The sequence below is a fragment of the Salvelinus alpinus genome, chromosome 35 (genome assembly GCF_045679555.1).
Source record: "Salvelinus alpinus chromosome 35, SLU_Salpinus.1, whole genome shotgun sequence".
In the NCBI taxonomy this organism is placed as follows: domain Eukaryota; kingdom Metazoa; phylum Chordata; class Actinopteri; order Salmoniformes; family Salmonidae; genus Salvelinus; species Salvelinus alpinus.
This window is the reverse complement of record NC_092120.1, coordinates 15,007,388-15,149,981: the sequence shown is the minus strand read 5'-3', so window position 1 is coordinate 15,149,981 and position 142,594 is coordinate 15,007,388. Positions and strand designations below refer to the sequence as shown.

Below are 142,594 nucleotides of genomic sequence, written 5' to 3'. Positions count from 1 at the left end.
CTGGGGGTTAGAAGAAGAAAAAACAAAGCCCTTATGTGAGAAATTACTAGTAACACCTTTGACTGAGTGACTATAGTGCATCCAGCACAATGTTACCTTTGTTAATGAAAGTGAGTGAATACAACTAAGTGAAAGAAAGTGTGTGTGTGTGTACTTGTTCTACAGCAACTGCCATACACTGGTAGCACAGCAATCACAGGTGTGTGTGTGTGTGTGTGTGTGTGTGTGTGTGTGTGTGTGTGTGTGTTCAACTTCAGACTCACATTGATGATGTCCTGGTTACATTGGAGTACAGTGTTGAGTGTGGAGAGGTCTTTCTCCCGGTCTCTCCCAGCTTTCTTCAGTGCCTCCAGCTCGCTCTCCATCCTCTTCTCCTTCTCACTCATCTCAGAGCGCAGAGCCCCCAGGGCTAGCTAAAGATGAGGTAGAACATAAGACATCAGCAAAATAACCTTGTACAGAAATGCTCTATATCCCATATTATACAACGGGTGGGTCTAATCTCGAATGCTGATTGGTTAAAAACGCATACCAGCCAGTGTCTATTCCACAAATTGCCACCGGCTAAATATATGATGTTAAAATGCCTATTTACTCTGTTCCATCTGACTGTCTCATCAGCCCAGTCAGGCAACTTATAAACTTGATTTCCACTATAAAAAGCATCTAGATATTATCTCAGATTTATTTTAGACTATCAATTTGTTTTCAACAGTGGATATTTGTATAAACCTTGCAGTCTGTCTCGCGACATTTGCAACATCGTATTTCAATATTGAAACAATCTTTTGCTGTCCCATAGTAATGAACGTGTCGGGATTTCGGACGAGATAGACAGGCAGGCACCATTTCTCTGCCAGTCGAAATCATGAAATCAGCTGGAGTTATTTTTATGGATATACACAAAAAATGTCAATTGAAAAAGGTTAAAACGAAACGCAGCTAATTTGCAGTCTTTCCAGCTTCAGTTTGAAGTGATTTTGTTACGGTAGCTGTGTAGTTGGCTAGCTCCCCTGAACAACAGTGTTCTGACAAGTGTGCACATTTTCTATGCCAAGGGAAATCGCACCTAATTAACTCATTGTTATGGATGTATCCAAATAAATGTCACTAGAAAACAGCTTAAACAAATGCAGCTATTTTGCTGTTATTCTGGCTGCACTTGACTGTAAGTTAACTGTAGTTGGCTAGCTAGCAAGCAAGGGATAAGAACATTTAGAACAAATGACTGGGTCGCGTCCATAGATACAGAACAAGTAGAGTGAACGACTGGGCCGCGTCTCTAGCAACCCTAGATGTGTGTTGGGACTATATCTTGTGGAAGGATGAAATTAATCAAAATAACATTTCATGAAAATATGTCAATCATTATTTGAATATGTTGTTAACCCGTTGTATTAAAAGTGATAATGCCAGAAAAGCTAGTGTTTGGAGGATATATTGGCACGGTTTGCCAGAGACGTCGTCTCGGGCCCAACAACACCCATACCAATATATCCTCCAAACACCGGCTTCTCTGGCATTATCACTTAAGTAATGTCATATTAAAAAAGGAAATATTCACGCATATTATTGTCCATACTTTGACAGTCTACACAAGTTTATTTTGAGTAAAAAAAAAAATGTTTATTCTAAACCAATAGCTTATTCAAATCATAATCAAATGGGATCAATCTGAGCCCTCACCTTATTGTCGGAGAGAGTTTGTTTCAGATTGTCAGTGAGTGCTTGTGTCAGTCTGTCAGCCATGTCTGTCCCTGTCCCCACCTCAACACACATCTTCCTGATCAGACACATGCACTCCTGAGACAGACAGGGAGACAGGAAATGACTGTCTAATCATGGAATAACACACGGCTTGTCCCAGAGATGGCTTCAGAAAAGGACATGTGATATATGAAAAAAATAACATTAAATTATATCAATTACACCAGAATACAAAAACTGCATTTAAACAAATGTCTCAATGATAAATTGAGACAATGATAAATATTGAGACAGTGATCGTTAAGAAAACAGGGGTTTCCCCAACCACTCACGGTTGGATTGCTGTTACAGTGCTATTTGGGTTGATAATTGGATTTGTTTCCGACATTTCTTGTTTTTTTTGTTTGTTTTTTTATTGATTATTTGTGTACCCGTTTGACATTTTACTGCATTGTTAGGAGCTAGCAATATAAGCATTTCACTGCACCTGCTATAACATTAGCTAAACTGTGTACACACCCAAATAAATGTGACAATAAAAACATTCAAATATATGTCAGTACCAGTCAAAAGTTTGGACACACCTACTTATTTTTACCATTTTCTACATTGTAGAATAATAGTGAAGACATCAAAACTATGAAATAACCAAGTGTTAAACAAATTAAAATATATTTTATATTTGAGGTTCTTCAAAGTAGCCACCTTTTGCCTTGATGACAGCGTTGCACACTCTTGGCATTCTCTCAACCAGCTTCATGAGGTAGTCAACTACAATTATTTTCCAAAAGTCTTGAAGGCGTTCCGTACATATGCTGAGCACTTGTTGGCTGCTTTTCCTTCACTCTGCGGTCCAACTCACCCCTAACCATCTGAATTGGGTTGAGGTTAGGTGATTGTGGAGGCCAAGTCATCTGATGCAGCACTCCATCCCTCTCCTTCTTTGTCAAATAGCCCTTACACAGCCTGGAGGTGTGTTGGGTCATTGTCCTGTTGAAAAACAAATGATAGTCCCACCAAGCGCAAACAAGAGAGGATGGCGTATTGCTGCAGAATGCTGTGGTAGCCATGCTGGGTAAGTGTGCCTTGAATTCAAAATATATCACAGACAGTGTCACCAGCAAAGCACCCCCACACAATCACACCACCTCCATGCTTCACAGTGGGAACAACACATGCGGAGATCACCCGTTCACCTACTCCGCGTCTCACAAAGACATGGCGGTTAGTACTAAAAATCTCAAATTTGGACTCCAGACCAAAGGACAGATTTCCACAGGTCAAATATCCATTGCTCTTGTTTCTTGGCCCAAGCAAGTTTTTTCTTATTATTGGTGTCCTTTAGTGGTAGTTTCTTTGCAGCAATTCGACCATGAAGGCCTGATTCACGCAGTTTCCTCTGAACAGTTGATGTTGATAGGTGTCTGTTACTTGAACTCTGTGAAGCATTTATTTGGGCTGCAATCTGAGGTGCAGTTAATTGCCGATTTCTGAGGCTGATAACTATAATGAACTTATCCTCTGCAGCAGAGGTAACTCTGGGTATTCTTTTCCTGTGGCGGCCCTCATAAGAGCCAGTTTCATCATAGCGCTTGATGGATTTTGACATTTTCCGTATTGACTGATCTTCATATCTTAAAGTAATGATGGACTGTCATTTTTCTTTGCTTTTTGAGCAGTTCTTGCCATAATATGGACTTGGTCTTTTACCAAATAGGGCTATCTTCGAGATACCACCCATACCTTGTCACAACACAACTTTTATTTATTTATTTTACCGTTATTTTACCAGGTAAGTTGACTGAGAACACGTTCTCATTTGCAGCAACGACCTGGGGAATAGTTACAGGGGAGAGGAGGGGGATGAATGAGCCAATTGTAAACTGGGGATTATTAGGTGACCGTGATGGTTGAGGGCCAGATTGGGAATTTAGCCAGGACACCGGGGTTAACACCCCTACTCTTACGATAAGTGCCATGGGATCTTTAATGATTGGCTCAAGCGCAATAAGAAGGAAAGAAATCCCACAAATTAACTTTTAACAAGGCTCGCCTGTTAATTGAAATGCATTCCAGGTGACTACCTCATGAAGCTGGTTGAGAGAATGCCAAGAGTGTTCAAACCTGTCAAGGAAAAGGGTGGCTACTTTGAAGAATCTAAAATACACAATATATTTTAATTTGTTGACACTTTTGTGGTTACTACATGATTCCATATGTGTTATTTCATAGTTGTGATGTCTTCACTATTATTCTACAATGTAGAAAATAGTACAAATAAAGAAAAACCCTGGAATGAGTAGGTGTGTCCAAACTTTTGACTGGTACTCTATTAAACCGATTTGATTTATCTATTTGGCTATGTTATGTTAAGCTAAGGAAGTTTGCTCACCCATACAAACTTCAGTGATGAAAATTGATTTCTATCTGCTAATACCACTATATCTTAAGTTAGATCTGGGAGTTTAAGAGCTTGGGGTATCCATGTTGTGATGGCAACATTCCACTAGCTCAGCCAGTGTCTCATTTCTGAGTGAAGTGGATCCCTGTGTTTTCAGCATGACTGCATTGTCTCCCCTCATAGAATCACTATGAATCACTCACCTGGATAACTCGGTCTCTGCTGTGCAGGGAATGCCCCAAACTCTGCAGAAGCAAGTTTCCCCCGTCCTTCTGCGGCAACTGAAAAAGCCATAATCACGCCATACACAGCACTTAGATGAAGGATGTCAAGTCAACAGGGGGCTGGCATTGTTGCAGCGATATTAGAGCAGACTAGCCTGGTCCTAGATCAGTTTGTGTTGTCTTTCAAACTGATGACAATGACCTCAGGCGTTGCCAAGACAGCACAAACAGATCTGGGACCAGGCTGGAGCAGCAGACCTCTTCATTTTGAAGCCAGTGTCTTGTGGGTGATATATGCCACTATGTTACAGCTGATTCTTTCAAAGAATGCAGGCAATCAGTTTGTATTCTTGTAATAAATTTAGAACACACAGTATAAGCCTATAATCTGCCCTGCAAGTGCCAAATGTGCAAGTTCCCCACCACAAAAGCTTGATATACTGTAAGACCTCACACAGAACACACAAATACGTAATCCCAATGATTGATTTATTTGAACTTTTCTCGGATTGGGTGGAGCTAATGCCAGATTCCAGGCAAATTAAAATAATTCCTTGTGTAGAGCTGACTGTGGTGCTCTTAATCGTCAAAGCTCTTCGTGGATTTACAGCTCCCATTCCCAGACTGAACTTGCTAATAGGGTTTCTTAAAATATCCCAAAAACTGGAACTCAAGCCAGACCTAAATCTCAGACGTGAATCTCATGAAATGAGAATCAGCTTAGGTAAGATACCTTAACAGCTGGGGGTGAGGCCCAGACATGCTAGAACCATAGGTAGGTGCCGGGTTGAATAACTTGAGTCTACTGTAAGGCAATAAGGCTAACAGACGCCACTCAGCATCTGAGTAGCATGTTAATGATCTCTTTATGAAAAGCCAACCTGAGCTGCAGGGCAAACTCCTCTAGTTGGGGAAGATTCCAGGGAGATGTGTGGTTGTGTGTGTGTGGTTATATGAACGCACCTGCATTAAGGAAAGGGGACACTCCCTCGTCCAGAGACCAAACAAACTGTAACACACCCATCATTCCTTGCATAATGCTTTATTTGTGCTTAGTCAATACAAGCAGGGCTTAAAGACATTGCTATCCAAGTGATTCTGAAGACGTACTTGAGTGAGCACACACACATGCAGAGGAAGCATGTTAGGGACACTATGTTCAGGCCATTATATTGCTGTGCACCGGCTGACTAGGCCTATACCTGTTTATCGTGTATAAAATGTCAGCAGTCAGTTATCATGACAGGGAGTGTCAACCTTAGTTGTGTGTGCGCAACCAAATTATCATGACACTTCCATTCCACTCACCAATTTAAACTGTTTTCTTTCTCAATTGAGTTACTATAAATACTATGGACCGGTTCCCCAGAGACTGCCTAGTCCTGGAGAATCTCCATTGAGAATGCATTTTCCATGACTGGCCTTCATTTGTGTCTGGGAATCCAGCTGAAAATGTCTAAACAAGAGGGAAACAAGTAGAGTGAAAAATCTAACTACTCAGTGCTTACCTTAATCCAATCCTCTGGTCCACTGACATTGGTATCTGGTTTGGTTTTGGTCCCGTGTTTAAGCTCAGTTTCGAGGGTCTTGATGCGTGCCATAGCTTGATCAAGCTGTCCTCTCAACTGTCTGACTGCAAGGTGCACTCGACCTGTATTGCTCTGAAATGAAATAAGAAAACGGCATTTTGTGAAAGACATATAAGTTGTCACTTTTAATTCTGTTGAAGTCCTATTCCTGTATTTATAAGTAAGAAAATATTCCGTGTTGGACCTTTATACTGGCTACAGACATTATAGACCCTAGATGACATATTACTGACAACTAAGTAAATATTTACACTCCGTGATAGACGGAGTGATCCACAGACCACAGGCAAGGCAACCTGTCGGAAAATCCTCATTTAGGGCAGATATTTTCCTGACCAGGGAAGGGCTCATTTATAGGCTATGGGAACCCAAAGTGTTGTCGTCAGGAAATAATCCTTGCCCAACTCATAATAACTTCCTGTCGTTATTTGGCATGCTGGATTTTGATAGAATATAAGAGATATCTCACCTCTCTGTGTAGTGGAATAAACTCGTCCCTCAATTCAGTCAAAACATCATTGGTTTCTCCATCCACTTCCTCTCCTCCATTCTCCCGCTCTCCAAAATTCAGCACCCTTGTTACCTTAGGGGGGGATGTCTCACCTACCTCTCCTGAATATCGCCCTTCCCTCTTTCCCAAAATGGGAATCTTACTCCCCGAAGGTGAATTGACAGGCTTTCCTTCAATACCTTTCAACTCTCTGAGGACCAGGAGTGACAAATCACCTGGAAAATCAAATGGATCACGGCAATCCAGCGAATCCAGTGATTGGATGGACTCAGTGCGAGAGGAGGCTCGTAAGGAGAGAGTGGATCCAGCTAATGACGCTGGGCTAGAGCTTAGCGACGGCACTCTTGACCAATGAAGAGGCATGCTCTGCGACTTGTTCCTCGATAGGGCCAAGGGGGGAAAGGGTTGGAAGGGTAGGCGGCGGGGAACCCCACAAACTGACTCATAGGCGGAATCGGACACCCTCAGAGAATCACATCCCTCACAATTTTTCCCCTTTGTGCATCTTTTCCCCGTTCTCCTGAAGTATGGACATGCATCCCATTTCTCAGACCAGCACTCATACTCTGACAGGGCCATGTTCTCCTTCAACATTTCATTGTAACCCTCTCTGTCTCCCATTCCCTCACCATCCTCCTCACTAGTGCTGCTCCTCATCCTGAAATCCTGAGGGTGTCGCTGGCGGTAAGCGCTGCGTACCCACTGCCTGACCTTGTCCCTCTCCTGGGTCAACTTCTGAAGCCTCTCAGAGGATAAGACCCTCACTCTGGAAATGACAGAGTCAAACTTGAAAACCCGCTCTAGAACTGAAACGCATTTGCCACACAAGAACTCCCCCCGCCCACTGCCCCGTGGTACGGACTGGCCTAGTATGTGTGTCAGCACAGAGAGAAGGTCCATTGCTTTAGCGGGTGAGGACAGGGACGAGAGAGACGTTGTGGAGCCAAGGGACATGGTGCTACCTGCAAAGTGGGAAAAGAAAAGATTAGAACTCACACACACGCGCATACACGCACAGAAGTGCACACACACACACCTCACCCCAGGGGCTGCCTTGAGAAGACCTGGAGAGACTTCCTCTACCAGGGGAGTCTGATGGGGTCTGAGGCTGACCATCTTTCTTGTTCTGACCCCCAAAGAGCCATCGCCGTTGGTTACCGTGCAGGTCACCCCCACACACCAGACACCCCTCACCTTTGCCTCTGGAGGACATAGCAGACAGAAGGGCTAGAAAATCCCCTGATGTCCACAGAATGATCTTCAATATTCTGTTGGAATAAAGTAGAAAAGATTCTTGGCTGCAGCCTCAACTGAACCTATTCTAAACTTTTTGATCATGGTGTAGAGAATGGTTGGATATCTAATCTTAGAATTACATTCTGTATAATTGCACTTGCTGGCAGTGACATTCAAAGTAGTTTTACCAAGTCAGAACTGGGTTTTCAAAAGTTGGCTTCACTTTTGGCCCACTTATAAAAGTTATCTGCTCTCACTAGTTTTCCTCTGAAAAGCTTCGAGTTTTGCTTTGCCTGTCAGTGCGCTTTAATATTGTAGTGTGGATGTTTTGATCGAATCGTTGGCTCTTTTCGCACACAGCTGTGTGTTTACAGTAACAACCCACAGCCGCTTACACGTCGACCTTGAGCCACGCTGACAGTACATTTCGCAAACTGTCTTGGCAAATTAACAAGTAACACAAACGTCCACGATCTCTCCGCCATTCGTCTCACTGCTCGCTTGTGCCCATCATTATGAACTGTAGGCTGCTGTTGTTTATCCCTATACAATATCGAAAGATGACAGTTGCTGGTGTAAGCTACGTTTATTTCTGTTGCCCGTGGTACACAACGTATAACCAAGACCAATGACCTGTCTATGCAGTCCTATTTTAAGCAACATAGGTGTGCAAATAAGTTTCATTCCGACAACGCGGAGTCCGTAACCACGAAAGTTCTAGGCTACGTGTTCACAGTTTGAATCAAGCAGTATGACTTTACCAAAATAATTTCGTCCTTTAGAGTTTACCAAAATCGCAGATTTGTTTTCTGTATCTCCACTTTTAGACTATCTGCATGCATAAAGCGTTTGAATGAGTATGGCTTATCTGTCTCTAGAAGTAAAATCTGGTTTCGCGCTCTGAACCCGATAAAGTTGGGAAGTCTTGAACGCAAACTTGAATCCCGGTGGCAACCTCGGTGAAGTTAACCGGGTCCCATCTAAACGTTGTAAACCCATTCATGACTTTACCAATGACCACATAGTAAAAAAATAAATACAATAATTTAAAAAAAGTGTCTTACAATGTCAACCAGGAACTCGAGCGCACTGCTGTAGCCTACACCGGAAAGTAGCTATGAGTGTGCGCTACCTTGCTGACGTCATTGGTCATACCTGGGGTGTATTCATTACGATGATTCTGTTGCGAAACGTTTCGTAAACGGAACGAAACGGGGAGGGACCTACCTGCATTTGTCCAATAGAAAATCTCTGTTTGACCTAATGATTACACCAGTTTTGAGAAGTGAATGGCCGTATGTCAAAAGTCCATTTGATTATTTTCATAGGCACACTTTTCATTGGTAATGTACAGTGTCAGAGCTCCTCCCTCAACTAATAGCGACAATGGAATGAAATTCAAGTTTATGCAACATTATAGATTACATTTGATTCTGATGGCAATCATTCCCAGAATATAGCCCCCCCCCCATCCTTATGTAACTTGGAAATGTGCATGCTTGGGCGATTGTGTGCCAACATGGTAGTTCAATGTTCTGTAATCATTTTGAAGATTCAGTCAAATATAAAGATTATACACTATCACACAGATTTATTCAAAGAGAGAAACAAGTCTGATTCACCAGGAGAAGAGTGAAAGCATTGGGCAAGAACACACCATGTGAAATTTAGTTACATTCGGTGTATTTCCTATTACTGCACAAAAAACACTTGATTTCGCTGTTTCATAATCACAGATAAACAATAATGTATAAAAATATAGAGTAGGCACTACATACAACTATGGCATGTCAATCAAAGACAATTTGCAGAACCATTTCTGTGAACATTATATTTAGTGTGTATGTGTGAACGTGAGCATGTTCATGTCAGCCACTCCTCTATGCAGTCTCTGAACACCGTCTCATTCGAATGCCAAAAGCCGTGCTTCACTCCTGAGAGCACATACACAGCCAGGTCTCCACGAGCATGCAGTGTCTTCAGCCCAAACGAATCCCTACCGTACCACTATTCAAATGAGAGAGACAGAGAAGCACATAGTTATCCATCACATTAGGACATGAACATTATCAATGATGGTAGATGGTACCATTAAAGTAACTTACTTCCTGGTTCTTCATCTCAACAATGGTTTCGTTAATGTCATAAAATCCAAAGTGACTGATTGGAGAGAACAGACATGGTTAGTCCAATAGGTATATAGTGTCACTAGTGTCGAACCCACGTCTCAGAGATGCAACCAATGTGTGTGTAAGAATGCAGGATATACAACAGGGCAATTCATTTAGTATAAAATAATGGTGGTGATGGTGACCATGGATACCTGGACTCCCATGGTGTAATCACTCCGTCATCTGGTCCTCCAATCAACACCAGCTTGTTGATACGCAGGAAATTCTTCCTCCACTCTGATGATTAGAGAGAGATACATTTATTTGTTCTGAGAGTGAGGGTAACTATGTCGCTCCACATTTTATAGAATTTACAACTACTTAGGACAACAGTGTCAGTAGGGCCAGACTGAATCTGCAGTTTTATCAAATATATATTGAGAAAGAAATTTAAGCCAAACATAATATGCTGCTACAAAATGTTTGTCCATTATGCAGACAAGACAGTGTGAAAGGAGAAGTAAGGAACTTTGCTGGAGATTTTGTCTGGCCCTTATCAGTTAATGGTACTAATCTAATCTAGATTTTCAGTTTTGGATACTGAGATATCTGCAGTAGGAATGAATTTCAGTACCTGTCATTTCCCTGTGTGGTCTTTCTCCATTCAGCAGGGCCAGATAATTGCTGCTCTTCAGGAAGCGTTCTCTTTGGTGTGGGTCTGGTAGGACAAAACATTTTGGTGCAAGCACAAAGGAACAGTTGTGAGCCTCTTTACTGTACTCAGATACACATCTACAAACGAATGTTCTGGTTCTCTATTTGTTCGACACCGAACTTCCCCTTTAACTACTCAATTCTCTCTTACCATTCCAGAAGTTGCAGATGGACCATTTCTGTCCTACTGAAGAGTAACACACGTGAAAAACACGGGCCTTTAGATAGTGAGGAAAAACCATTTTCAGAATGTCTGTGTCTGTGGGAGAAGCACAACGAAAAGGCTAGTAAAAATGTGTGTGGTGTGTGGAATATATGTGTTTCAAATTTACACACGGCGTGCAAAGTTTCACTTTTTATTTGAAATGTGAGACATTAATATAATTTGTTTGGCTTTGTTGTATGACAAAAAGCAACATTTCATTGTGTTAAAGAGCTATACCTAGGCCTTGCCTGATAAAAGAAAAAATGACTTAGGAGAAGAAAGTGACCATCACTGACCTCCATACTGGCCAGCCTGTGGTGATGAGAGGGAGATGAAGGACTGGACATTATGGTCAGGAAGTGTAGAAAGAAGTCCTCGACATATCAGACCACCTAAGAGAAGCAGGGGAAGACAGCATTAAGCGGAAAGCGTTATATCTCTACATCTTGTTCCAAAAATGCTAAATAACTGAGATAGAGACCTTGTGAGAAGCAGATAAGATGGATGCCATTCTCTGCCTCCTGCATGATTGGATAGAGCAACTTTTTGAAGCCCTGCACCTGCACCCACAGTGGCTTCAGGCTGGCCATGTTATCATACAGATCAATCACTGACACGTTGGTACCTGGATGGGCCTGTCAAAAGAATACATCAGCTTATATTGCAAGTTACAAGACAAAAACGATGTACCTGAAACATGTTATCCTATCATATTATATTAAAAATAAAGAGAGTCGCACACTCCATATATAAACTCCCAGTAATTTATTGGGTATATACCAACATTTCTGCATCACTGTGCCTTCTTCAGGGTAATGTCATGATTACTTGAACCAGGTTATGTAGGCAACCAATGACAATAGTGAGGGGTGTGTCATAATGATTAAGTTAATTAGAATGAATTAGTGAAACTGTTAAAAAAACAATCCTATCATATTATAACATACATTATAAACTGGGTGGTTCGAGCCCTGAATGCTGATTGGCTGAACGCTGTGGTATATCAGACCGTATACCACAGGTATGAAAAAACATGTATTTTTACTGCTCTAATTATGTTGGTAACCAGTTTATAATAACAATAAGGCACTACGGGTGTTTGTGGTATATTTCCAATACACCACAGCTAAGGGCTGTATCCAGGCACTCCACGTCGTGCATAAGAACACCCCTTAGCCGTGGTATATTGGCCATATACCACACCCCGCCTCACGGGCATTATTGCTTAAATATAACACAGGTATGATGCAAAATTACTTGTTTACTGTTCCAATTACATTGGTAACCAGTTTATAATAGCAATAAGACACCTCAGGGGTTTGTGGTATGTTGGCAATAAACCACGGGTAAGGGCTGTATCCAGGCACTCCACATTGCGTTGTTATGTATGACATACATTTGTATCACAGGTGCACTAAAACAGGATCTTCTAAAATTCTCACTTCACGTGAAACTGAGGTGGATGCTTTTTTGGCTTCTTAGTGCTTTTATTTAAGGATGCAAGTTTGAATATTTCTACTTATTATTTATGAGTTACTAGGTGTAAAACATTTTGGTGGCCCCAAAAACATATTTTATCACTCACACACTGTATAAAGTGCTCTCACTTTCTTTTTTCCCCCACATAAGTATCCATGGAAACAGTTTCACATGAAGTGAGAATTTGATCAGATCCTGTTTTAGTGCACCTGTGATACAAATGTATATCATACATAACATTCTATTCCTCTAAAAACCTGTGGCCATTTTCCTGTTAAACATTCTCCAGAGAGAAAAAAGCAGATGTTCAAGTCATCCAGTCATAATTTCCCCAATACCAAGAGCAAACACAATGTTTTCAGCCTGTAATATTGGCCCATCATATCATTATACTGAGGCCCGAGAGGGTGTGGTATATGGCCAATATACCATGGCTAAGGGCTGTTCTCATGAACAACGCAATGTGTTCCTGGGTACAGCAACATGGAGTGGCTGGATACAGCCCTTACCCATGGTTATTGGCAATATACCACAAACCCCTGAGGTTCCTTATTGATATTATAAACTGGTTATCAACGTAATTAGAACAGCAAACAAGTCATTTTGCATCATACCCGTGGTATATTTAAGCAATAAGGCTGGGTGGCGGGGTGTTGTGCAGTATATGGCCAATATACCACGGCTAAGGGCTGTTCTTATGCACGACATAATGCGGAGTGCCTGGATACAGCCCTTAGAGCAGCCCTTAGCCATGGTGTATTGGCAATATACCACAAACACCCGAGGTGCCTTATTGTTATTATAAACTGGTTACCAACATAATTAGGGAAGTAAAAATACATGTTTTTCATACTCGTGGTATACGGTCTGATATACCACGGCTTTCAGCCAATCAGCATTCACTGCTCAAACCACCCAGTTTTGAAGAATCTCAAATCTCAAATATATTTTGATTTATTTAACACTTTTTTTGGTTATTACATGATTCCAAATGTGTTATTTCATAGTTGTCTCCCTTATTATTCTACAATGTAGAAAATAGTAAAAAATAAAGAAAGACTCTTGAATGAGTAGGTGTGTCCAAACTTTTGACTGGTACTGTACACCTCAATGATCTAATCAGTCTCAATTTACATAATACTTGTTTTCTTTTCTGTTTAATAAGTATATAATTATGGTTAAATGTGTGTTGTAGAGGCTTGGCCTACAAACGTACCTCTTGTATCAAACGACTCATCATAAGGAATTGTTTAGGACCGTCAAAGAGGCCGTGAACAATGATGACAGGTTTGTACCCAAGTGTTCCGGCCAGGTTAACTCCACATAAGAGCAGCAGAAGTCCATTGACATTGATGTCCAACGACGTTCTCATTTTCAATTAAACCACCGATAAATAAAGTTTGATTCCTTCAGCGTGCAGGATAGAACAATTGGTTGCATCACCTTAGCATAAATGAAAATGGACATTTAAGTTCCAGTTTACTATGTTTACCTACTTTCATTATTACACATCTGTTGTGGTGTTCGCGGAAGAAGACACTCCTCTTCCTCCTTTATCATCTTAATTCAATGGCTAGCCTCGCTCGACTTTGAGTGTTTGGTGCCATCAATTTAATTCACTATGATTCAATGGTCACTACACGCACTTTAAGGGAGTTTTACGCTTTCCAGTCTGTGGATGAATTCCACTCACAAAAAGTCTTTAACCATTGAGTGTAATGCAAAATGCCTCATAAACTTATGGTATTAACAACGACCGATGTAAGTAGCAGATGTGCCATCATTTGGACAAACAAAATGCGCAGTGCACACTTGTTCTGATTGAGTTGTTCTGTACACCTCCACCAGGGGGCAGAATCCGATCAGAGACTTATTGAAATACGTGTTTCCACTTCCGGTTGTCGCACCATGGATGGAGTGGGTAGCTTTAGCAAGAAGTTGTGGATAAGTTTTGCTTAACAAGTGTAATTGAAACCAACATGACTGTTGTTAGTATTGACTTCGCTTGTTAGTTAAACGTCCACTTATTAGCCAGGCGTGAAGCAAATTAACCTAAACTGAGCTCGTTGTTTTGCTAAGCTTGCTAGCTACTGTATGTTGTGCTGTTTTCATAGATCACCACCATGTTCATTGCGTGAAGGTTTCAAAACAAGGTAAGGTGGCTAGCTAGCTACCTATCAATGTAATGAATAGTTTTCAGATCGTCAAAGAGCAAATAAAGGAGGGAAAGAAAAGCTAGAGGGCTTGCATTTCGATAGTTCCTACTTAAGATCATGCAGCGGATCTATTCCGTTTTATAATTAAGCAGTAAGGCAACTCCACATGAGGCTGTTCTCCTGCACGACGCAGCGCGCCCCGGTGGTGCCTTATTGGTATAAACTGGTTACCAACGTAATTAGAGTAGTTAAAATACATGTTTTGTCATACCCGTGGTATATTGTCAAAAATATTTTTACTGATCTAATTACATTGTTAAACCAGTTTATAATACCTTTTAAGGCCCCTTGTGATATATGGCCAATATACCATGGGTAAGGGCTGTATCCAGCCACTTCACGTTGCTTCGTGCCTAAGAACAGCCCATAGTCATATACCACACCCTCTCCTGCCTTATTGTTTCAATATACCCTTGTGTAGCATATGAATCTTGCTGTGCCAGCCATTCCCTGCTACATCATCACCATTGCTACAGAATGACATTTTATATACCAAGCACAGGAGGTTGGTGGCACCTTAATTGAGGAGAACTGGCTCGTGGTAATGACTGGAGCGGGATAAGCAATTATTATGAGCCGTTTTCCCCTCATCAGCCTCCTGTGATACCTAGTACTGTACAACTCTCTGTCTACATCTACTGTAGCTAACTGATTTTGTCTCCCAATTAGGCAAAATGGCAAACCTAGAACAATGGGTGAGCGACAGTCTGCACGACATCCTTGGCCTTAGTGACAGATATGTCGCCCAGTTCATGATTGGCTCCGCGCGTAAATCCTCAAGCTCTCAAGACTTTGTGGCCCACCTCAAGTCGACGAGCACCATCGACATTAATCAGAGAGTGATCGCCTTTGCACAGGAACTGTATGAAAAGGTAAAATGATTTGCTTTCTTTGTGTTTTAACTGCGTGCTTGTTTCTTATTTTTACTGTGGTTATTATGAGCATCTAGAAATGACTTTCATCTATGTGTTTCAGATTCCTCGTAAGCAAGTGGTTGAAAAGCCAGCCAGAGCGATAGAGCGACACGTCATGGAGATTGAGAGGAAGAATCGAACTTACACCCTACTGTCGGACAGCGAGAGTGACGGAGAGGCAGTGAGAGAGAGGGAGAAGGAGAAGAAGAAAAGTAAAGACAGAGGCGATAAGAGGAAGCACCTCAGGAAAAGGGAGGAGAGTCAATCATCTAGTGAAGAGGAGACCCCTAAAAGGTAATCAACCTGGAATAGAGTTTCATGTTGCTTGCTTGTGACAGGTTCTACCTGCTTTCCTCTCTTTTGTTGCTTTTTAGCAAAATGTTGACAGCTGTATTTGACTTGTATGGACTTCAGGGAGACAGGATGCAGCTTCAGGAGTCTATGGTCTCATTAACTGACTTGCAACCATAAATACATTACAACAATGAAGCCAGTTACCCGAGAATATTTTGATTGTTTTCATGCTGTGTAGTCTTCATTTTTTCAGCTGCTACTCCTCTGTGGCTTCAATGCTTGCTTGAACAAGCCTCCACTTAGATTGTGTGATTTGAGTTTCTAAAAGGCCCTTTCTCAGTAGTAAGCTGGGCCATGGCGACCAGAAGTCCAGTAAGAAGGATGATGAGGAGGAGGAGTGGGAGAAGGAAGAGAGAGAACGCGTACTGGATCTGGAAGAGAGGGATGCTTTTGCCGAACGAATGAAACTGAAGGACAAAGGCAAGACGAGGAACATCATGGAGAGAACGGACAAGAAGGTGGGATTGACTATCAAAATGATGGGACCCAACCCAGTACATTTGACTTACTAGTGTACTTGTAGGTGTGTTTTGATTTTTGGCTAAATGTTTTTCCATGACCTTTTCACCAGGGCTACGAGGAGGCTCAGAAAAGACTAAAGATGGCAGAGGAGGATCACAAGAAAATCGTGAGCACATTATCAAATTCCCAGTAACTTATCGTATAATAGACTATCGTCTAGGTATAAAAAAAACAGTAGAAATAGAATTACTAGAACAGGGAGAGCCCCTCAGACTCATTATATGACTATGGTCACCACCTATCTTCTCGTCTTTTCTATAGCTTCCAGAGTTGCGGAAGGAGTCTCGCAGGAACTACCTGTCCAAGAGAGAGGCTGAGAAGCTGGAGGACCTGGAGGCAGAGATAGCCGACGAGGAGTACCTGTTCTCCACGGACGCGCTGACGGAGAGGGAGCGGAAGGAGCTGGAGTACAAGCGCAACCTCCGAGACCTGGCCAAGGACTACAAGAAAGCCGGCGACAAGGAGAAAGAGGAGAGGAAGAACAGATACTATATGCCAGAGGAGAAGAGGAGTAAAGTAAGGAGGAGATAGTTGGCTGGTAATGGTCCTGCCATGGATAGCCAGTACTCTTGTTGAAATGGAGATATGTGAAACACTAAGATCCGGGGCTTGATTATATATATCTCGCTCACTCTATTTCCCTCTTTCTCTGTCCTTCCCTCTATCTCTGACCCTCTCTCTCTTTCTCCATCGCTCTAGGATATTCCCCAGAGGGACATGGAGCTGGAGTTGGAGATGCCCATGGAGGGTGGAGGAGAGCAGGGTCGCTGGGAGGAGGAGAGGTTGAAGACCGCCTCGCTCAGCTTCGGGGCCAAGAAGGAGAGGGAGAAAGGGTTGAAGGCAGAAAGAGAGAAGTACCAGCTGATCCTGGAGGAGGACGAGATGATCAACTTTGTCAGCAGTGCCGTCATCATGAAGGGAACCCAGGATGAAAAGGTTGGTTGACACTAACTTTTATCATTGAAGCGTTTATCTCTGATAGATTGCAAGGAATAGAGCTATAATTATGGATGTTAGTCGAACAAAATATTGTAATAATTCAAATTCAGAAAATATTTAACATTCCATACATATTCAATAGCAATCAACAAATACACACCTGAGCTTCTGGAGCATTTCTAACTGTGCCAAGGACAAATTTCCATGTCACAATGAACAATACAGTGCAATTGCAATATTGTCTTCATTACATTTACATTTACATTTAAGTCATTTAGCAGACGCTCTTATCCAGAGCGACTTACATGCTGTGTGTCTCCAGGAGCAGGAGCAGGCAGCCTTGTCCCAGGCGGAGGTCCAGAAGCAGTCCATCCAGGAAGTGAGACGCAGCTTGCCCGTGTTCCCCTACAGAGAGGACCTGCTCCTGGCCATCCAGCAGCACCAGATCCTGATCATCGAGGGAGAGACGGGCTCCGGCAAGACCACCCAGATCCCCCAGTTCCTCATGGAGTCGGTGGGTACACGTTATTCAAGGGCCACGTCCATAAACATTATTATGGACACACATCAAAGAGGTTAGAGAGAAGCAGAGGACACATTTCCATTGGACATTTTGTGTACATTTGACAAAGTCGTCTTGAATCTTCAGTGTTTTGTCCCCCCAATTTTTTTGTAGTCTTCCAACCTGATCCATTTGTGGCATTATGCTTTTCTGTGTATGTTATCTTTGTTGACCTGTTGTCTGGGTTTACATCTCCTAGGGATACAATGATGGAGGCATGAAGATTGGGTGTACCCAGCCCCGTAGAGTGGCAGCCATGTCCGTAGCAGCCAGGGTGGCACAAGAAGTGGGCGTCAAGCTGGGCAACGAGGTGAAAATGGCACAACCGCTCTCTTTCACTCCAATGAAGCATAAATTATTCTTACTGTATATGGTAGAAAACATAAACTAACCTTATTTGTCCAACCACCCCTTTCTTCCTCAGGTAGGCTACAGTATCCGTTTTGAGGACTGTACGTCGGAGAGGACAGTACTCAAATACATGACTGATGGAATGTTGCTCAGAGAGTTCCTGACAGAGCCTGATCTGGCCAGCTACAGGTACCACTATATGCCCCATCTGTCCTTATCTTTAGATATGTTTTCCATATGTGGAGGTTTATGTTTAAAAGTGGTATATTGTGTTTTACAAAAATAAGAAATGAAATAATTCCCTGCAATATTGTTTATAGTCAGTATGACAGGATAACAATACATGATCAATGATCCCTTCCTCTCTCTCAGTGTGGTCCTCATTGATGAGGCCCACGAGCGGACGCTGCACACAGACATCCTGTTTGGTCTGATCAAGGACATTGCCCGGTTCCGTCCGGACCTGAAGGTGCTGGTGGCCAGCGCCACCTTGGACACAGAGCGCTTCTCCTGCTTCTTTGACGACGCTCCGGTATTCAGAATCCCCGGCAGGAGGTTCCCTGTGGACATCTTCTACACTAAGGTACCTCTGCTGACCATCTGTATAGTGAAATGGCCTCAGGACAAAAGATTGCATCCCCATTCTCCACCGTTCTCCCGAAGTGTGCACTTGCGCATTTCCCACGATGGATTTAACATGAAAACTCCCTCCGGGCAATGTTTAAACCAATATAGAGCCTTTTAAATCTGCGACAGGAAGTGAGCAAGTGCACTCTTTGAGAGAAGGCGGAAGAAACGGAATGCAGCCATATGCATAACTTTGAATGACTGTAAATACCTTTTAGAATGTGAATCATTTCACTCGTGAGAAGTGATGGATGATACTAATGTAAGTCAAAGATGGAGGCCAATTATCTGTTCTATTGTTGTACGTTTTGCTATCTGGTATTGTTTACTATTTCTCTCTCTCTCTCAGGCTCCTGAGGCAGACTACCTGGAGGCCTGTGTTGTGTCGGTGCTACAGATCCACGTCACACAGCCCCCTGGAGACTGTCTGGTCTTCCTCACTGGACAGGTCTGGCACACTCGCACCTTGACCCCTCACCTCAACGCTGACATTCACATTACATCAGCTACTACATCATCTACCTCGGCTACTACGTCACATTACATCTGCTCTCACTCAACATCAGATCCTACATCAGTCACTACACATTAGCTAGGCCTACTACAAATCACACTGCATCTCGTAAATCACACTACATCTCATAAATCACACTACATCTGGTAAATCACACTACATCTGGTAAATCACACTACATCAGCAACCATCTTAAGTCTATTCATTCTGTATGTGGCTCTTTAATGTGTAGGGTGCCGTCTTTCGGATGGGACGTTAAACGGTTGTCCTGACTCTGTGGTCTCTAAAAGATCCCCTGGCACTTATCGTAAGAGTAGGGGGTGTTAACCCCGGTGTCCTGGCTAAATCTAGCCCTCATACCACCTAATCATCCCCAGCTTCCAATTGGCTCATTCATCTCTCCTCCCCTGTAACTATTCTCCGGGTCGTTCCTGTAGATGAGAATGTGTTCTCAGTCAACTTACTTTCTGCCAAGGTGTCTGTCCTTACCGCTCTCCCGTCTCTCTCTATTTCCACAGGAGGAGATTGAGACTTGCTGTGAGCTGCTGCAGGAGAGATGCAGGCGTCTGGGTTCTAAGATATCGGAGCTCCTGGTGCTTCCCATCTACGCCAACCTACCTTCCGACATGCAGGCCAAGATCTTCAGCCCCACACCCCCTGGCTCACGCAAGGTGAGGGGACCTCTTCTGTCCATTTACACTTGGGCCACTAGGGGGTGCTCAAGGACCACTTTGGAAATATGTTTTATCTTCTGTGATCAAATAATGTAAAAAAATATATGTATGCATTATTTTCTTTACCCAAATGGAAATCCAACTCAACCTAGGTTATTGTAGATTTCATGCTGCACTTATGTCAATGTAGTAGATTCTATTCTACTATGTCATTTGGCGCATTTTACGCTAATGGCGCCGAAGGAGTTGGCCGCCGCTTTACGATCCTGTAACCGATTGTGTATGTTTTTTCACATTATTTTTAACTTATTTTGTACATAATGTTTCTGCCACCGTGTCTTTTGACCGAAAAGAGCTTCTCGATATCAGGGCAGCGATTACTCACCCCGTACTGGAGGAATTCTTCTTCTTCAACGAGTCGGACAGGAAGGATTTACTCCAGACACACGACGAGGCCCTCATCCCCGTCATTCGCAGGAGCGAAAAGACGGAGATATCTCGGACGACGGTCCGTCGCCTTTACCATCGGTCCTTTTAGACAACGTACAATCAATCGATAAATAAAATAGACGAACTACGAGCACTTATATCCAACCAACGAGACATTAAAAACTGTAATATCTTATGTTTCACCGAGCCATGGCTGAACGACGAACATGATTAACATACAGCTGGCGGGTATTAAGATTTTTCGGCAGAATAGAACAGCGGCCTCTGGTAAGACAAGAGGCGGCGGCCTATGTATATTTGTAAACAACAGCTGGTGCATGAAATCTAAGGAAGTCTCGAGGTTTTGCTCGCCTGAGGTAGAGTATCTCATGATAAGCTGTAGACCACACTATTTACCAAGAGTTTTCATAGCTGTCTATATACCACCGCAGACCAATGCTGGCACTAAGACCGGACTCAATGAGCTGTATACAGCCATAAGCAAACAGGAAAACGCACATCCAGAGGTGGCGCTCCTAGTGGCCGGGGACTTGAATGCAGGGAAACTCAAATCAGTTTTACCTAATTTCTATCAGCATGTTAAATGTGCAACCAGACGGGAAAAATACTCTAGACCACCTTTACTCCACACACAGAGACTCGTACAAAGCTCTCCCTCACCCTCCATTTGGCAAATCTGACCATAATTCTATCCTCCTGATTCCTGCTTACAAGCAAAAACTAAAGCAGGAAGCACCAGTGACTCGGTCAATAAGAAAGTGGTCAGATGAAGAAGATGCTAAGCTACAGGACTGTTTTGCTAGCACAGACTGGAATATGTTCCGGGATTCTTCCGATGGCATTGAGGGGTATACCACATCAGTCATTGGCTTCATCAATAAGTGCATCGACGATGTCGTCCCCACAGTGTCCGTGCATACATACCCCAACCAGAATCCCTGGATTACAGGCCCCATCCGCACTGAGCAAACGGGTACAGCTGCCGCTTTCAAGGAGCGGGACTCTAACCCGGAAGCTTATAAGAAATCCAGCTATGCCCTCCGACGAACCATCAAACAGGCAAAGTGTCAATACAGGACTAAGATTGTAATACACCGGCTCCGACGCACGTCGGATGTGGCAGGGCTTGCAAACTATTACAGACTACAAAGGGAAGCACAGCCAAGAGCTGCCCAGTGACACGAACCTACCAGACGAGCTAAATTACTTCTATGCTCGCTTCAGGGCGAGTAACACTGAAACATGCATGAGAGCAAGAGCTGTTCCGGACGACTGTGTGATCACGCTCTCCGCAGCCGATGTGAGTAATACCTTTAAACAGGTCAACATTCACAAGGCCGTAGGGCCAGACGGATTACCAGGATGTGTACTCCGAGCATGCGCTGACCAACTGGCAAGTGTCTTCACTGACATTTTCAACCTGTCCCTGATTGAGTCTGTAATACCAACATGTTTTAAGCAGACCACCATAGTCCCTGTGCCCAAGAACACTAAGGTAACCTGCCTAAATGACTACTGACCCGTAGCACTCACGTCTGTAGCCATGAAGTGCTTTGAAAGGCTGGTCATGGCTCACATCAACACCATTATCCCAGAAACCCTAGACCCACTCCAATTTGCATACCGCCCCAACAGATCCACAGATGATGCAGTCTCTATTGCACTCCACACTGCCCTTTCCCACCTGGACAAAAGGAACACCTATGTAAAAATGCTATTCATTGACTACAGCTCAGCGATCAACACCATAGTGCCTTCAAAGCTCATCAATAAGCTAAGGACCCTGGGACTAAACACCTCCCTCTACAACTGGATCCTGGACTTCCTGACGTGCCACCGCCAGGTGGTAATGGTAGGGAACAACACATCCGGCACGCTGATCCTCAACACGGGGGCCCCTCGGGTGCGTGCTCAGTCCCCCCTGTACTCCCTGTTCACTCATGACTGCACGGCCAGGTAAGACTCCAACACCACCATCAAGTTTACCGATGACACAACAGTGGTAGGCCTGATCAGCGACAACGATGAGACAGCCTATAGGGAGGAGGTCAGAGACCTGGCCGTGTGGTGCAAGGACAACAACCTCTCCCTCAACGTGATCAAGACAAAGGAGATGATTGTGGACTACAGGAAAAGGAGGACCAAGCACCCTCCCATTCTCATCGACAGGGCTGTAGTGGAGCAGGTTGAGAGCTTCAAGTTCCTTGGTGTCCACATCACCAACAAACTATCATGGTCCAAGCACACTAAGACAGTTGTGAAGAGGGCAATACAAAGCATATTCCCCCTCAGAAGACTGAAAAGATTTGGCATGGGTCCTCAGATCCTCAAAAGGTTCTACAGCTGCACCATCAAGAGCATCCTGACTGGTTGGATCACTGCCTGGTATGGCAACTGCTCGGCCTCCGACCGCAAAGCACCACAGAGGGTAGTGCTTACATCACTGGGACCAAGCTTCCTGCCATCCAGGACCTCTATACCAGGTAGTGTCAGAGGAAGGCCCTGAAAATTGTCAAAGACTCCAGCCACCCTAGTCATAGACTGTTCTCTCAGCTACCTCACGGCAAGCGGTACCGGAGTGACAAGTCGAGGTCCAAATAGCTTCTTAACAGCTTCTACCCCCAAGCCATAAGACTCCTGAACAGCTAATCAAAGGGCTACCCAGACCCCTCTTTTATACTGCTGCTATTCTGTTTCTAATCTATGCATAGTGACTTTAACTCTACCTACATGTACATATTACCTCGACTAACCGGTGCCCCTGCACATGGACTCTGTACCGGCACCCCCTGTATATAGCCTTGCTTGTTATTTTACTGCTGCGGTTTAATTATTTGTTTGTTTTATTTTCTACTGATCCATTTTTTACTTAATACTTAAAAATAAAGGTTAAGGGCTTGTAAGTAAGCATTTCACAGTAAGGTGTACACCTGTTGGCCATGTTCTTAACCACGTACTCCACCCGGCACAGCCAGATGAGGACTGGCCACCCCTCATAGCCTGGTTCCTCTCTAGGTTTCTTCCTAGGTTTTGGCCTTTCTAGGGAGTTTTTCCTAGCCACCGTGCTTCTACACCTGCATTGTTTGGGGTTTTAGGCTGGGTTTCTGTACAACACTGAGATATCAGCTGATGTAAGAAGGGCTATATAAATAAATTTGATGAATTCGGCGCATGTGACAAATAACATTTGATTTGACTACTTAAGACATCATTCTTCAGATTCCTGCCTCCATGTTTCTCATTCTCTTGTGGTGTTGTGTACCAACACATTATCTGATGTACAAAGTGTCCTCTCTCTGCGTGACCTTAGGTGGTGGTGGCCACTAACATTGCGGAGACCTCTCTAACCATCGATGGGATCATATACGTCATAGATCCAGGCTTCTGCAAGCAGAAGAGCTATAACGCCCGCACTGGGATGGAGTCTCTGATTGTCACGCCTTGCTCACGGGTAACACGCTAGCTTTGGTTTTCAAACGAGCCATTTTGTTGTCATTGTCAGAGAAAGGGTCATTCATGTGGCTCTTATTGGGGTTGTTGTACCGTGGTTGTGGGAGAGGCCTCTTTCCAGTATTTCAAACACCTGTTTCTTTGACTGTCATTTTTGTAGATTTAGTTCTCTGGACAACATTCTGACCGTTTGCTGATTCCATCTGTGTTTTGATCCACCACAGGCCTCAGCCAATCAGCGAGCAGGTCGTGCAGGCAGAGTGGCCGCTGGGAAGTGTTTCCGTCTTTACACTGCGTGGGCGTTTAAACACGAGATGGAGGAGTCCACCGTGCCCGAGATCCAGCGAACTAACCTGGGCAACGTGGTGCTACTGCTCAAGAGCTTGGGTACGGAACAAACTCTTTATAAGTCATGTCGCAGTGCTAAATAAGAGAACACGTTTTAAAAAGCACAGAAGTCCTCTTGAAGTAATCCACTGAAGTATAGTCTGTAGTTGACTATTATGAGTTTGACTTACTTGACTTAGTGGAGCAAAGGGCCTCATTATGAGCGTCTCAAACCCACGTGTCGATTTGTTTTACATTGGAGTGGCGTATATATTTTTTCCCGACAGGAATTAATGACCTCATCCACTTTGACTTCATGGACCCGCCCCCTCACGAGACCCTGGTGCTAGCTCTGGAGCAGCTGTATGCACTGGGTGCTCTCAACCACCTCGGAGAGCTCACCAAGGTAACTAACGCCTGACTGTCTATCAAAACCACGGCACCATTCAATCGCATTGGCACCATTCCCTCCTCCCTTGTTAAATCAGTTGAATAAGAAAAAGGCTTCTACGGCTATCCCATCTCAATTTATTGTTGGAGATAAGACCTGTAGTGATCCTGATGTTATCTCGTGAATCAAATAACTTTTTTGCGAATGTTGGTTCCTCTCTGTCAACGAAAATCAAAAACATTTATGGAAATCCCTTGGGTTACATTAAGGGACATTTTCCTTCACTGCTTTAGTTTGATCCACCTGATGTAATGGAGGTGATTGGTAACTTAAAGATATCAGCAGCAAGTCATGATGAGGTGAAATCATTTTTGGTGAAATCATTGTCTTCCTCCATTATTGAGCCTCTAACGTACATCTTTACCAAATCAATGCAAACTGGTGTTGTTCCTAAAGATTTGAAAATTGCCAAAGTTATCCCCCTCTATATATCTGGGGATGCAAGATCTTTTACAAATTATTGCACAGTATCTGTACTACTGTGTTTTTCTCTAATCCTAGAGAAACTGTTGTATAAAAGAATGTTGAAACATTTAAACCAACACTATTCTATATGACCACCAATATGTTTTTTGGTAAAACTAATCTACAGATTTGGCTCTTACAACTTGTGGATAAACTCTTTACAGCCCCGAACAACAATGAATACGCTCTTGGCATCTTTCTAGATTTATCCAAAGTGTTTGACAGGGTTGATCATGAAATATTACTTGCTAAATTGCATTATTACGGTTAAAATTATTATACGTGGCTATATAATTATGTTTTTGATAGAGAACTGTTCCGTACCCAAGCTCTTGAGCAGTAGCACTACATTGCCCAGGTTAGTTCTCTGGATCTCGGGCACGGTGGACTCCTCCATCTCATGTTTAAATGCCCACAAACCAAATCTGCCAGGGTCAAGATATCCTGTGGCATTCCACAGGGTTTGATCCTTGGACCTTGGTTATTACTAATCTATATCAATGACCTTGCTGCTGTGTCTTCTACCGTACTTCCCATTCTTTTTGCTGAGGATACCAATTTGATTTTATCACACGAGAATTTCGATTCACTAATCAACGAAGCCAACTCAGTTTTCTGAATTTCCATATAAACAAATTATCTTTTAAATGTAATAAAAAATCAGACTTCGTTGTATTTACTGGTAAGAATCAGATATATTTTTATAAGAGCCAGAATCTCAATTGGTGGGAATGAAATGAACCAGGTTTAATCTACAACATTCCTAGGTGTTCTAGTTGATGAAAAGTTGTCCTGGAAAGATCATATTCACTTTGTGTGCAGCAAAGTGTTGAAGTCCTTTGGTATCATCAGAAAGATTAGTGGTTTGGGCTTGCTTCCTGACACTATACCTCAGCTTCATTTACCCATATATTATTTACTGCAATATTGTCTGGGCCAGTACATATGCTTTCTACCTACACAAATGACTCATCACACAAAATAAACGTACAAGACTAGCCACCTCCTCTAACTACTTGGCTCCAGCTCTCCCTCCATTTAAGAAACTCAATATATTGTCTATCTACAACATTAATATACTCAAATGATGCACCTTCATCTACAAATACACATGCCTCCCAGACAATCCACCTAAACCCTTCAATGGTTAATTCAGGTTAATTCCCAAATCCATCCCAAATCCATGCATACACAAGACACCTTTACCCTTCCCACTGCCTCACATAGTCAGTTCTCTAGCAGATACAGAGGGTTCGTACTCTGGAATCTTCATATTGCCAAAACATCATCATCCCTCAATAACTTCAAGCGTAGATTAGGTGTCAGCCCGATGACCCAAACTACCTCCATGTAGCCTAACTCTCTCTCTCACACACACACACACACACACACACACACACACACACACACACACACACACACACACACACACACAATCAAACATGTTTTTTCTTCTATACTGAGTATGTCATGTACAGTTATAATTAGTATGCTTTGTTTAACTGATTGAAAAACTTTTTTTGTTCTTATATTTTTTGGGGTGTGGTTGCTTGTTTTATTTTTATCTGTACTGTTTTGTCTTTCCCTTTTATTCTTTGGTGAGAATAAATCAAACCTAAAAAGTGCAAATGACCTCTGGGAATGAAGGGAGGATATATAATAGGGCAAATCGATTCCATCACCATTAGGCAGGTGAATGAACATATTGGCTTCTAATACCTTTGAAAGGTGACTATTTGATGTGAAAGGTCATGTCATGTGTGTTGTGTTCCAGTTGGGCCGCAGGATGGCTGAGCTGCCGGTGGACCCTATGCTGAGCAAGATGATCCTGGCCTCAGAACAGTGAGTCTCTATGGCAATCCTGGCACTGGCATGGAATGAATGTAGTTTTATTATTATTATTCTGTTACCTTGCTCATCATTCCCCTTTCTCTCTTTTTTTCTCTCACCCCCCCCACTCAATAATTTATTTTATTCTTATTACAAAAGTGCTTTATTGCCAATTATTCAACAGGACATGAAACACCTTAATGTATTTCACTAAACTTTCCCATCTTCCTCTGTCTCTCCAGGTATAAGTGTTCTGAGGAGGTGTTGACCATCGCGGCCATGCTGTCTGTGAACAACTCCATATTCTACCGGCCCAAAGACAAGGTGGTTCACGCCGACAATGCCAGGCAGAACTTTGTGGTGCCCGGAGGAGACCATATGGTGCTGCTCAACGTCTACACACAGGTCAGGAGGATTGGGTTTGATAGTTAAGATAAAGATGTGATACTACCCCCCTTTGTTTCCACTTGTCTCATATAAGGTATCAGGGTAGCAGTTCTGGGTCATATTCATTTGGCACCAACTGTAAAAAATAAAATAAAAAGAGACAAACATGGAGGATCTTCATCTTCGTTTTTCTGTTGCAAACCATTTAGCCATGGTAATGCCCTAATGCAGGGGAAGGCAACTATGTTCAGCAGCGGGCTGATTTTTGTCGGAGCGGATGGTGTGGGTGCCGGAACATAATTATAATTATTTGTACAAAAAGTTTGGGAAATGCTGTTCTATGTTTTGTTTTCAGTCTGTGATATTGACTGCTTCATTTGTCCCTCAGTGGCTAGAGAGTGGCTACTCCACCCAGTGGTGCTATGAGAACTTCATCCAGTTCCGCTCCATGAAGCGGGCGCGGGATGTCAGGGAGCAGCTGGAGGGCCTGATGGACAGGATCGAGGTGGAGGTGTGCAGCTCAGGCGGCGACATTGTGCCCATCCGCAAGGTCAGTGTGACTGTGAACGCACCCTAACCTCATGACCATGAACACACCTTAAAACCGCTTAACCATGAACATACCTTAAAACCGCTTAACCATGAACACACCTTAAAACAGCTTAACCATGAACACACCTTAAAACAGCTTAACCATGAACATACCTTAAAACCGCTTGACCATGAACACACCTTAAAACAGCTTGACCATGAACACACCTTAAAACAGTTGGACCATGAACAAACCTTAAAACAGCTTGACCATGAACATACCTTAAAACAGCTTGACCATGAACACACCTTAAAACAGCTTAACCATGAACATACCTTAAAACAGTTGGACCATGAACATACCTTAAAACAGCTTGACCATGAACATACCTTAAAACAGCTTAACCATGAACATACCTTAAAACAGTTGGACCATGAACATACCTTAAAACCGCTTAACCATGAACACACAATAAAACCGTTTCCTCTAGTTAACCATGTATTTTTTTTAAACACCCTCCTGGAGTGTAGACCAGTGTTTCCCAACCCCAGTCCTCGGGTACCTCCAAACAGCACACCTGATTCAACTTGTCATCTAAACGTCAAGCCCTCCATGTTGAATCAGGTGTTTTTATCTGGGGCTACAACTAAAAGTGTGCTGTTGGGTGTACAGGAGCACAGTTCTTAAAACAGTTCTTAAATCATGCCGGGTGTTAAGCCGGCCACTCCGTTGGAGAGGCAGGTTGAGTTCACTTAATATGCATCTGAATGGACGCTCCGTGCTTTCCCAACTTCATCATCATCATCATCACAGTCCATTCTCCAGTGAAACTGATACACAAGAACTCCCCAAAAGGCAGTCCGTGGGTGTTTTTATTTGGCCCCCCAAGTTTAAAAAAATCCACAATCAGCTCAAAGTGATTTTAATTTAGGACACCTCTTCCCAAGTATTCCCACGCATAAATAGAGAAGCATATGTGATCGTATGAAATCAAGGTTTGAAAGGACTCTGTTTTTGTCAAATACTATATCTGTTTGGGATTTTTGCGGTCAATTTTCACCATCTCAGTAACATGATCACTCATACTCTCTCACAGCGTGCACACATAGAATCACTCATACATCCTCTCTTTGTCTCTCTCTCTCTCTCACTGATACTTCATTTAAAAATATGTATTTTGACCTCAAATGGACAACCATGTAAAATAAAGGTTAAATAAATATGTTTTCTCCTTCTCTCAGGCAGTGACGGCGGGGTATTTCTACCACACGGCGCGGCTTAGCAAGGGGGGCTACAAGACAGTGAAGCACCAGCAGACAGTCTACGTCCACCCCAACAGCTCCCTGTTCGAGGAGCAGCCCCGTTGGCTCATCTACCACGAGCTGGTCTTCACCACCAAGGAGTTCATGAGACAGGTCTGGCATCAGTACTAGTAGACTTGTGGTCATGTTTGTGTGTATGTTTCTCCGTGTGAGGCAGATCTGGAAGCAATCCACCACCGTGAAGGGCAAAGTAAAACTTTAGGGGAGAGTTGTTGCTGTCTTGTTGTAATATCAAGTGACTCCAGGTAGCATTGTCTTTGTATACAGTATTATATACAGTACCTTCGGAAAGTATTCAGACCCCTTGACTTTTTCCACATTTTGTTACGTTACAGCCTTATTCTAAAATGGATTAAATAAATACAAATTCTCAGAAATCTACACACAATAACCCATAATGACAAAACGAAAACAGGTTTTTAGGAATTTTTGCAAATATATTAAAAATAAACAACAGAAATGTCTTATTTACTTAAGTATTCAGACCCTTTGCTATGAGACTCGAAATTGAGATCGGATGCATCCTGTTTCAGTTGATAATCCTTGATGTTTCTACAACTTGATTGGAGTCCACCTGTGGTAAATTCAATTGATTGGACATGATTTGAAAAGGCACACACCTGTCTATATAAGGTCCTACAGTTCACAGTGCATGTCAGAGCAAAACCCAAACCAAGAGTTTGAAGGAACAAGGCACACCTGTTAATTGAAATGCATTCCAGGTGACTACCTCGTGAAGCTGGTTGAAAGAATGCCAAGAGTGCAAAGCTGTCATCAAGGCAAAGAAAGGGTGGCTATTTGAAGAATCTCAAATCTTAAATATATTTAATTTGTTTTAAACTTTTTTTGGTTACTACTTAATTCCATGTCTGTTATTTCATAGTTTTGATGTCTTCACTATTATTCTACAATGTAGAAAATAGTCAAAGTAAAGAAAAACCCTGGAATGAGTAGGTGTGTCAATCTTTGACTGGTACTGTATATTAGCAAACATTTCTAAACTTTTGCTTTATCATTATGGGGTATTGGGTGTAGATTTAGGGGGGAAATGTGTATTTATTTGATCAATTTTAGAATAAGGCTGCAACGTAACCTAATGTGGAAAAAGTCAAGGGTTCTGAATACTTTCCGAATGCACTGTACATAATGTATGTTGAGATTTAAGCTGCATGGGACAGAATGAATACGATTTTAAGGGGAAGGAAGGTGCTGTTATTCATACATTACTTTGAATTCATGTAAATATATTTTCCCCCTTTTTATTTGAACCTCTTTCTCTGCCTCAAGGTGATTGAGATAGACAGCAGCTGGCTGCTGGAGGTGGCTCCCCACTACTACAAGAACAAGGAGCTGGAGGACAGCAGCAGTAAGAAGATGCCTCGCAAACAGGGCAAGGCTAAGGAAGAGCTGGGCTAAGGACAGGAGCTAGAAAAGACAGAGACTTTCTCCCCTCAGAGATAGACAGCCAAGCAGGGCTGCCATAAGGAACTGTGATATAAAAAAAACTTTGGGGCCCTTGAGCCCAAAAAAAAAGAAACTGGATAAAAACTTGTATGGTTATGGGCTTATTTATCATAAACCACCTATCAGAGCTTGATGATAAGGAAATGTTATGCACTTGGACTGTCACAGAGTTTCCTGTGTCTGGTATGATGCAGGGTCCGGGGTGAAGATTCCCCTAAGTACAGATCTAGGATCCGCTTCCCCTCCCCATGCCCTAACCATTAGGGCTGAAATGCAAAACTGACCCAATATCAGTGTATAGGGGGGTAACTTCACCCTACTCCATGATGCAGAAACAGCAGCAAGACAGATCAAAACAAATGACTACTCCAAATGACAGGGCTACTGCTTTGTACGTAATGGCCAATAACTACCAGAGAGTTTGCCTATTTACTTTCCTTAAATAGTTAACTTTTGTTTCCCAATGTCTGGGTGTTGTTGGGGTTGTAAATGTATTTTCTTGTCCCAATTACACCTACCAGACTGAAATAAAACAGTGCTGTGTGTGTTTGACTTCAGTGTGTTTCTGCTGTCGTCTCTTTCTTTTTCTATGGGAATAAACTTTTAACAGGCACTTGCTTTGTCCTGTGACTAGCTTAGGAGCTAAGTGTTTGTTTTTGTTAACATGGGTGTGTCTGACAGTTTACATAGTTGCTAACATGAACATTTGTCAATGCCTGTCCCCATTATTCATTAACCTTATGATAGCCCATACATAGAATTAGCTACTTCTTCCTGTCTTTGATTTACCTGTATGAGGAAGTTCAGAGTATCAGGGCTATATTTAGGTTGCTGCTTTGCCTGTTTGAATGGCACAGGATAATGTTTTTCTACCAGTAACATGTAAATCCTGGGATCACGGTTTGTTAGTTGAAGTATGTTTTTTTTGGGGTTATGATTTTCTGGGATCAGCCTATTTCAAACAACTGAAGCGGGATGGGATTTTAGGATTATGTGCACATTAGTTTGACTGTAGTGGCTTTGAGAATGTTTTCAACTGAATGAAATTATTTAGAAGAGTAACATTCTGGCTGATGTGCATTGGACTTTTAAGCGTAATGTCATAGAAACCGCAGGTTCTTCTGCTGTAGTTGGTGGGTTGTTTGTATTTTTCTGTGAGGTTTGCTAAATGAAATGACAAATCAGGATTACATGCGCTTCTATGGCCTATATATTTTTTTCAACCCTTTAAACATTAGTTTACCTAAAAAGGCTTAGTGAATGAAATTATTTACACATTTTTCGTTCTGGGTGAAGTTCATTGGACCTCAATGTTTTCATATAAAGTGCATAATGGTGTTGCTGAACCATTGCAGATAGCATTGATTGCTTTTGGGTGGATCCTGTTTATCTTGTCATTATGGTAAACCTGCATGTGATGCGTTAGTCTAATGCCAGAAAAACACTGTAGGTATGACACGTATTCATCATGACATGAGTGCATTTGACAGGTCGGTGCTCTGCTTCAAGAGCCTTGTGGAGTTTTCCATGCAGCCGATCACTTCCCTGTCCAACAGCAGACAAGGAAACAAACACATTCCACATTCTAGTCTGTAGAATGTCAAACATTAATTTGGAATGTGGGACTGACTTTAAGTTAGATGATAAACAACTGTAGTGGCCATTAGAAATAAATTAGCTTTAAGGACGTTTTAATACAATTTATGTGAAGATTGACATGTCATGAAAGCTTCAAATGTTTACACACGCAGACATGGAAAACACTATCTGGCAGCGGTACCCAGACTACCCACATTACAGTTCTACAGGTTCCATAAACTATGTACAAATACACACACTGAGATAAAAAAAACATCCCGCGATAACAGTTTACCCTCACATTTCACAGACGCACACAAACTTGAGGCAGTGGTTTAATGCCAAATAAACTGATACAACTGGTCAGACGAGAGAGAGCGAGACACTGCAGATGTAAAAGGGAGGGATGAAGGAGGAATATAAAGAGGAAATACCATACACAGATTGACAGAGAGAGAAGGGAAAGGAGAGAAATTAACAGAGGGGGAAAACTGGAGGAGTAAGGTCCACTTGGCATGTTAGTGTCTCGGTGTGTCTCAATGGAGATGCAAGGGACTCACTGAATGGGATATTCTCCACTGGGAAAGTACTCTTTGAAAGACCATCTCTGACAGACTGGTACATGTCAGCTACCGCCACAGGTAAGTGTTCACCATCATGATGAACTTGTCATTGTGAGAACTCAATGTACCATACTCTCAAATATAGGCGCTATATTGAATCATTGAAAATCGTATTACTATTTGCACATAGTTTGCAATGTTGATGACCGTTACAACTAATGCAACTTTTGTTGAGTAACTGATACAAAATACCATAGTGACTTACTCTACTAGATAATGTGTTAAAGTATGTGAATTTAACATTTCAGTAGCTCAGCATTTTCAGCTCTACAGTTCAGAACACCAAGACTGTTTTGAACGTGTTCCTGGTCAATATGCTCAAATGTAATTTACATTTTACACAGTCGTACAGACCACTGGCTATGTCTTGTTTGTCAATGGCTCATCCATATTCACAAGCGAACTGAGGGTATGAAACCTAGCATGACAACTCAAAAATAGCATTGGCTTGTGTAAATGGAATTCTAGTCAATAGATTATATGGCAAGTAATGAGTTATGGTATATTCATAGACTAAACTACAGTTGAAGTCGGAAGTTTACATACACCTTTGCCAAGTACATTTAAACTCAGTTTCTCACAATTCCTGACATTTAATCCTAGTAAAAAGTCCCTGTCTTAGGTCAGTTAGGATCACCACTTTATTTTAAGAATGTGAAATGTCAGAATAATAGAAGAGCGAATTATTTATTTCCGATTTTATTTCTTTCATCGCATTCCCAGTGGGTCAGAAGTTTACATACACTCAATTTGTATTTGGTAGCATTGCCTTTAAATTGTTTAACTTGGGTCAATCGTTTCAGGTAGCCTTCCACAAGCTTCCCACAATTAAGTTGGGTGAATTTTGGCCCATTCCTCCTGACAAAGCTGGTGTAACTGAGTCAGGTTTGTAGGCCTCCTTGCTTGCACACGCTTTTTCAGTTCTGCCCACAAATTTTCTATGGAATTGAGGTCAGGGCTTTGTGATGGCCACTCCAATACCTTGACTTTGTTGTCCTTAAGCCATTTTGCCACAACTTTGGAAGTATGCTTGGGGTCATTGTCTATTTGGAAGACCCATTTGCGACCAAGCTTTAACTTCCTGACGGATGTCTTGAGATGCTGATTCAATATATCCACATAATTGTCCATGATGCCATTTATTTTGTGAAGTGCACCAGTCCCTCCTGCAGCAGAGCACCCCCACAACATGATGCTGCCACCCCCGTGCTTCACGGTTGGGATGGTGTTCTTCGGCTTGCAAGCATCCCCCTTTTTCCTCCAAACATAACGATGGTCATTATGACTAAACAGTTCTATTTTTGTTTCATCAGACCAGAGGACATTTCTCCAAAAAAGTACGATCTTTGTCCCCATGTGCAGTTGCAAACCGTAGTCTGGCTTTTTTATGGCGGTTTTGGAGCAGTGGCTTCTTCCTTGCTGAGCGGCCTTTCAGGTTATGTCGATATAAGACTTGTTTTACTGTGGATATAGATACTTTTGTACTCGTTTCCTCCAGCATCTTCACAGGGTCCTTTGCTGTTGTTCTGGGATTGATTTGCACTTTTCGCACCAAAGTACGTTCATCTCTAGGAGACAGAACGTGTCTCCTTCCTGAGCGGTATGACGGCTGCGCTGTCCCATGGTGTTTATACTTGCGTACTATTGTTTGTACAGATGAACATGGTACCTTCAGGCGTTTGGAAATTGCTCCCAAGGATGAACCAGACTTGTGGAGGTCTACCATTTTTTTCTGAGGTCTTGGCTGATTTCTTTTGATTTTCCCATGATGTCAAGCAAAGAGGCACTGAGTTTGAAGGTAGGCCTTGAAATACATTCACAGGTACACCTCCATATGCGCAAATGATGTCAATTAGCCTATCAGAAGCTTCTAAAGCCTATGTGTATTTTAACTTCCGCTTTCAACTGTATATTTCCCTGTCTTTACCTATTTGAGATAGACAAGGTACTTTTTGTTGCCATTGCTAGAAATGCATTCCCTATGCTCTTTATGTTGCCTAAACTAAATTAGCTCTCTGTGACAAACCAATCCCCTTGTCTCACCGACAATCACATTCCTCCACAGCTCCTCTGGAGAGACGTGAAAAACCAGATCCTCACGTCACTCTCCATTTGACTCCAGCCATCACAGCTACGTCTACCACAGCACCTCCACCTGCCTCTGTCCACCATGAGTGACAACAGGGAAAGACAGGGTGCCGATGGAGGCTATGGGGCTGAACAGCCGCCCAACGTCAAACCCAAACCTGACAGCATCAAGAAGGAGAAAAAGGAGAAATCCACCAAGGTGCGTAGGTCCATGAGCACTGACTCCGAGAGAGGAGGGGGATCTGGGAGAAGGAGGGAGAGGAAGAGAGACAAAGGGTTGAGAAGGGAGCGTGGTAGAAGTGAGGAGAACAGGAGGCAAGACAGGGCTGGAGATGACAGCAACCAGAAGAAGTCTGACCCCCAGGAAAACGACATGGAGGACACTGAGTGCGTGGTTTGCTTCTGCGAATACGACAACGTCTTTAAAACCCCCAAGCTGCTCTCCTGCGGGCACACCTTCTGTCTGGAGTGCCTGGCCCGGATCAACGTCACCTCCTTAGAGCTCAAGTCTCTTTCCTGCCCTGTGTGTCGAGAGCTCACCAACCTGCCCCATGGCCGCAACCTGCCCCAGCTGGGCAACAACAAGGACATCTTCCGCAAACTCCCTCCAGAGATGCAGAGGGCACTGTCCGTGCGCTTCAAGCGCAGCAAGGGCAAGCTGGTCCTCAAGAAGCCCCCTCCTGGTACTACTAGCCTGGCCAAGTCCAGCCTCACCCTGCCCACTCTCAAGAAGCAGGACCGGCAGGCCTCCAGCAACCTCCAGCTGGGCACCATGGATCAGGGCCTCGCCACTGTCGTGGACGTGGGTCGCCCCCCTAGCAGGGTCAGAGGTCGCCTGCGCAGGATGTTCCGCACGGACCAGTGCTACTACACCGTGATGGCATCCATCATCACCATCATCGTGGTGCTGATGCTGATGGGCATCCTGGCCTTCATGGTCTTGCCCAATGTGGTCCTCCCCAACGGCAGCAAACCCAACCAGGGGAATTCCAGCCAACCATAACCAGGGGGTCAATTACCCTGAGGAAAAGAGGGGATGGTGGTGGGATGAAGGGAAGTAAGACCAGAGGAGAGAATCACTCAGATATTTTGAGAGGACAAATATTGTCAGTGATCCTAATATCTGCCATTTCATTTTCTTTACTAATACTCAGTTATGAAGAAAATGTGAATGAACTGAAAAGAATGGTGACCCTGAAAGCACTAGTGCACACTCAACTGGGGTCAATACATAACAAGGGCCTTGTTGTTTATGAAGGACTGATGCACAAGAAGTACTAATGGGAAAAGTGTCGCAAGAGTTATTTTTTATCCACCATTTTGTCTTCCTTCCTGCAGTATATAGATCATGAACATGGAACATTTACCCAAATGTGAACGGGACAGCTATTGCGGTGAAGTCAGAGAGGACAATTAATGTTGTCTGGGGAAATGTAATTTATTATAAAGTTGTGTACTATGTAATTGCACTGATGTCTGCCATGGAGAATTATTACAAGTTAGAGATTATTTGATTACACTGAGCATTATCTTATTCTTTACATTGTGATGTAAAAATGTTCAGCTCAAGATTGTTTTACATTCATTGATGTTTAACTAATGTATATTTACGTACAAAATATGAATATACATATAGAGTTCAAATAAGAATGATACATTTGTAAAAAACAAGAAAAACAACAACAATGGAATAGGTCTCTCTTGCCATAGCAGATATATTCCTACCACCCTGAAATGAATGACATTTCCTATAGACCCAGTGCCATGTTACATGCCGTTGCCTTACAGTAAAACCAAATGTGCTGATTTGATTTCTGATAAGATCTTTGCCTGGCGGCACGTTGGTCACTCCTTCCTCTTTTAGTCCTATTAGAGAATCATTTTCTTTTCATTTTTCTTTTCGTTTTTGTACTATTTCCTGACAGGTTCAGTGTGTGTGTGTGTATGTGTGTGTGTACTGTTTTAACATTTTACTGAAAGCTACACTATACAGAACATTAACAACACCTGCTCTTTCAATTACATATACTTACCAGGTGAATTCAAGTGAAATCTATGATCCCTTATTGATGTCACTTGTTAAATCCACTTCAATCAGTTTCGATAAGGGGAGGAGACGGGTTAAAGAAGGATTTTGAAGCCTTGAGACAATTGAGACCTGGATTGTGTATGTGAGCCATTCAGAGGGTGAATGGGCAAGACAAAAGATTTAAGTGCCTTTGAACTGGGTATGGTAGTAGGTGCCAGGCGCACCGGGGTGCAACTCAATATTAGGAAGGTGTTCCTAATGTTTGGTATACTCAGTGTATGTATCAGTGAAACAGTGTCACTCATGACTAGTTCTAGTTGTAGTAGCTATGTTTTCCATTCTATGGTTGTCAGTGTGACAGACAAACCTCTTACAAGGCACCTTGCATGCAAGTAATTCATAATGGAAAGGAGGCAGTGACATTTGACAGCATGACTAAGCGTATGTGTTGTATAACATGCAAGCGTTTTATTAATTGTTTAAGAAATATGCTCTTAATCATTAAAATATCAAATTTGAATGGTTACCTAAAAGTTAATATTGTGGTGAGAGCAGAAACAAGACTCATTTTGTAAACAACAAAAAATGCTCGGGCCACCACTGATGCTCGGGCCACCACTTGACCTAATCTGGCTATGCGAGTATGTCTTTGTCTTTTTTACAAGCAGGTGTTGACACAGACATAAGTCTATTTCAACCACTGTTAACCAGAACACCCTGTATTTCATTTGATGTTCTTATGGTAAATTCATTATAGTAAGTAATTCTTATGGTAAACCCATTCATTTTTTGTTCCCACTTTATAGGCCTATTTAGTGATGCTAAAGCAAGTAATTCTACGCACATACAATAGGCAGGTACATTGTAATTACATAGCATTGTTGTCTCTTTTTCTCTCTCTCTCTGTGTGTGTGTGTGTGTGTGTGTGTGTGTGTGTGTGTGTGTGTGTGTGTGTGTGTGTGTGTGTGTGTGTGTGTGTGTGTGTGTGTGTGTGTGTGTGTGTGTGTGTGTTTATAGAGGGACATACAATAGGGCAAACAATTTCAGATAAGCTGTTATCTCCCCAGAAATATATCACAACAATCATTATTAATGTATTTTCAAATATTTGAAATTGTGTAAGCCAGAGAGAAATGCCAGGTGTTGTAAATTGTGACTTTATATCAATTGTCCATAGGCTATTCTATTTTAATCCATTTAAACCAGTTTTATGCAATCTATTTCAACATTGTGCGGGGACCAAACCTTGTTCGCCACTCCTCTGAGCTTCTGCTTGGGTGAACCAGACCCCGGTCCAGAAAGACCCCTGACGCAAACTGGATATTGGCCTAACCGTGCGAGTGTTCGGATTGAATAGCTAACGTTATGTCGTCAAACATGGATATGTTTTCCTCTTGAATTACAGTGCTTGCATAAGTTTATGGTAGATGTGTGACAATAGAATTAACGTTGTGGACAGTCACCACTAGAATATCGAGAACGATGGCTTCTACCCCTTCTGCTTCTGCTTTGTTTGCTGTTCTACGGTGTCGTGGGAATATCCTAGCCAGGAATCAAGCAAAGAAGAAGCTGCCTGCTACCTCGGGATACAGCCTCGTATTGGTTTGCGGAGCGGTATGTGACTCCGTGCTGCCAAAACGAACTCCCTCAGTATGGAAGTCATTTTTTCAAGGACAACATCTTCAGTTTGGAAATGGAGTGTCTGTGGAATATAAACCTGAGTCGAACAGCAAAACGAGAGATTATGAGTCAGGAAATTATACCTGTCAAGCAAAGATTACGGAGCCAATAATTTGCTCGCCAGGGGCCCCGCGCTCCTTGAATGTGCCAAATGCCCAAAATGAAAAATGGCATTACTCATAGGAACTATGAGAACACTTTTTGGGGGACAAAATCATAGAAACCTCCCCTGCCATTTTGAATGTGTCCATAACTTGGCATAATAAGGAAATAGAGGAAAATATGATCTCTGCTTTTATCCTAAATGGTTGGTCTACTCTGAAGAACAGGTGCTTATTTTTCACCCTGTTTGTGTCTGAAATCATGCATGTGAAACTGGGAGTGTTCTGCAGGTCCAGGCCAAATGGTGTTGGGGAAGCTGCCATGGAGGGACAGACCACACACCACGATCAGAGGAAAAAGCACCTCTGTCAAAAGTATTGCTCAACAGGTGAGTGAAGAACATTGAGATTTCATAATTAAGCCTCTGCCATAGTCTACTGTGCCTGAACCACTGAACATTTGTGTGCTATACCCAATGAAAACCATACCCCAATGTAATGACAAATATGTTCAAAACAATATGCTTCACAATGTAGCCTATTTTTGTTCAGTTTTGCAGGGTGAGTCATTGAATTAACAAAGTGGAAGGCACAACTAAGGGCCTGAACAGCTGTGCACACCCATACACACACACTACCAAATATGCATAGGTGACACTCCCAGGTCCCCGGTTGGAATGTCCAATGTGAAAGCACACTGTTTTAATATTTTCAAAGCACTTTGTATGGGGAACTGACTTCCAGAAAGGCGTTGAACAGTAAGCACCTGACTTTGAGACACGCTACATGATGACATGTTTTCTTATCAGTTGATAAGTCACTCAGTTGTTTTGACAATCGCTTTGCTGTATGAAAGCCAAATATCACTGTCAGCTCTGAGGATTATTAGAAATAAACAACAAATCTGACAGATTTTAAAAATATTGTTCAGGGAATAATCATGCTATAAACTCCATCAAATCAATCTAACACCCTTTTGATTTCACCGGATACTCTACATTGTTTGTAGTCTTTTATTGATCTGCAGGTTGCATTGCATGTACACTGAGTGTACAAAATACTAAGAACGCCTTCTTAATATTGAGTTGCAAGGACTACAAGGTGTCGAAAGCGTTCCACAGGGATGCTAGCCCATGTTGACTCCAATGCTTCCCACAGTTGTATCAAGTTGGCTGGTTGTCCTTTGGGTGGTGGACCATTCTTGATACACAGAAAACTGTTGTGCATGAAAAACCCAGCAGCATTGGAGTGTAAATGAGTTCTTGACACACTCAAACTGGTGTGCCTGGCACCACCATACCCTGTTCAAAGGCCCTTAAATATTTTGTCTTGCCCATTCACCCTCTGAATGACACACATACACAATCCATGTCTTAATTGTCTCAAGGCTTAAAATCCTTCTTTAACCTGTCTCCTCCCCTTCATCCAAACTGATCGAAGTGGATTTAACAGGTGACATCAATAAGGGATCAAAGCTTTCACCTGGATTCACCTGGTCAGTCTATGTCAGGGATGGACAACTTTGATGGTGGTAGGGACCACAAAACATTTCACCATTCTTATTACAAGTTTAAGATAGCTGGCCGCTAGACTAACTTACTAATCTAAATAAAATGGCTGACATGGGCTAATTGAGTGACCGCTGATCACAACCAAATTTCGAAATTGCACCGTGTGTATTCTAACTCAACAGTAAGTTGAGACCCCGACAGAGTTCAGCGGGCCTACAAAAGGGGCGCCACGGCCGCATGCGCCAGTTGCCCATCCCTGGTCCATGTCATGGAAAGAGCAGGTGCTCCTAATGTTTTGTACACTCAGTGTATAATTTCACCCCTTGTGATACACAAAATGTTCCATGTATTGTCACGAACACAAAGGAGTTAGGAATGTAGTATCACATGACTAAAGGTGCACACAAATGGGTGTGTGATTGGCTATATAAGCCTATCCTGTTGCATAATGATGCCAGATTACCTTACTAGAATGAGATATAGGCCCAGGGTCAACTTTCTTCTGTTGATTCTCGACAGGTGTCAACTGTGATTGTATGGTAACATGATATTTATCTTTATTGGGCTGAAGCCAAATTTGGCCTTTTTGATGAATAACCAAGAACAATTACATCTTTTGTGGTCTGGAAGATAATAGCCTACACAAAATGTGATTATCCTGAAATGTATGCCCATTGATTGCTTCTTGTTTCCTTTAGTTACTGGAAATGCAATGGTAAGTAGGCCTATGATCAATAAAGGCCTACAGCCCTTGTGCTGAATGCAGTATTTTTGCATTTGTAAACATGAAAAACTCTTATTTATTATTATTTTTACCATGTAATACATTCATGAAATATGAACATATCTGGAATATTAATATTTATTGGGAAAATAAAAGAACATTAAGAACATGACAAAAAAACGTTCTCCGAAAGACATGCATCTAAGATAGGTATGTTTAAGACTAGTACACAGGGTGATACAGTTTAATGACTATGAATCGTACTGGATTTGCTCAGCCCTATTTGGTCCAGTTGGGTAAATTCTCAAGGTGACGGTTATTAAGGCAGGACTTCCGGTAAAAAAAATTGCTATCCGGAAGACTGCACTCTAGTGTCTTGAGAAAACAAATGGCAGGAATGAAACTGTCGAAATGAAGTTGATTTGATAATAAAAACAATCCAAATTAAAGTGTGACGACGATACATTTATTAATCTTCACTTGCTTATTGATCCTGCATATTGTCATCGAAGAGGTTAGTGAAACGAAGGAAGAAATGGCTACAGAGACCGAATTCTACGTTATGAAACTGGAGGTAAGTGCTAATTTATGGGAATTAAATTTTCTGTCTAAAATTAGCTGCCTAGCAATTCGGTCGAAAGATTACCAAGGTCCAATATAGTTATCAAACAATGGATGAATTACTCCGATAATAAAGTAAATCTGTCGCATTTCGGAGGTGCGTGGCGAGAGCTAGCTACAGGTGATATAAAAATCGATTAGCCTATGAATGTCACCTTTCCAGTATGTCTTTCCCTCCAACTATCTACAGTGGGCTTATAGTTCATACTTTTGTACTCGATTAATGTAAGTGACAGTGACTTTGTTAATTGACTAGCTTTTGAACCCTGTGTTTTATCTATATCAATTTTATCATTTCAGATTGACAGGGAAGGTATGAACTGAAGACCAGCGCTTTCACCCCCTAACCAGCTCACCTACCTCCTGTCCAAGATGAATCCAGCTCTCCCTCATACCTTATACATATTCCTTGTCTTTTTTTGACTCAGGCTTTACCTAATTATGTTAACCTGTTTATGTTTTCATTACTTTAATACAAGATTTAAACTAACCAATTAACCTCTCCACATGTCCTTCTTGTGTTCTGCATTCCTTTGTCACTTCCTTTCCCTCGTAAGTTGTTTGGGCCATGCTCCGTAAGAGAGGTTCTGCTATTCTCTGTGGTGCTTTTCTCTTTGTCGCCTGGAATGCCGTCGTGGTCTTCTATCTGTGGGGCCGACCCCTGTCTGGTCGAGAGGAGAGGGAGATGGATGGAGGACGAGGAGGGGCTGATTTGGCTGGGGATGTGATCCACATGGCAGAAGCCTTTGAGGCAGAGCTTGAAATGCAGAGAAAAATCCTGCTTCAGATACAGGGTCATCGGTCACTATGGGAACAACCCAATGAGAATGGCGCCAGCAGAGGTGGCCCCCCTCAAGTGGTCATTCCCATCTTGGTTATAGCCTGCAACAGAGTTACTGTCAAACGCTGCCTGGACAAACTCATAGAGTACCGCCCCTCAGTTGAACTCTACCCAATTATAGTCAGCCAGGACTGTGGGCATGCGGAGACTGCACAGGTGATTGGTTCTTATGGCAGTCAGGTAACTCACCTGAAACAACCAGACCTGTCAGATATTGCCGTGAGACCAGAACACAAGAAGTTCCAGGGCTACTACAAAATCTCCAGGCACTATCGCTGGGCTCTCAACCAGGTTTTCAACTCTCTTTCACATTCCTCTGTTGTTATTGTGGAAGATGATTTGGAGGTAATCATTTTCTCTACTCTGACTTGAAATATGCATTGAAGTGAAATGTTAAATCCATTTGTTTTGTGCTCATCATTGTTTACATCCTCTCTAGTTGCCAGTTGAACAACTAAAAAAACATTATTTTTCCATTCTCTCACTAGGTGGCACCAGACTTCTTTGAGTATTTCAGATCCCTTCACCCAATCCTGAAATCTGACCCGTCTCTGTGGTGTGTGTCTGCCTGGAATGACAATGGTCGGGACGGCTACGTCGACCCTGGTAAAGCAGACCTCCTGTACAGGACAGACTTCTTCCCTGGGCTGGGCTGGATGATGCTCAAGGAACTCTGGATGGAGCTGGAGACCAAGTGGCCTGGTGCATTCTGGGATGACTGGATGCGTCAGCCAGATCAGCGCAGAGATCGAGCCTGTATTCGACCCGAAATATCCAGAACTTTAACCTTTGGACGGAAAGGTGTGAGCCTAGGCCAATTTTATGACAAATACCTACGCTACATTAAACTGAATAGTGAATTTGTGCCTTTCACCAAGCTGGATCTGGCTTACTTGAAGGAGGAAAAATACAAGGAGATCTTTGAGAAGCAGGTTTACAGTGCGCCTTTGGTCAAATATGAAGAGGTCCAACGGGGACAGTTAAAAGGAGCGGGTCCATTTTGTCTACACTACTCAAGCAGAGATGGTTTCAAAGTGTTGGCCAAAAACCTGGGCGTGATGGAGGACTTGAAGTCAGGGGTCCCACGGACAGGGTATCGGGGAGTGGTCAGTTTCCTGTCAAGGGGAAGGAGAATCTTCCTGGCACCCCCTCCGGGATGGAGCAAATATGACCCAACCTGGAGTTGATGACAAACACAAAGGACTGAAGAGGAAAGGGCTCTGCACATTACAGATAGTACTATGGCAACAGAAGTGAGACCAATGAATGCCAGATGTGGACCTGGCTTTAAGCTATAGTGAGATTATGAGATGCCTATCCTCTCTCTTCCATTTCTGATGTTTGATTTTTCTCCCCATACTTCTCAGGATTTTTCATACGCTCAAATAAATATATTTTTGCAATGTGAGGTTGGGATAGTAGGGTAGGTACCGATGTCATTATTTTCAGAGATTTATTTTTTTATATACTCTAATCATGCACATGAAATTCAATGCAACATCCACTTTGATTATTCTCAGTCTTGTAAGCAATTTCTGGGAGACTATCTGTTACTAATCTATGTCAGATGAAAAATATATTATCTGTGGCGTGTTCAATAATGGTGGTGGTCAACTAGTGATTGGTCCTAAAGTATAATTGCTTCACAATATTTAGTTAATCTTTTGGAGAACTGTTTTGACTATTTTAACCTGGTTATAATAATGCTTAATGTTTTTCCCAAAGAGACGGCTACTGAAGTGTGTATTTATTTAAATGCAAGATACACATCACAAATGCTGTATGTTATGTACTTAAGGAATTAAATCCTACCAATCAACTCTGCTGTTTATGGCATTTGTTTCAGCCTAGGTTCCTTTGCCATATTAATAGGTGGCAGGTACACCAGTTGGTGTCAAGAACTGCAAAGCTGCTGGGTTTTTAATGCTCAACAGTTTCCTGTGTGTATCATGAATGGTCTTCCACCCAAAGGACATCCAGCCAACTTGACACAAATGTGGGAAGGGGGGGTGCAACTCAATATTAGGAGTGTTAGGTATACTCAATGTATATATTTTTCTAATTAATGATCTCCACCTCACATAAGGCTACTAAATATTGAACAATTTAAACAATTGCCCCCCCTCCCCAAAACACGTGTAAATATTGGACTATAAATTGTGCCTTCCTGTATTATACTTATGCTAAAATGTTTATTCTATTCTACTTAGCCATTTCCTTTATGGTCGTATTCTTATCTTGTATTATTGTTCTTGCATTGTCGAAAAGGAACCTGCAAGTAAGACGAGGCATGGCTACGGAACCAGTAAGAGTTCAAACCAAAGGACGAGGTAAGCGTTCTCTATTTACCTTTTGTTTTGCTAGCTAAGAACATAGCTAGCAAGCAAGCGGTGGAGGGAACGCTAGGTGGGAGAGATGGAGGAGAGACTACTGGTGATGAAAAAATATAATTATTTATTGGCTATATTTAATTTCAATGTCCGTTATTTGCAGTCAATTTCTTTTTAAATAATGTTTTGTTTTTATGCAACGTGCTAACGTTAGCTAGCTGTAGAGCTAGCTACTGTACTGGTAGTGTCGTCACGTTAGCCTCCTGTGGCTAAACTAGCGGGATTGAATGATAGTCTGGCTTTGCTGTCTGTTAAAATATTTTTTCCCCTATGGTCCTAATCAAATTCTCACACATACAAAACGCAGTTAGTAACTGGCTAGAACACAGCTAGTTGGCTAAAAAGAAAAGCAACGGTACCGTTATTTGGTTAGCTAACGTTAGCTTGCTAACTGGGCCTGGAATGGAGCCAGGTGATTTGCGTGTGAGCCCAGCCGGCTCAGGAGACCCCGAAGTGGGCGAATGGAGGGAAGAGACCCCTGGTGGGGATGCTGAGGTGAAGGGTGGGGAACCAAATGACAAGGAAATGAATGGAGATACAGCTGAATCGGTGCTCAAAGAGAAAGACACCTTCGAGGGAGAAGAGTGTAAAGAGAAGAACGAAGGTGAACTGCACAGCCCATACGAAGAGGAATTGGATCCCAGAATTCAGGTGGGGAAAAGTTGACTGAACCCTTATAATATATTTTGATCTGAATGGGATTTCCTGGTCTATGCTACATAGCTAAAGGTTTACCGAATGAGTTGCATGCATGAGTAGATTCACTGCAGTTTGTGGTATTGGATGGTCTCTTAGCCTACTGTTGATAATTCAACAGGGGAGGGATGTTTTGCTCAGTCCCTGAGGGCTAATTCAGGAGGATGAAATCAATGTTTGTGCACATGCCACTCTTTCTGATATCATGATGGGATTAATCTATGTTAATCCAGGTTGAAATCTACAGGGTTTATCCACCAAATGTAACAGTGGTTCCAAGAGAGCTAATATTAACTGATTGTGTTGTTACAAACCAACTAATCAAAGTATCTGCTTCCTCCTGTGCTCCCTCATATATTTTCTGTTTCCAGGAGGAGTTGGAACACCTCAACGAGGCCAGTGTAGAAATCAACCAACTAGAACTGCACTTGGATGTAAGTGGATATCATCACCTCTCCCATGATAAATCTGGCCCCATACATCACCCCTTTCGGTACTAATCAGGTTTTTCCAAAGAATCAATCATCAGTTCATTTTCAATTCCCATAACATGCTGTAAACCCATTGTTAATCTGGAAATATGCTTTAAATGAGCAGAAATGCCCATTACAATGAAATCTGATAAGGAATTCCTTTTGTGTATGTGTAGGATGCCAGATCGGGTTACAGGAAGATCCTCACAGACTCAGCCAGAAAACTGAACGCCCACAGCTCCCAGCTTGGTACCTGCATCGAGAAGGCCAGGCCCTACTATGAGGCTCGTCGACTTGCCAAGGAGGTACTGTTGTACATGCACTGTGTGGGATTTTGTTGCATTTGCAACAATACATTTCAAGAGTTCTTTATCACTGAATCAAAATATGGGACACAAAATATGCAGTATTTGCCATTCACCTGCTTGTCCCACTTTTCTCAAAACTCAACAACAGTTTAATCGTTTGTCCCACGTGATTGGTTGCTGTGCAACTGCATGCCCTGTTTTCTCAGTATCTGATTGGCTGTCCCTCTCACAGGCTCAGCAGGAGACCCAGAAGGCAGCGCTGAGCTATGAGCGGGCCGTTTCCATGCACACGGCTGCCAGGGAGATGGTGTACGTGGCAGAGCAGGGCCTCATGGCCGACGGCAGGAACACCCTGGACCCCACCTGGCAGGAGATGCTCAACCATGCTACCTCCAAGGTAACAGGGGAAACCCCAGATACTGCTATAACTGCATCAGCACAAAATAAAATGCTAAATGTGTTCATCAGTTAGTATGTGAGCGAGCTGATGTGGTATTCATTTAATCAGTATTTCCCTTACAATCCCCACCCCACCGCCAAGTAGCTACAGTTGAAGTCGGAAGTTTATATACACTTAGGTTGGAGTCATTAAAACTCGTTTTTCAACCACTCCACAAATTTCTTGTTAACCAACTATAGTTTTGGCAAGTCGGTTAGAACATCTACTTTGTGCATGACACAAGTCATTTTTCCAACAATTGTTTACAGACAGATTATTTCACTTATAATTCACTGTATCACAATTCCAGTGGGTCAGAAGTTTACATACACTGAGTTGACTGTGCCTTTAAACAGCTTGGAAAATTCCAGAAAATTATGTCATGGCTTTAGAAGTTTCTGATAGGCTAATTGACATAATTTGAGTCAATTGGAGGGTGTACCTGTGGATGTATTTCAAGGCCTACCTTCAAACTCAGTGCCTCTTTGCTTGACAACATGGAAAAATCTAAAGAAATCAGCCAGACCTCAGAAAAAAAATGGTAGACGTCCACAAGTCTGGTTCATCCTTGGGAGCAATTTCCAAACGCCTGAAGGTACCACGTTCATCTGTACAAACAATAGTACGCAAGTATAAACATGGGACCACGCAGCCGTCATAGTGCTCAGGAAAGAGACGCATTCTGTCTCCTAGAGATGAACGTACTTTGGTGCGAAAAGTGCAAATCAATCCCAAAACATCAGCAAAGGACCTTGTGAAGATGCTGGAGGAAACGGGTACAAAAGTATCTATATCCACAGTAAAACGAGTCCTATATCGACATAACCTGAAAGGCTGCTCAGCAAGGAAGAAGCCATTGCTCCAAAACCACCATTAAAAAGCCAGACTACGGTTTGCAACTGCACATGGAGACAAAGATTGTGCTTTTTGGAGAAATGTCCTCTGGTCTGATGAAACAAAAATAGAACTGTTTGGCCATAATGACCATCGTTATGTTTGGAGGAAAAAGGGGTAAGCTTGCAAGCACGGAGGTGGCAGCATCATATTGTGGGGGTGCTTTGCAGCAGCAGGGACTGGTGCACTTCACAAAATAGATGGCATCATGAGGAATAAAATGTTGTGGATATATTGAAGCAACATCTTAAGACATCAGTCAGGAAGTTAAAGCTTGGTCGAAAATGGGTCTTCCAAATGGACAATGACCCCAAGCATACTTCCAAAGTTGTAGCAAAATGGCTTAAGGACAACAAAGTCAAGGTATTGGAGTGGCCATCACAAAACCCTGACCTCAATCCTACAGAAAGTTTGTGGGGAGAACTGAAAAAGCGTGTGCGAGAAAGGAGGTCTACAAACCTGACTCAGTTACACCAGCTCTGTCAGGAGGAATGGGACAAAATTCACCCAACTTATTGTGCGAAGCTTGTGGAAGGCTACCCAAAACGTTTGACCCAAGTTAAACAATTTAAAGGCAATGCTACCAAATACAAATTGAGTGTATGTAAACTTCTGACCCACTGGGAATGTGATGAAAGAAATAAAAGCTGAAATAAATCACTATTATTCTGACATTTCACATTCTTAAAATAAAGTGGTAATAACTGATCTAAGACAGGGACTTTTTACTAGAATTAAATGTCAGGAATTGTGAAAAACTGAGTTTAAATGTATTTGGCTAAGGTATATGTAAACTTCCGACTTCAAGTGTATGTTCCCCCATGACTAAAACTGGTTTAAAATGAGTTTCGCAGGATATTGGTAAACTATGCTACTTCCAAGGCAACATGGGGAAACCCCAGCTACCAGTGTAAGCAGTATTCCAGTTTATGTGTTGCATTCTGTCATCGTATTGTTGTATCATTGCATCAAACGTGATCCATGTGTAGGCTATTTGAGGTGGCTGATATGGTATACATTGAATCAGTATTTTCCTTACCATTCCCCACCCCCCGGGTAGCTATTTTCTCCTATGCCTAAACTCTGTTTTAATTGGATTGGTTTATATTAGTTAAGCAGTTTGTTTTGTTAGGTTGGTTGGGGGTTAGGATACTGATTGGGGTGTTTTCCCGTCTTAACATTTTGTGTGGTTGTGTGCTCAAGGTGAACGAGGCAGAGGAGGAGCGCCTACGCAGCGAACGGGAGCACATGCGTGTCACCCACTCTTGTCAGACGGCAGAGGCTCGAGTCCAGACACTGCAAAAATCTCTCAAGAGGGCCATCGTTAAGTCCAAGCCTTACTTTGAGCTCAAGGCCCAGTTCAACTACATACTTGAGGTACATAGATATATAATATACAGTGCAGTCGGGAAAGTATTCAGACCCCTTGACTTTTTCCACATTTTGTTACGTTACAGCCTTATTATAACATTTATTAAATTCATTAATTATACGCACAATACCCCATAATGACAAAGTGAAAACAGGTTTTTAGACAGTTTTGTGCATTTTATAAAAAAACAGAGCTAGGCACACACTTGTCTATATAATGTCCAACAGTTGACAGTGCATGTCTGAGCAAAAACCAAGCCATGAGGTCAAAGGAATTGTCCGTAGAGCTCCGAGACAGGATTGTGTCGAGGTACAGGTCTGGGGAAGAGTACCAAAAAAGGTCTGCAGCATTGAAGGTCCCCAATAACACAGTGGCCTCCATCATTCTTAAATGGAAGTAGTTTGGAACCACCAAGACTCTTCCTAGAGCTGGCCGCCCGGCCAAACTGAGCAATCGGGGGAGAAGGGCCTTGGTCAGGGAAGTGACCAAGAACCTGATGGTCACTGACATTGCTCCAGAGTTCCTCTGTAGAGATGGGAGAACCTTCCATAAGTACAACCATCTCTGCAGCACTCCACCAATTAGGCCTTTATGGTAGAGTGGCCAGACGAAAGCCACTCCTCAGTAAAAGGCACATGACAGCCCTCTTGGAGTTTGCCAAAAGGCACCTAAAGGACTCTCATTCCATGAGAAACAAGATTTTCTGGTCTGATGAAACCAAGATTGAACTCTTTGGCCTGAATGCCAAGCGTTACGTCTGGAGGAAACCTGGCACTATCTCTACGGTGAAGCATGGGGGTGGCAGCAGCATGCTGTGAGGATGTTTTTCAGGTGCAGGGACTGGTAGACTAGTTAGGGTCGAGAGAAAGATGAATGGAGCAAAGTACAGAGAGATCCTTGATGAAAACCTGCTCCAGAGCGCTCAGGACCTCAGACTGTGGCGAAGGTTCACCTTCCAACAGGACAATGACCCTAAGCGCAGGAGTGGCTTCGGTACAAGTCTCTGAATGTCCTTGAGTGGCTCAGCCAGAGCCCGGACTTGAACCCGATCGAACATCTCTGTAGTGACCTGAAAATAGCTGTGCAGTGACGCTTTATTGGTAATACATTTGCAGAAATTTCTAAACCTGTTTTTGCTTTGTCATTATGGGGTATAGTGTGTAGATTGATGAGGGGGAAAAACTATTTTATCCATTTTAGAATAAGGCTGTAACAAAATAAAAAGTCAAGGGGTCCGAATACTTTCCGAATGCACTGTTTTTCATATATAACACTGGAGGCTGCTGAGGGGAGGAAGGCTCATAATAATGTCTGCAACGGGGAAATGGAATGGCATCAAACACATGGAAACCATGAGTTTGGTGTATTTGATACCGTTCTACTTATTCCACTCCAGCCACTACCACTAGCCCATCCTCCCCAATCAAGGTGCCACCAACCACCTGTGATATATAATATATGTTGCAATTAATATATATGTAATTTCAAGCTGTTATTGTAAGAAAAGCATGGAAATGGTTGATACAGAGCTGTCATGTCCGTCCATGATCGCTCCTGTTGGTTATTGTTCCCTCTTTGGCCTCAAACCAAGGAGGAAGTAATGTTGTATGTTGCTCTCTTTTCTCTCCATCATATTGGGTTTTCTGTTACTTCAGGAGCACAAAACCAAAGTGATGCAGCTGGAGGAGCATGTGACCAAAGTGAAAAACCGCTACTCTGTCGCCCTGCACAAACTGGAGCAAATCAGCGAGGCCATTCACGCTCAGCGGGGACAGGACCAAACGGAAGGTGGACAAACCATGGTCTGTGGTGGGCGGAGTCCCCCTATTGGGGCGGAGTCAGACAGTGTGGTGTGTGGTGCCGAGGGCGGGGCATGTGGAGGAGGGGCAATAGAGACTGACAGGGTGGACAGAAGCGGAGTGGCGGATAAGAAAATTGGGCTGGTGGAGAAATACAGGGAGAACGAGAACGGGCGAGAGAGGCCCGAGACACATGGAGAGAGAGCAGGGTCAGATTCCCTCTCCGTCTTCAGTCTGCAGACCATCGCTTCCGACCTGGAGAAATGCGATTCCATCGAACACCTCGGGGAATTTAGCGATGTGGGCAGTCTGCCTGGGGAGGATGGAGAGAATGAGAGGGAGGAGAGAGGGGGAGGGAGGGAAAGAGAAAGAAAGGAAGGACAAATGCAGCGCCAACAGCAGTTCCTGAAGCAACATCACAGGAGCTTCAGCTTGTGAGAGCTGTCCTTATAGTTTATCAATTGAAAAGAAAATAAGTGTCCGGTCTAGCTAGCTCATTATCCTGGCAAAGACCAAAATATAAAATAAGAGAAATCAGATCTGCTGTATCTAAAGTAACACATTTAAACGGGTGTATGATACTCCGTAGTAACGAAGCACAGGTACGCTGACAAGTAAGACCTGACATTATAAGGAGCCTGACAGGTTTTGCATCATATTACAACACTACTGAAACTCCTAGACCATACATGCCTCTGAGATTAGCTGCTTTACTTCCCTTACTCTGGCAATAAGGAAACGTTAGACAGGTATGTCCTAGTGCATGAAGGAACAATCCAAGTAAGAGACTACAATAAACATGACAAACGGGGTCCCTATTCAATCTAAATGACGGTAACTGAATTTCTGGTGTAAGTTAAAAACAATGTTCTTGTGCAACAAAAAAGTACGTGTGAATTCATATGCACGTCAAATATAGATTTTTTTTTTTTGTTTCACACTGTAAATATTGTTTATTTTAGTACATAAATTCAAACGCATATTGCAAAAAGTGCTAGAAGAATTTGTTAAAAAAAAAGATATATATGTTTTTTAACATGTTCTGGAAACCTGGTTTCAGGGTTCGAATCAAAAGGACCCCAAAACACATTAAAGAGGGTTACAAACTCCATTCTGACAACTTGCTTGATGACAGAAAGCACTCCGAACTATTTATTTGGACTTTTATTACATGTGTACTAGTATTCAGGGCTAACTAAAAAAAATTATAAATTGTTCATAAAAGATCACACTGACATAATATTATATTTTACTATTTTAAGCCCATAATTTTAAGATCCTATTGTTTAGTATTTTTTAAATATAATAATTTCCCAATATATTGTTTCTTTAGAGCCACCTGGGTCGTAAACTGAAATGTGCCTTGCCCTTGACACAGTACGACGCAAACATAGACAGCACAGCACTGGCTGCAACAGCATACTGTTCAAATCTGTGTATACAGTATTAAACTGTGGTCAACAGTTGAGAAATACTCCCATGAAGGACATGCTTTTGACCATATGATTAATTTGAATAATCTATGAGTCATCCTGACACTGTTTTGTCTAGACTTGTTCTGTTTTTTATTTTTATTAATTTGAATATGTTGTCAGTGTACTGCTTTGGCAAAGTGGATGGTACAAGAAATGTATTCAATAGATTAAATGTAAGTTTGTGTATAATTACAACATTTATAGAGAAAATAATGAAATGTACAGATTTATTTGAAGGTCTTTGTATAGTTATTTTAAAGGGATTTTATTTAATGCTGGTTATCTGCTGTATTCCTGATTTGACCTCCGTCTGTCCCGCTCTTTACATACTTCCAATATATCCATCTCTTCCCCTCATGCTCTCAACCATAGAAATAGAATGACTAGCAATTGTATTTTTATGCTTTCAACCCTTCAATCATTGTCCGTTTGTCTTCCTCTCTATTTATTCATAAAGTGGTGCAGTAGTGTGATGTCACCCAGCTATATAGTACAGTTCACTGTTGTTATTTACATGTATGCAATATCGAACAGTTAAACAATAAAATAAGAGGAATCTTGATTTATTTTGTTGCCATTTTTAGACCCAATATATTGTATTTCGCAATATGTCTTCTACTTCATACTGTACTTCAACACTATCTAAGGATGAGGATGTGATACTACATTTCAGATTTAGAAGAGGAGGAGAATGTGGGGTTTGCAGAAAAAGAGAGAGTTGTGAGGAGACAGGAAAAGAGATGAGTTATCTTTTATCCCCCTGCTTCAATTATTCAACGGGGATATAAATATGAAGGAGTCGGGTGCTCTCAGAATAGATGTCAGAGAGGAGGGTGAGGGAGATGGGTACCAAAGCCTGTATTATAAGAACATCTCTGGTTTTACTAAAGCTGAAAATAGAGGTCAACGTTGTAACAACGACTTATTCCTGCTTTATTGACATAGGATCTGAAGGCTTTACAAAGGCTTAATACTGGCTTAAATTGCATATATTGGGAATCTTCCATGTTGCTTATTGCCTATAAATACTTACCGATTAGGATAACTCCATAACGCTTATCATAAAATAAAAAATCTCTTAGATTTGACATGATCACGATTTGCTGGCGTGGGCCAATACCTCAACATGCATCTTGGAAAAGGAGATGTATGCGTGAGAAAATGAATTTTACGCACGGTAGGCCTACCTACGTACGTCTCTCCATCATGACGTCGTGAATTAGCTGGATTGTATTGAGAGAGAAAAAAAGGAGAGAGTGTGAGGATTCGGTGTTTCGTCGTACATGGGGAAGCGATTGTATATAGTGCGGGTATATAGTGCGAAATTGAAGTAGATGGCAATAGACTGATTAATACGGTTGTTTTTGACATTCAATGTATAGCCTATGCATGGGGACCGGATTGCACATTTATAGCCATAAAAACATAGCCATACAATACGTTGCAAAGAAGCACATTTTACCAAATAACTCGACATTTGGGTGTTCCCAAACGAGTCGCAACCGACGGACATACGGGCATCTTTATTGGGCGCGTTGAAAGTATTTGTAAGTACACATGATTACATGCTACAATCTCTTACTCAGTATGCAACCTAAACAATCGTGCATAATTCTAATGAATCAAGCTTGCATATATTTGACTGTATTATATTTGTATTCAGATGACAGGTCTACTCTAGCCTTTGTAATTTGTATTCTCGTAAATGACAGGTTTCGCCAAGCAGGAACGACTTTACATTGTTTTTTAAATTATATCGTAGCATAATATAACACACAGTCCTACCTATTCATGACGTGAGTTTATCTTTAGATATATTTTGCACATTTTCAGTTAATGTTTTTAGGCGATGGGAATGAATGGCATGCTAAAATTGACATGAAATCTGAACTTCTCAAATCTGAATTCTGCAAACGGATATAGGGCTGGCCATCTTCGATAGGCCGTCAAGGATTCCCGGCCGTGTCAACACGGACCAGCAACTACCAGTAGCCTACTGTTGGTAGCACCCTAAGAGCGACCCTCATTTAAAGCGTTTGTAGGCGATATCAGTCCAGTGAACGTGTCTCGATGTTTAAATCCACCTGCGCACCATTGTAAACATATGGCTATTTTTTCATCGCTTTAGCATTTTTCTAATAGCATATCAAATGTGGCTTGCTTAATAATAAATAAACTACATCTCTTGGATGAAATGTTGTGTTTCGCCGTTCTGGTCTCTGGCTTAGATACGTATCTGTGATGCCGTGGGTGCTGTCCATGGTCCTGAAATATCTGTTTTTCTATGCTCGTTCCAGTTGGAATCTTTTGTTCAGATACATCCGCTGTCCATGGTGCTGCAATTCATTTTGCTGCACCTAAAGCTACGGCACAGCTTGTTGATTTAATATAGGCCACTGACATTACCATAATATTTATGAAGCTGGCTAGCTTGATATATTTTAAGCTGTCTGATCCATACGACGCTCACACAGTTTGCTTTTATGTATCTCAGTATGTGAGGAGTGTCTCCCACTGTGTTGTCCCTCTCTCGCTCTCTCTCTCTCTCTCTCTCTCTCTCTCTCTGTGTCTCTGTCTCACACATACTTTTCGTTGCATTTCCCACCTTTTCTCTCTTTCTCTTTCTCTCCGTGTCTGTCTCCTCCTGCATGCTCTTGTTAGTGCTCTATAAATTCACCATAATGCTAATGAAGTATCCAACAGATTCTGTCTGTCTTCCTCCACTACCATTCCCTTCCTTCCCACCATCTGTCTCACTGTGGAGCTTTGTTCCTCTCTCTATCTCTCCCTCTTTCTCTCCTCTCTCTCTCTCTCTCTCTCTCCATCTCTGTGTATGACAACATGATGAAGTTGCATTCATTATTCAGCACTTCAAACGAGTGGCTATATTTAGGTGTATTTATACTTTAGTACACACTCGTATGGCTGCTGTGTCGGCTGTGTTAGCACTGAAAGCACACTGTTGGAATGAGTGAGCGGTCTTGACCTACCCCACTCCATTATGCAAAGGGTTATGGCAGAGTGAGTTCTGCTCTCATACTGTCTCACTATAGCGCATGGAGCCAGTACATATTAGTAACAACTAACACACTGGTCTTTAGTGGCAGGTGTACTACTCACTGAACTGCTGTAGGTGAGGTTTTTGTTACTAGATGAATAGTGTACATATGAAGGTTGGTGTATGTTGTTGTTTGGTCACTGGTTTAGATGATCATCTGGGTTGTCCTTGTCAATGGTTATGAATTACACTACCGGTCAAAAGTTTTAGAACACCTACTCATTCAAGGGTTTTCTTTAATTTTACTATTTTCTACATTGTAGAATAATAGTGAAGACATCAAAACTATGAAAAGAACACATATGGAATCATGTAGTAACCAAAGAAGTTTTCAACAAATCAAAATATATTTTATATTTGAGATTCTTCAAAGTAGCCACCATTTGCCTTGATGACAGATTTACACACTCTTGGCATTCTCTCAACCAGCTTCATGCGGTAGTCACCTGGAATGCATTTCAATTAACAGGTGTGCCTTCTTAAATGTTAATTTGTGGAATTTCTTTCCTTCTTAGGGAATCAGTTGTGTTGTGACAAGGTAGGGGGGGTATACAGAAGATAGCCCTATTTGGTAAAAGACCAAGTCCATATTATGGCAAGAACAGCTCAAATAAGCAAAGAGAAACGACAGTCCATCATAACTGGACACATCTCAACATCAACTGTTCAGAGGAGACTGTGTGAATCAGGCCTTCGTGGTTGAATTGCTGCAAAGAAACCACTACTAAAGGACACCAATAAGAAGAAGAGACTTGCTTGGGCCAAGAAATACGAGCAATGGACATTAGACTGGTGGAAATTTGTCCTTTGGTCTGGAGTCCAAATTGGAGATTTTTGGTTCCAATCACCATATCTTTGTGAGACACGGTGTGGGTGAACGGATGATCTCCGCATGTGTATTTCCCCCCGTAGAGCATGGGGGAGGAGGTGTTATGGTGTCGGGGTGCTTTGCTGGTGACACTGTCTGTGATTTGTTTAGAATTCAAAGCACACTTAACCAGCATGGCTACCACAGCATTCTGCAGCAATACGCCATCCCATCTGGTTTGGGCTTAGTCGGACTATCATTTATTTTTCAACAGGACAATGACCCAACACACCTCCAGCCTGTGTAAGGCCTATTTTACCAAGAAGGAGAGGGATGGAGTGCTGCATCAGATGACCTGGCCACTACAATCCCCTGACGTCAACCAAATTGAGATGGTTTGGGATGAGTCGGACCGTAGAATGAAGGAAAAGCAGCCAACAAGCATACAGTGGGGAGAACAAGTATTTGATACACTGCCGATTTTGCAGGTTTTCCTACTTACAAAGCATGTAGAGGTCTGTAATTTTTTATCATAGGTACACTTCAACTGTGAGAGACGAAATCTAAAACAAAAATCCAGAAAATCACATTGTATGATTTTTAAGTAATTCATTTGCATTTTATTGCATGACATAAGTATTTGATCACCTACCAACCAGTAAGAATTCCGGCTCTCATAGACCTGTTAGTTTTTCTTTAAGAAGCCCTCCTGTTCTCCACTCATTACCTGTATTAACTGCACCTGTTTGAACTTGCTACCTGTATAAAAGACACCTGTCCACACACTCAATCAAACAGACTCCAACCTCTCCACAATGACCAAGACCAGAGAGCTGTGTAAGGACATCAGGGATAAAATTGTAGACCTGCACAAGGCTGGGATGGGCTACAGGACAATAGGCAAGCAGCTTGGTGAGAAGGCAACAACTGTTGGCGCAATTATTAGAAAATGGAAGAAGTTCAAGATGACGGTCAATCACCCTCGGTCTGGGGCTCCATGCAAGATCTCACCTCGTGGGGCATCAATGATCATGAGGAAGGTGAGGGATCAGCCCAGAACTACACGGCAGGACTTGGTCAATGACCTGAAGAGAGCTGGGACCACAGTCTCAAAGAAAACCATTAGTAACACACTACGCCGTCATGGATTAAAATCCTGCAGCGCACGCAAGGTCCCCCTGCTCAAGCCAGCGCAGGTCCAGGCCCGTCTGAAGTTTGCCAATGACCATCTGGATGATCCAGAGGATGAATGGGAGAAGGTCATGTGGTCTGATGAGACAAAAATAGAGCTTTTTGGTCTAAACTCCACTCGCCGTGTTTGGAGGAAGAAGAAGGATGAGTACAACCCCAAGAACACCATCCCAACCGTGAAGCATGGAGGTGGAAACATCATTCTTTGGGGATGCTTTTCTGCAAAGGGGACAGGACGACTGCACCGTATTGAGGGGAGGATGGATGGGGCCATGTCTCGCGAGATCTTGGCCAACAACCTCCTTCCCTCAGTAAGAGCTTTGAAGATGGGTCGTGGCTGGGTCTTCCAGCATGACAACGACCCGAAACACACAGCCAGGGCAACTAAGGAGTGGCTCCGTAAGAAGCATCTCAAGGTCCTGGAGTGGCCTAGCCAGTCTCCAGACCTGAACCCAATAGAAAATCTTTGGAGGGAGCTGAAAGTCTGTATTGCCCAGCGACAGCCCCGAAACCTGACGGATCTGGAGAAGGTCTGTATGGATGAGTGGGCCAAAATCCCTGCTGCAGTGTGTGCAAACCTGGTCAAGAACTACAGGAAACGTATGATCTCTGTAATTGCAAACAAAGGTTTCTGTACCAAATATTAAGTACTGCTTTTCTGATGTTTCAAGTACTTATGTCATGCAATAAAATGCCAATTAATTACTTAAAAATCATACAATGTGATTTTCTGGATTTTTGTTTTAGATTCCGTCTCTCACTGTTGAAGTGTACCTATGATAAAAATTACAGACCTCTACATGCTTTGTAAGTAGGAAAACCTGCAAAATCGGCAGTGTATCAAATACTTGTTCTCCCCACTGTATGTGGGAATTCTTTCAAGACTGTTGGAAAAGAATTCCAGGTGAAGCTGGTTGAGAGTGTGCAAAGCTGTCATTAATCAAATGTATTTATAAAGCCCTTTTTACATGTGAAGGCAAAGGGTGGCTATTTGAAGAATCTCAAATGTAAAATATATTTTGATTTGTTCCACACTTTTTGGGTTACTACATGATTCCATATGTGTTATTTCATAGTTTTGATGTCTTCACTACTATTCTACAATGCAGAAAATAGTAAAAATAAAGAAAACCCCCTGAATGAGTAGGTGTTCTAAAATGTTTTACCTGTAGTGTATGTGTCAGGACCCGGTGCGAGAAACAGTCACTAATAAATGGCAGAACCCAGAAGATGAGGCAGACACAGCAGTACTAGAGATGGTGGTTTAATAAAAAAGGAAATCTTCCAAAAATACAAAGAAAATCCACAAAGTGGTAAGAACAGCAAGGGAAAAAACAAACCTCAAAAGACTAATCCAAAAAACACAAGAACAAAACCAGAGAACCTCTGGAAAATCAAACAAGAGAAAATAAATGATCACAACAAGGCTTGGGCTGGGGCTGGGTGCTAACATACAAACACTGAGCAAGGAACTAAGGAACACACAGGGTTTAAATACTAACAAGGGAATGACTTACAGGTGCAAACAATAATTAGAGCAAGAAAAACAAAAAGGTACAAAAAAGGTGCAAGGGGGACATCTAGTGAACAAAACCTGAACAGTCCTGGCCAAAACCTGACAGAATCCCCCCCTAGGAACGGCTCCTGACGTTCCTACCAGCCTTCTCAGGGTGGAGGACCCTGAACAGACGAATGAGGTCAGGGTCCAGTATGTCCTTGGCAGGAACCCAGGAGCGCTCCTCGGGACCGTAGCCTTCCCAGTCCACCAGATACTGCCAGGACCGCTGCACCCGGCGGGAATCCAGTATCCGATGGACGGTATAAGCCGACTGGCCTCCGATGATACGGGGCGGAGGGGGAGGTCTGCCTGCCGGGATAAGGGGAGAAAAAACAACAGGTTTTAATAAAGAAATGTGAAACGTGGGATTAATTTTAAGGGATCTGGGTAAGTGCAGGCGAAAAGTAACGGGGTTCACTCTTCTGGCAACCTTAAAGGGACCGATGAATTTCTGGGACAGTTTGCGAGACTCCATCCGTAGCGGTAAATTCTTGGTTGAGAGCCATACTCTCTGACCGAGGCGCAGGGTAGGCCCGGGACGGCGACGTCTGTTGGCTTGTTGTTGGTACCTCTGTGAGGAACGCAGAAGATTAAGACGGGCCTTCTTCCACGTAAGCCGACAGCGTCTGATGAACCTCGAGGCTGAAGGCACACTGACTTCTGCCTCCTGGTCCGGGAACAATGGAGGAGCATAGCCAAACTGACACTCGTGCGGGGACATACCAGTGGAGGAGGAGCACAAGGTGTTGTGCGCGTACTCGGCCCAAACCATGAAGGACGACCATGTGGACGGGTTGTTGGAGACCATACATCTGAGGGTGGTTTCCAGCTCTTGATTCATCCTCTCGGTTTGGCCATTGGACTCCGGATGGTACCCTGAAGATAGACTGGCAGTGGCCCCTATGAGTTGGCAGAAGGCCTTCCAAAACCTTGAGGCGAACTGGGGACCTCTGTCGGAAACCATATCTTGCGGAATGCCGAAGACTCGGAACACATGGTTAATCACCAACTCAGCCGTTTCCTTGGCAGAAGGTAACTTAGTCAAGGGAACGAACCTGGCCGCCTTAGAAAACCTGTCGATGATGACTAGGATAGTAGTATTACCATGGGACGGAGGAAGGCCAGTAATAAAGTCCAATGAGATATGGGACCAGGGTCGGTGGGGAATAGATAGAGGGTGAAGGAGTCCTTGAGGGCGGAGGTGAGAAGATTTGCCCTGGCAGCACACGGAACAGGCCTTGACGAAAGTGGCAACGTCTTCTTTTATGGTGGGCCACCAGAACTTACGCTGGATGAACTCCAAGGTGCGACCTACGCCCGGGTGACAGGTGAGGCGAGAGGAGTGCCCCCACAGAAGGACTTGGGACCTTGCTGCCTTGGGAACAAACAACCGATTGGCAGGACCTCCTCCAGGGCCCGGTTCGATGGCTTGGGCTTGTTTCACGGTATCCTCCACTTGCCACGAGATCGGAGCCACGATCTTAGCGGCCGGAAGGACAGTCATGTCAGTATCTTCTCGAATGGCAGGAGAGTAGATTCGTGACAAGGCGTCCGGTTTGAGATTCTTCGACCCGGGTCTATAGGTGAGGATAAACTGAAATCGGCTGAAGAAAAGAGACCATCGAGCTTGTCTGGAGTTCAACCGCTTCGCCTGCTGGATATACTCCAGGTTTTTGTGGTCCGTAAGCACTTGAAACGGTTGAGAAGCCCCCTCGAGCCAGTGTCTCCATTCCTTCAATGCCATCTTAACCGCTAGGAGTTCACGATCCCCCACATCGTAATTCCTCTCGGCCGGGGTAAGCCGGTGAGAGAAGAAGGCGCAAGGATGAAGCTTCTTGTCTTCACCCCTCTGAGACAGGACAGCTCCAACCCCAACCTCTGATGCGTCTACCTCCACCACAAAAGGTTCATCCGCCGTTGGTAGTGTCAGAATGGGAGCAGAGAGGATGCGCTGCTTGAGTCCTTGGAAGGCCGTCTCAGCTTCTCTTCCCCACAGAAACCTTGTGTTGCCACCCTTGGTTACAGCTGAGAGAGGGGCTGCCACCGAGCTGAAGTTCTTGATGAACTTGCGGTAAAAGTTGGTGAAGCCCAGGAAACGCTGAACTTCCTTAACGGACTTGGGGGTGGGCCAATCCGCTACCGCCCCTACCTTCTTGGGGTCCATCTGGACTCGACCGGGTTCCACTACAAATCCCAGGAATTGTACTCGAGAGGAATGGAATTCACATTTTTCCGGCTTAACGTACAAATGGCTGTCAAGGAGGCGTTTGAGTACTTGTCTGACATGCTTAGTGTGTTCTTGAAGGGAGCTCGAAAAGATGAGGATGTCATCCAAGTAAACAAACACGAAGATGTTAAGCATATCCCTAAGCACATCGTTTATGAGCGCTTGGAACACAGCCGGGGCGTTGGTCAGGCCGAAGGGCATCACCAAGTATTCGTAGTGACCAGTAGGCGTGTTGAAAGCGGTCTTCCACTCGTCACCGGGTTTGATCCGCACAAGATGGTATGCGTTCCGCAGGTCAAGCTTAGTGAAGACAACTGCTTCCTGGAGCAGCTCAAAGGCTGTGGCCATAAGGGGTAGCGGGTAGCGGTTACGGACGGTTATGGCATTAAGTCCCCGGTAGTCGATGCAAGGACGTAATCCCCCATCTTTTTTTTGGCCACAAAGAAAAACCCTGCTCCCGCCGGCGAGGTGGATGGACGCATGAGGCCTGCTGCCAGAGCGTCCTTGATGTAGGTATCCATAGCAGCTCGTTCGGGAGGAGATAGGGAAAAGATCCGACCCCTGGGGGGGCAGGTGCCCGGAAACAGGTCGATGGGGCAATCGTAAGGTCTATGGGGTGGTAGTTTGGTGGCCCTCTGTTTGCTAAATACCGGTTTGAGGTCATGGTAACACTCGGGAACTCGGGACAGGTCGATGGATTCTAGAGACTCGGGAGGGGAACTCGGGGAACTTGGGAAGATACAAGTGGCTTGGCACGTAGGACCCCACTGCTTGATAGTGCCCACAGACCAGTCGATGTGAGGGTTATGGCTGTGAAGCCAGGGGTATCCAAGGACGAGAGGGAACTCGGAACACGAGGTCAGATGAAAGTTCATCACTTCCTGGTGTTGGGAAACTGAAAGTCGCAAGGGGGTAGTGACACGAGTGACAAGTCCAGATCCCAAAGGGCTTCCATCCAACGTAGTAACCCTTATGGGGTCACTTAGAGGTTCAGAGGGAACGCCATTCTCCTTCGCCCAGACACCATCCATGAAGTTACCTGCGGCTCCAGAGTCTACCAAGGCTTGAAGGGGAAGCTCGTGGTTGTCCCAGGAAAGGGTAACTGGAATGAGCAGGCGGGAGTTGGATGGATGGGAGGAGGTTATGTTTCCCGTTACAGTCCTCCCAGGCCTGCACGGGAGAGTGCGTTTTCCCTGGAGCCCGGGACACGTGGAGAGGAAATGGCCCGGTTTTCCGCAATATAGACAGCATCGCTCCCTCATCCGGCGGTCTCTCTCAGCCTGGGAGATGCGTCCAACCTGCATGGGTTCCGGTGGAGTCAGCGAGGATAAAGGTGGAGACTCGGAGCTGGGACCGATAGGAGCTAGGGTGAGAGATCTACGGTTGAGCTCTCTCTCTCTTAGACGCTGGTCTATGCGTGAAGCCAACTTGATCAGGGACTCGAGGTTGTCTGGTGATTCCCGAGTGGCCAGTTCATCTTGGATGGTGTCGGAAAGACCCTTCAAAAAGCACACTGTGAGCGCCTCGTCGTTCCAGCCACTCGCTGCTGCCACCGTGTGGAACTGGATGGCATAGTCCATCACGCTGCGCCGACCTTGGCGGAGAGTCAGGAGCTGTTTGGCTGAGTCAGGACCGCTGGTAGGACCTTGAAACACTCGCTTGAATTCTTCAGCAAAGGTAGAGTAGCTGGCACAGCAGGGACTTTGGGCATCCCACACAGCAGTAGCCCAGGCTAGGGCTTTTTCCGACAGCAGGGTGATGATATATGCTATCTTGGACCGGTCGGTGGGAAACGACGAGGGTTGCAGCTCGAAGGAGAGAGAACATTGGGTGAAAAACCCCTTACAAACACTCGGATCACCTGAGAACCGTTGGGGAGGCGGCAGACGAGGTTCAGCCAGGGGGTTAACTGCCACGGGCACTTGAATCTGATGAACTGGAGCAGAAGCGGTTGCAGGAGAAAGTTGATCAGAAATCTGCTTTATGGAAGTCATCATCTCCGACAGAAGTTGAGATTGTCCAGCCAGTAAGGCCTCTTGCTGAACCAGAGCAGCTTCGTGACGTTGGACAGTCCCCTCGTGGTGGGACAGCATGGGACGAGGTTCAGCCAGGGGGTTAACTGCCACGGGCACTTGAATCTGATGAACTGGAGCAGAAGCGGTTGCAGGAGAAAGTTGATCAGAAATCTGCTTTATGGAAGTCATCATCTCCGACAGAAGTTGAGATTGTCCAGCCAGTAAGGCCTCTTGCTGAACCAGAGCAGCTTCGTGACGTTGGACAGTCCCCTCGTGGTGGGACAGCATGGGAAAAAAGTCCTGGGTACTGGCTGCCTCTGGGTTCATATTAATGGCTCAGTGTTTCTGTCAGGACCCGGTGCGAGAAACAGTCACTAATAAATGGCAGAACCCAGAAGATGAGGCAGACACAGCAGTACTAGAGATGGTGGTTTAATAAAAAAGGAAATCTTCCAAAAATACAAAGAAAATCCACAAAGTGGTAAGAACAGCAAGGGAAAAAACAAACCTCAAAAGACTAATCCAAAAAACACAAGAACAAAACCAGAGAACCTCTGGAAAATCAAACAAGAGAAAATAAATGATCACAACAAGGCTTGGGCTGGGGCTGGGTGCTAACATACAAACACTGAGCAAGGAACTAAGGAACACACAGGGTTTAAATACTAACAAGGGAATGACTTACAGGTGCAAACAATAATTAGAGCAAGAAAAACAAAAAGGTACAAAAAAGGTGCAAGGGGGACATCTAGTGAACAAAACCTGAACAGTCCTGGCCAAAACCTGACAGTATGTGTTTGATAAGACTGTCCAATTATGAATGTTGGTTCCTCCAATGAACTTGAGGTTTTTGTTACAATATAACGACTGTACTACTGTGTAAAGGCTGTTTATAACTACCTTCCCTCTCTGTCGCTTACTTTCATTATCTTCTTATTTAATCCTTTAGTCTCTCCCTCTCTTTCTTCCTCTCTCTCTCTCTCTCCCTCTCCCTCCCTCTCTCTCTCCATCTCTCTCTCTCTATCTTTTCCCCTCTCTCCCTCCCTCCCTCTCTTTCTTTCTTTCTTTCTTTCTTTCTTTCTCTCTCTCTTTCTCTCTCTCTCTCTCTCTCTCTCCCCAGATCCAGATCCAGAAATGGCACAGCTATTGTTTCTTATAATTCTGTATGCTCTGCCATCTCTTGTTGTGGCCATGCATAATTCAACAACTGGAGGTAATCATTGTGTTTATGTGTGTACATGTGCATGCAACTTGTGTTTGTGTAAGTGTGTTAGCAGTTAGAAAAACCGTGGAGATTGCAAAATGACCTAAATGGAGCATCATCACAATGTTGTTGAATTTATGGAGGAAGGCGTTAGATGGAGTGATGATTATAATTGGAGTGTAACATATCTCATGACTGTAATGTAGACTACTGTAAGTGATTATTCTTCCAATCATCATGTCTTTCTCTCGTCTCCTGTTTAGGCTGTGCCATCATCCGTCCTCCCAGAGACGGAGGCATCCGCTACAGAGGCCTGACACAAGAACAGGTACAGTACTCTCAATACCATCACAGTACACTCTTAGAAGAAAAGGTGCTATCTAGAACCTTAAAGGGTTCTTCGGCTGTCTCTATAGGAGAACCCTTTGAAGAACCCTTTTTGGTTCCAGGTAAAACTCTTTTCACAGGGATTTATTACTCCTACCACAGTACTATCACTACTATCACAGTACTATCACTACTATCACAGTACTATCAGTACTACCTTTAATCATATCCAACCCTAGATAAAGTAGAAATAGCTCATATGTCAATTTTTGTCAATTCTGACGTAATCGGCCCTTTGGTTCTCTCTAGCATGGCCATATCTAGTGTCTACTATGTTGTTGTTGTCCTAATCATAGCAATGCATTGAAGCCTACAGGAAAAATGACTCATTAGTCAGGTGATGTACATATTTAAAGACATAGCTAAACATCAATCTACGTCATCTATTTCTGTGTGCAGATCCGCAATGTGCAGATCCTACCAGTGGACTACGAGATAGAGTACATCTGCAGGGGGAACAGGGTCATAGTGGGCCCTAAGGTCAGGAAGTGCCTTCCCAACGGCACATGGACCGACATCACACTGCACAGCAGATGTTGTAAGTACTCTCTACACTATTTACAGCCTACCTGTTTGACTTCATTGTCACTCTAAGGGTAAATTCCCTCTTCAATGCCTGTCAGAGTGAATTCCTGGATTGACTAGACTATATCACTGCTACTACTTAAACATATCTTTGATGTGTCATTGATTATTGTGCGCCACTCTGCTCTGTAACTTAGTGCTCATTTCATCAACAATAACTATGACAAAATATTTGTCAACAACCTATTTTTCCTGACGAAAACGAATGACGATAACGAGAAGCCATAAAAAAAACAGAAAATGGTAACAAATTAGTTTTCATTTCAGTTGATGAAAATGTAACGATATGAGAATTCCACATGAGACAAATGGACATTCAAATTGACATGAAGCTCCCTTTCATCTGTTCTTTCCAATCATAAATTCATAAATATGCATGCCTTTGCAGAATATGTAATGCAATCCTGTCTTTGGCAGAATGAACGTCTTTCAGTTGCATGGTCTGATTGAGCTGATCTGCCCAGCTCTCCCACACATGTCACTTCAGTCAGTCATTTTTTTTTTTTAACTGATGCATAGCCAGCAGGCCAGGACACTTCAATTGTAACTAACCTTAACTAGAAACAATCATGTTTAATCTCTCTTATTTCAATGTAGACTATTTTTGCTTTGATCACATCAGATTGGAAGCTCTATTTTCCCATGTGCACTGTTCTTCATCTGTGTTGATGCTCTCATGGTCAGCAAATGTGAGCGCAGTGTATTTCAGATGGGAAATATTAATGCTATTTGCTGAGTATTAGGAGTATTAGCCGACCGCCTGGCTCTCTTTCTGTCGAACCATCTGGTTTCCCGAACGCCTCAGAACGGGACTTGACAGGAAGCCTATGGCAGGAGCGGACGAAACAACCACTGGTTTTAATTGGCTGATCTCTCAGCCCATCACCATCTAGCGCAACCCTTAGAACCTCTCTCTAAGTGTGCTGCATCCGGGGGCAACAAAGAGAACTCGGTTAGCTCGTGCAATATGGATATTCCAGAGTCTGCTATATCTGAAGTGTATAAACAGCATTCAGTAAAATCGTGTTACCGGACGGCTAGCAGAGTTACGCTGGCTAGCTATTAGCATGAACGGCGATATGTGATGCACCATAACAAAACTTTTCTGCCTCGATTTGGAGCCACTCCTCATAGTCGTGTGATTCACTCAGAATTTGAATTGATTATCATGTCATTCAGTAAATCCCAAACGGTCCCCACTGTTACCAGGCTCTATGCGTCAGCAATTGGAGCCTGTAGACAAGGTTAGGAGTACAGTAATAATTCTGGCATTGTTGTAAAGCTCAGATTCTCCCCCTTTTAAAAGAATCGCTGTTATTTACCCCCATCCAATGGGAATGATTGGGAGAAAAGAGCTGTATAGATAAATTGTTTAACCTGTAGCCAAGGTGTAATATTCATATGTGTAAACATACTGAATTATAATTGGATGCATTTTACTGTCGTATCATACTGTGCTTTGATCGGTTAAGACCACCCAGATGGTTTGGTCATGTCAGTTGATCAATGTTGGAGATACGTGAACATGCCAGTTATAGCTAGCTAATAAAGAGCCACGTTAAGAAATATCCTGTAGTACTGCATTTTATTATTTTGTACAAAGCGTGCAAAACAAGACACTTCGTAGCTTATATGGTAAATCATGGCTTACATTTGGTTACAATCGGCCGCAATAGCAGTGTGCCAGCTATATTAGGGGATAGTAGGCCTAGTTGGACAAGTCTAGCTGAATGTGCACATGATGGAAGTAAGAGGTAAATACATGATATATACAAAAGTATGTGGACACCCCTTCAAATGAGGGGATTCGGCTATTTCAGCCACACCCGTTGCTGACAGGTGAATAAAATCGAGCACACAGCCATGTAATCTCCATAGAACATTGGCAGTAGAATGGCCTTACTGAAGAGCTCAGCAACATTCCAACATGGCACCGTCATAGGATGCCAACTTTTCAACAATTCAGTTCGTCATATTTCTGCCCTGCTAGAGATGCCCCGGTCAACTGTAAATGCCGAGCAGCCGCACACAAGCCTAAGATCACCATGCGCAATGCCAAGCCTCGGCTGGAGTGGTGTAAAACTTGCTGCCATTGGACTTTGGAGCGGTGGAAATGCGTTCTCTGGAGTGATGAACCACACTTTACCATCTGGCAGTCCGACGGACTAATTTGGGTTTGGCGGATGCCAGGGGAACGCTACCAGTTCCAATGCATAGTGCCAACTTAAAGTTTGGTGGAGGAGGAATAATGGTCTAGGGCTGTTTTTCATGGTTCGGGCTAGGCCCCTTAGTTCCAGTGAAGGGAAATCTTAACGCTACAGCATATAATGACATTCTAGACGATTCTATGCTTCCAACCTTGTGGCAACAGTTTGGGGAAGGCCCTTTCCTGTTTCAGCATGACAATACCCTCTGCGCACAAAGCGAGGTCCATACAGAAATGGTTTGTCGAGACTGATGTGGAAGAACTTGATTGGCTTGCTCAGAGCCCTGATCGCAACCCCATCGAACAGCTTTGGGATGAATTGGAACGCCGACTGCAAGCCAGGCCTAATCGCTCAAATTCCGTGCCCGACCTCACTAATGCACCTGCGGCTGAATGGAAGCAAGTCCCCGCAGCAATGTTCCAACATCTAGTTGAAAGCCTTCCCAGAAAAGTGGAGGCTGTTATAGCAGCAAAGGGGGGACCAACTCCATATTAATGCCCATGATTTTGGAATGAGATGTTCGACGAGCAGGTGTCCACATACTTTTGGCCACGTGGTGTATTCATTATTTAATTGGAAAGAAATGCACTAACTAAAATGAATGTGACTAAAACTAAACAAAAATTGTCCAGATTTTTTTGTCAACTGATAATAACTAAAACTAACAAAGAAGTAAATTACTAAAATGTGATTGAAATATTTTTGAAGACTAAAACGAAATAGAAAAAAGCTGCCAAAATGAACACTGTACCTTAGTAGCCTGGGTGCCAGAGTCTGTTTTCTGCTCTCCTGCCAACTCCTTATAGAATTGTCATGCCATATATGTTCCGTAAGGAGTTGGCAAGAGAGCAGAAACACACTGGCAGTTAGTACATGTCTTGTAAATATGACTGCTGTCATTCCCACTAACCTTCCTCCCACTACTCTGCCCATCTCTCTCCCAGTGCTGCTGTGCCCTCGTGTGTGGACGTCCCTGGAGAATGGGAGGGTGGCGCTGAAGCCCCCTGGGCCACCGGTGGAGGGCACCGTGCTGCACTACAGCTGCCATGCTGGCTTCATGCTGGAGGGCAGGAACATCACACACTGCACCAAGCTGGGCAAATGGGACTCACCCAAACCTGTCTGCCTCTGTAAGTGCGGAATGGAATCCCAATCTATTCCTGTTATTCATTTGTGATGTTGGTGTTGATATTAAATGCTTTGGTTTAGCTTCGAAAGGGAGAAACAACACATATACTCCATGGAAACATACATAGACAAACCAATATACGCTGAGTGTACAAAACATTAGGAACAACTTCCTAATATTGAGTTGCACCCCTTTTTCTCTCAGAACAGCCTCAGTTTGTCGTGACATGGACTCTACAAGCTGTTGAAAGTGTTCAAAAGGGATGCTGGGCCATTTTGACTCCAATGCTTCCCACAGTTATGTCAAGTTGGCTGGGTGTCCTTTGGATGGTGGACCATTGTTGATAAAAACTGTTGAGCGTGAAAAACCCAGCAGCGTTGAAGTTCTTGACACACTTAAATCGGTGTGCCTAGCACCTACTACCATACCCTGTTCAAAGGCACTTAAATATTTTGTCTTGCTCATTCACCCATTGAATGGCACACACACACACAATCCATGTCTCAATTGTCTCAAGGCTTAAAAATCCTTCTTTAACCTGTCTCCCCTTCACCTACACTGATTGAAGTAGATTTAACGAGTGACATCAATAAGGGAATCATAGCTTTCACCTGGATTCACCTGGTCAGTCTATGTCACGGAAAGAGCAGGTGTTCCTAATGTTTTGTACACTCAGTGTACATTGATATATTGTCAATATAGTTGTGTGTCCATGCATGTATTCTACAATGGTGTATATGCTTTGTTTTGTGTGCAAATCATAGGTGTGTCAGCTTCTTTGGATGAATGTTAATTGTATTTCCTTGACTCCTCGCATCCTCTCTCCTTGCCTCCATCTCAAAACACAACGGCGGAGAAGATCAGAGGTTCCTCACCTCGGTTCCTCTCCTCATTTTGAGAAGGAGACAAGAACGGAGGATGCGAGAAATCCAGGAAATACAATTGACATTCACCCCCCTGTTCTGTGTGATTGTCTTAAACAGAGAGTTATAGTACTGCCACCTGGTGGACACAAGCCATATTTTATGAATAATTGTGAATGATTGTGTAATACCCTATGAAAGTGACATCAATTTTACATCTGTGTTCTCGTGTTGTAGGCTAAGAATGGGCTTCATATTTGTTCAAACGTATATGTACTTTGGTATGAATGTACTTCAACGTATTTGACGCCGAAGAAGAAGCACGAAGCCGAGAATTTACAACCATCTCATTTGAACTACACACATGAACTACATCTCCCACCGATCAGCTGTATATTTCTCTATTTCGAAAGCTTGCAGGTCTCCATTTATTTTAAATATTGTTTTCATTTTCAAAAAGTACTGGCTGGCAAAAAAAAACTGCGTAATCTAAGATATAAAACATTAGACGGCCTGTAACTAACTGGTTCTTATCGTCCTTATCGCCAAGAGTATGCAAAGCTCTCATCAAGGCAAAGGGGGGCTACTTTGAAGAATCTCAAATCTCAAATATATTTTTATTTGTTTAACACTTTTTTGGTTACAACATGATTCCATGTGTTATTTCATAGTTTTGATGTCTTCATTATTATTCTACATTGCAGAAAATAGAAAAAATGGAATGAGTCGGTGTGTCAACTTTTGACTGGTAGTGTATATATATTAAATGACTGCGTTTTCCTGAATTTTATGATATAATCTTGAAGCCCATTCAGGAGATTTTGGGACATGAGCTGCAAAACCTAGACCTGTACAAATCAGCTGGGCTAGACAATCTGGACCCTCTCTTTCTAAAATTATCCGCCGCCATTGTTGCAACCCCTATTACCAGTCTGTTCAACCTCTCTTTCGTATCGTCCGAGATTCCTAAAGATTGGAAAGGTGCCACAAAGGTGTCACCCCCTCTTCAAAGGGGGTGACATTCTAGACCCAAACTGTTACAGACCTATATACATCCTGCCCTGCCTTTCTAAAGTCTTCGAAAGCCAAGTTAACAAACAGATCACTGACCATTTCGAATCCCACCGTACCTTCTCTGCTGTGCAATCCGGTTTCCAAGCTGGTCACGGGTGCACCTCAGCCACGCTCAAGGTACTAAACGATATCATAACCGCCATCGATAAAAGACAGTACTGTGCAGCCGTCTTCATCGACCTGGCCAAGGCTTTCGACTCTGTCAATCACTGTATTCTTATCGGCAGACTTGGTTTCTCAAATGACTGCCTCGCCTGGTTCACCAACTACTTCTCAGATAGAGTTCAGTGTGTCAAATCGGAGGGCCTGTTGTCCGGACCTCTGGCAGTTTCTATGGGGGTACCACAGTGTTCAATTCTCGTGCCGACTCTTTTCTCTGTATATATCAATGATGTCGCTCGTGCTGCGGGTGATTCCTTGATCCACCTCTACGCAGACGACACCATTCTGTATACACCTGGCCCTTCTTTGGACACTGTGTTAACAGACCTCTAAACGAGCTTCAAAGCCATACAACACTCCTTCTGTGGCCTCCAACTGCTCTTAAACGCTAGTAAAACTAAATGCATGCTCTTCAACCAATCGCTGCCCGCACCCGCCCGCCCGACTAGCATCACTACTCTGGACAGTTCTGACTTAGAATATGTGGACAACTAACAATACCTAGGTGTCTGGCTAGACTGTAAACTCTCCTTCCAGACTCATATTAAGTATCTCCAATCCAAAATTAAATCTAGAATCGGATTCCTATTTCGCAACAAAGCCTCCTTCACTCACGCTGCCAAACATACCTTCGTAAAACTGACTATCCTACCGATCCTCGACTTCGGCGATATCATTTACAAAATAGCCTCCAACACTCTACTCAACAAACTGGATGCAGTCTATCACAGTGCCATCTGTTCTGTCACCAAAGCTCCATATACTACCCACCACTGCGACCTGTATGCTCTCGTCGGCTGGCCTTCGCTACATATTCGTTGCCAGACCCACTGGCTCCAGGTCATCTATAAGTCTTTGCTAGGTGAAGCTCCGCCTTATGTCAGCTCACTGGTCACCATAACAACACCCACCCGTAGCACACGCTCCAACAGGTATATCTCACTTGTCATCCCCAAAGCCAACACCTCCTTTGGCCGTCGTTCCTTACAGTTCTCTGCTGCCAATGACTGGAACGAATTGCAAAAATCGCTGAAGTTGGAGACTTATATCTCCCTCACTAACTTTAAGCGTCAGCTGTCAGAGCAGCTTACCGATCGCTGCAGCTGTACACAGCCCATCTGTAAATAGTCCATCCAACTGCCTACCTCATCCCCATATTGTTTATATTTACTTATTTTTGCTCTTTTGCACACCAGTATTTCTACTTGCACATCATCATCTGCACATCTATCACTCCAGTGTTAATTTTCTAAATTGTAATTACTTCGCTACTATTGGCCTTTTTATTGCCTTACCTCCTCACGCCATTTGCACACACTACACTGTATATAGATTTGTATATTGTGTTATTGACTGTACGTTTGTTTATGTGTAACTCTGTGTTGTTGTTTTTTGTCGCACTGCTTTGCTTAACTTGGCCAGGTCGCAGTTGTAAATGAGAACTTGTTCTCAACTGGCCTACCTGGTTAAATAAAGGTGAAATAAATCAAAAGAAAAGCGGAAGTGGCCATCACTTCCACAGGGTATACAGACAGTAAAAGTAAAAATACAGTAAAAGTAGCCTACATACTGATGTTAATTTAAGGAGCATGGAGTACTGTACATGTGTAGTGAGTAACACGTATAGTGCATCAATCCATGAAGAATGAAACAATTCACAAACATCACACAGTGTTAGTGTTGCATTTACATACGCTACCAGTCACCAAATCATTTTGACTATTAACAAATGTAATTTTGCCTTTTCTATTTGCTTGCCACAGATGACAGAAATTACAAAGGTAAGAGAGATTGGTTTTGGTTGGGTTATCTATCAATGTCAAAGCTCAGTGAAACAAATGTTGCAAAAAGTTGTAATGCTTCTGTTAAGCACAAGAGGGCAGTAGTACATCATTTCTGAGCATGGTGCCTTATGCTGACCAGTAATTCTGCTGGTGAAGGATTTAAACTGATTAGAATTAGGGGGATACCTAGTCATTTGTCCAACTGAATGTTTTCAACTGAAATGTGTCTTCCGCATTTAACCCAACCCCTCTGAACCAGGGAGGTGCAGGGGTGGGGGGCTGCCATAATCGACATCCACGTCTTCGGTGCCCGGGGAACAGTGGGTTAACTGCCTTGCTCAGAGGCAGAAAGACAGATTTTTATCTTGTCAGCTCAGGGATTTGATCCAGCAACCTTCCGGTTACTGGCCCAACACTCTAACCACTAGGCTACCTGCCAAGAGTAGAAATTACACAAAATATGCTATCGTTAAATTGTTGTCCTTGTGGCGTTGACAAGATTATTATTTGTTTGTCAGTTTTGTTAAAGATTATTGCTTCCTTAAAGAGGCTACCTGTTATATGCCTGTCGTAAGATACAGGGGTAAGACTCAGATTTTCACTAATAATTATTTCATGATTATTATCAACCATTAACAACAACATTACGCACTCATTTCAACTTAGTCTTCTCCTGCGCCAACCTGTCCTATCGGTGCACAGAAAGCACATTTTCTTCCAAAATCTCCATGAAATGTGAACCAGACTTACTCTCTCCTGTTATCTCTCATTCACTCTCTCTCTCCTTTTCTCTCTCATTCACTCTCTCTCACTCTCTCTTTCTCTCTTTCATTCTCTCTCTCTCTTCATTCTACTTTTCACTCAGTGTGGTATCAACACCCACTTACTGTCTTCTTAGCTGGGTAAAGGTTAACACCCAGGCCTCTGTGTGTGTGTGTGTGTGTGTGTGTGTGTGTGTGTGTGTGTGTGTGTGTGTGTGTGTGTGTGTGTGTGTGTGTGTGTGTGTGTGTGTGTGTGTGTGTGTGTGTGTGTGTGGAGAGTGGGTGGAGGTGTGTGTGTGGAGGTGGAGGTGTGGGTGGAGGTGTGTGTGTGTGTGGAGGTGGAGGTGTGGGTGGAGGTGTGTGTGTGTGGAGGTGTGTGTGTGTGTTAGCAGCAGTCAGAGGAAATCAGAAAAAGCATTCTCTCTTCTGTGATCTTAAGCCCTGTGTTCTTATAGGTTAACCAGAATAGGGATGCCTGTACCACACTGGATTCCACCACTGATACAGCTGATATAATAGATAGCTCTGGCAGAGGTGTTGCGACAGTGTTTTGCTTCTAAGGCTGTGGGCGACATTTTAGTCACACATACGAGCACAGATCTGTACAAAAAAATCTGCACCGTAAAATTACAATCTGCAGCGTGATTTAATTTGAAGCTTTTCTTCAACAATGTGCCTTATAAGGAGGAGATTATTTAACCAGAGTTAAAGGGGCAATCTGTAGTTGCTACATCCACTTTTGGATTTATACAGTACATGGATTCTATTGATTATTGAAGAATATCACTTATAAAGGTCATACCACATCAGAATCCAAAATACAGTATTATCTTGTTTTACTCCAATATTTATAAACAATGCAATTGTAAACAAACACTGTATAGCTTAAAAACATAAAACGATGATTGTACTATCATGGACAGTCAGTCCCTGCATTCACAGCTCTGTCTATGAATTTGAGAGTGGTTACATTTCTCCGGCCCCATCCCTCAGTTATTTACCAAAACCAGTGGCGAGGTGACCACTTTGATTTTGTTTTTGTTTGAATTGCAGATTGCCCCTTTAAGTAAACTGTACGATGCAATCCAATTGAGAGTTGCAGTATCTGGAACTAGCATTGTATTATTTGCCATACCGTCTATTCAAACAGTTCATTTTTTTGCACAGTGCTCTTGTCGTGACAAATGTCGGCCCATTATGTGTTGTTCAGTGTTTGCTGGCATATAGACGGCCGCGGAATGGAATCGCATTTAAATATCAGGTGTGAATAATACATGGCATGCTGCAAAGTTCAGACAGGTGATCTATGAGAGAGAGAGAGAGAGAGAGAGAGAGAGAGAGAGAGAGAGAGAGAGAGAGAGAGAGAGAGAGAGAGAGAGAGAGAGAGAGAGAGAGAGAGAGAGAGAGAGAGAGAGAGAGAGAGAGAGAGAGAGAGAGAGAGAGAGAGAGAGAGAGAGAGAGAGAGAGAGAGAGAGAGAGAGAGAGAGAGAGAAGTACTACGTCGTCATTGTAGGCTACAGATGGCTCAGCGGGTTAGAGGTTGGAACATGCATGGTGCTGACTGGCAACACAAGGGCTGTGAGTTGAATTGCCACCTGTGCCAAGTATACTGAATAACAGTTAGTAGCTTTGGGTCTGCTATTGACTATTACTGTATTCAGATGCAATTCAGTAGTAAGTCCACTCCACTGTAATCGTATTGAGGTGTAGGAAGGAAGGTGGCTATTTCTCCATCACACAATCTATCCCAATGTGCACAATACAAGTATTTCTACAGTGATATTACATAGAGAACCTAAAACCAGCCTAATTGTTCAGCAAAGGTGGAATGCATGTATAGCATTGGCTTTACTCTCTAGTCCCCAGAGTGCCAGTAGCTGTTGCCAATGAGTCAGGTGTTACATTTTAGCCGTGGAAGAGGTGTAGTCATGGGAGGGTAGCATTACTGACTAATTCTATAATTCTATTATAGCTGGTTCTAATTCTGTTATGGATATTGGCCTGCTGGGGGTATGAGAGCCCTGTCTCAGAGCTGACAGTGAAACGGTGGCCTCCGTCCCAAATTGCACCCTATTATTTATAGTACACTACTTTTGACCAGAGCTCTATTTTATAGGGAATAGGGAGGCATTTGGGATTTGGACAGTGCTGCATTGGCTGATTAACGGGAAATGAGAGGAGGCTTTAAAGCGGACAGACGGTTCAAACAGCAGGTATGCTGTAGCCTGTACAGTAGCAGCCCTTGGCTATACATCACACAGACTGATTCCAGGTCAGCTTAGATGAAGGGAAAAGAAGAGCCTGGAGAGTGATGCACTGACTGGTCCCACTGCTTTTGCTGATTTCTCAAAGTAGCCCTTGAGGCATTTAATTGTCTTTCTTTCTATTGGCTTGTGGGTGTGTGAATGAATGTCCTTTCATTGGTTATTGAGACAGAACTGAGAAGCATGTGAGGCATTGTTGTGGTTGAGAATCGATTTGGCTCACTGTCAATCTAAAGTCTATGTTGATTTGATATTCTATTTGATTTCTATCAGTTTACCCTCTATTTTCCCAGGTAAAGTTAACATAGTTATTATATATTTATTTGAATAATCTATTGCTCACAAAAGATTAATTAGAGAGTGATAGTATGCCAATACTATTTGATTGTAGAAACTAGGTGCTGCAAACTTCTTTGATTTTAGAATCTAGGTGTTGCTCACACACACACATGCACACACACGCACACGCTCACACACACACACACACACACAATTCAAAAGTTGGTAAACAGGCACTGCAGTTTATAGTGCCCCCTCAACCCCCCCCCCCCTCTCTCACTTGCTCTCTCGATGTCTCTACACATTCACCGACTAGCAAATATCATCAGAGTTGTCCTCGCTCATACACGCATGCACACACACACGCACACACATAGCCTCTGCTGCAGTGGATGATATACCTTTCGCGTCTCATTCCGTTTCATCCTCTACAATTGGAAATACGGGTCGTTGCACGGACAGATTATTTTAAAATCCCGAAATTACTCACAGTGCGATTTGCTTTTATTAACCAGAGAATAAGAACAATTCAAACGTTATTCGCAATCCGGAGCTCGTTTTCTGCCGTCTGGACTGGTCGCGCACGCATACATTTCGGTGCAAAATCATGGCGATTATGAATCATTATAAATAACGGACTATAATTATTTTAATGTCTGTCTAATATTCTCCATCGCGACGGAAGGGGAAACTATCTTGCCTCATTAGCTTTTACAGCACTTGAATAAAACCATTCAATTTATTTGCTGGATCCAATTAATTGGACACTTCATCTTAGGTTTTGGAATTATTGAACTCTGCCTGCTGAACGACAAAAAGAGGCAAACGTGGTTTCCAAACAAGTTATACCCTATTTATAAACCCAACATTCAACGTTGATAAAAACATGAACTATTTGCGTTGTATATCATCCGCCTCTGCACTGACAAATTATCAGTCGAAACGATTCGTCCACTGAAATAATAGAAAGAGCAGGCGAGCTAGACTGTTCGCCAATAATAGAAATAATCTTAAACTGTCTGTTAGCGAGGCGAACACGTGAATCCACTTTTTGGAGAGAACAAAGTTCTTCAATGAAATGCTATTGCGATTCATTGCAAATTCACCTCAAGGCTCTCTAAACTTTAATTACAACACCATTTCCTATTATTCTAATACGATCCCAACTCCACTGCAACATTCGGATAGTGCTCCAATTTAATTTACCTGACCATGGCGGTAATTGGAAAAAGTCTGCGGCAGTTATCGAGTGTCGCGTCCGGTCATATTGCACTTCGAGCATCGCTCACCTTACTTTTCCTCTCCTGGCCGTGCCCGTCCCTAGGCAAGAAGAAACTCTACATCGGAGCTCTCTTCCCCATGAGCGGCGGTTGGCCGGGCGGCCAAGCATGTCTCCCCTCTGCGCAGATGGCTTTGGATCTGGTGAACAACCGGACGGATATTCTGCCGGATTACGAACTGGAGTTGATATACTATGACAGTATGGTGAGTAGATGTTGGATCAAATAGATCAATTGTTGTGTTTAAAAAGTGGAAGTCACATAAGCAGAAGATAATAAAACTTTATCTTGGTTCTTCACAAGGCTCTAGACCAGTTGAAATGTAATTGATATATGATATATGGAATACATGAACAGTTCATTTCTATTTCAGTTACAGCCTTTCTTCTTTACATGTCTATACATTGTTAAAACATGCCAACATGATATTGATTTCCAGCAGGCATACTTCTTTGAATGCATTACCCTTGTAGCAGGTGGGTGCAATAATGTAACAACACAGCAGCATACTTATTTAATACTGTCAAGGGAGTTATGTACCAAAAACCATATTATATTACCCCTTTTAGAATTGTTGCACAGTTGCCCATTTAATTAAAAAAAACAAGGCAACAGTAAACATGTCACCCCCCACAAACAATGCAGCGCCCCCCTTGGGCCAATTGAGATATCACTCCCAACTAACACATTTCAGTTAATTACCATAGCTCCCGCTTTTGGCCAATCAGTGTCATTTTGTAAATGCTGGATCTCTATGGCAAGATGCATCATTGGCCAAAATGTCGTCAAAATCGGCATAGTGCTGACTGAGATATCTCATGTGGCTAATGTACGAATGGACAGAGACCGATCCACAGTCCCCTCCCCGATTTCAGTGGTGGTGGACGATAAACTAAACTAATCCAAGTCAGACACTGATATTGGCTTGCTGCAATTCAGCGTCAGTGCAGGTATAGGAAAAAGTGAACTTCCACGATGAAGCTGGACAACCACAAAGCATCAGCTGGCTGCTAGGTGGTTATGTGTCTTAAAAATAAAAAAGACCAATCCCTATGTGTCAAGACCAATGTCTGTGTCAAGACCAATCCCTATGTGTCAAGACCAATGTCTGTGTCAAGACCAATCCCTATGTGTCAAGACCAATGTCTGTGTCAAGACCAATGGCTATGTGTCAAGACCAATCCCTATGTGTCAAGACCAATCCCTATGTGTCAAGACCAATCCCTATGTGTCATTACCAATCCCTATGTGTCAAGACCAATGGCTATGTGTCAAGACCAATGTCTATGTGTCAAGACCAATGTCTATGTGTCAAGACCAATGGCTATGTGTCAAGACCAATGACTATGTGTCAAGACCAATGTCTATGTGTCAAGACCAATGTCTATGTGTCAAGACCAATGTCTATGTGTCAAGACCAATGGCTATGTGTCAAGACCAATGTCTATGTGTCAAGACCAATGTCTATGTGTCAAGACCAATGTCTTGTCTATGTGTCAAGACCAATGTCTATGTGTCAAGACCAATGTCTATGTGTCAAGACCAATGGCTATGTGTCAAGACCAATGGCTATGTGTCAAGACCAATGTCTTGTCTATGTGTCAAGACCAATGTCTATGTGTCAAGACCAATGTCTATGTGTCAAGACCAATGTCTATGTGTCAAGACCAATGTCTATATGTCAAGACCAATGTCTATATGTCAAGACCAATGGCTATGTGTCAGGACCAATGTCTATGTGTCAAGACCAATGGCTATGTGTCAGGACCAATGTCTATGTGTCAAGACCAATGTCTATATGTCAAGACCAATGGCTATGTGTCAGGACCAATGTCTACGTGTCAAGACCAATGGCTATGTGTCAGGACCAATGTCTATGTGTCAAGACCAATGTCTATGTGTCAAGACCAATGTCTATGTGTCAAGACCAATGGCTATGTGTCAAGACCAATGGCTATGTGTCAAGACCAATGTCTATGTGTCAAGACCAATGTCTATGTGTCAAGACCAATGTCTATGTGTCAAGACCAATGGCTATGTGGCAAGACCAATGTCTTGTCTATGTGTCAAGACCAATGTGTATATGTCAAGACCAATGTCTATGTGTCAAGACCAATGTCTATATGTCAAGACCAATGGCTATGTGTCAAGACCAATCCCTATGTGTCAAGACCAATGTCTGTGTCAAGACCAATCCCTATGTGTCAAGACCAATGTCTGTGTCAAGACCAATGGCTATGTGTCAAGACCAATCCCTATGTGTCAAGACCAATGTCTATGTGTCAATACCAATTCCTATGTGTCAAGACCAATGTCTATGTGTCAAGACCAATGGCTATGTGTCAAGACCAATGTCTATGTGTCAAGACCAATGTCTATGTGTCAAGACCAATGGCTATGTGTCAAGACCAATGACTATGTGTCAAGACCAATGTCTATGTGTCAAGACCAATGTCTATGTGTCAAGACCAATGGCTATGTGTCAAGACCAATGTATATGTGTCAAGACCAATGTCTATGTGTCAAGACCAATGTCTATGTGTCAAGACCAATGTCTTGTCTATGTGTCAAGACCAATGTCTATGTGTCAAGACCAATGTCTATGTGTCAAGACCAAAGTCTATGTGTCAAGACCAATGGCTATGTGTCAAGACCAATGTCTATGTGTCAAGACCAATGGCTATGTGTCAGGACCAATGTCTATGTGTCAGGACCAATGTCTATGTGTCAAGACCAATGTCTATGTGTCAAGACCAATGTCTATGTGTCAAGACCAATGTCTATATGTCAAGACCAATGGCTATGTGTCAGGACCAATGTCTATGTGTCAAGACCAATGGCTATGTGTCAGGACCAATGTCTATGTGTCAAGACCAATGTCTATATGTCAAGACCAATGGCTATGTGTCAGGACCAATGTCTATGTGTCAAGATCAATGGCTATGTGTCAAGACCAATGTCTATGTGTCAAGACCAATGGCTATGTGTCAAGACCAATGGCTATGTGTCAAGACCAATGTCTATGTGTCAAGACCAATGTCTATGTGTCAAGACCAATGTCTATGTGTCAAGACCAATGGCTATGTGGCAAGACCAATGTCTTGTCTATGTGTCAAGACCAATGTCTATATGTCAAGACCAATGTCTATGTGTCAAGACCAATGTCTATATGTCAAGACCAATGGCTATGTGTCAAGACCAATCCCTATGTGTCAAGACCAATGTCTGTGTCAAGACCAATCCCTATGTGTCAAGACCAATGTCTGTGTCAAGACCAATGGCTATGTGTCAAGACCAATCCCTATGTGTCAAGACCAATGTCTATGTGTCAATACCAATTCCTATGTGTCAAGACCAATGTCTATGTGTCAAGACCAATGGCTATGTGTCAAGACCAATGTCTATGTGTCAAGACCAATGTCTATGTGTCAAGACCAATGTCTATATGTCAAGACCAATGACTATGTGTCAAGACCAATGTCTATGTGTCAAGACCAATGTCTATGTGTCAAGACCAATGGCTATGTGTCAAGACCAATGTATATGTGTCAAGACCAATGTATATGTGTCAAGACCAATGTATATGTGTCAAGACCAATGTCTATGTGTCAAGACCAATGTCTATGTGTCAAGACCAATGTCTTGTCTATGTGTCAAGACCAATGTCTATGTGTCAAGACCAATGTCTATGTGTCAAGACCAATGTCTATGTGTCAAGACCAATGTCTATGTGTCAAGACCAATGTCTATGTGTCAAGACCAATGTATATGTGTCAAGACCAATGTCTATGTGTCAAGACCAATGTCTTGTCTATGTGTCAAGACCAATGTCTATGTGTCAAGACCAATGTCTATGTGTCAAGACCAATGTCTATGTGTCAAGACCAATGTCTATGTGTCAAGACCAATGTCTATGTGTCAAGACCAATGGCTATGTGTCAGGACCAATGTCTATGTGTCAAGACCAATGTCTATGTGTCAAGACCAATGTCTATATGTCAAGACCAATGGCTATGTGTCAAGACCAATGGCTATGTGTCAAGACCAATGGCTATGTGTCAAGACCAATGTCTATGTTTCAAGACCAATGTCTGTGTGTCAAGACCAATGTCTATGTGTCAAGACCAATGTCTATGTGTCAAGACCAATGGCTATGTGTCAAGACCAATGTCTATGTGTCAGACCAATGGCTATGTGTCAAGACCAATGGCTATGTGTCAAGACCAATGTCTTGTCTATGTGTCAAGACCAATGTCTATGTGTCAAGACCAATGTCTATGTGTCAAGATCAATGGCTATGTGTCAAGACCAATGTCTATGTGTCAAGACCAATGTCTTTGTGTCAAGACCAATGTCTATGTGTCAAGACCAATGGCTATGTGTCAAGACCAATGGCTATGTGTCAAGACCAATGTCTTGTCTATGTGTCAAGACCAATGTCTATATGTCAAGACCAATGTCTATGTGTCAAGACCAATGTCTATATGTCAAGACCAATGTCTATGGGTCAAGACCAATGTCTATGTGTCAAAGCACAGGGGACATTTCTTCAGTGGACAGAATGCCACTGCAGAGGTCTCCTCGGGATAAGATGTCACATATAGCTGACTGTCACTGACTGTCACTGTCCCATTTGACCACTAGCTGACCGTCACTGTCCCATTTGACCACTAGCTGACCGTCACTGACCCATTTGACCACTAGCTGACCGTCACTGACCGTCACTGTCCCATTTGACCACTAGCTGACCACTAAGCTCCAGTTACTAACCAGAAAATGATAGAGCCAAATATTTATGTTATTAAATGAACAAAACACCCGCTGCTTGTTTCACATCAATCATTCATCATATAGGCATTTTCAAATGTCAGCACTCTTCACTCACTACGCATCTATATGTCTCCCACTGTTTCTGGCCCAGTTTTTGCCTCCCACTTCGTCATTAGCTTTAACACACAGCCATCCTTCCCACTGGGTTTCCATATCAATCATACTACAGGACAGATGCCTCCACTACACCCGGGCATACAGCACACAGGCATGAAACAGTTAACTGTGCTGTGACTGGTTAGGGAGCCGTGCTCACTTTGTTCTGATTGGTGTAAAAGGCTCTGCAATGGAATCCCATTGTAAAGAATAGGGAAGAGGGGAGAGGAGAGGAAAGTTGGCATGGCAACACAGTTACCATTGAAACAAACAGGCTTCTTGTTTTTCTCCTTTCAATTAGATAAGAATTTGGATCAATAGATATGGTAGATGTGTGCATGTTGAGATTCAGGGTTTGAAAATCATATACAGAACATGAAGTTAGGCTGTGGACATATCAAATATACTGTCTATACATATTATTTAACTTGAAACAGCTTTGTGAATCAATGGTACTTGCCATAGAATACAATATATTCTCAAATTTAGAATTCTGGAATTTATGAGATTAATCTCACCCATTGGTTGATTTATGGTTCTCTTTTTGTTTTGACAAACCAATAGATTTACATCTTTGTGACAGACCAATACAGGACTAGAACCAAATCAATGAACACGTCAGACAGTGACATTTTCTTGAAAGTAGCCTGAAAGTGCGTGTTAGTGTACAGTTATTGCTAATTACAGTTGGGTTTGATGATCACTTTAACAATCAGTGGATTGTGAACGCTTCACACCTGGCTGAAATATTAATGAACAGTTTATGGCATTAAGAGTGAAATTATAGGAGATGGAATTAAATGCGGATGCTTTTTACTTTCAGTTATTATCCAATCAACATCTTTTTTGGGGTCAAGTAGAAGACAGACAATCATACCTCACACTCTGTTTGAGCATGAGATTTAGAAATATGCTTCAACATCATCCAATTGTTTGTCTTCCTAATTGCTTTATAATATCTAGGGTTGGGATATCAAATATGAAGAAATGCTCACACAGTGGTCTGGGCTTGAATGTATAATGATGTTCAATAATAGAATGTGTTCATTTTAAGGTCACAATAGTTCAAGTGAAGCTTTTAAAGTGTGATCTGCTTGCCTTGGAAAAAGATGACTCATCAAATATACCATTACATAATTAGACACTGAATACTGAAATATTAAGAAGACTTTACTGTAGATGAACGTCAACACTGACACCGTTTATTTGTAATGCAGCATATCTCTATCTATCTATATGGGTAGATCGCTGCTTGTTTGCTTGGGTGGCAGTATAGGGAGAGAACATTAGACTATTTACAGCACATTGAGATCTATACACAGACACACCACTCACCCTCTAGACCGTTGCCATGGTTATATCAAAGCGGAGACTGATAACTTTGATCAATTATTAACTGTGGTGGAGGGAGACAGAGGTAGAGAAATGGCGTGATGAGGTGCTCTCTGTGTAGGGGTGCCGTCTTTCGGATGGGACGTTAAACGGGTATCCTGACTCTCTGTGGTCTCTAAAAGATCCCCTGGCACTTATCGTAAGAGTAGGGATGTTAACCCCGGTGTCCTGGATAAATTCCCAATCTGGCCCTCATACCATCATGGCCACCTAATCATCCCCAGCTTTTTATTGGCTCATTCATCCCCCCTCCTTTCTCCTGTAACTATCCCCCAGGTCGTTGCTGTAAATGAGAGTGTTCTCAGTCAACTTGCCTGGTAAAATAAGTCTTAAATAAAATAAAAAAATCTCGCACTTCCCCCTTTAATTGGCGGCTGGAACATAATAGGACTCAATCAGGGACCAAAATTATTAATATGTCCACATGGTCCACATGCATGCCCGCACACACGTGTGTATCAAATTCATGTATGCACCATTTAACGCCATGACTCAAGTGGTACTCCAGATTTAATTACTGGGGGGAGATTTAGAAATCCACAGTGACTTGAGATAAGACATAAGATCCCTCTCGTCCTCTTATATATTCACACTTCTTTTATATTATTCAATCTGAAATGCAATTCAAGAGAATAAAGCAGATCAGCATATGTGGCTTCTTCTCCTATTCTTTCTGTGAGATTGGTTTATCATCAAAGTCTCATGGGCGGATAGATTGGATGCTGGAAGTATCGTAGTAATGCTAACTCTGACACTAATATTGGGTTGCATTTCAGCACCACGGACAGTGCATGTGTGTTTGTGGATAAAGGGAGGGTTATACATACCACCCTTACAAAAAAAGACATGGTTTTCAGACACGTGTGAAGTTTCACATGTAAATTTTTTCTCCCACGTGACATTTTTTTTCACATGTTTATTTTTCACCACTTCCAGCTACATGTGGTCTCCCATCGAGGGACTGACCCTACTTAGCTTCAGAGGCAAACCAGCAGTAGGGTGCTATGTTGCTGGAATGGATTTGTCAAAACTTGCAACTGGAAAAAAGGCAGGAAAGCAAAGACCAGAGTAACATAACCAAAGACAGGGAAAATTGCAGGGAAGAGGGAGGCATTTTATTTAATTGCATTATCATAATTTTTTGCAACTGATTTTTTTTTTGGCATTAACTTAAAATTCATTGGCTCCCGCATTTAAAAATTATTTTGTTTTGCACTAGTTTTGGGTTTATGTTTTGCATTCAATATCATTCTTTTAGTTTGGAATACTAAGAATGTTGTTCTGGACTACAGAAGTGTTGCTTCATATTAATGGCACAAACGTAGCTCACTCACTAGAGCAGGGTTAGGAAACCCGGTCCTGGAGGACCGCAGGCGCTTCATGTTTTTCATTTAACCGACCTGGAAGACCAGGTGTGTTGAATTTAGCCAATCACTGAACTGATCAATTAGCTCAGTTGGTTATGTGTGGTGGCTAGTTAGAACAAAATCCTGCAGTACCTGTGGCACTCCAGGAACAGGGTTGCCTAACCCTGCACTAGAGGATTGCACCATATAACAATGCTGTTACTCAATTAAAAGTCTTTAAAGTGGCAATCCTTAATTGAAACATTAACAAAGTGTTCTCCTTGCCACAGTTTTTGTAAACAGCTGAGGGATGGAGCTGGAGAAATGCAACCACTCTTATATCCATAGACCATGCTATGGATGCAAGTACTGACCATCCATTATATCAAAATTATAGTTTCAACTATATTTTTAGGCTATACAGTATTTGTTTACATTTACTTTGTTTACAAACATTGGAGTAAATGCGGAGTATTCTTACATGTGAAACTGCAAATTAGATTGTCTCTTTAGATGTGGAATTGCAAGGTCACATGTTAAAGTATTTTCAAATATGAAAATGCAAATTTGATTTTTACACGTGTGATTGTTTTTCACATGTGGTTTTCTTACATGTGGAACAGCAAATGTGATTTTCACGTTGGAATGTTTTTTATATGTCAAACGGCATGTCCTATTCTCACATGGGAAAGTTTTTCATGTCAAACTGCAATTTACATGTGAGGTGAAAACATGTTATTCTCCTCACATGTGAAAAGGTGGTGTTAACATGTGAACTCTACATTTAATAAACGTGAAACCATATGAAAACTGCTATTTTACATGTCAAACTGCAAATTTGACATCTATTTTTTTGTTGTTGTAAGGGCAGGCATCTCCAGGAGTTCTCTGGGGCAGAGAAAAGGTTATGACCGCCTGACATGTTATCAGATGTGACAGGATAGCAAAACGTCACTTTCTCTTCCATTGTGATCAATTGGACTTGGTGGTATCATGATATCTAGATCATAGCATACATTCTAGAGACAGTAGCATTAGACAACAACGTTTTAACAGTCAACCAACCACCATTGAAATAAACAGGCAATTTCTGCATCCGACACATTTGCATCTTGAGTGCGCTATTTCCATCTCGGGAAAACGAACGGAGACAAACCAACACCCAAATCAGGGCCCATAATGTCCGTTGTTAAATCACAGTTTTCTACAACCAGATTGCTTGTGACACTCAACTGCAATGCATGGGAGTTCTGTCTCCTCTCTCTCCCCCTCCACAGCAAATCACCATTAAACGTGTCAGTCTGATTTAGATCTGGCCCTACTGAGGACTGGAATGGGGATGGCTTATTCAAAACCTTGTTGACAGGCCTGTGGTGGATAATTTGTCCACCTCAAGCTTATTTTACATTCATTTGAGCTTTTGAATGTGCTCTGTTTGTGATATCTCCCTCCCTCCTTGTGCATTTATTTTTTCTTCCCGTCTCTTTTTGGACAGCGTGGTCGATTTAACTCTCTCTGTGGCCATCTTTTCCCACTTTTATACTGACGCTCAGTAAGGCTGAATATCGATCACTGTTCTGTTCTTCTCTTTCTGTTTCTGATATTCTTCTTTCTTCTCCCCTCCCTTCTCTCCCTCGCTCTCTACCCCTGTTCTCTACCCACCTCCTCACTTTCTCTCCTACATCTCTCACCCCTCCTCTCTTCTTCTCCTCCCCCCTATTTCTCTCCTAATCTTCCTCCTCTTTTTCCTCCCTCCCTCTCTCCCTTCATCTCCCCCTCTCTCCTCACATCTATCTCCCCTTTTATTTCCCTCCATCTCCTACCATCTCCTCCTCCCTTCATTTTTCACCTCTCCCTCTTTCGCTCTCTCTCTCAGTGTGACCCGGGTGAGTCCACCAAGTTGCTCTATGATCTGCTCTACACAGAGCCCATCAAGACTGTCCTGATGCCCGGCTGCAGCTCCGTATCCACACTGGTAGCAGAGGCTGCTCGCATGTGGAACCTCATAGTGGTGGGTAGCTATTGTGTGTGTGTGTGTGTGTGTGTGTGTCCCATGCGCTATATGTCTCTCTCTTGCTCTCTCTCTCTGCCTCTCTCTCTCTCTCTCTCTCTCTCTGCCTCTCTCCCTCTCTCTCGCTCTCTCTTTCTCTCTCTCGTAATCTCATAATCAATCTTAAACTTTAGTCAACCTTTTTAGCCAAGTAATTAATTGAGAACAAATTAAATATCCCTATCTATCCATCTCTCTCCTTCATTAAAAACTCTATCTCTTTTAGCTTTTCCAATCTCCTCTTTACTCCCTCCACTTGTCAGCAACTAGTGCCTTGGGCCTGTCTGCTTGATTTCCTCTGTTCTCTTCCTCTCAGCCTCCTTGTTCCCACTCTAGCTGTCGACCCCCCCCCCCCCCCCCACACACACACAAAGGGATCAGGCTCTTTAGTGAGTGTGTGTACACCACCACCAATCTCCACACACTTATTTCTGCCCCTGTTCAGCCCTTAGGAGGAGTATCTCTCTGCATGTCAAACAAGCCTATCAGAGAGCCAAGGATCAAACAGACCAGAATCAAGGGACTTCTTGGAGCTCCAATTGTAGGCTGTATTCGGATCTCCCAAAGCCTAGCGTAGCAACTCAGTCTACATTTAAAGCCAATCCCATTGACACAATACAAGAACAAAGTTCATACCGGCACATCCTGTGAAACGTTTTAAAACATTTAGCAACAGAAAACATAAATGTCTTTCTTATTGGACAAATCCAGTTAATCCCTCCCTGTTTTAGTCCATTTGGTGCATAATGAACACGACGCTGAACCAACTCATTTTGAGTCTAGTGTTTATTTCAGGTCGTGAAAAAAACACATTGGAGTACTTCTCTTCTGCTTCCTGCAAAGTGGTGTTTTATGAGCCTCTCTGTGCCCTGCCGCTTTGCTCCATTTCCTTCGATTTCATTCTCCCGTGTGTGTGTCACCCCTAATGCTGGAGCTGTTTACCACAGGCTGATACCATCGTCCCCCTAACTGCACCCAATTGTGAGCAGGCAAACTCTATTCTACTTTACATGTCACTAGCTGTATTGTCTGCTGTCCATATTGATATATATTATATTGATATTGTACATGACGCTTGACGTTCATCATCAGGTCTCTACCTTCTTCTTCTCTCATTCCCTGTTGTCAGGGTGCCGATGTTCTGAACACCGAAACCAAAGTATAGTGTTTTGGCTGTATAGTGTTTTGATAGTTGTAGAATATAAGAAAATACATGTTTATCTCCCTTCCTATCTCCCTCTCGCTTTTCTCAGTTGTCCTATGGCTCCAGCTCTCCAGCCTTGTCCAACAGGAACCGTTTCCCCACCTTCTTCCGCACCCACCCCTCGGCCACCCTCCACAACCCCACCAGGGTACGCCTCTTCCAGAAGTGGAAGTGGACCAAGATCGCTACCATCCAGCAGACCACAGAGGTCTTCACTTCGGTCAGTACACTCTCTCTGTCTATCTCTTCTCTCTTTGTCTCACTCTCTCGCTCTCTTTCTATCTCTCTGTCTCTGTATCTCTCTTTGTCTTCCTCTCTCTCTCTCACTCTCTGTCTGTCTCTCTCTCTATCTTTCTTACACTCTTCAGTGACTCTCCCACATCTTAATGAGCAAATGAGTGTGTGGGAGTGGGTGTGTGCGTACGTGTGACTTATATGTGGTATGATAGTCTTTTAAGTATTCAATCCCACGATTGATCGTGGATTTCTGAAGTAATTTGTTGAAATATTGGTGGTGAGAAATATTGATCAGGCAATACATCTCTCTGAGCAACCGGGTGGATAATGTGACTCTTGGGTTCTTTCCTCTAACGGAGGTTAATGATCTCCCTCTTCCTTGATCTTTAATTTTCTCTATCTCTCCTCTATCCTCTCTCTTTCCCTACGTCTTTTCCTCTTTATCTTCTCCCCTTCTTTCTGCCTCTCTTTTTCTCTCTTTTCCTACCTCTCTCTCTCAAATTATCTTTCTCTTTCTCTCCCACTGTCCTTTATTATCTCTTTCCTATTTTACTCTCACATTTCTTGTGCCTTTCCTCTCTCCTTTTCTCACCCCTTCCGTCTTTCTTTCAATCTCTACCCCTCCCTTCTCTCTTTCGTCTTTCCTTCTCTGTTCTCTCTTCCTTCTCTGTTTCTATCTACCCCTTCTCTTCTTCTCTCATATAGACTCTGGATGATCTGGAGCAGAGGGTGAAGGAGGCTGGGATTGAGATCAGTGTGAGACAGAGCTTCCTCACCGACCCGGCTGTCGCTGTCAAGAACCTCAAGGTGCTTTGATGAAATATTCAATGGGGAGCTGCTGTTGCTCTCCCCTGCTCACAGTTGCACCTGTTAAGCGAAGTGAGGTGATTTAATACAGGAAATGAATGCAGTAGGCTAATTAGCACAGCCAACTGCCAGCCTATGAAGTGCAGAGCTAGCTAGCTAGCAGAGTTGTACCATAGAATTGGAATAGTCAAAGTGTAAAGGCTTGTATCATTATTATTGAGCTATGTGAATGTATTTTCATTACGATGGCTTAAATCATTGCGCTTCCTGTCATTGAATTAGCGTCAGGATGCCAGAATAATTGTGGGGCTCTTCTATGAGACGGAAGCCAGGAAAGTGTTTTGCGAGGTGAGTGTTTTAAATCATTAAATCATCGGGCTATTAAATCATCGAGCTATTTATAGCTATTGACCTCTATTGTATCTTGAACCTCTATCTGAACAAATTACCATTTTTATTTAATGAATTCTTATTTGTACTGAGGTGATGATGTAGCCTTGAGAAGCAAAGAATATTTCTGTGTAATTACGTATTATTTAACAGACAACTAAGTGTTTCATCTTCGTCTTTTCTGTCTATTTTCCAAATGTTTCTCTCTCTCTCTCTGCCCTTCTCTTTTTTCCTCTTTTATCTCTCTTTCACTTTCTCTCCCCTCTCTCTCTCTCTCCCTCCAACTCTCTCCCTCTATCCTCCAGGTATTTAAGGAGAAACTGTATGGGAAGAAATATGTCTGGTTTCTGATTGGCTGGTATGCTGATAACTGGTTCAAGATCAAAGACCCGTCCATCAACTGCACCATCGAGAACATGACAGAGGCGGTGGAGGGCCACGTTACCACGGAGATCGTCATGCTCAACCCCGAGACCGTCCGCGGAGCCTCCAACCTGGTGAGATCATCTGGGCCGGATCTCATACTGATCCAGGATCAGGTCCCCCAAGTCCATGTAATGTTATTGATTATGATCCGCATTCCAACCTGGTGAGCAACGTGTTCTCCATCTGGTCATGTTGTCCCTTCAATTTCACACGCTGCCAGCTTAGCTGTTGATTAGTTTCATATACCTTCCTCTACCTGCAGAGCGGAGGCTTGATGTGCTTCTGCAATAGTACACTCTAGGGGCCCTTTAGGCTTTTCCACACCACATGTTTCTTAGCCCAGGGCAGAGACACATATTTAGACATTTATATGAAATAAATGTCCCTGGCCCAGGGCTATCCCTAATAAATATTCAACTTAGGTGACAATGGAACTCTGTGATTGGTTAGCCCCAAAAAGCTGGCGTAAAAGCTGTCTTAGCCCCGAGCTAAGTACACTACCTTTTGAGTTCAAAGGCTAGTAATACGTAACCATTACACAGTGCTTGAGGCTCCGGTATTGCCTAAATCTAAGTTGACCCTAATGCAACTAACATAGTGATTTGAATTATATAAATGTCATACTAATGAGTTTGATGGACAATAGTTCAGATTGAAAGCCACACGAATGGTGAGCCTCATTTATCAACTCCTCCCCTTCCCTATGTCTGGTCCAATCAGACCTCACAGGAGTTCCTGGGGGCGTTGATGAACCGGCTGGGGGGTAAGAACCCGGAAGAGACGGGGGGCTTCCAGGAGGCCCCTCTGGCCTACGACGCTGTCTGGGCCCTGGCCCTGGCCCTCAACAAGACTGTGGCCCCTCTGAAGGCCAAAGGTCGCAGGCTGGAAGACTTCAACTATAACAACCATGACATCACAGCAGAGATCTACCGCGCCCTCAACACCAGCTCATTTGAAGGCGTGTCTGTGAGTACAGGAGGGAGGGTCCTCCAGTAGAATATACTAGGGCCATGTTCATTAGGGCACAAAATGTTTGAAAACCTTTTGCAATGGAAAACGCAAATGAGTGTTTCTTATTATACAAGTCCAGGTAGTCCAACCCTGGTTGGAGGGTTAACACACCTGATTCAACTACTAAACTTATCATCAAGCCCTTGGTTAGTTGAATATGGTGTGTTGGGTTGGAGCAAAAGCCTGCATACCCTATTTGTCCCAGGACAGGATTGAAGAACACTGCACAGTAAATTACACATGTGTAATCTATGTATTGGCTCATTCAATAAGTTTATATGGATGACAGTAGATTTCTGACTTGATGTAGCACTTTTCTGGGGTTTTCTCCTTCAGGGTCATGTGGTGTTTGATGCCCAGGGTTCCAGGATGGCTATGACCCTTATTGAGCAACTGCAAGGTAAAGTCATCTATCACCATTTCAAGCATATTTCAGCCTTTCCTTGTTCTGGACATCCTACAGTAGTAAAAAACAACGACAACAAAAAACCATAGACATTTTATTGCTGTGCGACTGAATGTCAGTCAGTCCAATCATTCATCAAGATCAAGGCTGTCTGCTGACGCTTGTCTTTCTCTCCCTCCGTTCTCACTCGTGTTTATTTGAGAGCAAAGCATTTTTAGGGGCGATTGCTGTGCAGTTTGTTTCATTGTCCTATAATTGCATGTGCAAAATGTGTTGGTTTATAAATGTGTTGAGTCAAGTCTTCCGTCTAATTGGAACAGGTCTGGATCAAAGCTAAGGTGGCGGATTATTTTGTGCCTCTGTTCTTTTTGGATCCCTAATGGATAAAAAAATTATAATCCTACTTCTTCCTGCATGCACTGGGTAGCATTTTGCGTGCTACAGTGCTAGTCACAGGGTCGGGTAATTTGGTTAATACATTGAAAGCCTTGACTTGAATATGTGAATTATTCTATTCCAATCAGTATTCATGGTTAAGGCTGCCACGTTCTCTCCCTCTGTCTTTCTTTCCCTGTTGTAGCTCTGTATCGGTCCCTCTCTCTGTATCGTCTCTATCTCTTTGTTCCACTTTTCCCTCTTTTCTCTTTCTCTCTATTTGTGGATTTGAAATGTTCTGCCCTGCACTTCCATAGCCTTCTTTTCATAATGATGTTTTGATCTGTCGCTCATCTTCAAAGTGTTCTATTGTTTGTTGTCGTTTGAACCCATCATAACCCAAGGACATTATGTAGGCAGGAAATAAAGATGATTTGAGAAGATATTAATTGGACCCTCTCTCCCTCTCCCTGTGTAGGAGGCAGTTATAAGAAGATTGGATACTACGACAGCTCTCAGAAGAATCTCTCCTGGTTCGGCAACGATGTGTGGATAGGTGCGGCGGAGTTGATTACATTGTCTTTGTCAGGCTTCCTGTGTATGTCTCTCTCTGTGTGTAGGTGGGTGGGTGTGTGTGTGACTGTCTCACTGTGAGTCATCTATGTAACCATCTATCTCGTTCCCCTCACATTAGACCTACTGTTACGCCTTCTCTTTGTCTAATCCCGCGTTGCCTCCATCCATCATTTCCATGTCAGACAAATCACCACTTCTGGCTTTAAAAGCAATCATTTGGGCCCTCATCCTCCTTCACCCAGAATGAGTTTACACCCACAGCCCAGTGGCCAGACCATGGCAGTCGGGAAAGCCTGACCCCACCCACTCTTCTTCACTTTGGGAAAGTTAAACATCCAACACAGTCTGCAGAGAAATGCTATTACTGTTGATTTGCTTCAGCCACACCAAGTTAAATGTTGTAGTTCAGTTGTTTACTGGACCAGTCCTCCCTGGAGAGGTGACACACTTGTGCCTGGGCTTAGAATTACTGCACCGCTAGTCAATCGCTGGGAGGCCAGAGAGAGGGCACCGTTGTAGACTTTTAAGGAAACGATTTGTTGCCAAGGCTTAGCTTAGCCTCCGAGGGGAGCGTGGCCAATGGGTCCAATCAGAGATGACTCTCTGTCCTTCACAGGGCTGACTTACTGTAGGGCTAAGTTTGGTGGTATTACTGTTCTGTAGTGTGACAGGAGTGAGCTTGGTGTGATGTAGGTTTACAGAGGTGAGGATGTTTTGTTCCAGAGGTGATGGAGTGGTGTCTAGTTTTCTGGAGAGTGATAGAGGTTAGTTTGTTATAGAGGTGATGGAGTGGAGTCCAGTTTTCTGGAGAGTGATAGAGGTTAGTTTGTTATAGAGGTGATGGAGTGGAGTCTAGTTTTCTGGAGAGTGATAGAGGTTAGTTTGTTCCAGAGGTGATGGAGTGGAGTCCAGTTTTCTGGAGAGTGATAGAGGTTAGTTTGTTATAGAGGTGATGGAGTGGAGTCCAGTTTTCTGGAGAGTGATAGAGGTTAGTTTGTTATAGAGGTGATGGAGTGGAGTCCAGTTTTCTGGAGAGTGATAGAGGTTAGTTTGTTATAGAGGTGATGGAGTGGAGTCCAGTTTTCTGGAGAGTGATAGAGGTTAGTTTGTTATAGAGGTGATGGAGTGGAGTCCAGTTTTCTGGAGAGTGATAGAGGTTATTTTGCTATAGAGGTGATGGAGTGGAGTCCAGTTTTCTGGAGAGTGATAGAGGTTAGTTTGTTATAGAGGTGATGGAGTGGAGTCCAGTTTTCTGGAGAGTGATAGAGGTTATTTTGCTATAGAGGTGATGGAGTGGAGTCCAGTTTTCTGGAGAGTGATAGAGGTTAGTTTGTTATAGAGGTGATGGAGTGGAGTCCAGTTTTCTGGAGAGTGATAGAGGTTAGTTTGTTATAGAGGTGATGGAGTGGAGTCCAGTTTTCTGGAGAGTGATAGAGGTTATTTTGCTATAGAGGTGATGGAGTGGAGTCCAGTTTTCTGGAGAGTGATAGAGGTTAGTTTGTTATAGAGGTGATGGAGTGGAGTCCAGTTTTCTGGAGAGTGATAGAGGTTATTTTGCTATAGAGGTGATGGAGTGGAGTCCAGTTTTCTGGAGAGTGATAGAGGTTAGTTTGTTATAGAGGTGATGGAGTGGAGTCCAGTTTTCTGGAGAGTGATAGAGGTTATTTTGCTATAGAGGTGATGGAGTGGAGTCCAGTTTTCTGGAGAGTGATAGAGGTTATTTTGTTATAGAGGTGATGGAGTGGAGTCCAGTTTTCTGGAGAGTGATAGAGGTTATTTTGCTATAGAGGTGACAGTGTTAAGTTTAGTTGACCTGCACACTCTTAGAAAAAGGGTGCCAAAGGGTTCTTCAGCTGTCCTTATAGTAGAACCCATTTAGGTTCCATTTAAAACCCTTTTTGGTTTCAACCATTTTGGGTTCCATGTAGAAACCTCTGTGGACAGCCGAAGAACCCTTTTAGATTTTAGATAGCACCTTTTTTGTATAGTAACAGAGGTGAGTCTAGTTTACTGGAGAGTCACAGCCCAATGGGCAAAACTGGTTGCCACGTCATTTTCCACATCATTTCAACAACAACAACATCAAAAATGACGTTGAATCAAAAAGTCATCAACGTTTTTTCACCCTACTTTTAACCTAAATCCAATGGTGAAATTCTTTGTTGATTTCATGTTGTATTCACGTTAGTTGACGACTCAATCAAATGTAAATAAAAACTAGACATTGAACTGACGTCTGTAACCAGTGGGAGAGGTACGAGGTTAGTTTGTTATAGAGGCGACAGAGTATAGTTTTTTGCTATAGACATGACGGATTTGAGTTTAGTTTGTTCTAGAGTTAACAGAGGTGAGTTTAGTTTGTTCTAGAGGTAATGAAGGGGAGTTTAGTTTGTTCTAGATTTAACAGAGGTGAGTTTAGTTTGTTCTAGAGGTAATGAAGGTGAGTTTAGTTTGTTCTAGAGGTAATGAAGTTGAGTTTAGTTTGTTCTAGAGTTAACGGAGGTGAGTTTAGTTTGTTCTGCAGGTAACAGAGGTGAGTTTAGTTTGTTCTAGAGGTAATGAAGGTGTGTTTAGTTTGTTCTAGAGGTAACGGAGGTGAGTTTAGTTTGTTCTAGAGGCAACGAAGGTGAGTTTAGTTTGTTCTAGAGTTAACTTCTCTAGGGTAGGGGGCAGCATTCGGAATTCTGGATGAAAAGCATGCCCAAATTAAACTGCCTGCTTCTCGGGCCCAGAAGATATGATATGCATATAACTGATAGATTTGGATAGAAAACACTCTAAAGTTTCCAAAACTGTTAAAATAGTGTCTGTGAGTATAACAGAACTGATTTGGCAGGCGAAAACCTGAGAAAAATCCATTCGGGAAGTAGTTTCTTTTTTGGTTTTGTAGTTTTCTATTCAATGCCATTACAGTATCCATTGACTTAGGACTCAACTTGCAGTTCCTATGCCTTCCACTAGATGTCAACAGTCTTTAGAAATTGTTTCAGGCTTGTATTCTGAAAAATGAGGAAGTAAGAGCAGTCTGAATGAGTGGACCCTAAAGTGTCACAGAGCTTTTTCATGCGCGAGACCGAGAGAGTGCCTTTCTTGTTTACATTTTATATTGACGACGTTATTGTCCGGTTTAAATATTATCGATTATTTAGGCTGAAAACAACCTGAGGATTGAATATAAACATCGTTTGACATGTTTCTATGAACTTTACGGATACAATTTGGATTTTTTTGTCTGCCTGTTTTGACTGCGTTTGAGCCTGTGGATTACTGAAGAAAACGCGCGAACAAAACAGAGATTTTTGGATATAAAGAGACTTTATCGAACAAAAGGAACATTTATTGAGTAAATTAATGTCTGCTGAGTGCAACCATATGAACATCATCAAAGGTAAGGGATTAATTTTATCTCTATTTCTGACTTGTGTAACTCTTCTACTTGACTGGTTACTGTTTGTAATGATTTGTCCTCTGGGCTATGTTCTCAAATAATCGTAAGGTATGCTTTTGCTGTAAAGCATTTTTTAAATCTGACACCGTGGTTGGATTCACAAGAAGTTAATCTTTAAACCTATGTAAAATATGTTTTGTTTTCAGAATTTTTATAATGAGTATTTCTGTATTTGAATTTGGTGCCCAGCAGTTTCACTGGCTGTTGAAGAGGTGGGATGCTAACGTCTCACGTACCCTAGAGAGGTTAACAGAGATGAGTTTAGTTTGTTCTAGAGTTAACAGAGATGAGTTTAGTTTGTTCTAGATTCAACAGAGGTGAGTTTAGTTTGTTCTAGAGGTAACTGAGGTGAGTTTAGTTTTTTCTTGAGGTAATGGAGGTGAGTTTAGTTTGTTCTAGAGGTAACGGAGGTGAGTTTAGTTTGTTCTGGAGTCAACAGAGGTGAGTTTAGTTTGTCCTTGAGGTAACGGAGGTGAGTTTAGTTTGTTCTAGAGGTAACGGAGGTGAGTTTAGTTTGTCCTTGAGGTAACGGAGGTGAGTTTAGTTTGTTCTAGAGGTAATGAAGGTGAGTTTAGTTTGTTCTAGAGGTAACGGAGGTGAGTTTAGTTTGTTCTGGAGTCAACAGAGGTGAGTTTAGTTTGTTCTAGAGGTAATGAAGGTGAGTTTAATTTGTTCTGCAGGTAACGGAGGTGAGTTTAGTTTGTTCTAGAGGTAACAGAGGTGAGTTTAGTTTGTTCTAGAGGTAACGAAGGTGAGTTTAGTTTGTTCTAGAGGTAATGAAGGTGAGTTTAGTTTGTTCTAGAGTCAACAGAGTTGAGTTTAGTTTGTTCTAGAGGTAATGAAGGTGAGTTTAGTTTGTTTTAGAGGTAATGGAGGTGAGTTTAGTTTGTTCTGTAGGTAACAAAGGTGAGTTTAGTTTGTTCTAGAGGTAATGAAGGTGAGTTTCGTTTGTTCTGCAGGTAACGAATGTGAGTTTAGTTTGTTCTAGAGATAATGAAGGTGAGTTTAGTTTGTTCTAGAGGTAATGAAAGTGAGTTTAGTTTGTTCTAGAGTTAACGGAGGTGAGTTTAGTTTGTTCTAGAGGTAACGAAGGTGAGTTTAGTTTGTTCTAGAGGTAACGAACTTGAGTTTAGTTTGTTCTAGAGTCAACAGAGTTGAGTTTAGTTTGTTCTAGAGGTAATGAAGGTGAGTTTAGTTTGTTTTAGAGGTAATGGAGGTGAGTTTAGTTTGTTCTGTAGGTAACAAAGGTGAGTTTAGTTTGTTCTAGAGATAATGAAGGTGAGTTTAGTTTGTTCTATAGGTAATGACAGTGAGTTTAGTTTGTTCTGTAGGTAACGAAGGTGAGTTTAGTTTGTTCTAGAGGTAATGAAGGTGAGTTTTGTTTGTTCTGCAGGTAACGAAGGTGAGTTTAGTTTGTTCTAGAGGTAACGAAGGTGAGTTTAGTTTGTTCTAGAGGTAACGGAGGTGAGTTTAGTTTGTTCTAGAGGTAACTGAGGTGAGTTTAGTTTGTTCTAGAGGTAATGGAGGTGAGTTTAGTTTGTTCTAGAGGTAACAAAGGTGAGTTTAGTTTGTTCTAGAGGTAACGAAGGTGAGTTTAGTTTGTTCTAGAGGTAACTGAGGTGAGTTTAGTTTGATGTGACATTAGAGCGTTGGACTAGTAACCGAAAGGTTTCAAGATCAAATCCCCGAGCTGACAAGGAAATCCCCGAGCTGACAAGGTAAAAATCTGTTGTTCTGCCCCTGAACAAGGCAGTTAACCCTCTGTTCCTAGGCCGTCATTGAAAATAAGAATTTGTTCTTAACTGACTTGCCTAGTTAAATAAAGGTAAAATAAAAAATATTGTACAGTGGCAGAGGCAAGTTGGGTCTGCTGTGGATGTGATTGTTCTCTTAACTCTCCTATTCTCCATTCTGTTTACCCTTTGTCGAATTCCTCCCTCACTTTCGCGCTCTCTTCACTGTCGCCCCTAACAACCACTTTAGCTCAACTGTCTTCCTAATCGCTGTGGCAACCATTACAGAGCTTGGTCTCCATGGCAACACCCTGTCCTGATTCCTTGATCAAGGATGGAGGAAGGTTTAAACAGTGCAAACACTTCAGCTGTCAGGACAATGCTCGTTCGCTCTTCAATGCACAGAAAAACACACATCTTCAAACAGTCTTCAAACAGCCGTCACTGTTCTCAGACAGCATGTCTCAGATGTCACCTCAGGCAAGTCAGTGGTGTGATATCGCTGAAACCGCCAAAACAAATGTGAGCGCCCTGGTATTGTGACACCCCTGGGGCTCGACACTGTGTCACCCTCTTCCTGACATGGACACGTCCCCACACACTGACACAAGTCTATGTCACTGTCATCACCCTTACGTAAGGACACAGTGACACCCACACTCTGAGCAGCTGTCAGGATCTGCAGTCAGGGCTGGATTTAGACAGACAGGGGAGAAATCGGAGACAGATAGTCAGTCAGTTGCACTTTCAACCATCTCCAACTTTGAAAGAACCCATGGCTATTTATTTGTTACTTTTTAGTTCTGCACATGTTTTGAGATAATTAGGGTGAACACGTCCTGATTTCCACATCTATCCTCCTTTATTCTCAATTTCTGTACCTTGTTGGTCATTGAATTAAATCAGTGAGAGCAACACAATAATGTATACTGGTTACTGTGTAAATTGTTTGTGCCAATTTCATTTGATCCTTTAGGTTAGTATCTGTAGAAGTTACTGAGCATAGTGCCCTCCCTGATTTTCAAATTTGGATTTTGATCTTAATTCAAAACATAAATGTCCTTTTGCCCAGTTCTGTTCTGAGTGACATCAAGTACAGTACTGTAGACAGGCATAATCTGCCCTTAGAACTCTCTGTCTCTTTAAGGCATGGATGGACTAACCTCTGTCCTGCCTCCCTCTCTCTCTCTCTTTCTCTCTCTCTCTCTCTCTCTGTTCAGGTGCCGGGCCCCCGGCTGACTCGACAATAGTCATTGAGGAGTTTAGGTACCTCTCTCAGAAGCTGTTTGCTGCTGTGTCTGTCTTCGCTGGCCTGGGCATCCTGCTGGGCATCGTCTGTCTGACCTTCAACATCTACAACAGCAACGTGCGGTGAGATTAGAACTTCATCTTGCACATTTAAGCAACACCGTCATTGTAGATAAGAATTTGTTCTTAACTGACTTGCTTAGTTAAATAAAAGTTCAATTAAAAAATATATTTAAAAAAAAACACTGGCTACAGCAAGCAATTCATCAACAACTTCATTGGCAATCACGCTGGGTCGAGTATGATTGTCCTCCTGGTGGGTCCTGCTTGTAGGTCTCCAGATGGCTGTGGGCAAGTCATATTCACGTTTATGTGGACATATGTCATAACACTTGGCGTAACTGTCTCCAATCCTTGCAAAATGCCTCATCACTCTACATTCAGTGACAGACGATGTCATGTCTATGACATTATTTTGATGCTGTAAAGTGTTGCGGACAGTGCACGTGAAACAGTCCCTTTGTGGGTTTTGTCTGTGTTCTCTGGCCTTTCTTCATACCCTCTTTGTGTGTGTTGTGCCAGGTACATCCAGAACTCCCAGCCCTACCTGAACAACATGACGGCAGTGGGCTGTATGATGGCCCTGGCTGCTGTGTTTCCCCTGGGGATCGACGGACACCACATCCACAGGTCCCAGTTCCCTGTGGTCTGTCAGGTAACACAGCTAAAGCCGTGGGAATAGGTGGTTGTCGCCATCTTCTAGTGCTACAGTAGATGGATGTGCTGTAATGGCTTGTCAGGAGAAATTATTTCTCTCTCTGCCTCTCTATTTCTCATATTCCTTAGCTCTCTCCTTATCTCGCTCTCATCTCTCATTATCAATACAATTTTGATTTATTGGCATAATAAAAATAAAAAAAGTAAAAATATTGAATCAACAAAATCTCTCTTTCCCTCTCTGTCTAGTTCCGTCTGTGGCTGCTCGGCCTGGGCTTCAGTCTGGCCTATGGCAGCATGTTCACCAAGATTTGGTGGGTACACAATCTCTTCACAAAGAAGGAGGAGAAGAAGGAGAAGAGGAAGGTAAGCCTTTTAAGAGGGCTAGAGGAGGGAACGGGGAAGCTCCAGAGTCTACAGTACTGAATGTGTGGTGCTGGCAGTTAAACAATCCCCTTCAACTTTAGAGTAAGGTTACATAAGCCTCTGGGAGATGTGCTTTGCTCTGCATGTTAAATTATCTCTGTATATTCTCTACTCTGGGATATACTGCAGTAGAGTAGAGTACAGTAGAGTACAGTAGAGTAGAATATAGTACATTAGAGTAGAATAGAGTACCGTAGAGTACCTTAGAGTAGAGTACAATATAATAGAGTAAAGTAGAGTACAGTAGAGCAGAGTAGAGTAGAATAGAATACAGTAGAGTAGAGTAGAATAGAATACAGTAGAGTACAGTAGAGTAGAATAGAGTAGAGTGCAGTAGAGTAGAATAGAATACAATATAATACAATAGAGTAGAGTACAGTAGAGTACAGTAGAATACAATAGAGTAGAGCAGGGTAGAATAGAATACAGTAGAGTACAGTAGAGTAGAATCGAGTAGAGTAGAATAGAATAAAGTAGAGTACAGTAGAGTAGAATAGACTACAATAGAGTGCAGTAGAGTACAGTAGAGTAGAATAGAGTGCAGTAGAGTACAGTAGAGTAGAATAGAATACAGTATAGTACAGTAGAGTAGAGCAGCGTAGAATAGAATACAGTAGAATACAGTAGAGTACAGTAGAGTACAGTAGAGTAGAGTACAGTAGAGTAGAGTAAAGTAGAGTACAGTAGAGTAGAATACAGTAGAGTACAGTAGAGTAGACTAGAGTAGCGTAGAGTACAGTAGAGTAGAGTAGAATATAATACAGTAGAGTACAGTAGAGTAGAGTAGAATATAATACAGTAGAGTAGAGTACAGTAGAGTAGAGTAGAATATAATAGAGTAGAGTACAGTAGAGTAGAGTACAGTAGAGTAGAGTAGAATATAATACAGTAGAGTAGAGTAGAGTAGAGTACAGTAGAGTAGAGTAGAATATAATACAGTAGAGTACAGTAGAGTAGAGTAGAGTACAGTAGAGTAGAGTAGAATATAATACAGTAGAGTACAGTAGAGTAGAGTACAGTAGAGTACAGTAGAGTACAGTAGAGTAGAGTACAGTAGAGTAGAGTAGAATATAATACAGTAGAGTACAGTAGAGTAGAGTAGAGTAGAGTACGACAGGCTTGAAACAGAGACGGGAGTCACACAGACACACGTACGCGCACACAAATGCACGTGCACGCATGCACTGACACACACACACACACACACACACACACACACACACACACACACACACACACACACACACACACACACACACACACACACACACACACACACACACACACACACACACGCATACAGAAAGATACCGACACACACACTCATATCCGTGATGCGCACACTATCAACTTGATTGCGTGTGCACATGTGTGTCCTCTCTAAGACAGTGTGTCCTGAAGCTGGGAAAACACTGCGTGTGTGCGATGTGTTGTGGGAATTCTTCTAAGACCTAATCAGAAGAATGAGAGATTAAGCCATTTATGGAGCATTTATGAATATGTATGAGTAAGTTCCATGTGGAAATCCAACCTTGGGGGGCTTTATTAGTTGAGCCAATGCAAGACGAATCAGGTTGACTTTCAACTCTCTTTAATGGCCATGCAAGGGCAATTTGCCAAAGAGCTCTGTGAAAGTACTTTTAAAAAGTTTCCAAGTCAGAATATGGCAAGACTAGTGAAGCCAGTCAAATTATTTCATGCACTTGAAGAGAAGAGGTGACAAGGTCTATGTAATACGGTTTGGTTATGCGTGGGGTGAACGGTTGCAGGGCTAGAAGTAAGTCAGAATGAAGTGATGGAAAATGAAGAAGCATGTTGTTTATTTTGCTTACATCATTGTTGGACCACGTTTCTTCTTGATATGTTACTCATTCAAAAACCCCTGTTGTGCATATAGCATCCACTGCCTAGTAACTCCTCAATTTACACTTAGAATATTTGAACGTTATTGTCTAAATGCCAATGGATTTATGTGTGCTTTATTTAACCAGGGAAGCCCATTGACATCAATCTCTTTTTAAAGGAAGCTCTGATAACTTAAGTATTCTGTGCTGATACATGTATACAATACTGTACTCTGTTGGCAGTTTATCTACTGTATGCTTGAGCCCTTTCATCCTTGTTTGTGGACTCACTGCATTACCCTTGGTCCTTGGATTGTGATTGGTTCTCCTGTATCCCTGCAGCACCTGGAGCCATGGAAACTCTATGCAACAGTTGGAGTGTTACTAGCCATAGACGTCCTGTCACTCATGATTTGGCAGATTGTGGATCCATTACACATCACAGTGGAGGTACAGTGACACTGTCATATCGGTCGTACCCCTGGACTTTTTCCTAATGTTGTTGTGTTACAGGCTGGATTCAAAATAGATTTTTTGTCAATACCCCAAAATGACAAAAATGAAAACATGTTTTTAGATTTTTTTGCAAATGTATTGAACATTTTATACAGAAATATCAAATTTACATAAGTATTCACACTCCTGAGTCAGTACTTTGTAGAAGCACCTTTGGTAGCGATTACAGCTGTGAGTCTTTCAGGGTAAGTCTCTAAGAGCTTTCCACACCAGGAGTGTGCAACATTTGCCCATAGTTCTTTTAAAAATTCTTCAACTCTGTCAAAATGGTTGTTGATCATTGCTAGACATCCATTTTCAGGTCTTGCCATAGATTTTCAAGCAAATTTGACTTGGCCACTCAGGAACATTCACTGTCTTCTTGGTAAGCAACTCCAGTGTGGAGTTGGCCTTGTGTTTTGGGTTATTGTCCTGCTGAAAGATGAATTCATCTCCTAGTGTCTGGTGGAAAAAAGACTGAACCAGATTTTCCTCTAGGATTTTGCCTGTGCTAAGCTCCATTCCATTTATTTTTTATTATGAAAAACTCCCCAGTCCTTAATGATTACAAGCATACCCATAACATGATTCAGCCACCATTATGCTTGAAAATATGGAGAGTGGTACTCAGTAATGTGTTGTATTGAATTTGCTCCAAACAAACTTTGTATTCAGGACAAAAAATATAATTGCTTTGCCACATTTTTTTCAGTATTACTTGTTGTTGCAAACAGGATGCATATTTTGGAATATTTTTTATTCGGTACAGGCTTCCTTCTTTTCACTCCATCAATTAGGTTAGTATTGGGGTGGAAGGTAGCCTAGTGGTTAGAGCGTTGGGCCAGTAACCGGAAGGTTGCCGGATCAAGTCCCCGAGCTGACAAGGTAAAAATCTGTCGTTCTGCCCCTGAACAAGGCTGTCATTGTAAATAAGAATTTGTTCTTAACTGACTTGTCTAGTTAAATGATGGTTAAATAAAAATTGTGGTGTAATAACATTGTTGATCCATTCTCAGTTTTCTCCTATCCCAGCCATTAAACTGTAACTGGTTTAAAGTCATCATTGGCCTTATGGTGAAATCCCTGAGCGGTTTCCTTCCTCTCTGGCAACTTGGTGTATTGATACACCATCCAAACTGTAAGTTAATAACTTCACCATGCTCAAAAGGGATATTCAATGTCTGCTTTTTTCATTTTGACCCGTTTACTAATAGGCTTCTTTGCGAGGCATTGGAAAACCTCCCTGGTCTTTGTGGTTGAATCTGTGTTTGAAATTCACTGCTCGACTGAGGAACCTTACAGATAATTGTATATGTGGGGTACAGAGATGAGGTAGTCATTCAAAAATCATGTTAAACACTGTTATTACACACAGAGTGAGTCCATGCAACTTTACTCCTGAACTTATTTAGGCTTACCATAAAAAAGGGGTTGAATATTTATTGACTCAAGACATTTCAGCTTTTCATTTTTTATTATTTTGTAAACATTTCTAAAAACAGAATTTCACTTTAGGCCAGTGACCAAAAATCTAAATGTAATCCATTTTAAATTCAGGCTGTAACACAACAAAATTCCGTATTCGAAAGGCACTCGCACATCTGATCTTTTTTTGCAGGGGCATGGTAACAGTTGAATAACATGAGAAAAAAGAAGAAACCCGCACACCGCCCTTGATGGTATCACTGTTTTTTAATTCGCTTTTACGTATCGGCCACACGGCCTTCTTCAGGCTGTAACACAACAAAATGTGGAAGAAGTCAAGGGGTGTGAATACTTTCTGAAGGCACTGTACTCTATGTGGTATTAGCTTTCGTATGTTAGCACTGTCACATGTCTAGTGTTCAACAAAAGATTATTGCTTTGATGTCAGTCATCTTATTGTTCATTTACTTTCTAGTCAGTTTTAAAGTTAATGATCCGTGTGCGGATATCACACGGAATGTCGTTCACTCTGTCTCCCGTTCTCTCTCACTTTCCCTCTGACTTCCTCTCTCCCTGTCTCTCTCCCTGTCTCTCTCTCTCTCTCTCTCTCTCTCTCTCTCTCTCTCTCTCTCTCTCTCTCTCTCTCTCTCTCTCTCTCTCTCTCTCTCTCTCTCTCTCTCTCTCTCTCTCTCACACACACACTTCCTCCCCCCACCCTCTCTCTCTGAGTAGAAGTTCACTAGGGAGGCCCCTAAAGGAGACTTGGATGTCCTGATTCAGCCCCTCCTGGAGCACTGCACTTCAGAGAAGATGAACACATGGCTCGGTATCCCTCCTCTATTCCTTACTCCTTCTCTCTTATCTATCCTTCTCTCTCACTCCCTTGTTCCCTCTTTTTTTCACTCTCTCACTCCCTCAATCCCCAGTCCATTCATTGTAAATTAAACACTCCTCGTATCTCAGCCCCCCACATTAGCTTTCTCTCTTCTTTTTTTGTCTGACCCCACTTTTTCCTCCCCTCCTCTCACTCACTCAAGTCAGTCATTCCCTGCCTTTATCTTTCCCTCATATGCTTTCATTTTATCTTCTCCTTTCATTTGTCTTTCTCTCACTATTGCCATACTGCCTCTCGTCCGGACAGTGGCAGCTCTTCTGAATGCATAATACTGTCAAATTCAAATAATACGGGTCACAAACTGTGCCATTGCCCCATAGCATTCCCTCTCTGTGCTATGCGAATATATTGTCACCCCACTGAGCGACGTAATGAAAGAACAATGGACACTTGGACAGAAGAAATAAAGGGGGGATATGCATTACCTTTAGTCAACTGCCTAACATCACTCCATCGTCTTCGCTTTCCATCTCCATCTCTCTCTCTCTCTCTCTCTCTCTCTCTCTCTCTCTCTCTCTCTCTCTCTCTCTCTCTCTCTCTCTCTCTCTCTCTCTCTCTCTCTCTCTCTCTCTCTCTCTCTCTCTCTCTCATTCTCTCTTTCTCTCTCTCATTCTCTCTCTCCCACTTTGTCTCTCTCTCTCTCCACCAGGTGTAGTGTATGGCTACAAGGGACTGCTGCTGTTGCTGGGGATATTTCTGGCCTACGAGACCAAGTCTATTTCCACGGAGAAGATCAATGACCATCGAGCCGTGGGGATGGCTATTTACAACGTGGCTGTGAGTCTCAACCATCACAGGGGGAGTGCTCTGGTTTCCGCTCTGCATTTTAGGCAGTCCATCGAGCGAATTAACTCAAAGCAACAATTAACTATTGATAGAAAGGTAGCAGGGGCTAGGCATTGTCTCAGTGTGGACATGAGATTCAATCATTTATTAGTGCATAATGATAATACACGGCTAAGACTTGTTATTTCTGGTGGTAAGCATGTGCTCATAAATGTATTTTTGGAAGACATATTTTTGGCGCTAAAGAAAAACGTTAGTGCTATACTTAAACAATCATTTGATTTGAATCGGTGAAGGATCCTCACCAATAGAGGTATTTAAGCTCCACTTTAACTGATATAGCAGAGATAACATACAGTACCATTGCACCATCTAAGTTTTGCAAACAAGTAGCCATAGCCATTCGGTAACCCTCACACAGGTGAGCAAATCCATGAAATGTCTGGTAATGTAGAGTTTTGCTGGAACAAACCACTGCTCTTACACAGGCAACATTTTTATAACTTTAGCTTTAGGCTGGGTTTCTATTTCTGCTCAACAATGTGCAAACATTTTAGTACTCTCTGAACAATGATTTACATAATTGCCAAAACTTGCCCAGATTCCCATCTCAAAACAGCTTAATGAGGAACCGAAACAATTATGACTGAAAACCACAGTTTTACTTATTTTGACTGCTCATTTGCTGTGGGGCGGTTATGCAATTATGAAGTACATACAGTCCTTTTTTTTTTTTTGCTAAGCAGAGGAAAGAACATTTAATTGATCAATCATTCATATAGCTTGATGAAATCGTTAAACACAGCTGCAGGTCTGAACAAAGGGAAAGCTTAGATGTTGATTTAACCATTTTATTTAATTGTGTATATTTCGTGGTGTAATACACAGAGATAAATTATACAATTTATTATACAATGGTGCCCCATATGAGGTAGAATCCTTTAAAATGTCAATATTTATTGTATCTGCAAAGGCCTCCTTGTTGGGAAGCAGAGAGCTTTTGTAAGGCTTGATATTGTGATGATGTGCCAGGATGGTACTGCTAACCTGCTACTTCATCTATGACTTTTTAATGATGTTTTCATATGAGGAACCTCGTTGGAATGATAAGCAGTTGCCGACCGCTTTTTGAGATCTTATTTTCCTCTCTCACCTCTCTCTTGATATTTACCTCTTTGTTTCTCTCAATCCCCCCGTCTCTGCAGGTGTTGTGCATGATCACGGCTCCCGTCACTATGATCCTCACGTCACAGCAGGACGCTTCCTTTGCCTTTGCCGCTCTGGCCATAGTGTTCTCTGTCTACATCACCCTGGTGGTGCTCTTTGTGCCCAAGGTACAGTATACTGTATAGAACAGGTCTGTGTACCAAATGGCACCCTATTCCCTTTATAGTGTGTTACTTTTGACCAGGGCTCTGGTCAAAAGTAGTGCACTATATAGGGAATAGGATGCCTAGGACTCTGAGTCATTTAGCAGCAGTATTTAATGTACACCCGCATCAGCACCCGAAAACAAAGTCTCAATACTTTCTTCAATGTTAACATTTCCAAATGCACATATAGTATATGGTTCTTCTCTGGCTGTGTAGAGTAAAGCTCTATTCTATTCTAGATGCGCAGGCTGATTACACGTGGTGAGTGGCAGTCAGAGCAGCAGGACACGCTGAAGACCGGCTCATCCACCAACAACAACGATGAGGAAAAGTCTCGCCAGCTGGAGAGAGAGAACCGTGAGCTGCAGAAGATCATACAGGAGGTACGGTACACACTTTATGATGCACCTTAGCTGTCAACATCTAGATACAATACAATACATCTAGATTGCAATATGTCTAATACGTACAATATACAGCTGAATTATTGGAACTAGTAATCAATCATTCAAGCAATCTTTATCATACAGGTGGTACTACAATACACACTCACTTTGATACCATAGATATCAAAATATAATCAAAATGCATTTATTAAAATACATCTAATACGTCTGAATTATTTGACCTAGCAATCAACCAATCAATCTTTCCAATCATTAATTTTTATTATATTTTACTAAGAGATACATCTGGTTTGATTAATACATGATTAATACATGATGAATACATGTCTAATTCATGCTCAATTAATGTGTAATAAAGGATTCCTCTTTACCCATGAGTGTCGAGTATTAATAAGACCTCTTCCGTGCTCTCAGAAAGAGCAGAGGGTATCGGAGCTCCGCAACCAGCTGGTTGAGAGACAGGCCCTGCGCAACCGACGACGGCCCTCATCCGGCACCAACCAGAACCACAGCAACCCGTCCCCGCCCTCTTCCCAGCCAGACCCCAAGTCTCTCCTGCCCCCACCCGGTTACCCCAACCCCGCGTCGGACAATCACTCCTCCTTACCCCCCTCCTTCTCCAACTCCTCCAACCTGTACCAGGCGGACAGCAAGATAAGTCGCAACCACTGTCACAACAGCCAGATCCCCCTGCTCTACAAGTGAAGGGGTGGGGGGGGTGGTGTGCTAGAAGAGCCCAGAGCGTACAGAGGAACGAACACACATGGAGGCACTGTGACTTTCACTTGTTATGGGAAAAGAGCACAAGCTACTGACATTGACAGAGTGAGTGGAGGCACACGACGGCAGAGGGCTTTTACATTCACTACAGGCTGCTGTGAGGCGAGTCACCCCGGGTAACACCAGTCTTTCTCACAGTCTATCTCACTGTGGGAACCTGAAGCACTTGTGACTAGTACTACGAGTTATTGAATAAGAGACAAGCACATCACAGAGTAACCCTCAGTCTACTTGTGGAGACAAAAAAATGGACAGATCTCCCTTTTTCATTCCTCCTCTTTCCTCCTTCCCTTTGTTTGTTTTCTCGTTCTGTTGTGCAGATGTATCTAGGATCTCCGGGAGGACTTTGTGTAGTGTGTGTGTTTGCTCCTTTTTGACTCCCGTCTCTGCCTATTTGTCTTCGGTTTGTTGAAATAGCGAAGCACATGTTAATTGATTAATATTGTTATTACATAATGTATGATATGTTATGTCATGGATTCAATGTTGTGCCCTATATTTAGTTCAATATTTTGGGGGGTAAAGGGGTGGAAACTGTTCAAATGCAATGAGAGTGGAAAAAACCAGCAGAGTTTCCCAGTGGATTCAATTTACTGGATTTCATATCAAAACGCCATCGAAACTCAAAGTGTAAAGTCAATCTAACTGAAAGTGAAATGCCAACATTATAGCCATATGCAGTAGAGGGTTTTGGAACGGACAACCCTAATTTTGGGACAAAAGCAAGATTTTTGTGGATTTTTGGCTGTACACCTATTCAAGTACAGCTTTGAATCTTCAATCACATGTTTGCTGTTGTATGCTCTTGAATATATGAAACCCATTTGATAAGGAAATAGTGTACTATGATATGTAACCTAATCAGTATTCTATGTATCATCCTTTTGAACGTTTTCAATTGGACTTGAATGGATATGTTCCCACAATTCGAGTTTTCTTGGACACATCCTAGATATTGAAAGGAGGCACACCCGCCTGAAGATTTTAAATGGCATATTTATTATGCATCATTCTTCCCACCCTTTTTATTTTCTTTGTCAATAACTGTTTTTCCTTTAAGACAATCTGAATATAAATGTAAATGTGAGTGTACATGCCTGTCACCCGTTGGTCTTATATTTGACATTTCTTCCGAAATGCCCCTCCGATTTTATCTTTGTACAAATACGTTTGTGAATGTGATGACGAAGACTATGTGTAACGGTTTAGTAAAGGATTCTGACATGCGTATACGACAGTTAATATATATGTACAATCTCATTCATTAGCAATTCGTCAAAATGTATGAAGCAATGATATAACACAGCTTTATTGGCAAGTAACGTAAGAGACTTTACTTTTCCAAATAGCATTATCTCATGTTGCACTATAGTACAAAACAACGTTTCAGGTCGGGATTTTGTTGCCGTTCTAATGACATACTGTAGCTCAGGGTATAGGAAAGTGAGATATACGACCTCTCCATAGGAAGTTATTGGGTGGAATAGTCAATATTTATTAACTGTACATGGAGGACATTGGGTAATATTGTAATATATGTATGCGAAGATTATTTAGAGAAATATACTCTTGCACATGTATGAATATACACTGAGTGTACAACACATTAGGAACACCTTCCTTATATTGAGTTGCAGCCCCTTTTTACCCTCAGAACAGCCTCAATTCGCCGGGAAATGGCCGTACAAGGTGTTGAAAGCATTCCACAGGGATGCTGGCCCATGTTGACTCCAATGCTTCTCACAGTTGTGTCAAGTTGGCTGGATGTCCTTTGGGTGGCGGACAATTCTTGATACACACAGGAAACTGTTGTGAAAAATCCAGAGCGTTGCAGTTCTTGACACACTCAAACCGGTGCGCCTGGCACCTACTACCACACCCTGTTGAAAAGCACTTAAGTCTTTTGTCTTGCCCATTCACCCTCTGAATGGCTCACATACACAATCCATGTCTCAGTTGTCTCAAGGCTTAAAAATCCTTCTTTAACCCTTCTCCTCCCGTTCATCAACACTGATTGAAGTGGATTTAACAGGTGACATCAATAAGGGATCATAGCTTTCACCTGGATTCACTTGTTCAGTCTATGTCATGGAAAGAGCAGGTGTTCCTAATGTTTTGTACATGCAGTGTATATAACTGGATTTGAAGATATTTGTATACACTATATTTACAATTTTAAATGTTGATATAATATCAGATTATATGCATTCAAATATATGGATAATCATAGTAAAATAAACCCATTGTTTTTCACTGAATTGATGTGTATCGGGTTATGTGTCAATTGGACTAATAAGGAACATAATTTCATTTAAACACCCTCATAAACCCTGAAATACGACAAAACACTTCATTATACTTTGAATGGGCATTTTATGACAGACAATATGTGGTATCATAACCATGTCCAAAGGGACAAGCATGTCACACACACAGCTGTTTTAACCACTAGATGTCACCATCAGGTAATGACACCCAAGGGATTCTGTTGTTTATTCATCTAGAATCTACATTCATATTGAACGATAGCCCTCCCAGGATTAAAAGGACTTTCAGTCCCATACAATGTGCTTCCACTTCATCATTTATTGACCTATTAACCAATGGGTATTGGTGTCATTTCGTATCAAAAGGCAATTTGAACTCAAAGATTGAGATCGTAATATGAGCTATACAGCCTGAGGATGTTGTGGGACAAACACATTTTCTCATGCACATACAGTATTTCAGCTCAGATGTTTACAGCCTGCCACCCAACCACCTGACTGAAAACCTATGATGCTTTCAAGAAGGAGGAGGAGGAGGAGGAGGAGGAGGAGGAGGAGGAGGAGGAATAAGGTCAGTGGGGGGAATCCCCAGACATGGCTTAAGGCATATGTGGGCCCTCTCACTTGACACAGCAGGAATAAAAAGGGAATTTCCCTTGCATCATTGGGGATGCCCTTTGTATTACAATTTCTGGGGCAAGCTGCTCAAGAACAGATGTAGGGCTTTAATTCAATCTGCATTGCAGAAGTTCAGCGTTATAGAGTGATTGAAATTTAAAGGCAATGTTCCCGCGTTAGTGGAGACAGCGTTCACGGTAAACGCTGCACATGTCGGCTCAATCTGAAATGACCTTTACATGTCTATCGCGGCGTCTGTAACGCTTCAACTTTACAGAATGAATAGAGCCCTTAGTGTTCATTTACTGCTAAAGTCAAAACCTATTTACCCTCAACCACATAAGACAGTTGGATATGTCCAGACCAACGTCTCCCCCCCTCCCCTCCAAACTGCACAATTAAATATAATCAAACTTTGAGTCTCCTAAAGTTGAGAACATTTGGAATTTATTACAGTTGATTCAAGCACTCTGAATAGGTGACAAATAAAATACACACAATCACATTTAAATAAACATAGTACATAGTACATTAAATAAAATAACTTAATATTGTAGCAATGTATCCTGATAGGCCTAGTATGCTGCTAGACTTATCTGAATCAAAATAACTTATACTACAGTACTCCACAGTAGCCTACTGTATTTTCATATAAATAATAAATATCATTTTTTTAAGTTAATATGTATTTCCATATAAATAGTAAAAAAACAAAAAGTAAGTTAATATAAATAACTCAAAGTCCTAATATTCATGTATCATGCATGTATGGACAAACAATAATACTTTCTTAAACCTTTTCAGTTTACAAATAACCATTAAGATTAGACCTATCTCCTTTGAGATTGCTCAGTTACCATAAAATTGCAAAACTAAAATAAGAGTTTTAACGTAAAACTGTTTCAACAAACATTCATCTCTGGCCTGCCTCTCTCTCATCATAGTGCAAACACACCAAAAAAGTTCTTGCCGTGCTCTGGCTCCACATCGGTCAGTCGATTGGTCTCAGTCCACAGTTTGTCCCCTTCATTCAGCTGAAACACTGCACTAAGGTAAACTGCATTGTACCAGCCCTCGCCGATATTGGACTCAGCATTACCGTAGTTTTGTTGACAAACTGACCTTACCCCGCTAAGAAGATTAGCCTTATCCCCGATGGAGTCCGAATAGCGATAAATAACGTGACTCAGAGGAGTGGTACGCTCGCCCGGGCCGTTGCACTTGACCCTAAACGAAGCCTGGCTGTAAACGAAGAAGAGCCCAGTGTGTGGGATGAGGATTTGGTTCCCTTGTAGCTTGAACCCGCCCTGGGAAAAGGCCTGGCCGTCATCCTTTCTCCACTGCACTGTGTCAGCGGTAAGATTAGGATTGTATTCACCTGGCATTAGAAGAAAGGCCCATTGTTACAACTTTGAGGCCACAGGGTCCAGCTGGTAGCTATTTGTTCTTACAAAGTTCTTGTCAATTTACTCTGGTGGCAACAAGAGACAAGCTAATGATTAAGCAACTTCCTTGTGTTGTGCTTTAATTTTTGTCAATGGAAATGTTTGAAAAAAATCCCAGGGCTTCGCCAATAGAAATACTTACTAACCCACTAGACACTGTTTTAAAGCTTAAACCTTCTTTTTGAATGGGGATGTTTAAAAAGAATCCCCTAGCTTCTACAATGGAAAAACACTAAGACATACTAGCCCACTAGACATGTTTTAACCTTCAACAGACACAGTCCAGGCTGGCTGCAAAAGGCTATAGGTCACTCACCCTCTAAATGGATGGCTGCTTTTGCATTGCCGGCAATCTGCTTCAATGTATGGTGGGTATCTGAGGGAGAGAAACATATTAGTCACGGATAACACAAGCAAAAGCCATGATGTTGCCTACAACAGGTAACCTTTAATTAAAGCAATTACAGTGAGAAGAAATTCAATGAAAAAGGGCATCTGTCAATCAAATAATCACCTTTTGCACCAATGAGTATCTCCAGCTGAGGCTCCATTCCGTCCTGCATCTGTGAGATAAACCAAGAGGATGTTAGTTGATTGTACGGTCCTCTATTTCAGAAATGTGGTAAATATTGGCCCCATTAGAGTTCCTTACCGTTGCCAGTCTTCCATGCTGAAACCAGGCAAAGAGCAGGGCTGCTGCCGCACATAAAGCTGCTACTAAGAGGACCCCACAAAGCCTCCATAGCCAACCTCTGGAGGCCTTTCTCTCAGCAACAGCTGTCACCGTTGTCTTGTACACAGGGCCACTGTCCACAAGGCTATTTTCAAGGCCCCTCTCCATGTCGCCAGTTGTCATCGCATACCCCTCCATACTTCTGTTGAATGAGGTTCAAACTCTTGACTCTTGGCTCTTGACTCTTGACTCTTGGTGGCAGTGGAAAAGTCTAGCAACTGAATATTTGCCCGAATATCTCCTAAATATCTTCTTTGTTTTTACAGAGTTGTAGCTTGATAGGTGTCCTGTGTTTTGCTCGTTTGTTAGAATGGACTTCTGCCAGAAGCCCTGTCGTTTTTATGCTCGGCCTGCTACTAGCACAAAAGGGGAAACTCCAGTGATGTCACCCAGTGAGTGGAGACATAGCAGAGAAGCACCAGATTGTGGAGAGATGGTTATGGTTCAAAGGAAAATAAAATCCACAGACCAGCTCTGCCAAACTGGGATTCCAATGGGTAGGTGTGGTTGCAGGATGGGGTTAAGGCAAAACAGGACATGCAACTTGAAAGTGAATTACTTGTGCAACGATGTAGTTTTTTATTTGGTAACCAGAATGTACAGCAACTTCTCTGCTATATACTGAAACTGCATTGACATAAAACAAGGAATTCTCAATAAGTCACACGTGTATTTATTGTGTAATTACACAATGCATGTGAATACCATTAAACTCCATGGTATCTTTGCTACTTAATGTAAAGTGTAGCAAAGCCACTTTTGACTTGAACTTTAGTTGGTGATTTTTATTCAGTCTTATTCACCAGCTGTTTGTAATGCTGTATGTCTAGTAATAGTCGTACATTTCAAATAGTAAACAATTATGATATTTATTGATTACATAGAACTTGCTGCACTGAAGTTGTTAATTACTGGATGTCAAGTGAATGCTTCTACACAACCACAATCACAATACATTTGAGGGTATACAAGGACAGGCTCAGGAGAAACAAAAAAAATATCCCCCTTTTTGTTTCAGAACTGGTTTGTACATAACCCTTACCAAACCCCCCTACAGGTTTTTGACTTTTCTTTATTGACCCAATCTGGCTTCCGTATTTCGCTGCCCTCCCTGACTGGTTGAGCGAGTTTGGAGCATAACCCGGTTTATTTGTGGGATTTCCATCACCCAGAACTGAGTTTTATTTGCATATTGTTTCATCATCTAATTTCTGTTTCTGTTAGTGATAAACAAGCACTGTATACCTTCAAAACATGGCTAAAACTATAATTTTGATATCATATATGGAACGCATTTGCATCCATAGCTCTGTCTATGAATTTGAGAGTGGTTATACTTAAGTTTGAATTCTCTGTTGTTTCTTGCTTTCTTTTTTATTCCTTTTTTTGGTAAAGTGTATTGAGGCTTTTGTTAAATGCACTTGAAATAAACAGTGATTTGATGATTTACATTTCTCCAGTCCCAGTCCTTGGCTGTCTACCAAAACAAGTAACTGGGGTGACCAGACCGAGCCGCAGACTGCAGCTTAAATGTAGTGTATAGGGGCAATGTATCACTGCTGGTAAAGGTAGTTTGGAGCACTGCCACGTAACACTGTTTTACATGCACTGTGTCACTGTTTCCTTACGTATTCTTACGTGCAAATACAAGCAATATAGGTATGACCATCAGGGAAGCTTGGAGTATGGTCACAGTTTTTTATGTATTGTCATTCAGTCATAATACTTGAGAACTGTCACGTTGCTATAAAGGGTCGGGAGCCAGGCGCAGTAATGCGTAATAGGGGTTTCTATTTCCCAAATTACAGCGTGCCGTATAAAGGCACGGGGACGAAAACCAAACATCCATGTTACAAAAACACAGGATTGAAACCCAAACAAAAGAGCGAGGAGTACCTCGAATAAATACACACGCGCACAATGATTAACACACGGGACGAGACCCGTAATCATCTGGCAATCCACAAGGGCACGAAAGCCAAAACACACAGCACAGGTACTCACACGCACCAACGGACATTGTAACAATAACCAACCCCCCAATGGAAACCACTATATACAAATACTAATCCGTGGGAATAGGGGACAGGTGTGTGTGATGAAAGGTCCAGAAGGATCCGTGACAAGAACTGAGATCTCACCTCTGATTCATCTCTCAGATTGATTTATGTATTCCTATGTTAGTGTGTAGCAATGTTTCCAAGACTATGACTACCTGCAAATACACGCCAACCGCAAGATCTTGGAAAGAGCAGGGAAGCATTAGGTAATACTTCAGGGGTCATCTGAAATATAATACAGGAACATCTCATACTGAATTCTATTGAGGAAAGAAAGAGACCTTTTGATTGTGAGGAACATAAGTATTGTGATAAAGGGAGGAAACATCTACCTGAGACTTCATATCTCGATGCCCTTCTCTCTGCCCTATTAGCAATACCGTCACCTCAATCCTTCCACCCCTCTCAGTAGCAGGGCCATGGTCCTGCCATGGTCCTCCATCCTTCCACCCCTCTCAGTAGCAGGGCCATGGTCCTGCCATGGTCCTCCATCCTTCCACCCCTCTCAGTAGCAGGGCCATGGTCCTGCCATGGTCCTCCATCCTTCCACCCCTCTCAGTAGCAGGGCCATGGTCCAACCCTTCCTCTCTCTGAAGTTTCAACATTACCCACCACTATCTCTGGCCCTCAAATACTTTGTGGCGGCAGGTAGCCTAGCAGTTAAGAGCATTGGACCAATAACAGAAAGGTTGTTGGTTTGAATCCCCGAGCAGACTAGGTGGTACATCTGGTGATGTGCCCTTGAGCATGGCACTTAATGTTAGTTGCTCTTTATGAGCATGTATGCTAAATGACTAAAATATAAAAAGCCACCCATCCCCGATGATGTAATGATGTAATTGGCCCTATTTTGGATTCACCTATCTGTGACTGAAAGCTGGGTCTCCTGCCAGAACAGTGTATTAACCTTACTAGGTATAGGCTTGGGGTCACATGGTTCAAGTTTAGGTCTCATCAGGACTCATCACGTGGACCTTGATCACAGAACCAGCTGGATATTTCATGTCCATCCAAGTTACCTCAGGGATTACTTCTAGGAACAGAGAAGCAGGCTTTTTCCAACTATTTTATCTGTTTATGTACTAAGATGGCAGTGATACATATCCTTAGGGACGTCAGAGGGGTGATTCATACTGTTTCATCTCCCATTGTCTGAAAGAGCATTTGGGTCATTGTTGTCAAAATTGTTATGATTGTTATAAAAATTCTGAAAACATTTTTGTAGTTAAATGCAGATCGTCTCATGAGGTAACACACTCAAATATTCAAACATACTGTATAATGTCACCTTGTTGTGTACAGAAACAGTCAAACACACTGGCTAGTAGTTAGCACAGTAAAGTAGTTATAGTGGATGATAGTGTCAGTGACTTGCAGTCAGGGTAGGCAGGGTAGGTCGTGCTTACCCTGTGATAATCTGTCAGGAAGTCTATGTGTAGCTGGTGTATAGGAGTCAGGCGCAGGACAGCAGATATGAGTAAATAAACATATTTTACTCAACATATAATAAATGCACTACAAAAACAGAGCCCACAATAACGGACCTTCCTACATAGAAACAATCACTCACAAACAAACATGGGGGAACAGAGGGTTAAATAATGAACAGGTAATTGGGGAATTGAAACCAGGTTTGTAAGACAAAGACAAAACAAATGGAAAATGAAAAGTGGATCGGCGATGGCTAGAAGGCCGGTGACGTCGACCGCCGAACGCCGCCTGAACAAGGAGAGGGCCCGAACAAGGAGAGGGACCGAACAAGGAGAGGGACCGACTTCGGCGGAAGTCGTGACAGTATCTAATTTTTAAAAAACTGTTACGAAAAGCCAAATAAAAAATACAATTATATAAAAATGTACATTCTTTTTTACAAATCTAATGTTTTTTCTCAATGATTCTGGTTGTTTTTATACTCAAAATCGCAAAATGTGCTAAAACTACATCATAACATCAGGAAAGGCGCCAGAGTATGCATGCCTTCCTTCCCGTCCACTGAAATCCATTTTCGTGACATCCAATTGGTAGTTACAGTCTTGTCCCATCGCTGCAACTCCTGTACGGACTCGGGAGAGGCGAAGGTCGAGAGCCATGCGTCCTCCGAAACACGATCCTGCCAAGCCGCACTGCTTCTTGACACACTTCTCGCTAAACCCGGAAGCCAGCCACACCAATGTGTTGGAAGAAACACCTTACAGCATGCGACCATGGTCAGCGTGCATGCACCTAGCCCGCCACAAGGAGTCTCTAGAGCGTGATGGGACAAGGACATCCCGGCCGGCCAAACCCTCCCCTAACCCGGACGACGCTGGGCGAATTCTGCGCCGCCTCATGGGTCTCCCGGTCATGGCCGGCTGCGACACAGACTGGAATCGAACCAGAGTCTGTAGTGACGCCCCAATGTAAGATGTACACAATTGGATGTGTCTACATATTTTGGAGCTTGCATACGTTAAACTGAACAAATCTAGCTAGCAAGCAAAAGCAACCTGACAAATGAACACCATACTGCACCTCAAACAATTTTCCAAGATGGATTTCTAAGAAAAACTTGGTCAAATTCAGAGAGGGAGACCAACATCTGCACTCCCTGACCTTCATCAGAAGAAGAGACAGAAAGTCTTCAGAATTGGGCAAAGAAACGATGCTGATGGCCTCTGGATATGATACCTGGCTGTCAAGGCATCAACCGGATTTCTGCTGTTGGTCTATGGGGAGATTTTCAGCTAAACTGAGGCACTCTTTCGTGTTTTGCAGAATAAAATAATGAAAATGGGGTTCTGCTGTGCATGTATCAGGGAAACAATGAAAGTTGTGGATGCCCAGGGACAAGAGTTTGACACTTTCTATGATCGGTTTGAAGAGAAATGCACCACACTAGGCCTGACAGACACAGCAAACCGGAGCAGACAGCTTATGAGAGGAGAGGAATGTTTTACAACATTTTGGACAACATCAGTATTCAAATAAAAGCCAGCTTTGATCATTTTGTCATCCTTGGCCCTCATGCCAATCGAGACTGAGAGCCTTTTCAAACTCAAAAAGAATAAAGAAGACTTCTACAATGTTGTCACTGAGAGGTTTACCCTGAAGAACAGATGAATGGACTTCCTTTACAAGTAAAGGTAGGCTGAAATGCATTTTCCTTAGCAATTTGCAGGTTAGTCTACTGTTAAATGAACATGAGAACAGACAACATCCCTTTGATGCATTTGATTTATCAAGCTAGAATTACGTTTTGATTAGACACATTTTTCAGTCATTTCGATTGTTGATATGGACATTTCGTGAGAACCTTATTTATTATATATGTGCGTAATAATATTTCACATAATATTAATATATATGTGTGTTTGTTGCACGCGCCACGCACAGTGCATTGGAAGAATTGTAAACTATTATGAAAGGCTATGGGGTTTGCATTGCAAACTACTCAGATTAAATGTGTCCATATATTGGTATTTTAGTGCCACCTATTGGTTGTAACTGTGGACGCTACATCGGTCTATGGATGAGCTGAGTTGAGCAGTGTGTCATTTTGTCGGATGATATGAAATATGCCGCAATCAGAGGCTATCACTTGTGTGTCTTGGTTACATTGGTATTTACATTTGGTAATAATATTTGTCAATTTAGCCTATGTCACTCTGGTTGTTGGAGCCATCTGTTGTTTGGTGGACTTGGCCTTCATCAAGGTTTATTTGTGAGTAAATCTGGCTTTTATAATAGCCAGTGCCTACCCAGCCACTGACCTCATCGCACGTCACTATCCTGTGTCTCATGGTCCTCACATGACTGAAGGATAGGCTCATCGTCTGTATTTGTCATGTGGGTCATTCATATGATCTGTTTGTAGATAAATGAATTTCAACTACTCGGAATGTAACTGTACTTTAGGATGAACTGGCTGAGAAAAGCAGGAAGTAGGTCCTGAAAACAGGAGTTGAAAGAAAAAATGCTCAGGAATGAAACCACAACAGTAAGGAAGTGATAATCAACTATTGCTTAAATTCTCACGAAAGAAGGAGCAAATATCCCTGTATTGCAGATCAGCGAGGACATCACTTTGTTTCATCACCAAACCTGATTGAAATGATTTCATCAATCAGGAGGGATGGAGGTAGATTCAGTTCATTTCAGACAATGGGGAGTATAGTCCCGTGCTTTACGACATGAAAGGATTAGGACCTGTGCTGCTTCCTGTGTGAGATAGGGTCATACTCTACTAACGCCGTAGAGCATGAACTTCCAGGAGCGAGTGACTGCGTTGATGTTAACAGAGAACGACAGGGTGTTGTCCAGCGTCACGCCAAGGTTTTTTGCACTCTGAGAGGGGAACACTGTGAAGTTGTCAACCGTGATGGAGAGGCCCTGTAGTGGCCAGGCCTTCCCCGGGAGGAAGAGCAACTCTGTCTTGATGAAGTTGAGCTTGAGGTGGTGGGCTGACATCCAAGCTGAGATATCTGCCAGGCATGCAGAATTCTGTGTCGACACCTGGGTGTCGGAAGGGGAAGAAAATTAGTTGAGTATCATCTGCATAGCAGTGATGGGGTAAAATCACTGGGAAAGCCAAGCCAGAAATATATGAACATATTACAACCAATCTTTTGTGATAATTGCGTTGTCTGCTCTGTAACCTGTTAGTTCATATACTTTGCGACCGTGATATACAGTGCATTTGGAAAGTATTCAAACCCCTTGACTTTTTCCACGTTACAACCTTATTCTAAAATGGATTAAATCGTTTTTTTACCTCATCAATCTACACACAATACCCCATAATGACAAAGCAAAAACAGTTTTTTCGAAAATGTTGCAAATGTATTACAAATAAAAAACTGAAATATCACATTTTCATAAGTTTTCAGACCCTTTACTCAGTACTTTGTTGAAGCACCTTTGGCAGAGATTACTGCCTCGAGTCTTCTTTGGTATGACGCTACAAGCTGTTTCATCAGACCAGAGAATATTATTTCTCATGGTCTGAGAGCCCTTTGAGTGCCTTTTGGCAAACTCCAAACTCCATATGCCTTATACTGAGGAGTGGCTTCCATCTGGCCACACGAGGCCTGATTGGTGAAGTGCTGCAGAGATGGTTGTCCTTCTGGAAGGTTCTCTCATCTCCAAAGAGGAACTCTGGAGCTCTGTCAGAGTGACCAAATGCCATTCTCCCCCGATTGCTCAGTTTGGCCGGGCAACCAGCTCTAGGAAGAGTCTTGGTAGTTCCAAACTTCTTCCATTTAAGAATGATGAGGACACTGTGCTCTTGGGGACCTTCAATGCTGCAGACATTTTTTGGTACCCTCCCCTGTGCCTCGACACAATCCTGTCTCTGAGCTCTACGGACAATTCCTTCGACCTCGTCAACTGTGGGATCTTATATAGACAGGTGTGTGCCTTTCCATATCATGTCCAATCAATTAAATTTACCACAGGTGGACTCCAATCAAGTTGTAGAAACATCTCAAGGATGATCAATCAATGATCAACAGGATGCACCTGAGCTCAATTTCAAGTCTCATAGATCTGAATACTTATGTAAATAAGTTATCTGTTTTTAATTTTTAATAAATGTGCAAAAATGTCTAAAAACCTGTTTTCGCTTTGTCATTATGGGGTATTGTGTGTAGATTGATGTGGAAAACAATTAATTTAATACATTTTAGACTAATGTGGAAAAATGGAAGGGGTCTGAATACTTTCCGAATGCACTGTATAGGCCTAAGGCCGAGACAAAAAGAAGAAACAGTGGCAGAATAAATTCAACCACACCTTTGTTTTAATCACAAAACCGGAGAACAACCTCTGTCCGGTGAAGTCCAGAAAGCATATGACGGGGCTGTCCATGGTTCTGATTTCTGTGTGTGTGTGTGTGTGTGCGCATTCGTGCAAGTAGAAAAAACATGTTGACTCACCCTACTTGTAGAGAAACGCCAATACCATCCTCCTCTCTTTCATGTTGACGAAACGGTCTATCACTCTGTCATACAGTACACGCTTTACATTTTTGTTGTCCTTGGCTACCTGGCTAAAATGTTTGCTTGCTTGTCTAACTTCCTTTCATGGGCAACATTAGCTACATATTTTATTTAACTAGGCAATCTGTTAAGAACAAATTCTTATTTACAATGACGCTGGGCCAATTGTGCGCCACCCTATGGGACTCTCAATCACAGCCGGGTGTGATACAGCCTGGAATTGAACCAGGGTCTGTAGTGACACCTCTAGCACTGAGATGCAGTGCCTTAGACCGGTGTGCCACTCGGAAGCCCCCATAGCTACACATTTACACAGATCTTCTCCATGTCACATGGTAGGAGCGGCCTGCCAGGTATTATGCAATCCAACAGTGTGCAGAGCTGGAGACGCCCGGGCCAGACAGAGTGAATAAGTGTGTACAATTGCAGGTTTCTGTGGAGAGATGACTAGAGGAATAGAAGCTATGACTAATCTGACACCGACAACTTTGTGGCTTCCTGTTTTGAGTAGCTATCAATCGCAAGTTCCTGCTTGATTCTGTGTACTAGGGGCAACTAAAGCATCACTGCATTCCATAGACAATGGATGATAACAGTAAATAGTGGCAGTGGCATACTTAAACTGTAAGTCATTTTGCCGTTTGATCTAGTAGAATTTGTGTGTTTGACAACAGCTGATAATCAGATAAATTGATGCGATGTACCAAAATGAATAAACACTGGGAATCAAGGCAAATCGCACATTAGATGACACATTCGGAGTGCTATTTTAGAAATTTCGGATACTATAAAACTTTTTTTTTTGCATACTATTTAGTACGCTAGTATTGGTATTCAGACACGAACACTGTCTCCATATCAAGTCTATTTACCATCTATAATATCTAGCATCGACTAATTCACGTCATGATAGATACCATTAATATCACAAGAAATCACACACACACACAAATACATAGTTTGACGATGTATTCTGTTACCTCATTATATAATCAAATCTGTTCAGCAAAACAAACAATGCATATGCATAACAGTTACAGTTTTCACAAAATAAAATCAGTTTAGTAACTACCGCACACTTTTTTTAAAAACAATGTTTTAACAGCTTCTTTGGTTCAATCTTGAACTAAGTCTCAATAACAATGTCTGTTGGCTTAACATGGGGGGAGCTGATATGCCCCCCAGTAGGTATTCTCTCCCCCATACCTAAAACTATTATTCTCTGATGTTATCTCAAGGCTGAGACTGTTACCATGTTGGAGCTTTACCATCCTGGACATGAATACAGTGCCCCCTTTCTCTCCGTGATACACGACTTCACTCAGTCTCCTTTGCTGGGTCTTATTTTGAATGCCATTTTTGAACAGAGTCACCTTCCTCTTCCCCTCTCCTCCGGTGTGCCTAGTGAAGGTGACCTGGACATAGAAGTAGTAGAAGCCTTCAGATCTGATGTAGACAGAGTTGTCGCGGAGGACGAGGGAGCAAGAGCCACAGACGGGGACACTATGGTCATTCTCCCAAGATAATGTTCCTTCTCATGAGACAGAAGGAAAGAAAAGAAAAGAGAATAAAATAAAATATTAAAACGCTTTACATCATATAAATGGGTTAATATACACTACATGACCAAAAGTATGCTCGTCGAACATCTCATTCCAAAATCATGGGCATTAATATGGAGTTGGTCTCCCCTTTGCTGCTATAACAGCCTCCACTCTTGTGGGAAGGCTTTCCACTAGATGTTGGAACATTGCTGCGGGGACTTGCTTCCATTCAGCCACAAAAGCATTAGTGAGGTTGGGCACTGATGTTGGGCAATTAGGCCTGGCTCGCAGTTGGCGTTTCAATTCATCCCAAAGGTGTTCAATGGGGTTGAGGTCAGGGCTCTGTGCAGGCCATTCAAGTTCTTCCACACCGATCTTGACAAACCATTTCTGTATGTACCTCGCTTTGTGTACGTGGGGATTGTCATACTGAAACAGGCAGTTTGGAACTCGGAAGTGAGTGTTGCAACCAAGGACAGACTATTTTTTACACGCTACGCGCTTCAGCACTCAGTGGTCCCGTTCTGTGAGCTCGTGAGGCCTACCACTTTGTGGCTGAACCGTTGTTGCTCCTAGACGTTTCCACTTCACAATAACAGCACTTACAGTTGACCGGGGCAGCTCTAGCAGGGCAGAAATGTAACTAACTTGTTGAAAAGGTGGAATCCTATGACGGTGCCACGTTGAAAGACACTGAGCTCTTCCGTAAGGCCATTCTACTGTCAATGTTTGTCTATGGGAATTGCATGGCTGTGTGCTCAATTTTATACACCTGCCAGCAACGGTGTGGCTGAAATAGCTTGAATACTTTCCTTTTAAGGGGTGTCCACATACTTTTGTATATATAGTGTATGTTTGTGCATATATTTGAACAGACAGGTGGCAAAATATTGAATAACTATACTTTCAATACCCCTTTAAAACTCTGTATACAGTGCCTTCGGAAAGTACTCAGACCCGTTGACTTTTTCCACATTTTGTTACGTTACAGCCTTATTCATATTATTATAATTTTTTTCAGCAAGCTACTCACAATACCCCATAATGACAAAGCAAAAACAGAAATCTACAAACAGATACCTTATTTACATAAGTATTCAGACCCTTTGTTATGAGACTCGAAATTGAGCTCAGGTGCATCCTGTTTCCATTGATCATCCTTGAGATGTTTCTACAACTTGATTGGAGTCCACCTGTGGCAAATTAAATTGATTGGACATGATTTGAAAAGGCACACACCTGTCTATATAAGGTCCCACAGTTGACCGTGCATGTCAGAGCAAAAATCAAGCCATGAGGTCAAACTAATTGTCCGTACAGCTCAGAGACAGGATTGTGTCGAGGCATAGATCTGAGGAAGGGTACCAAATAATTTCTGCAGCATTTAAGGTTTCCAAGAACACAGTGGCCTCCATCATACTTAAATGGAAGAAGTTTGGAACCACCAAGACTCTTCCTAGTGCTGGCCACCCGGCCAAAATGAGCAATCAGGGGAGAAGGGCCTTGGTCAGGGATGTGACCAAGAACCCGATGGTCACTCTAACAGAGCTGTAGAGTTCCTCTGTGGAGATGGGAGAACCTTCCAGAAGGACAACCATCTCTGCAGCACTCCACCACATGACAGCCCACTTGGAGTTTGCCAAAAGGCACCTAAAGATTCTCAGACCATGAGAAACAAGATTCTCTGGTCTGATGAAAACAAGATTGAACTCTTTGGCTTGAATGGCAAGCATCATGTCTGGAAGAAACCTGGCACCATTCCTACGATGAAGCATGGTGGTGGCAGCATCATGCTGTGGGGATGTTTTTCAGCGGCAGGGACTGCAAGACCAGTCAGGATCGAGGAAAAGATGAATGGAGCAAAGTACAGAGAGATCCTTGATGAAAACCTGCTCAAGAGTGCTCAGGACCTCAGACTGGGGTGAAGGTTCACCTTCCAACAGGACAACGACCCTAAGCACACAGCCAAGACAACTCAAGAGTGGCTTTGGGACAAGTCTCTGAATGTCCAGCCAGAGCCCGGACTTGAACCCGATCGAACATCTCTGGAGAGACCTGAAAATAGCTGTGCAGCAACGCTCCCCATCCAACCTGACAGAGCTTGAGAGGATCTGCAGAGAAGGATGCACACACCCTGATTGTACAGCTACCATTTTAACCTTACATTAATACAAACTCCCCAAATGCAGGTGTGCCAAGATAATAGCGTCATACCCAGAAGACTCGATGCTGTAATCGTTGCAAAAGGTGCTTAAACAAAGTACTGAGTAAAGCGTCTGAATAATTATGTAAATGTGATATTATTTCCCCCAAAAATATTTTTGCATTGTCATTATGGGGTATAGTGTGTTGATTGATGGGGGGGAAAACAATGTAATACATTTTAGAATAAGGCTGTAACGTAAGAAAATGTGGGAAAAAATCAAGGGGTCTGAATACTTTCCAAAGGCACTGTACGTTGCAAAATTATAACGTATTTTCACAGACAGTAATTGTAGCATTGTGTTGGGGTTAGTGGATGCCCACATCTAAGCAGTTACAGTAGATGGGTTGATTGTGGGTCTTAAACCCCACTTCATAAAGGAGCAGACGGGGGACACAGCGCATGATGAGTGAAAAATTGGTGGAACTAAATCTACCTCATTCTGAGCACTCCCTGATTGTACAGCTACCATTTTAACCTTACATTAATACACCTACCCTCACAATAGTTTAATGAATAGATTGAATATTTGCATAATGTTTTCAATACATAAATATAATTTTCTGATGAATAAAGAGGCATAACATCTTGTTGATTAGAGACATACAATGTTGGACTGTGTAGTAATATGTTCTGCTCATGGTGAGTAAGCATGTTATACTGTATATCTTGGCCCTCCCACCCCTACGTGAGGGCAGCTCCCGCTCCAAGCTCTTCTCTGTCCTGGCACCCCAATTTTGGAACCAGCTCTCCCTTGAAGCTAGGTCAGGAGAGTACCTGCCCATCTTCCCGAAAACATCTGAAATCCTACCTCTTCAAACAGTATCTTAAATAATCCTCCTCCAAACAGACAAATAATGGCGCAGTACAACAGTGATGTGCAGAACGGCATCACGGAACGCACAACTTGTCGATCCTTGTCACAGATGGGCTATTGCAGCAAATGACAACACCGGGTTCCACTCCTATCAGCTAAAAACAAGAAGTTGCTCCAGTGGGCACACGATCACCAACACTTGACAACTGAGGAGTGGGAAAACATTGCCTGGTACGTGACAGCGAGTTCAGTTTACTTGAGTGGCCTGTGCAGTCCCCAGACCTCAACCCAATAGAGCATCTTTGGGATGAGATGGAACGGACTGTTCACAGCATGAATGTACCACCGTCCAATCTGCAGCAACTGCGTGATGCCATCGCGTCAGCATGGACCAACATCCCTGTGGAACGTTTCCGACACCTTGTAGAATGCCCCGAATAATTCAGGCTGTTCTGGAGGCAAAGGGGGGTCCAACCCGGTACTATATGGTGTACCTAATAAACTGACCGGTGAGTGTATTTTACAGACACATTCTCCATTGTATCATATAAATATTAGGTGTATCACAACCTAGGTGTCAAATGTGTTAGATCAGTTGTACAACCTGAGTGTGTACAGGGCCCTAGTCTTGTTTAGTGGAACTGACAAGTTCAGACAGACTGCAGAAGCTCCAATGTTAAGTCATGCATTCCATGAACTTAGGATGTAAAAAGCAAACTGCAACAAGCATGGAATGTTAGGCCCAAAAGTCCATACCTATAAACTAGGAAAGGAAGTGTTTAGCTTACCCATGGTCAGCTGGATATATGAGAGACAGGGAGCTGGAAAGCAAAAAAGCGGCCATTCATTTTCCTGTTTTGATCTATCTTGTAACGTTTACGTGTTACTCTCTGCTTGTGCAATCTTATAATGCCATCTTTCTCCAGAAAATGCACCATTGACCTGAATTCTATTGGACACAATGTATTGTTTAAACATTAGACATTCATTGATAATCAGAAATGGAAATAGCAATGCTTTACTTACCCTTTGATGAATGCAATTGAGCCAGAAAACTGCCGTCTGAAAAATATAAATAATATTTCAAGTCATTGTCATATATATATATATATATATATATATATATATATATATATATATATATATACAGTGGGGAGAACAAGTATTTGATACACTGCCGATTTTGCAGGTTTTCCTACTTACAAAGCATGTAGAGGTCTGTAATTTTTATCATAGGTACACTTCAACTGTGAGAGACGGAATCTAAAACAAAAATCCAGAAAATCACATTGTATGATTTTTAAATAATTAATTTGCATTTTATTGCATGACATAAGTATTTGATCACCTACCAACCAGTAAGAATTCCGGCTCTCACAGACCTGTTAGTTTTTCTTTAAGAAGCCCTCCTGTTCTCCACTCATTACCTGTATTAACTGCACCTGTTTGAACTCGTTACCTGTATAAAAGACACCTGTCCACACACTCAATCAAACAGATTCCAACCTCTCCACAATGGCCAAGACCAGAGAGCTGTGTAAGGACATCAGGGATAAAATTGTAGACCTGCACAAGGCTGGGATGGGCTACAGGACAATAGGCAAGCAGCTTGGTGAGAAGGAAACAACTGTTGGCGCAATTATTAGAAAATGGAAGAAGTTCAAGATGACGGTCAATCACCCTCGGTCTGGGGCTCCATGCAAGATTTCACCTCGTGGGGCATCAATGATCATGAGGAAGGTGAGGGATCAGCCCAGAACTACACGGCAGGACCTGGTCAATGACCTGAAGAGAGCTGGGACCACAGTCTCAAAGAAAACCATTAGTAACACACTACGCCGTCATGGATTAAAATCCTGCAGCGCACGCAAGGTCCCCCTGCTTAAGCCAGTGCATGTCCAGGCCTGTCTGAAGTTTGCCAATGACCATCTGGATGATCCAGAGGAGGAATGGGAGAAGGTCATGTGGTCTGATGAGACAAAAATAGAGCTTTTTGGTCTAACTCCACTCGCCGTGTTTGGAGGAAGAAGAAGTATGAGTACAACCCCAAGAACACCATCCCAACCGTGAAGCATGGAGGTGGAAACATCATTCTTTGGGGATGCTTTTCTGCAAAGGGGACAGGACGACTGCACCGTATTGAGGGGAGGATGGATGGGGCCATGTATCGCGAGATCTTGGCCAACAACCTCCTTCCCTCAGTAAGAGCATTGAAGATGGGTCGTGGCTGGGTCTTCCAGCATGACAACGACACAAAGCACACAGCCATGGCAACTAAGGAGTGGCTCCGTAAGAAGCATCTCAAGGTCCTGGAGTGGCCTAGCCAGTCTCCAGACCTGAACCCAATAGAAAATCTTTGGAGGGAGCTGAAACTCCGTATTGCCCAGCGACAGCCCCGAAACCTGAAGGATCTGGAGAAGATCTGTAGGGAGGAGTGGGCCAAAATCCCTGCTGCAGTGTGTGCAAACCTAGTCAAGAACTACAGGAAACGTATGATCTCTGTAATTGCAAACAAAGGTTTCTGTACCAAGTATTAAGTTCTGCTTTTCTGATGTATCAAATACTTATGTCATGCAATAAAATGCAAATGAATTACTTAAAAATCATACAATGTGATTTTCTGGATTTTTGTTTTAGATTCCGTCTCTCATAGTTGAAGTGTACCTATGATAGAAATTACAGACCTCTACATGCTTTGTAAGTAGGAAAACCTGCAAAATCGGCAGTGTATCAAATACTTGTTCTCCCCACTGTATATATATATATATTTTTTTAAATCTCAGCCCCTGTCCCCGCAGGAGGCCTTTTGCCTTTTGGTAGGCCGTCATTGTAAATAAGAATTTGTTCTTAACTGACTTGCCTATTTAAAAAATATATATAATAATAATACTGTTGTAGAATGTCTAATATGGGATAGGAAATATATAACAGTGCCTTGGTCAATATAATGACATACAGAACAGAAAAAAACTATTAATGTCAGTATGTGTAACCCAGTACAACTTACTTGTAGGGTGCTGGTTTTCCTCCTTTGATTCAGGTAAATTACTCTTGGAGAGAGAAATTACATAGTGACACCTTGAGATCACCATCAGTCTACCCTTATGTATGATCATCATCATATCTGAGTCTAGCTATCACTGATGATAATTGGACATACCTTGCCAGGTGAGCTTATTTGCACTGTTGTGAGAACTGCGACCATAATCCCCAATGCGACTGTGAGAAACCCGCACCACACATGGAGCAGCAGGTATCTGGAGGTGTGCTGTTGGCTCTTCATCCTCTGAAAAACACACACGTACCACAAACCACTGAGAGCCGTCCCAATTCACTCCCTTCCACTTCCCATCGGCCCTAATCCTTATCTAATCCTAAATGTGCAGATCTGAAGGGTCTAGAATAGATATAAGCAGGCGGGTTGTAGATCTTCCACCATAGGCTACTGTTTGAGTCTGAGCACCTCAACATTAGTCAATAGGCTGCCTTCTGAATAACATTTAGTTTAGATTTTACCCCACTGACCAACTAAATGCCATGCTTAAAGAATGTGATCATAAGAAGGAGATTATGTTCATGGGCGAATTCAATGTAAACTGGGAAAACAAAACTTGTAGGAAAAATCTCAAAGAGATCACAGATTATTTCAACCTGGCTCAAATAATACAAGGTCCAACCAGAGTAACAGTCATCCCAGACTCAAATTGATCTGGTGTTTACTAACAGACCTGATTGAATAATTAAGTCCAGTAACTTACTAACTGGCATATCTGACCACAATGTTACATTGGTGGTTAGAAAGATCACTAAAAAGAGATTTAAGAACCATATTAATGTGTAACAGTACAATAAAAAAAATCTGAAAAGTGAGCAGAGAAACTACGATGTAGCTATAAGTCAAATGGACTAGTCTGATCTGTTAAGCAATGAAGACCCAGAGTCTGGATACAGAACATTTCTGTCAGCTATTGACAACGTGGATACCTCTTTTACTAGGAAATGTCAACGTAAGCCAAGACGAAAAACCTCTCTACCATGGCTCAACGAGGACCTCTGGAGGCAGATGAGAGAACGTGATATTTCCTTGAAAAAAGCACTGAATTCTGGTAAGAATGATGGCAGATGTATATTTGCATCACTGAGAAATAAGGTAATTAAGAATATAAAAAAGCTGTGTTCTTTCTTAGAGTGATCAATGAAGCAAAAGAAAATGGCAAAGTGATTTGGGAAAATCTCAACAAACTAACAGGGAGAGGAGCTGAAAAGTCCAAAAAACATCCTGAATTAAAGGTTAATGGGATTCTAATTCAAGACTCCAATTTCATATCCACCACCTTTAACAATGTTTTTGTTGACTCTGTCAGGGAACTGGCTCAAAAATGTTCAACCAAGACCACAGTTCTCACTCCCATAGATAATAATAAACCAATATTCAGAATTCCTGAAATCCCAGCATCAGCAGTGGACAGTATTATTAGCTTCTTCAGGAGCTCTAGAACAAAATATGTATTTGGTCTAGACACTGTATTCCTGAACAGACAAAAATTCTCTGATTGCCCCTATTGTATATCTAGTGAATCTGTCCATCAAATATGGGCTCTTCCCCAATGCTTGGAAGTCTGCTGCAGTGATACCTATTTTAAAATCTGGTGACCCAACACTGGTGGAAAATTACCGACCTATAAGCATCCTTCCAGTGCTATCAAAAGTAGCTGAAAGATGGCTGATAATCTGACTGATCACCTCATTCAGGGGAACTCCATACATCAAATGCAATTTGGATTCAGAACTAACCATTCCACCGAAACAGACAATTGCTATTTTCTGGAGTGCATTAAATCTAAACTGGACATAGGTGGTGATGCAGGCAAGAATTGCAGGCAAGAATTATCGACAAGACTGTTTGTATTTACTTCTCTAATAAATCCATTAATTTTTCCCAACGAGCTGTTCTTGTTAATGGGGAGAATCTGAAAGCTGTGTCTAACTTCAGGTATCTTGGTGTCCAACTTGACATTTAAGAAACATGTGAAGAAGGTGGTTAACACGGTTAAGTTTGGATTATACAATTTAGTTTAAAAGACATTTCCTTCCTCTGGAGGCCGCCAAACTATATATGCATGCTATGATGTTCTCACATCTGAGACATTGCCTCACATGCTGGTCACAAACAGGAGCTACTATTCTGAAACCAATTGAATTTCTCTACAAACACTTAAGATTTTTGATAACAAACCAAACAGTTACCACCATTGTTATATCATTTACAAACATAATTTATTTAGTCTGGATAGCTTTAAGCAGTATTGGAGTTTAGCCCGTTTGGGAAGAAAAAGTATGTGAACCCTATAGAATTACCTGGATTTCTGCATAAATTGGCCATAAAATTGTATCTGATCTTGATCTAAATCACAACAATAGACAAACGCAGTCTGCTTAAACTAATAACACACAAACAATCATAATTTTCCATCTCTTTATTGATCACACCGTTTAAATATTCACAGTGCAGGTTGGAAAAAGTATGTGAACATTTGGATTTAATAACAGGTTGACCCTCCTTTGGCATCAATAACCTCAAACAAACGTTTTCTGTAGTTGCGGATCAGACCTGCACAACGGTCAGGAGGAATTTTGGACCATTCCTCTTTACAAAACTGTTTCAGTTCCACAATATTCTTGGGATGTCTGGTGTGAACTGCTCTCTTGAGGTCATGCCACAGCATCTCAATTGGGTTGAGGTCAGGACTGACTAGGCCACTCTAGAAGGCGTATTTTCTTCTGTTTAAGCCATTCTGTTGTTGATTTACATCTGTCTAATGGGTTGTTGTCCTGTTGCATCACCTAACTTCTGTTGAGCTTCAATTGGTGGACAGATAGCCTTACATTCTCCTGCAAAATGTCTTGATGAACTTGGGAATTCATTTTTCTGTCGATGATAGCAAGCTGACCAGGCCCTGAGGCAGCAAAGCAGCCCCAAACCATGATGCTCCCTCCACCATGGTTTACAATTGGGATGAGGTTTTGATGTTGGTGTGCTGTGCCTTTTCATTCTCCACACATAGTGTTGTGTGTTCCTTCCAAACAACACAACTTTAGTTTCATCTGCCCACAGAGTATTTTGCCAGTAGCGCTGCGGAACATCCAGGTGCTCTATTGCGAACTTCAGAAGTGCCGCAATGTTTATTTTTTTTACAGCAGTGGCTTCTTCCATGGTGTCCTCCCATGAACACCAAGTCTACCATTTACATATTGTAGACTTGTCAGCAACGATGTTAGCATCTTCCAAAGATTTCTGTAAGTCTTTAGCTGACACTCTAGAATTCTTCTTAACCTCATTGAGCATTCTGCCCTGTGCTCTTGCAGTCGTCTTTGCAGGACGGCGACTCCTAGGGAGAGTAGCAACAGTGCTGAACTTTCTCCATTTATAGACAATTTGTCTGACCGTGGACTGATGAACATCAAGGCTTTTAGAGATACTTTTGTAACCATTTCCTGCAAGTCAACAAATCGTAATCTTAGGTCTTCTGAGATCTCTTTTGTTTGAGGCATGGTTCACATCAGGCAATGCTTCTTGTGAATAGCAAAAATGTTTTTTTATAGGGCAAGGCAGCTCTAACCAACATCTCCAATCTCGTCTCATTGATTGGACTCCAGGTTAGCTGACTCCTGACTACAATTAGCTTTTGGAAGTCATTAGCCTAGGGGTTCACATACTTTTTCCAACCTACACTGTGAATGTTTAAATTATGCATTCAATACAGACAAGAAAAATACAATAATTTGTGTGTTATTAGTTTAAGTACACTGTGTTTGTCTATTGTTGTGACTTAGATGAAGATCAGATCAAATTTTATGTAAAATTTATGCAGAAATCCAGGTAATTCCAAAGAGTTCACATACTTTTTCTTGTAGATGCAAGCCTAGAGCTGCCGCTTTCAAGGAGCTAGAACGGCCGCTTTCAAGGAACGGGACTCTAACCCGGAAGCTTATTAGAAATCCTGCTACGCCCTCCGACGAACCATCAAACAGGCAAAGTGTGTCACGTTCCTGACCTGTTTTCTGTTTAGTTTTGTGTGTTAGTTGGTCAGGACGTGAGTTTGGGTGGGCATTCTATGTTATCTGTTTCTATGTTGGTTTAGGGTTGCCTGGTATGGCTCTCAATTGGAGGCAGGTGTTTGGCGTTCCTCTAATTGAGAGTCATATTTAGGTAGGCTGTTCACAGTGTTTGTTTGTGGGTGGTTGTCTCCTGTGTCAGTGTTTGTCGCACCATACGGGACTGTTACGGTTTGTTCATTTCATGTAGGCTATTTTTCCCTGTTCGTGCGTTCTCGTGTTTATGTATGTTCGTCGTTCAGGTCTGTCTACTTTCGTTTTGTTATTTTGTATCATTATCAAGTATAGTTCGTTTTCGTCTTGTCTTTAATAAATATTATGTGTTCACAACCCGCTGCGCCTTGGTTCCCTCACTACTCCTCCTCTTCTTATGAAGAGAGAGAGGAACGCCGTTACAGAACCACCCACCAATCCAGAGCCAAGCAGCGGTGTAAACGGAGTAAGGGACAGCGCAAGAAGGAGGAATGGACTTGGGACGATGTATTGGACGGTAAAGGTTGCTACACATGGGAGGAGATCCTGGCTGGAAGGGATCGCCTCCCATGGGAACAGGTGGAGGCACTGAGGAGAACAGAGGCAACCGGAGAAGGGAACCGGCGTTATGAGGGGACGCGTCTTGCACGGAAGCCCGAAAAGCCCGTGAGTAACTCCCAAAAATTTCTTGGGGGGGGGCTAAGGGGTTGTGGGCCAAGGGCAGGTAGGAGACCTGCGCCCACTTCCCAGGCTAACCGTGGAGAGCGGGAGTACGGGCAGACACCGTGTTACGCAGTAGAGCGCACGGTGTCTCCTGTACGTGTGCATAGCCCGGTGCGGGTTATTCCACCTCCCCGCACTGGTAGGGCTAGATTGGGCATTGAGCCAGGTGTCATGAGGCCGGCTCAACGCGTCTGGTCTCCAGTGCGTCTCCTCGGGCCGGCATACATGGCACCTGCCTTACGCATGGTTTCCCCGGTTCGCCTACACAGCCCGGTGCGGGTTATTCCACCTCCCCGCACTAGGTGGGCGACCGGGAGCATTCAACCAGGTAAGGTTGGGCAGGCTCAATGCTCAAGAGAGCCAGTACGCCTGCACGGTCCGGTATTTCCGGCGCCACCTCCCCGCCCCAGCCTAGTACCTACAGTGCCTACACTACGCACTAGGCTACCAGTGCATTTCCAGAGCCCTGTTCCTCCTCCACGCACTCTCCCTATAGTGCGTGTATCCAGTTCGGTGCCTCCAGTTCCGGCCCCACGCACTAAGCCACCTGTGCGTCTCCTAAGTCCTGTACACACTGTCACTTCTCCCCGTACTAGTCCTGAGGTGCGTGCCCTCAGCCCGGTGCCACCAGTGCCGGTACCACGCACCAGGTATAGAGTACGCTTTGAGAGTTCAGTGTGCCCTGTCCCTGCTCCCCGCACTAGTATGAAGGTGCGTGTCCTTAGCCCCGTGCCTCCAGTTCCGGCACCACGCACCAGGTCTACAGTGCGCCTTATCCGGCCAGAGCCATCCGTCTCCCCAGTGCTATCTGAGCCATCCGTCTCCCCAGCGCCATCTGAGCCATCCGTCTCCCCAGCGCCATCTGAGCCATCCGTCTCCCCAGCGCCATCTGAGCCATCCGTCTCCCCAGCGCCATCTGAGCCATCCGTCTCCCCAGCGCCATCTGAGCCATCCGTCTCCCCAGCGCCGTCTGAGCCATCCGTCTCCCCAGCGCCATCTGAGCCATCCGTCTCCCCAGCGCCGTCTGAGCCGCCCGTCTGCCATGAGCCTGCAAAGCCGCCCGTCTGCCATGAGCCTGCAAAGCCGCCCGTCTGCCATGAGCCTACAGAGCCGTCCGCCAGACAGGAGCCGCTAGAGCCGCCCGCCAGACAGGAGCCGCTAGAGCCGCCCGCCAGACAGGAGCCGCTAGAGCCGTCCGTCAGACAGGGTCCGCCAGAGCCGCCAACCAGACAGGATCTGCCAGAGCCGCCAACCAGACAGGATCTGCCAGAGCCGCCAGCCAGACAGGATCTGCCAGAGCCGCCAGCCAGACAGGATCTGCCAGAGCCGCCAGCCAGACAGGATCTGCCAGAGCCGCCAGCCAGACAGGATCTGCCAGAGCCGTCAGCGAGCCATGAGCAGCCAGAGCCGTCAGCGAGCCATGAGCAGCCAGAGCCGTCAGAGAGCCATGAGCAGCCAGAGCCGTCAGAGAGCCATGAGCAGCCAGAGCCGTCAGAGAGCCATGAGCAGCCAGAGCCGTCAGAGAGCCATGAGCAGCCAGAGCCATCAGAGAGCCATGAGCAGCCAGAGCCGTCAGCCAGCCATGAGCGTCCAGAGCCGTCAGCCAGCCATGAGCGTCCAGAGCCGTCAGCCTGCCATGAGCGTCCAGAGCCGTCAGCCTGCCATGAGCGTCCAGAGCCGTCAGCCTGCCATGAGCGTCCAGAGCCGTCAGCCTGCCATGAGCGTCCAGAGCCGTCAAGCTGCCATGAGCGTCCAGAGCCGTCAAGCTGCCATGAGCGTCCAGAGCCGTCAAGCTGCCATGAGCGTCCAGAGCCGTCAGCCTGCCATGAGCGTCCAGAGCCGTCAGCCTGCCATGAGCGTCCAGAGCCGTCAGCCTGCCATGAGCGTCCAGAGCCGTCAGCCTGCCATGAGCGCCCAGAGCCGTCAGTCAGCCATGAGCTGTCCCTCAGCCAGAAGCGGCTAGTAATTCAGAACTGCCCCTCAGTCCAGAGCTGTCTCTCTGTCCGGAGCTGCCCTTCAGTCCGGAGTTGCCCCTCTATCCTGAGCTACCTCTTTATCCTGAGCTACCTCTCTCTCCTAAGCTATCCCTCTGTCCTGAGCTATCCCTATGTCCTGAGCTACCTTGTCCCAGAGCTGTCCTTGATTCTGGTGTTGCCCCTAAATTTAGGTGGGGTTATTTGGAGGGTGGTCATTGTGGGGAGGCTACGGAAGCGGGGATTGAATATGGTGGGGTGGGAACCACGCCCGGAGCCTAAGCCACCACCGTGGTCTGATGCCCACCCAGACCCTCCCCTGGACTTTTTGGTGATGCGTTCGGAGTACGCATCTTGAGGGGGGGGTTATGTCACGTTCCTGACCTGTTTTCTGTTTAGTTTTGTGTGTTAGTTGGTCAGGACGTGAGTTTGGGTGGGCATTCTATGTTATCTGTTTCTATGTTGGTTTAGGGTTGCCTGGTATGGCTCTCAATTGGAGGCAGGTGTTTGGCGTTCCTCTAATTGAGAGTCATATTTAGGTAGGCTGTTCACAGTGTTTGTTTGTGGGTGGTTGTCTCCTGTGTCAGTGTTTGTCGCACCATACGGGACTGTTACGGTTTGTTCATTTCATGTAGGCTATTTTTCCCTGTTCGTGCGTTCTCGTGTTTATGTATGTTCGTCGTTCAGGTCTGTCTACTTTCGTTTTGTTATTTTGTATCATTATCAAGTATAGTTCGTTTTCGTCTTGTCTTTAATAAATATTATGTGTTCACAACCCGCTGCGCCTTGGTTCCCTCACTACTCCTCCTCTTCTTATGAAGAGAGAGAGGAACGCCGTTACAAAGTGTCAATACAGGACTAAGATCGAGTCGTACTACACCGGCTCTGACGCTCGTCGGATGTCGCAGGGCCTGCAAACCATTAGACTACAAAGGGAAGCACAGCCGAGAGCTGCCCAGTGACACGAGCCTACCAAACGAGCTAAACTACTTCTATGCTCGCTTCGAGGCAAATAACACTGAAACATGCATGAGAGCACCAGCTATACCGGAAGACTGTGTGATCCCGCTCTCCGCAGCCGATGTGAGTAAGACCTTTAGACAGGTCAACATTCACAAGGCCAGAGGGCCAGACGGATTACCAGGACGTGTACTGCGAGCATGCGCTGACCAACTAGCAAGTGTCTTCACTGACATTTTCAACCTCTCTTTGTCCGAGTCTGTAATACCAACATGTTTTAAGCAGACCACCATAGTGCCTGTGTCCAAGAACACTATGGTAACCTGCCTAAATGACTACCGACCCGTAGCACTCACATCTGTAGCCATGAAGTGCTTTGAAAGGCTGGTCATGGCTCACATCAACACCATCATCCCAGAAACCATAGACCCACTCCAATTTGCATACCGCCCCAACAGATCCACAGATGATGCAGTCTCTATTGCACTCCACACTGCCCTTTCCCACCTGGACAAAAAGAACACCTATGTGAGAATGCTGTTCATTGACTACAGCTCAGCGATCAACACCATAGTGCCCTCAAAGCTCATCAATAAGCTAAGGACCCTGGGACTAAACACCTCCCTCTGCAACTGGATTCTGGACTTCCTGACGGGCCACCCCCAGGTGGTAAGTGTAGGTAACAACACATCTGCCACGCCGATCCTCAACACAGGGGCCCCTCAGGGGTGCATGCTCAGCCCCCTCCTGTACTCCCTGTTCACTCATGACTGCACGGCCAGGCACGACTCATTCAATTTGCCGATGACACAACAGTGGTAGGCCTGATCACCGACAACAACGAGACAGCCTATAGGGAGGAGGTCAGAGACCTGGCCGTGTGGTGCCAGGACAACAACCTCTCCCTCAACGTGATCAAGACTAAGGAGATGATTGTGGACTACAGGAAAAAGAGGACCGAGCACGCCCCCATTCTCATCGACTGGGCTGCAGTGGAGCAGGTTGAGAGCTTCAAGTTCCTTGGCGTGTACACATCACCAACAAACGAATATGGTCCAAGCACACCATGACAGTCGTGAAGCGGGCACGACAAAACCTATTCCCCCTCAGGAGACTGAAAAGATTTGGCATGGGTCCTCAGATCCTCAAAAGGTTCTACAGCTGCACCATCGAGAGCATCCTGACTGGTTGCATCACTGCCTGGTATGGCAACTGCTCGGCCTCCAACCGCAAGGCACTAAAGAGGGTAGTGCGAACGCCCCAGTACATCACTGGGGCCAAGCTTCCTGCCATCCAGAACCTCTATACCAGGCGGTGTCAGAGGAAGGCCCTGAAAATTGTCAAAGACTCCAGCCACCCTAGTCATAGACTGTTCTCTCTGCTACCACACAGCAAGCGGTAACCGGAGCGCCAATTCTAGGTCCAAGAGGCTTCTAAACAGCTTCTACCCCAATCCATAAGATTCCTGAACATCTCGTCAAATGGCTACCCAGACTATTCACATTGCCCCCCTTCCTCCCCTCTCCACACCACTGCCACTCTCTGTTGTCATCTATGCATAGTCACTTTAATTAATTCTACCTACATGTACATACTACCTCAACTAACCAGTGCACATTGACTCTGTACCGGCACCCCCCTGTATACATCGCTATTTTTTACTGCTAAAATAATGTATTTATTTTTTACTCAAATTTGATTTGATTTGGAAGCATTGTCTTTAAGTTCCTACATGGTCTTGCCCCTTCACCCCTATGCCGGCATATCATGCTCAAGGAAAGCACCTCCAGGATAACAGGGCAGTAACTAGAGGGGATTGCTTTGTCCCTTTTCGACACAGTAAAATCGGTCAATCGGCCTTCTCTGTTAGGGCTACAATATACTGGAATGCAATGCCCATGGACTTGAGAAGCTGCACTGATTATTGTACTTTTACATTTGAATTGAAAACATGGCTAAAAATCTATCCAAACCTGTACACATGAGTTATCTGTGGTTCCTCATATGTAAGACGACAGCTGATGACAGTGTTGTTGTTGTCGTTAGAATGATATATTATTGGATGTAATGTATTTGTATTTTGTATTGTTTTAGTGTGTATGTGTATTGTGACTGTGTAATTGTCCTTAGCTGTCCTGGGACTATGGGTGCAAATGATCTTTTGGCTAACCCCGGCACATTTACATGGATGTTGCATTATAGTAATATTGATGTTGATTAATGTGCATTGTCCCCTATAAATAAATAAAACAAACAAACTCTGGGATTTCACCTATACAGGTTATTCCCCTCTTGAACTACAATGCTGCCCTATGTGCAGTATGGTTTGCTACTTGTATTGGCTTAAACAATAACACCAGTGGCTGTAAATGTGATATCTGAACTCACTACCAGAGAAATACAATAAAATAATTTGTAGTAAACATGCAGAGAGTGGTATGTACTGTGTGACTGTGATAAGACATTACGGCTGTCACGCAGTGTACTTTCCGGTATGTTCAGAATGACATGATTGCAATAGTCAAGATAATAATAATAATAATTTGGGGGGTGCTTATATTTGTCCTGTTACACACTTGTACAAGATACAAGTAATTGTGAAGGTATGCATAGTGAGTGAGAGAACGTTCTGGCAAGGATCAATTTGACTGCATTACCTGTCATATGGTATAGGACATGAGACTGGGTCCATTCTATTGGAGTCTCATTATTGAAAATACCACTAAATATTCATACAACATCCACCGTTTTTGGACCAAATATAACTGTAGAGCCATTAGACTATTACTGTGTGATGATAAATCAGACATTACTGTTATCACCAAGTGATTTTACATTGTGTCACATTTTCCTCATTGAAACATCCTATAATTAAGTCTAAGATTAGGAATTTCACATTATGAAAAAGTATTGCAAATACAATGGTCCACTGTCCACAATTCTGTGTTACTACAATTTACATATACATCATTTATAAATGAGTAGCTTGATATGAATAAAATGAAACACAATGACCAGGATCTCAACTCACCTAGCGTGTCTTGTAGTGTCCTTGTACAAACAAATTTGTCTGTTGCATACCATGCTGCATTTCAGAGACATGTTCATTAGACAGGGTTTCGCCCCTTTTTCACTTGAGTTGAGGCTCGATGCGATGGAGTTTTTTCTTCACTGTGAGTTGTGGTTGGAAATAAAGGAGGGAGTGAAAGCAAAGCATCATGGACTAAACAACCACCTCAAAGTCTAGGTTGACTTTGGTCACATTGACCCTGGGACTGGTAAATTAGCAACTGATGACGTCATATTCTTCTATGAAAATGTATTTTAGCCTGGTCCAAGATCTGTTTATGCTTATGCCTACTCCATTATCAAGCCAGGCATGACAATTCCATAAGGAGTTGGCAAAAGAGCCAGGCTATGATTTATTTGATTTCCCTTCTGCGTTTATAACATGTTTTTTTTGTTATGACAACAAATTTTTTATTTAAATAATCAATAAACCCAGGTATTTTATCTATGATTTTATGAAATACTGTAGATAAAGTACAGTTGTAAAGTAACTTTTTGACAGCACCCATTTTAATATGAATGAAACCTTTCATCCATACTGGCCCATTGTAGAAGTGCTCAGAAAGTGACTTCTTAGACCTGAATGCCAAAACATTAAAGAGATAGAGGTGCTCAAAATGGACATATTTTTTATACCCCACATTAATATGAGACATCCATGTCTTCATCACTGGAAATGACAAATGGTTGAGATAGATATCATTTAAAAGCTTACAAACAGGGGTGTCAAACTATTCAATAATTTATTGGAATTTTGGGGGGTATAACATTTGTCATTTTATAACCGTATATGTCAATTATCTAAAAACGTGTCAACTCCGATTTTTATCATATTCAGATGTTGTAGCTTAGACCCTACTTTACTTAATCTGAGGTTTTTGTGTTGTGCCCACCATCGGTGGAGACACAACATGCTCTTGAATACAGGGTGGGTGTCATGTTTTGGCTGATAAATTTACTAAAATGGGAATAAAATTGAAATTTTAACCTTCAAATGGTACCAAAGAGATGGTCGAAAGTCCACACACTAGAGAATGTTGACTTTAAATTAAAATCAAATCAAATTTTATTTGTCACATATGCCGAATACAACAGTGAAATGTTTACTTACAAGCCCTTAACGAACAATGCAGTTTAAAGAAAAATACAATAAATTAATTAATTTAAAGTAACAAATAATTAAAGAGCAGCAGTAAAATAACAATAGCGAGGCTATATACAGGGGGTACCGGTACAGAGTCAATGTGCGGGGGCACCGGTTAGTTGAGGTAATTGAGGTATTAAAGTGACTATGCAGCAGCGTAAAATGAAGGTGGGGGGGGGGGGGGGGGGGGAAGAGAACAGAGAGAACAGTCTATAACTAGGGTTGCTGGAGTCTTATTTTTTTTATTTTTTTTAAAAATGTAACCCCTTTTTCTCCCCAATTTCGTGGTATCCAATTGGTAGTTACAGTCTTGTCTCATCGCTGCAACTCCCGTACGGACTCGGGAGAGGCGAAGGTTGAGAGCTGTGCGTCCTCTGAAACACAACCCAACCAAGCAGCACTGCTTCTTGACACAATGCCTACTTAGCCTGGAAGCCAGCCGCACCAATGTGTCGGAGGAAACACCGTACATCTGGCGACCGTGTCAGCGTGTACTTCGCCCGGTCCGCCACAGGAGTCGCTAGTGCGCGATGGGACAAGGACATCCCTGCCGGCCAAACTCTCCCCTAACCCGGACAGCGCTAGGCCAATTGTGCGAAACTTTTGAGGATCTAAGGACCCATGCCAAATCTTTTCAGTCTCCTGAGGAGGAATAGGCTTTGTCATGCCCTCTTCACAACTGTCTTGGTGTGCTTGGACCATGATAGTTTGTTGGTGATGTGGACGCCAAGGAACTTGAAGCTCTCAACCTGCTCCACTACAGCCCAGTCGATGAGAATGGGGGCGTGCTCGGTCCTCCTATTCTTGTAGTCCACAATCATCTCCTTTGTCTTGAATGGGAATATCTGTTTTTTAAATGATACTGTCAATCTTCCATAGGAAACCTATTGAAATCATAGAAATATAGATAATAGAATAGATATTTAAGTTTACATTCAACAGTGGGTGGACCCGTGACCATCTTTGTGGTAGTAATTAGAAGTAAAAATGTAAATTCAATTAAAATGTCAATGGCATACCAGCTAAATTGCAGTGGTCTGAAGGGATAGTTCCATTCAATGAATTATATCTGTATGATTGAAATGACACCCACCCTGTATTCAAGAGCATGTTGTGTCTCAACTGATGGCGAGCACAACACAAGAACGTCAAATGTTTGAGTTTGAATGCATAAACTCGGATTCTTTACCCATATGTTGTAGCTTAGACCCTATTTTACATCATCTAGATTTTACGGTGATGAAGACATTGATGTCTCATAGTATGGTATGCAAAACGGGTCAACTGAGCACCTTTATCTCCTGAATGTTTTGGCATTCAGGTCCTAAAAGTCTCTTTCTGACCATGGGCAAACATGTATGATAAGTTTTGTTTAAATCAAAAGAGATGCTGTCAAAAAGTGATTGAATTCAAATGGATTTACCCTAAGAAAAATACTTTGAAGCACTACTTGAAACCTTTTACTGCAGTGGGCTAAATCAGGGTTACACAGAGTGTTCTTGGTAGTCTTAAACAAATCTACTTTGAAACCAAAGTATACACCTCACACACAGTGGTTATGAGCTTTAAAAAAAGAAGACACCTGTACCATGTCAGATATAGTTTAAATGTATTACATTTTGAGTTTGCATCCCAATATTACACTTTATATGCATCACAGTAGACTGAAAAATAACAAAACCGTTTGACATAGAAACATTGGATTTTCAGTGTTTAAAAATAATAATGTTGATTACTTAACTATTTCAAAATGTTTTTACAACTTTTACTTTTACTCCACTAACATTCCTAAAGAAAATATGTGCTTTTTACTCCCATACATTTTCCCTGACACCCAAAGGTATTTGTTACATTTTGGATGCGGAGCAGGAAAGCGATGGAGCGATTACAGAGCGATTACAGAGCGATATCAGTGACAACAGAAACTGTATTTGAATTCAAAACTTTTTTATTTGCATTAAGATATTGAATTTAAATGCAATATTTTTACATTTGTAATGCACAAATGTAATCATTGAACTAATAACTTGAACATGTATTTCATGATTTGAAAAATATTTGAATGAATATTGCATTCAGTTTTAAAATTCTATTACAATTTAATTGAATATTCTAATTCAATATTTATATATTCTGTTTCAATGTGGTGGATATTGCATTCATTGTCTGCGTATCAAGTTTACAAACTATCATTTAAAGTTTACCATAGTTTCACATATTCAACATCTCAGATGCATTTAGATTC

At 42.8% G+C, this 142,594-nt stretch overlaps 9 protein-coding genes across 13 annotated transcripts in view; 5 read left to right on the top strand and 4 right to left on the bottom strand.

Annotated features, from left to right (window-relative positions):
- Positions 1–8,836, bottom strand: part of LOC139564659 (coiled-coil domain-containing protein 18-like) — a 21,237-nt gene extending 12,401 nt beyond the window's left edge. The window contains exons 1-7 of one of the 2 annotated variants that reach the window (XM_071384374.1): positions 8,733–8,836; positions 7,474–7,700; positions 6,391–7,394; positions 5,841–5,993; positions 4,312–4,389; positions 1,687–1,803; positions 264–413 (exon numbers count right to left, since the gene is read on the bottom strand). In XM_071384374.1, the coding sequence (XP_071240475.1) occupies positions 264–413; positions 1,687–1,803; positions 4,312–4,389; positions 5,841–5,993; positions 6,391–7,394; positions 7,474–7,645 (1,674 nt within the window). In that variant the 5' untranslated portion in view covers positions 7,646–7,700; positions 8,733–8,836. The remainder of the gene's footprint in view (positions 1–263; positions 414–1,686; positions 1,804–4,311; positions 4,390–5,840; positions 5,994–6,390; positions 7,395–7,473; positions 7,701–8,732) is intronic. The other variant, XM_071384375.1, reaches the window with a different exon arrangement.
- Positions 8,837–9,233: 397 nt separating this feature from the next.
- On the bottom strand, positions 9,234–13,967 carry LOC139564660 (lysosomal thioesterase PPT2-A-like). The gene is made up of 8 exons (XM_071384376.1): positions 13,394–13,967; positions 11,180–11,333; positions 10,995–11,090; positions 10,645–10,752; positions 10,414–10,497; positions 9,992–10,076; positions 9,774–9,828; positions 9,234–9,675 (listed from the first exon to the last, which is right to left on the bottom strand). Exons 1-8 carry the CDS (start codon positions 13,547–13,549, stop codon positions 9,532–9,534), a joined length of 882 nt encoding a protein of 293 aa, XP_071240477.1. The 5' UTR covers positions 13,550–13,967; the 3' UTR covers positions 9,234–9,531.
- LOC139564658 (pre-mRNA-splicing factor ATP-dependent RNA helicase DHX16-like) lies at positions 13,968–31,085 on the top strand. Of its 2 annotated transcripts, none has more exons than XM_071384373.1 (21): positions 13,968–14,330; positions 15,063–15,265; positions 15,369–15,601; positions 15,945–16,119; positions 16,233–16,289; positions 16,445–16,699; positions 16,883–17,119; positions 17,445–17,636; positions 17,884–17,994; positions 18,109–18,224; positions 18,408–18,618; positions 19,012–19,110; positions 19,695–19,847; positions 23,611–23,751; positions 23,975–24,137; positions 24,365–24,483; positions 26,768–26,835; positions 27,066–27,228; positions 27,599–27,760; positions 28,984–29,157; positions 30,352–31,085. In XM_071384373.1, exons 2-21 carry the CDS (start codon positions 15,068–15,070, stop codon positions 30,478–30,480), a joined length of 3,156 nt encoding a protein of 1,051 aa, XP_071240474.1. In that variant the 5' UTR covers positions 13,968–14,330; positions 15,063–15,067; the 3' UTR covers positions 30,481–31,085. The 2 variants fall into 2 exon arrangements, with proteins under 2 accessions (XP_071240474.1, XP_071240472.1); XM_071384371.1 differs by having other exon boundaries at positions 15,942–16,119.
- A 1,523-nt stretch (positions 31,086–32,608) lies between these two features.
- On the top strand, positions 32,609–35,949 carry LOC139564454 (E3 ubiquitin-protein ligase RNF183-like). Its single transcript, XM_071383986.1, has 2 exons — positions 32,609–32,747; positions 34,795–35,949. The coding sequence occupies exon 2, from the start codon at positions 34,900–34,902 to the stop codon at positions 35,818–35,820; it is 921 nt and encodes a 306-aa protein (XP_071240087.1). The 5' UTR covers positions 32,609–32,747; positions 34,795–34,899; the 3' UTR covers positions 35,821–35,949.
- Positions 35,950–41,173: 5,224 nt separating this feature from the next.
- LOC139564453 (alpha-1,3-mannosyl-glycoprotein 2-beta-N-acetylglucosaminyltransferase-like) lies at positions 41,174–44,143 on the top strand. Its single transcript, XM_071383985.1, has 3 exons — positions 41,174–41,436; positions 41,784–42,669; positions 42,813–44,143. The coding sequence occupies exons 2-3, from the start codon at positions 42,052–42,054 to the stop codon at positions 43,509–43,511; spliced, it is 1,317 nt and encodes a 438-aa protein (XP_071240086.1). The 5' UTR covers positions 41,174–41,436; positions 41,784–42,051; the 3' UTR covers positions 43,512–44,143.
- A 535-nt stretch (positions 44,144–44,678) lies between these two features.
- LOC139564452 (SH3 domain-binding protein 5-like) lies at positions 44,679–51,267 on the top strand. The gene is made up of 6 exons (XM_071383984.1): positions 44,679–45,365; positions 45,782–45,844; positions 46,060–46,188; positions 46,424–46,588; positions 48,728–48,901; positions 50,552–51,267. The coding sequence occupies exons 1-6, from the start codon at positions 45,117–45,119 to the stop codon at positions 51,131–51,133; spliced, it is 1,362 nt and encodes a 453-aa protein (XP_071240085.1). The 5' UTR covers positions 44,679–45,116; the 3' UTR covers positions 51,134–51,267.
- A 2,140-nt stretch (positions 51,268–53,407) lies between these two features.
- Positions 53,408–109,987, top strand: LOC139564451 (gamma-aminobutyric acid type B receptor subunit 1-like). The gene is made up of 24 exons (XM_071383982.1): positions 53,408–53,717; positions 64,148–64,240; positions 64,495–64,559; positions 65,018–65,156; positions 68,355–68,540; positions 72,402–72,419; positions 77,051–77,211; positions 86,547–86,681; positions 87,974–88,144; positions 88,867–88,968; positions 89,251–89,316; positions 89,664–89,855; positions 90,505–90,750; positions 91,132–91,195; positions 92,055–92,132; positions 98,554–98,704; positions 99,164–99,296; positions 99,548–99,664; positions 101,911–102,018; positions 104,221–104,314; positions 105,033–105,160; positions 106,375–106,503; positions 106,782–106,925; positions 107,364–109,987. Exons 2-24 carry the CDS (start codon positions 64,162–64,164, stop codon positions 107,652–107,654), a joined length of 2,997 nt encoding a protein of 998 aa, XP_071240083.1. The 5' UTR covers positions 53,408–53,717; positions 64,148–64,161; the 3' UTR covers positions 107,655–109,987.
- A 1,052-nt stretch (positions 109,988–111,039) lies between these two features.
- On the bottom strand, positions 111,040–113,114 carry LOC139564503 (tumor necrosis factor-like). The gene is made up of 4 exons (XM_071384076.1): positions 112,712–113,114; positions 112,574–112,622; positions 112,376–112,435; positions 111,040–111,992 (listed from the first exon to the last, which is right to left on the bottom strand). The coding sequence occupies exons 1-4, from the start codon at positions 112,928–112,930 to the stop codon at positions 111,553–111,555; spliced, it is 768 nt and encodes a 255-aa protein (XP_071240177.1). The 5' UTR covers positions 112,931–113,114; the 3' UTR covers positions 111,040–111,552.
- Positions 113,115–121,781: 8,667 nt separating this feature from the next.
- On the bottom strand, positions 121,782–139,344 carry LOC139564189 (uncharacterized). Of its 3 annotated transcripts, none has more exons than XM_071383453.1 (6): positions 139,168–139,344; positions 128,552–128,677; positions 128,399–128,441; positions 126,418–126,453; positions 126,180–126,212; positions 121,782–122,361 (listed from the first exon to the last, which is right to left on the bottom strand). In XM_071383453.1, exons 2-6 carry the CDS (start codon positions 128,672–128,674, stop codon positions 121,982–121,984), a joined length of 615 nt encoding a protein of 204 aa, XP_071239554.1. In that variant the 5' UTR covers positions 128,675–128,677; positions 139,168–139,344; the 3' UTR covers positions 121,782–121,981. The 3 variants fall into 3 exon arrangements, with proteins under 3 accessions (XP_071239554.1, XP_071239555.1, XP_071239556.1); XM_071383454.1 differs by having other exon boundaries at positions 121,782–122,358; XM_071383455.1 differs by lacking the exon at positions 126,180–126,212 and having other exon boundaries at positions 121,782–122,358.
- Between the last annotated feature and the right edge of the window lie 3,250 nt (positions 139,345–142,594).

What these genes read in the sequence shown, in the direction of transcription:
- LOC139564451 (XM_071383982.1), top strand. Translation starts at nt 64,162, where the DNA reads ATGGCACAGCTATTGTTTCTTATAATTCTGTATGCTCTGCCATCTCTT. An exon ending in GCTCATTTGAAGGCGTGTCT is followed by an intron (nt 90,751 to 91,131) that starts GTGAGTACAGGA and finishes TTTCTCCTTCAG; the next exon opens with GGTCATGTGGTGTTTGATGC. An exon ending in TGGCTATTTACAACGTGGCT is followed by an intron (nt 105,161 to 106,374) that starts GTGAGTCTCAAC and finishes CCGTCTCTGCAG; the next exon opens with GTGTTGTGCATGATCACGGC.
- LOC139564454 (XM_071383986.1), top strand. Translation starts at nt 34,900, where the DNA reads ATGAGTGACAACAGGGAAAGACAGGGTGCCGATGGAGGCTATGGGGCT.
- LOC139564658 (XM_071384371.1), top strand. Translation starts at nt 15,068, where the DNA reads ATGGCAAACCTAGAACAATGGGTGAGCGACAGTCTGCACGACATCCTT. An exon ending in AGGAGGATCACAAGAAAATC is followed by an intron (nt 16,290 to 16,444) that starts GTGAGCACATTA and finishes TCTTTTCTATAG; the next exon opens with CTTCCAGAGTTGCGGAAGGA. An exon ending in GCGTCAAGCTGGGCAACGAG is followed by an intron (nt 17,995 to 18,108) that starts GTGAAAATGGCA and finishes TTTCTTCCTCAG; the next exon opens with GTAGGCTACAGTATCCGTTT.
- LOC139564189 (XM_071383453.1), bottom strand. Translation starts at nt 128,674, where the DNA reads ATGAAGAGCCAACAGCACACCTCCAGATACCTGCTGCTCCATGTGTGG. An exon ending in AAATAAGCTCACCTGGCAAG is followed by an intron (nt 128,442 to 128,551) that starts GTATGTCCAATT and finishes TCTCTCTCCAAG; the next exon opens with AGTAATTTACCTGAATCAAA. An exon ending in TCAATTGCATTCATCAAAGG is followed by an intron (nt 126,213 to 126,417) that starts GTAAGTAAAGCA and finishes TTTGCTTTCCAG; the next exon opens with CTCCCTGTCTCTCATATATC.
- LOC139564660 (XM_071384376.1), bottom strand. Translation starts at nt 13,549, where the DNA reads ATGAGAACGTCGTTGGACATCAATGTCAATGGACTTCTGCTGCTCTTA. An exon ending in CATCTGCAACTTCTGGAATG is followed by an intron (nt 10,498 to 10,644) that starts GTAAGAGAGAAT and finishes TTGTCCTACCAG; the next exon opens with ACCCACACCAAAGAGAACGC. An exon ending in TTGAGATGAAGAACCAGGAA is followed by an intron (nt 9,676 to 9,773) that starts GTAAGTTACTTT and finishes TCATTTGAATAG; the next exon opens with TGGTACGGTAGGGATTCGTT.
- LOC139564452 (XM_071383984.1), top strand. Translation starts at nt 45,117, where the DNA reads ATGGAGCCAGGTGATTTGCGTGTGAGCCCAGCCGGCTCAGGAGACCCC. An exon ending in AATTGGATCCCAGAATTCAG is followed by an intron (nt 45,366 to 45,781) that starts GTGGGGAAAAGT and finishes TTCTGTTTCCAG; the next exon opens with GAGGAGTTGGAACACCTCAA. An exon ending in CTCGTCGACTTGCCAAGGAG is followed by an intron (nt 46,189 to 46,423) that starts GTACTGTTGTAC and finishes TCCCTCTCACAG; the next exon opens with GCTCAGCAGGAGACCCAGAA.
- LOC139564503 (XM_071384076.1), bottom strand. Translation starts at nt 112,930, where the DNA reads ATGGAGGGGTATGCGATGACAACTGGCGACATGGAGAGGGGCCTTGAA. An exon ending in GATACTCATTGGTGCAAAAG is followed by an intron (nt 112,436 to 112,573) that starts GTGATTATTTGA and finishes TCTCTCCCTCAG; the next exon opens with ATACCCACCATACATTGAAG. An exon ending in AGCAGCCATCCATTTAGAGG is followed by an intron (nt 111,993 to 112,375) that starts GTGAGTGACCTA and finishes TTCTAATGCCAG; the next exon opens with GTGAATACAATCCTAATCTT.
- LOC139564453 (XM_071383985.1), top strand. Translation starts at nt 42,052, where the DNA reads ATGCTCCGTAAGAGAGGTTCTGCTATTCTCTGTGGTGCTTTTCTCTTT. An exon ending in TTGTGGAAGATGATTTGGAG is followed by an intron (nt 42,670 to 42,812) that starts GTAATCATTTTC and finishes TTCTCTCACTAG; the next exon opens with GTGGCACCAGACTTCTTTGA.